General features: G+C 47.6%; 7 protein-coding genes, 1 non-coding gene and 1 pseudogene across 10 annotated transcripts in view; 2 read left to right on the forward strand and 7 right to left on the reverse strand.

Moving 5' to 3' along the window:
* Positions 1 to 4,885: 4,885 nt before the first annotated feature.
* Positions 4,886 to 12,702, reverse strand: RND1 (Rho family GTPase 1). The gene is made up of 5 exons (XM_049783597.1): positions 12,456 to 12,702; positions 11,650 to 11,737; positions 8,925 to 9,034; positions 8,033 to 8,167; positions 4,886 to 5,941 (listed from the first exon to the last, which is right to left on the reverse strand). The coding sequence occupies exons 1-5, from the start codon at positions 12,573 to 12,575 to the stop codon at positions 5,696 to 5,698; spliced, it is 699 nt and encodes a 232-aa protein (XP_049639554.1). The 5' UTR covers positions 12,576 to 12,702; the 3' UTR covers positions 4,886 to 5,695.
* A 30,927-nt stretch (positions 12,703 to 43,629) lies between these two features.
* Positions 43,630 to 53,713, forward strand: CCDC65 (coiled-coil domain containing 65). The gene is made up of 8 exons (XM_049783484.1): positions 43,630 to 43,856; positions 46,293 to 46,460; positions 47,106 to 47,275; positions 49,761 to 49,899; positions 52,060 to 52,257; positions 52,517 to 52,735; positions 52,844 to 52,996; positions 53,438 to 53,713. Exons 1-8 carry the CDS (start codon positions 43,725 to 43,727, stop codon positions 53,711 to 53,713), a joined length of 1,455 nt encoding a protein of 484 aa, XP_049639441.1. The 5' UTR covers positions 43,630 to 43,724.
* A 1,800-nt stretch (positions 53,714 to 55,513) lies between these two features.
* FKBP11 (FKBP prolyl isomerase 11) lies at positions 55,514 to 59,467 on the reverse strand. Of its 3 annotated transcripts, XM_049783579.1 has the most exons (6): positions 59,315 to 59,467; positions 59,121 to 59,186; positions 58,633 to 58,720; positions 58,362 to 58,395; positions 58,019 to 58,089; positions 55,514 to 55,745 (listed from the first exon to the last, which is right to left on the reverse strand). In XM_049783579.1, exons 1-6 carry the CDS (start codon positions 59,435 to 59,437, stop codon positions 55,528 to 55,530), a joined length of 600 nt encoding a protein of 199 aa, XP_049639536.1. In that variant the 5' UTR covers positions 59,438 to 59,467; the 3' UTR covers positions 55,514 to 55,527. The 3 variants fall into 3 exon arrangements, with proteins under 3 accessions (XP_049639536.1, XP_049639534.1, XP_049639535.1); XM_049783577.1 differs by having other exon boundaries at positions 58,362 to 58,720; XM_049783578.1 differs by having other exon boundaries at positions 58,362 to 58,951; positions 59,315 to 59,350.
* A 4,037-nt stretch (positions 59,468 to 63,504) lies between these two features.
* Positions 63,505 to 63,629, reverse strand: LOC126023315 (uncharacterized; annotated as a pseudogene).
* Positions 63,630 to 66,314: 2,685 nt separating this feature from the next.
* On the reverse strand, positions 66,315 to 90,742 carry ARF3 (ADP ribosylation factor 3). The gene is made up of 5 exons (XM_049783613.1): positions 90,683 to 90,742; positions 70,729 to 70,965; positions 69,827 to 69,937; positions 69,508 to 69,632; positions 66,315 to 68,921 (listed from the first exon to the last, which is right to left on the reverse strand). The coding sequence occupies exons 2-5, from the start codon at positions 70,874 to 70,876 to the stop codon at positions 68,760 to 68,762; spliced, it is 546 nt and encodes a 181-aa protein (XP_049639570.1). The 5' UTR covers positions 70,877 to 70,965; positions 90,683 to 90,742; the 3' UTR covers positions 66,315 to 68,759.
* Positions 90,743 to 99,261: 8,519 nt separating this feature from the next.
* On the reverse strand, positions 99,262 to 103,798 carry WNT10B (Wnt family member 10B). Its single transcript, XM_049783512.1, has 5 exons — positions 103,784 to 103,798; positions 102,849 to 102,970; positions 102,479 to 102,741; positions 100,324 to 100,697; positions 99,262 to 99,738 (listed from the first exon to the last, which is right to left on the reverse strand). The coding sequence occupies exons 2-5, from the start codon at positions 102,926 to 102,928 to the stop codon at positions 99,280 to 99,282; spliced, it is 1,176 nt and encodes a 391-aa protein (XP_049639469.1). The 5' UTR covers positions 102,929 to 102,970; positions 103,784 to 103,798; the 3' UTR covers positions 99,262 to 99,279.
* A 13,289-nt stretch (positions 103,799 to 117,087) lies between these two features.
* On the forward strand, positions 117,088 to 120,317 carry WNT1 (Wnt family member 1). The gene is made up of 4 exons (XM_049783525.1): positions 117,088 to 117,191; positions 117,884 to 118,137; positions 118,690 to 118,955; positions 119,829 to 120,317. The coding sequence occupies exons 1-4, from the start codon at positions 117,088 to 117,090 to the stop codon at positions 120,315 to 120,317; spliced, it is 1,113 nt and encodes a 370-aa protein (XP_049639482.1).
* An 11,016-nt stretch (positions 120,318 to 131,333) lies between these two features.
* LOC126023596 (U1 spliceosomal RNA) lies at positions 131,334 to 131,497 on the reverse strand. Its single transcript, XR_007500709.1, has one exon. It is a non-coding gene; the product is annotated as a U1 spliceosomal RNA (small nuclear RNA).
* A 7,309-nt stretch (positions 131,498 to 138,806) lies between these two features.
* Positions 138,807 to 139,473, reverse strand: part of DDN (dendrin) — a 2,359-nt gene continuing 1,692 nt past the window's right edge. Inside the window, exon 2 of the mRNA XM_049783384.1 lies at positions 138,807 to 139,473. This exon is cut by the window's right edge and continues 1,120 nt beyond it. Within this exon, the coding sequence (XP_049639341.1) occupies positions 138,811 to 139,473 (663 nt within the window). The 3' untranslated portion in view covers positions 138,807 to 138,810.

The following is a 139,473-nucleotide window of genomic DNA, read 5'->3' on the forward strand; positions in this document are numbered from 1 at the left end:
CAGTGTTTTTCAATCTTTCTATAGCTAGTGGCCAATTGTAGATAGGTGGTTGAAGACTACTATTCTAGGAGGATCAGTGAGATGCGTACTTGTTTCAACATCTTACTGGCACTCTGCTTTTGAAATCTGACCAGTCGATGAACTAGCTTTATAGTTTTACTTCTTCTAGTAGTCCTTTTTCTTTAGACCTCTGAGATTTTTTTTAATCCCAAAATTGTCCCTCCTGGAGGCCACATGGTACGAGGAATTGAACCTGGCATTCCCACATGTTATCCAGCCCTCTGAGCCATCTCCTCTATTATTAGCTTTTTTTTTTTTTTTTTTAATCACCCTACTGGTTTGTAGGTCTATCTGGCTTTATTCTCTCCATGTTTTCTCATCAAACAAAACCTCACAACAGACCAAAAGCAATAGACCACAAGGCCCAAAGTAACTGTTGGGAGAGGCATATTACCTCTCTTAGAACTCTTGTCACCTGTCTTGTATTCCGGGAACTGAAAAAAAAAAAGTCTGAGATCTACTAATTGTAATTTACTCATAGAACACTGGAGGGCTCTCCACTTATAGGATGGAACCCCAGGTTAACTCTATAGGGTAGGCTGGAATCTGTAAAAGTAGATTAAACTGAAATCTGAAAATCTTCTGTTAAAAAAAGAAAAAAAAGAAAATCTTCTGTGTGACCAACTCTGGGGTGGGCTCTTATTTTCACTTCCCTAATAGTATGAGATGGGTGTTATCTTTATAACATAACTTCATAATGATAAAAAAGATTGTAGTCAAAAAATTAGTAATTCTCTCAAAGTCCACATAGTTAAAAGAGTGAAGCCTAGATTTAACTCCAGATTCATTTAACATTAGAGTTCGTGCTCTCTCTATTTCCAGGATATTATTTGGCTTCTCCTCTCTCTTCTCCCCACCCCACCCCTTGTTGGTGCAATGACTGGGGATCACAAACTGTAATTGTAGTGCTCAGTGGGATTGCATTATTGATTAAATAATTCACCAGCATTGGTCTGTTTTGGTGCCAGCAATTGAACTTAGGGCTTCACATACTAGGCAAGTTTTCTTCCCCAGAGTCATAATCCAACCTAGAATTCATCATCTTAAAAGAGAGAAATCCTGGGGCCAGAGAAATAGCATGGAAGTAAGGCGTTTGCCTTTCATGCAGAAGGTCGGTGGTTCGAATCCCGGCATCCCATATGGTCCCCTGAATCTGCCAGGAGTGATTTCTGAGCATGGAGCCAGGAGTAACCCCTGAGCACTGCCAGGTGTGACCCAAAAACCAAAAGCCAAAAAAAAAAAAAAAGAAACCCTGAGGCCAGAGCAGAGGTGCAAGCGGTAGGGCATCTGCCTTGCACACGCTAGCCTAGGATGGACAATGGTTTGATTCCCTGGCATCCCTTATGGTCCCCAAGCCAGGAGCGATTTCTGATCGCATAACCAGGAGTAACCCGAGTGTCACTGGGTGTGCCCCCCACCCCAAAAAAGATAGAAACCTAAAATGTGATGAAGTTTGTCCAAGCAGCAGAATTGCCCTAAGATCTGTGCACACCTCTTGGTGTGTGCTAAAGAATTCTTGTTGTGGAGCCAGAGCAATAGCACAGCAGTAGGATATTTGCCTTGCACAGGGCCAACCCGGGATAGACCCAATTTCAATCACTGTATCACTGAGCCTGCCAGGAGCAATTTCTGACCACAGATCCAGGAGTAACCCTTGAGCACCGCTGGGAGTGTCCCCATCCAAAAAAGAATTCTCATTTTCTAGTTCTTTCACTATTATGCATGTTCAATGATGTAGGCAGAGAAACTGCTTTCTAGTAAGAATCATAGACAAATTGGATTCAGCATGGCTTCAGGAAGAGGCCCAAAATGATAGTTAACACTGAGACTCAGTTTAAATCTTGACATCATTACTTAGTAGCAGCATGAACTCACGATATTTTATTTGTTTTGGTTTTGTGACCCTACCTGGTAGTGCTCAGGTAACTTACTCTTTTTTTTTTTTTTTTGGTTTTTGGGCCACACCCTGTGGCGCTCAGGGTTTACTCCTGGCTATCTGCTCAGAAATAGCTCCTGGCAGGCACGGGGGACCATATGGGACAACGGGATTCGAACCAACCACCTTAGGTCCTGGATCTTCTGCTTGCAAGGCAAACACCGCTGTGCTATCTCTCCGGCCCCTAGGTAACTTACTCTTGACTTTATCTGGGGGAGCACTCCTGGCAGACTTGTGGATACCAGGAATTGAGCCTGGTTAACCACACCTTGCCTGCTCTACTATCACTCTGGCCCCTGGTATCATGATATATATATATATATATTATGTGTATATATCAGGACACATATATACATATATATCATTTCTTCCTTTATAAAATACAGAAAATAAGAACAAGAATGATGCTCAATGGACTAGGCATGCAGAAGGCCCAGGTTCAACTCCCAGTACCACATGGGCATCTAGGCAATGCCAGGAGTGATCCTCAAATATGAAGTCAGATTTAACCATGGGTGTTAGATATTATCATAACAGGGCATTTGCGGGCCCGGAGAGATAGCACAGCGGCGTTTGCCTTGCAAGCAGCTGATCCAGGACCAAAGGTGGTTGGTTCTTATCCCAGTGTCCCATATGGTCCCCCGTGCCTGCCAGGAGCTATTTCTGAGCAGACAGCCAGGAGTAACCCCTGAGCACTGCTGGGTGTGGCCCAAAAACCAAAATAATAATAATAATAATAATAATAATAATAATAATAATAAGGCATTTGCCTTGCATGTAGCTAATCTGGGTTCTATCCCTGGTATCCCATATGGTCCTCCAATTTTTTAGAAGCAACTGCTGAGTACAGAGCCAGGAGAAACCCCAAGTACTGCCAGGGGTGGCCCAAAACAAAAAACAAAAAAGCAGTCCTTTAATATTATCAGGAATATCCAAATAAAAATAAAATAGATCCACGGCAATGAATAATGGAGCAGTAAAAAGTTCAAGGACTAGAACCAGGTTGCCAGGTTTTGTATCCAAACTCTGTGATTCTCTATAATAGCTATGGTCCCCTAATTAATCTCTCTGAATCGGTTCCATTGTTTATAAAATGAGGTCTGTAATGGGACTGGAGAGATAGCATGGAGGTAAGGTTTTTGCCTTACTTGCTTAAGGTCAGTGGTTCGAATCCCGGCATCCCATATGGTCCCAAGCCTGCCAGGAGCCTGCCAGGAGCGATTTCTGAGCATAGTGCCAGGAGTAACCCCTGAACGCTGCCAGATGTGACCCAAAAACCAAAAAAAAAAAAAAAAAAAAAAAAAGGTGTGTAATATCCTATGATTAAAAAGGTATGAATTCACTAAACTCATAAGCATCCCTCACTCGTGGAAAAAACCAAATGTTAGCTATAATAATCTATAAGGTTTAATGTGACAAAGTAATAAACCTCTCAGTGCAGTGTTTGTTAAGCATGAACTAAGTTCTCAATGCATAATAATTTTTTTGTTTTTGGGCCACACCCGGCAGCACTCGGGTTACCCCTGGCTCTGCACTCAGAAATCGCTCCTGGCAAGCTCAGAGGACCTTTTGGGATGCCGGAAATTAAATCCGGATCCATCCCAGGTTGGCCGCATGCAAGGCTAATGCCCTACCACTGTGCTATCACTCCGGCCTGTATAATAACTTTATAAGAGAAATTATTTTTCTTCTCTTTCCTTTTGTTGCTTTCAGTGTTGCCATGCGTGGATGCTGGGTAGTCATACATTTTGTCATGCATTGTACCTAACTAAAATGTCAGGGAATAAACTCAGCCTTGCACATATGAGAACAATCAGTGTTCTCAAACAAGTCCCTAAGTCCATATATGTCCATTATATTATGAAATGGGAAGAAAGAGAGTTTTAGGTCACTAAAGAAGAGAGATACTAAGATTCCTGATACTAAGATTTCCTAGGCAAAGGAATTAGAATATCAAGAAAGCCAAGGCATTACCTCCCCTTGAACTCAGAGAGTGCCAGACCCCAGGGCCCTCTCCCCAGCAGTTTTGGCTTCAGCCATCTTCTGGAGAGGCAACATTCTTAGCAGCTTGTACCCCTCCTGAGGAAATGATCAAATCTTGCCTCTCTCCTCCAGACTCTAGGGCAATGGCTCTCATCCAGAAGTGATTTTTGCTTTCGTGGGGTTTAGCAATATGCAAAGACATTTTTGATAGTGATACTGACAGCAAAGAGAGCCAAGGATACTTTTAACCTTCCTCCAGTGTCACAGTCCCTCCTCCAATGAAGTGTTACTTAGGCAAAAATATCATTACTTCCAAGTTTAGCTTTAGGGCTAAGGACATCTTCACAGACTGAGTAGATCTTGACTAGAGTTGAGGACAAAGATGGACAGAGGTGAGAGAAGAATCCCTATTGGAGAAGTGGGGGAGTGATGAAGGCAGACCTGAAACAGTACTCCATCCCCCACCACACTCCCACCCCAGAGGCATTTTTCTCATCAAAGGAAACAGAGTCTAAGAAACAGAGAGCTGGGACTGGAGCAATAGTACAGCTGGTAAGGCATTAGCCTTGCCTGTGGCCAATTCAGATTTGATCCCTGGCACCCCATATGGTTCCCTGAACATGGCCAGGAGCAATCTCTCAGCACAGAGCAGGAATAAGCCCTAAGTAGAGATAGATATAGCCCAGAACTTCCCCAAAAATAAAAATAAATAAATAAAACATGGGGCTGGAGAGATAGCATGGAGGTAAGGCATTCGCCTTGAATACAGAAGGATGGTGGTTCGAATTCTAGCATCCCATATGGTCCCCCGAGCCCGCCAGGAGTAACCCCTGAGCGCCGCTGGGTGTGACCCAAAAACCCAAAATAAATAAATAAATAAATAATAAATAAATAAATACAGTGAGCTTCTTTATATGTATTATATTTTTCATTAATAAATAAGTTTTCTTCTTTAAACATAGAACATATAACAGATTGAAATACTCCCCCTCCTCCCATTCCGAAGACAAGTCTATAAAGCAAATGCCAGCTGTACTGCCAGAGGGGGCAGAAAAGCCAGTTGACCCCCACCCAGTCCTATCCCCTGCAGCACCACCAACCCCCACACTGCAAGAGAAGGGGCTCTAGAAGGCAGTCTTCCTCAGACCCTGGGGACGTAGGTAGAAGCATGTAAATGTGTGACATCACCACTCCATGAGGCATGAGTTGTGCAAAGATGGATTTTCCTTCCCATCAGCCCTGGCCAGCTCCTGCCTTGCTGATTTCAGTGGTGAATCGCCTGGCTCAGCTCCCAAGGGAACTGCCTGTAGGCATCCCTACTCTCCACTCCACTGGGGGACGGAAGGACTCCCGGACCCTCCCATCCCTGGGCCTGCATGGAAGTGCTGTGTGGAAGAGGCATGATACTGAAGGTGAGGCTCCTGTAGGCTCCCAGTTCCCCCATACCTTTTCTTCCTTCCGAGTAGGGCACAGAGGCAGCTGACCCCTCCACAACCTAGTGCTTGCTTGGGGTATGATGGTTCCTCTCAGTGCCTGCTCCTCAAGCCGGACCTAGCTCTTTCCTGTCCCACTTCTCTCTCCTTCCAAGCCCTCACTGTGGCCATATGTAAAACTCAAGTCCAGTGTCTTTAATGGTCATATCCTCCCTCTTCCCGTGCATCCACTCCCTAGAGGAGGAGGTGTCACGGGAGGTTGTCTTGCCCTCCAGCCCCAACTTCACATGATGGAACAGCTTTTAGCTTTCTCCTTCTTGAAGGTAGAAGAGATGAGTTCAGACCGACTGGGGAGGTGGAGCAGTCGCTTGGAGAGGCTTCGCACAGGGCTCTTTGGGGGCACTGGGCTGGGCTTATTCAGACACACCATGGATGCCGTCCGGAAGATGCTATGGACACTCTTTTCAGAGGTAAAAGCTGAGCCTTCCAGGTAGATTTCTGCACCCAGCTGCTTGGCTATTGCACAGCCCTACAAGGTGAAGGGGGAGGTAGAAAGGTCATTATGCAGTCCTCCAAAATGTCTTCATAACACATCCTTATGTTTAGGGTTATTCCCCAGGCTACTCCATGTGGAACCTAAGCAGTCCTCTATCACCACCACACCTTGCTAAATTTTTTTTTTTTTTTTTTTTTTTTTTTGGTTTTTGGGTGACATCTGGCAGCGCTCAGGGATTGGTTACTCCTCGCTCTATGCTCAGAAATTGCTCCTGACAGGCTTGGAGGACCATATGGGATGCTGGGATTCGAACCACCGTCCTTCTGCATGCAAGGCAAATGCCTTACCTCCATGCTATCTCTCTGGCTTGCAAGGCAAACGCCGCTGTGCTATCTCTCCGGGCCCCTCATCTTGCTAATTTTTTGAAGATAAATTCTGACTTGTATTTTTAGTCTTACCAAGCAGTGTTCAGAGTCCATGACTAGTTCAGTGCCTGGAGAGTCACTCTCAGCAGTGCTTGGGTAACATGTGGTGCCAGAGATCAAACCTGGGCCATCTATATGCAAATCATGCACTCAACCATTGAGCTAGATCTCTGGTCCAAAATGTTTTGTTTGTTTTTAAGTCACAGTCTAGCTTTTCTGTGTGTGTGTGCATGTACGCGCGTGCATGCATGTGTGTGTGTGTGTATGTGTGTGTGTGTGTGTGTGTGTGTGTTTAGACCATACCCAGCAATGATCAGGAGTTACTCTTGGGTCTGCATTCAGGAATCCTCCTGGCAGTACTCAGGGGACAATAAGGGATGAAGGAATTGAGTTTGTATTGGCTACATGCAAGGCATATACCTACCAATTTTTCGCTCTTCAGCCCCCACATCAGTTTTAGTTCTTTGCTTTTCTTTTGGTCTTTGGAACACACTCAGCAGCAGTGCTCAGGGGTTACTCCTGACTCTGCACTTGGGAAACACTACTGGCTGGCTCAGGGATCCATATGGAATGTCAGGGATCAAACCTGGGTTGGCTGCTGTATCTCTTCAAAAACCCCCCCATCAGTATTGTTAAGAGTTGATACTATCGGGCCCGGAGAGATAGCACAGTGGCGTTTGCCTTGCAAGCAGCCGATCCAGGACCGAAGGTGGTTGGTTCGAATCCCGGTGTCCCATATGGTCCCCCGTGCCTGCCAGGAGCTATTTCTGAGCAGATAGCCAGGAGTAACCCCTGAGCACTGCCAGGTGTGGCCCAAAAACCAAAAAAAAAAAAAAAAAAAAGAGTTGATACTATCCTACACTTACATATAACATGGGTTTAAAAGAAATGATCCTTATACTCCCGTAAGTATAAAACACCACCCAGGGATTCTATTAAAAATTCAACTCTGGGGGCCGGAGAGATAGCATGGAGATAAGGCGTTTGCCTTTCATGCAGGAGGTCATTGGTTCGAATCCCAGCATCCCATATGGTCCCCCGTGCCTGCCAGGAGCAATTTCTGAGCCTGGAGCCAGGAATAACCCCTGAGCGCTGCCGGATGTGACCCAAAAACCACACACACACACACAAAAATTCAACTCTGGGGAGGAGAGAAAAAAAATTCAACTCTGTGGGGCCAGAGAGATAGCATGGAGGTAGGGCATTTGCCTTGCATGCAGAAGGACGGTGGTTCGAATCCCAGCATCCCATATGGTCCCCCGAGCCTGCCGGGAGTGATTTCTTAGCATAGGAGTAACCCCTGAGTGCTGCTGGGTGTGACCCAAAACAAAACAACAAAAATTCAACTCTGCTCTTCCCCCAGAGTGACTCTAGATTCAGAAATTGTAAAGATCCTTTCTAGAGATTCTAATTCAGATGATCCACAGAAAGCAATAGGCACACACCTAGTAATCTCTCACCTGCCAACCAATAGCATTAGTTGGGCAAACAGGAAGCCACCATGCTAGCCAGGTAACCAGTTTGCTGATGAAAGATGTACCCACACCACCCACCAATACCAATCTCTCTTGGCATAGTCAGACAGTTTGATCAAGGGTCACATGACAAGTCTGTCCAGAGCCTTTCCCAGCCCACACTCAGTACTACCCCAATACAGACAGAGCGTGTACATGCACACAAACACATCCTATGCACATACCTGTTCATAAGAGATAGGTGCCTGTTTTTGGTGGGATAGCTCCATCAGAGTGCTCAGATCTGTTCGTAGATCTGTCTTGCAACCAATAAGCAAAATACGAGTACTGGGACAATAATCCATGATTTCTGTCCTCCACTAAAGAACCAAACAAGAGGAAAAGAAAATGAATGAAACAGAGTCAGGCTGACTGGTATCAGAAAAAGCCCTATTGACAGTATGGTACACAACATCCAACTTCTTGCCTGCTAGCCCTGCTCTGACTCACAGTGCCACCACTACACTAATTACATCATCTTCCTAAACATGAGGTTTCTGGGGCCACAGAAATGCTGCTCAAGAGGCTGGTCCCTGATTCAACCACACAGTTTCCAAAAAACACAAGAGCAAGTCTCCTTCCAGACTCTACTAAGCAGATCAGCATGGATCTATATCCTGATCCAGTCAAAGAGTTGTGCAAGTCTAAAATGCCAAGAAGTCAAGGAAATATCCCCAGAGTTTTCTGGAAAACAAGGTAGTTGCACAGGTATCTTAGGACTCAGTATTCGAGGGACACCTCAGTAACAGACCAAAGGGTTTTCTGTCAAGCCTTGTTTTCCTGAGTCTTCAGTCACTGTCTCTGTCTCTCTCTGTCTCCCCCCCCCCACTCCCCCCCCCACACACACACTCAGGATTCTGGCAGAGAAGAATAGAAGAATGAAAGGGCAAGAGCAGAGGGGGCAGAAGATTTGGGTTCTAGTCTCAGAATTATGCTAATGGTTTGGCCTTAGGCCAATCTCTTCCATACCTGGCCTCAAATGCTTCCTGTTACACAAGAGGGTATATGAAGGCAAGGTCCCTGTGACTCCTTTTTGTTCTTAGGTTGTCAAAGACTGAAACATTTATCCAGCCCTACCTTTTTGAGTGCACTGTCCACGGTCTCTGGACGGCTGATATCGAAGCACAGCAATACTGCATCTGAGTCACTGTAGCAGAGTGGACGCACATTGTCATAATAGGGAGATCCTGGAATAGAGGAAAAAGAGCTGGTGGTGAGCTGTGGTTTAATCCCCTCCTCCTGTGGGTTGAGGTTCAAAGATTTCCAGAGAATAAGCAGTTTGCATTGCTTAGGTTAGTCGCCCCACCCCACCCTGACCAGGGGAATGACCTGTGATGACACCACCTACCAGAAGGCAAGTGCAAGAAAACCATCTTTCTGAGACCTGAGAAAGGGTAATTGGGCAAAACAAAGGGGTGGCCACCACCAGTGGAATTAATTTAAAACCACTCCATTCCAGAGGAAGGTGCTTTCTCCTCTGCAGAGAAGAGTAGATTCAACTCTCCAACAGACCCAAACTCAGCTCTCTTCTGTTGCTCTAGGGATCTTCCCCAAGAATCTAACCTGCCTGTTACATAACTGGCTGCCCTGCTTCTCTTCCTAGGGTCAGACTTCGAAGAGCTGAAGGGAATTTAGGGTCCTTCTCCCTCTCAAATGGGCTAACAATGAAATGGGTGAAAGGCCAGCTGTTGTCTTACCCCCCTAAGATGGGAAAGCACTTTTAAAGACAGCAGCACCAACACCAATAACTAACTCAGGATTTAAAGGCTCCATCAGGCCCTTCTTTGAGAGGGGAGTGAACAGAGCAGACCCAGGTGGTCCACCTGAGAGAATGCCGAGGGGCCCAGCTCGCCCCCTGCCATCCCAGAGAAGGAACAGTAGCAGATTTGGAACCCAGACAATTCGTGCTCAGAATAGCAAGCAGCCCCTTTCCCTTCATTGCAATCACCATGGAAACTGGGGGAAATCCAAGTTGGGGGGATTGGTTGTGAAAAAAAAAAAAAGGAGAAAGAGGAGTTAGTATCACAGCCTGCTCCTTTAGCAACCCCCCCCCCTTTCCCTCCTTTAGGTGGGGTCTCAGCTCTGCAGCACAGCGGGAACAGAGGGAACACTACCACTGCACACGAGGAAGGGAGGCAGGGACTCCAATCACCACCTCCCCTAAGAACACATAATGGAACAGGGTCCAACTCAACCCCAGAGGGTGTGGGAAGCCCCACCGCACTCACCGCTGCCACTTCCTTCTTCCTTGTGGGCACCCACTTTGAAAGAGGGAGTTTACAGGGACTAAGAGCCTGCATCATTTCAGGCTGGGGGGATGGGATGAGTGAGGGAAACATATCACCATTGCTAGCTTTCAGTTATCAGAACTGGGATTCCAGGGTTACATTGTGATGGGGGATGGGGGTGGTGAGTAGAGTGGCAGCCAGACTTTGGAGAAATGGAAGGAAAAATCAAGCACAGCTGCAGGAAGATTCTGCGAAGATGGAAAGGTGAGCAGGGTAGAGCAGATGAAAAACCATAAGTCATGCAAGCCACGCTGCATTCCAAGAGACTCAAGCCAGCACAGCACAGGCCAGGAAACCAGAGCCACCTTCCAGCTGCTGGACTGCAGTGGATGACAAACCAGGTTGACTGAAGAATTTGCGTTTGGATTTTGGGTTTTGCTTCGGTGGGAGGGAGCAAGTCTCATTTTCTGCTTATCCGTCTCTTACTCTCTATATTTTTAAACTTGGATCAGAGAACCACCATTCTTTGGAGAAGCATGTTGGCATTTTTGTTATAGGAGGAGGAGCCCCTTGTCATTTTTCACACCACCTGTGATCACAGAAACCCCTTGTGATTTTTTCAGCTCCACTTTAAATGGCATCAATATGCATTTTTGGGGAGGAGTAGATTTAATTTTCTTTCTCAAATAGCCTTTACTACTTAATTTTGACCATGAGCCCAGTCTATGACTATTTATTGATTTTGACCAAAATCAAAGCTAAGGGCAGTTCAAAGCCTTGCGGGTTCATTGCTGAAAGGCTGGAAAATACATTGTTTTCTACATTTCAGAAAAACAAGGCATCTTGTCTGTGGGATGAGGGGCAATGGCCAGAGCCAACCACTCCTGCCACTCCCTCCCACAATGTAAGTATGCTATATGAAGCCATCTCCTCCAGCCTCCAAATCATGAGTGATGCATCGCCGAGCCTCTGAGCCGCAGCATGTGATGAGTGGAGCTTGGCTGCAGCAGAGGACAGCAGTGGCTGGAGTTAGAATACTGGGAGAAAATTGAACAATAGCCCCCCAATACAGTCACAACTGCCTTTAGCAGCAATGTCTCTGGCCTTTCATTTAGCTATTCTCTGAGACAAAAAAAAAGTGTGTGTGTGTGTGTGTCTATGTGGTGTGTGTGTGTGTGTGTCTGTGTGGTGTGTGTGTGTGTGTGTGTGTGTGTGTGTGTTGGGCTCCAGAAATGGAAATGGAGAAGCCTTCTTCACCCCTTCCACCCTATTAGTATTTCTGGGTCCATTCACCTCACCATTCCAGTCTTCTAGAAAATGGAGCTAGAGTCAGAGAAATGAGTGGTTTCTGGGGCTCACCCTTGATCCTTGACCAATTGACTGAATTGACCCAGCTTCTCCTCCATCCCCAACCAAGGAAATTTCAAGTCCCTTTCTTGCACATTCCTGCCAAACTCATAGCTCGTCTCCCCTGCCAAGAAGAAAACCATTTCTAAAAGACAGCAGCTGCAGTATCAGAGAGGATACCTACGGTGGGGTGCTGGGGTGGGAGTGTCTGGGGTCAGGAATCTTACCTGAGGTGTCCCAGAGACTGAGCTCCACTCTTTGTTCCTCCATCTCCAAGCAGGCTGTGTAGTTCTCAAACACGGTGGGCACATATGTCTAAAGAGAGAGAAACTATTCAACCCCAGCTGTCTCCGCCCTCAACCTTCAACTGGTGCTGGCTACCAAGGAGCCACTCAGTCTAGTGAGACATTGGCAATGGAGGGGAAACTTGGGGTTCGTTACATGAGTCAATAGGGGAGTGTGTGCAGAGGGGCAGGCCTCAGGCTGCACCCAGTAAGGACTGTGAGTGACTTCCAGGCAGGGCACAGCCCCCAGCTCCTAGGTGTCCAGAGATACATCTGAATTCCTTTCACCCCCAGATTTGTGGGTCACCCAGTTTCAGGCACAAAGCAAATCTAGCCTGTTATCTTCTCCCCACAAGCCTCTGAAACCAGTAGGCACCCAACCGCCTACCCGTCTACTTGCTCAGATGCTTTGAAAAATGAGGTGAGGGGCCCAGCAGGTATTGCGTCAAAAAGAAACCCCAGACTCTCAGATGTCCTCGTTTCCTCTCCAGAGAGCAGAATCCAGGATCAAGAGAGGTAGGAGGGAATCTGATTGGGGCTCCTGGGTGAAGATGAGGAGGAGCCAGTCTGGCGGCAGAAGTAGAACAGGTCTCAAGGGAAGGAAGGCAGTCTTCCAGTCGGCCTGGGGTTGGGGCTGAGGTGTGGGGACTAGCTCCCCCCCCCCCCCCCCCCGTGCAGGTGGGAATCCAGCCCCAGACAGGCAGGCAAGGAGGAGAAAAGCTGGCCAGCAGGGAGACATAACAGCTTACCTCGGGATAGCAGTCCTTGGCTAACACCTGTAACATCGCTGTCTTCCCGCACTGCACATCTCCCACCAGGACGAGCTTACACCTGGCTACGACTGGTTGGGGGGCCCGTCTCTCCTTCATCGCTGCAGCAACCACGAGACTTGAACTCGGATTCAGAGAAGTGAGGACTGCGCCAGGTGCAGCAACAGCAGCAGCAGCGCAGCCCCAAAACTCAGCCTGAAGCCAGTCTTGCTCCCACAGAATGGGAGGCCGGGCCACCCCTTTATATCTCCCTCTGCAAGCCAATCACAAGAGGAGGCGGACTCTGTCGCGGCCAGTCCCTGAAGTGGGATCCCCTCCAATAGCCAATGGCAAGCTAACCTGACTCAGTGCCTCTTCCCCTTCCCCTCCCTTTCTCTTAAAGCCGAACTGTCGCTGCCTCGGAAAGGGGATTCCCACGCTATTTTGCGTTTTTATTAGGGAGCGGGAAGGGAGGACTTGTGCAAGATTAAATGGTCATGGGTGTCGACCAGTTAGTGCCCAAATCAATAAACTAGTCATGCAAGAAAAAAGTAGTTCGAGCTGGAATTTTACAATTATAGAACAGGTGGCACCCCAGGGGACTTAAGAGGAGGGGTAGGAAGATGAAGGAGACTCAGAAATCTCTATCCTTTGTTTCATCTAATTCCCAGTCCGTATCAGTCCCCACTTCTGTCTTCCTTTGCTAGAAGTAAGTGCTAAACTCCTTTATCAGTTTCTTCTGTACTCCTTTGAACATATCACCTTAGGAATTACTTTCACAGAAAACAAAACAAAGCAAAACAAAAATCCAAATAAGTAAAAACTTCCTTCTCACATCACCCGGAAAAGCCCCAGAAAACTCCCAACCCAGAGATGGGCAGAGTGAAAGGAATGCAAGAGTCTGGAGGACAGAGTATAAACAAAGTTCCTGAATGTTTGGCCTAACAACCTGTCAGCCTCTGGCTAGAAGAGCCAGTGTTTGTTCTGCCTGGGCAGAACTTCCCGGATGAATCAACCAGGTTCAGTTCAAAGCACATACCTACTGACACCAATACACTGCTTGTTTTATAGATTGAAGTTTGGACTTTAAGATTGGGACTCTGGGATTATGAATTTGGAAGGCAACCTGAAGTGAAGGCTCACTAGGAAAAACAGTCCACTAGTCCTGCCCCTCAGAGTTTTACTCTGATTCATTCTCATTACTGCCCTGCCCAGGAATATTTTTCCCATTAGAGGGATATTTGAAAATCTTTACAAAATCCATAGTAATATACCTCTGAGGGATGAGATTTCTAATGCCTACTAAAGAGGAAGCCAAGGGAGAATATCTAGAATGAAATCCTGCTTATGAAATTCTGTGAAATTCAAGTTCAAGACATTAAGAGAGTTCCAGGGCTAAAGCTTGCCTTTGACTCATTTCCAGAGATTCCCCTACCAAGGATCAGGAATCTATCACATCTTCCCCTTTTCAGAAAAAAATTAAAAATAATAAATTAAAAAGAAGTTATTATCAGGGGCTAGAGAGATAGCATAGTGGGGTATTTGCCTTGCATGCGGCCAACCTAGGAAAGACGAAGGCACAAATCTCGGCATCCCATGTGGTCCCCCGAGTCTGCCAGAGGGATTTCTGAGTGCAGAGCCAGGAGTAACCTGACAGCCGCTGGGTGTGACCAAAAAAACAACAACAACAACAATAACAAAAAAACTTGATATGATCCAATCTTCCCAGTCAGACTGGTCCTGGCTGACCACTCTGAGGCCTTCTTAGAATGGGGCTGAGTAGAGTCTCCTTTTTGCCTGAAGGTACAGCAGCTAGAAACCATACCTGACACCCTCTAACATAAATATGGCCCAGTTCCACAACTGAAATTCATCAAACTGCCAAATTGCCAAATTGTTACAGATCTATAGCACCTATTGTACATGTGGCTACATAATCCTGTCAGCCCAGTAGGATCAGAGCAAATCTGATGAGAAAGTTGCATAGAAGACCACAAAGCTCAGTGAGCCTAAACAATAACACAAAGACTCAACTTACACCACCAGTACAGTAGACCTCAATGACTTTAGTCACACTATTATGAGATATGACAATTATTAAAAATTTGGGGCCAGAGAGATAGCATGGAGGTAGAACATTTGCCTTACATGCAGAAAGATGGTGGTTTGGCATCCCATATGGTCCCCTGATCCTGTCAGGAGCGATTTATGAGCATAGAGCCAAAAGTAACCCCTGAGCGCTGCCGCATGTAACCCAAAAATTTTTTTCTTTTACTCTAGTGTCAGAGTGGATAGAGCATTTGTTTTGCATGTGTTGACATAGGTTCAAGCCCCAGCATTTCAAATATGTGATTTCTGGAACAAACAACAATAGCAGTGCAACAAAAAGAAGAAAATAAATGAACGTGACCTGAACTGGATTAAAAATTAGAACTAGGGCCGGAAAGATATCACAGTGGTAGGGCATTTTTGCCTTGCACTTAGCTGATTCAGGAAGGACAGTGGTTCAATTCCCAGCATCCCATATGATCCCCCATGCCAGCCAGAAGCAATTCCTGAGGGCAGAGCCAGGAATAACCCCTGAGCACAGCCCAGTGTGACCCAAAAAAAAAAAAAAAAAAAAAAAAAACCTAAAAAAGAATTAGAGGGCCCGGAGAGGTAGCACAGCGGTGTTTGCCTTGCAAGCAGCCGATCCAGGACCAAAGGTGGTTGGTTCGAATCCCGGTGTCCCACATGGTCCCCCGTGCCTGCCAGGAGCTATTTCTGAGCAGACACAGCCAGGAGTAACCCCTGAGCAACGCCAGGTGTGGCCCAAAAAAAAAAAAAAAAAAGAATTAGAACTAAATTACGGGATGATTGTGGATCAAGAGCAAGAAGGAAAACAGAGAGAGGCAGTAAAGACTGTGATCCCTAAGAAGCTCACATCTAGGGCAGTTTGGGCTGAGTTAAATGCTAGGAGAGGAACACAGACACACAACACCGTCAGCAATGGGAATTCAGCAGCAGCCACACACACAACAGCACTTGGAGGACAAAAGAGTGAGGAAACCCAGATAGAACATTTCCTGCCTTTTTGCTACCACACTAGGGTTTGGTTAAGACCAAGATGGCTTCTTGCTGGGAGGAGTAAGGAGACTGTGCTGGGGACAATAGGAAGGGAAGAAGGGACTTTAGGAGCATAAACAAGAACTGAGAGGGATGTGGACCCTGAGACAAACTTACTTTTTCTCGAGGGTCCTGCATTGAGCAGCTTCATCACTGTCCAGGAGCAACTCCCTTACTCTCCTTCACACTCTGTTGACCCATCTGCCCACTCCTCATTGCTATCTCTTTAGGGATCTTCATGCTTTTGCTCTCCTGGGTGCTCCAGAGGGCCTGATTTTTATGTTTGATTTTTGGTTTTGGACCACACCCAGTGGTGCTCAGAGGTTACTCCTGGCTTTGCACTCAAGAATCATTCCTGGAGGTGCTCAGGCGACCATATGAGGTACTGGGGATCAAATCCAGGTTGACCACATGCAGAGAAAGCACCCTACCCCTTGTACTCTTGCTCCTCCCCCAGAGGCCTTCTTGAAATTATAAAGATGGGCACAAGTGAAACATTCCCGGACTGTCCCCAATTTGTTTCAGTACAAGCAACACAAACCTGTTTTGGCAAGAAAACATTACTGCAAAAAGAAAATTAGTTTCTCTGCTTCTAAATGTCTAGATTAAAAACAAAAACAACAGATTAAGGGCGTGAGTCAGTAGACAAGTTCTTGGATATGAATCTTAGCACTACAATTAATCAATCAATCAATCAACAATCAATAGAGGGGCTCAAGAGATAATATAGTGGTAGAATGCTTGCCTTGTACAGAGCAGACCGAAGTTTGAAGCCCAGCACCATATATGGTCCCCTGAGCATAACCAGGAATGTTTCCTGAGTAGAGCATCCAATCCGATCCAAGAGTAAGCCTTGAGCACGGTCAGTGGTCCAAACCTCCACTCCTCAAAAAAATATATGTATAGGAAGAAGGAAAAAGAAAAAGTAAAAGAAGTATCTACATCCCTGCTTAGCTCTTTAGGCTTAGGTCCACTTGAAATAAAATTCACCCTTGTATTCTGATTCATAGAACCAGACATGCCTGCCCTTTTCTCCTGGCTGATCTCCTTTTCTACATTTTCCCTCTCTCCCAATAATGGTTTTCAATATTTTCTGTCTACCAGTCACAATCAGAAATAAATGTCAAACCCCCCAAAATATATATACTTTATATATGTATAAATACATAATTATACTATATAAATATATACATAATGATACTGTATATAGGCATATACACATATTTTTTGTATAAAATATATATGCTCCTACTTTATTTATACTTACATACATACATACATACAGGGTATGTGTTTTCCCTGCTCTCTTGATAAAGAATACCCTTCTCCCTCTAAATGGCACCTTTTCCTCTGTTAACTCTTAGATTTAAGTGCCAGTTAGTCTAGAGAGGTCACCTAGATTGAAGTAGTCACTGGATTAATCTCCTTAATATTCTCAGGCATTTGTCACTCTGTTTTCTGGTTTATAGTTTTTGTTGATCTATTTTTCTGTTGATTGTCTTTCCTGAACCAAGGGTTCATGGTGCAAGGTCTTGCCAGTGTTGCCCCCTGCATATTATCATATTTCCTAGATCAGTGCCCAAGTGTAGCAGGCACTAACTTGATGATTGTTGGTAGTCTAAAGGAATTGCCCTAATAAAGACTTTCAGTTTGGGTTTCAACATTTTGTGTGGGGGTGGAGGATCACTCCTGGCAGGGAGGATATATATAAAGGCACCAGGGATAAAACTGAGTTGGCCTTGTACTATTCTCTACAGTACCCCTACAGAATAATTTTTCAGACAACTTGAATCTATGATAGGCAAAATGAACTAACTAGTCAGTTCAGTTACCCATTTAGTTGCCCTTCTGTAGCCCCACTGAGGACAGACACTAAGTGAGGACCTTGTTTCCAGACTGGTGAAGGTCACTGGTATAAACCCAGACAGCAAATACTGGAAAGCCAGCTCTGGAGCTAGCCAGACACAGTGAAAACAATCATGTTGGTGTGTTTCCTGTGTGCTCCCCTCTTCATCCAGAATTCACTTGCACTGGCACTGTGAAGGTCTTTCAACCAAATTCCTCCCTGACTTTTCAAAGACAACTTGACAGAGTTCAAGTTCTAGATATAGGACTAAGATTTGGATCCAAATCCTAGAGTGGTTATTAATAATGGGACCTGGGTAAGGTAGTCATGTCTCAGGTAAGGATGGCATTGATTGAGTTTCTTTACATTCTTTCCAGCACTTTCTGGGGATCTGAAGCAATGGAGTCTCCACTTGGACTTCTGTCCTACCTGACCCACAAGCACCATGCCTTTGGGCATAATAGGCACTCTTTACTCAATGAACTGAAGTCTAAGGCCTGGGCCCAGCACTTTCTTATTGATGACCTTATGCAAGCTGCTGACTCTATGAACTCTGCTCCCTTAAAAAGGTCTTTTGGGGTTCCTGCATCAGCATGTCATCCCTCACTGAGGTAGTCTAACAGTCTGCCTCAGTTCCTCCAACCCTAGTACTTCCTCTTTCTTATGGGGGAAAAAAAAACCAGAATGACCAGAGTACTCTAAACTAAGTTCTGTCATTACTAAAAGTCTTTTCTCATCTGTTCTCTCCAAAGTCCATTTCTCTTGCCCTCACGACTTCAATGCCCTCCCCCACAGCTTTCCTTGCCTCCTCCCTTTATCAATTATGTCTTCTGACTCTGGCAGCACAAGACCAGCTCCACAACTCTGGCTGGAGTGCAGACAGAAGTGGATGAAAGAGAGCTGAGGAAGGACATTGTATTACTAAAACTCAATCATGAACAACTTTGTAACTGTATTTCACAGTGATCCAATTAATTCAATAAAGAATTTATTCCATTAAAAATAAAATAAAATTTGTATACACCAATAGTGATAGAAAAGAAATGGACATTAAAAAAATCAAGGGCTGGAGCAGTGGTGTAAATGGTAGGGCATTTGCCTTGCATGTGCTAACCTAGGACAGACCGTTGTTTTGATCCCCTGGCGTTCCATATGGTCCCCTAAGCCAGGAGCAATTTCTGAGTATAGAGCCAGGAGTAACCCCAGAGCATCACTGGGTGTGTCCCAAAAAAGCAAAAAGGAAGCCGGAAAGATAGCATGGAGGTAGACTGTTTGCCTTACATGCTGAAGGACAGTGGTTCAAATCCCGGCATCCCACATGGTTTGTTAAGTCAGGAGCTATTTCTGAGTGCATAGCCAAGAGTAACCTTTGAGCGTCACCAGGTGTGGCCCCCCAAAAAATTGTACTACAAAGCAATAGTCATTAAAACAGCATGGTATTGGAATAAAGACAGACCCTCTGATCAATAAAATATATTTGAATATTCAGAGAAAGATATTCCTCAGACATACAATTAAGTAATCTTTGATAAAGGGGCAAGAAATACAAAATGGAACCAGGAGAACCTCTTCAACAAGTAGTGTTGGGACAGCTAGTCAGCCACATGCAAAAAGTTGACCCCAGACCTCCATCTAATACCATGCACAAATGTCAACTCCAAATGGAGTAAAGTCCTGGTATCAGACCCGAAACCATAAGGTATATAGAACAACACATAGGTAAAACACTCCATGACATTGAGACTAAAGGCATCTTCAAGGAGGAAACAGCACTCTTCAAACAAGTTGAAGCAGAGATAAACAGATGAGATTATATTAAGCTGAGAAACTTCTGTACCTCAAAGGAAATAGTGACTAGGACACAAAAGCTACCCACAGAATGGGAGAAACTATTCACCAATACCTATCAGGTAAGGGGCTAATATCTGACAAAACTTAACAAAAAAAACAACAAAAACAAACAAACAAAAAAAAACTAACCCCGTCAATAAAATGGGAAGAAGAAATGAACAAACGATTCCTCAAAGAAAAAATACAAATGGCAAAAGACACATGAAAAAAAACTTTTGCTCCACATAACTGATCATCAGGGAGATGCAAATCAAAACAACAATGAGTTACCATCTCATGCCACAGAGACTGGCACACATCACAAAGAACAAGAACAATCAGTGCTGGCAGGGATGTGGGGAGAAAGAAACTCTCATTCACTGCTGGTGGGAATGCCCTCTAGAACAGCCTTTATGGAAAACAAGATGAAGATTCCTCAAAAAACTGGAAATTGAGCTCCCATATGATCCAGCTATGCCACTCCTAGGGATATACCATAGGAACACAACACAAAAATGCCTTCTGCACACCTATATTCATTGCAACACTATTTACAATAGTCAGACTCTGGAAACAAACCAAGATGCCCTTCAACAGATGAATGGCTAAGGAAACTGTGGTACATATACACCATGGAATATTATCCAGCTGGCAGGAAAGATGAAGTCATGAAATTTTCCTATACATGGATGATCATGAAAACTATTATGCTGAGTAAAATAAGTCAGAGGGAGAAAAATAGACACAGAATGGTCTCACTCATCTCTGGGTTTTAACAAAAGTAAAAGACAGTATTGTAATAACACCCAGAGACAATAGAAATGAAGGCTGAAAGGACCGGCCACAGAATGAAGCTCACCAGAGTGGTGAGTGCACTTAGAGAAATAACTACACTAACAACTATCAATGAGACAACGTTAAAGAGTGAGAGAAATAGAATGCCTGTCTTGAATACAAGCAGGGGCTGGGGAGGAGGAAGATGGGGGCATTGGTGATGGGAATATTGCACTGGTGAAGGGAGGTGTTCTTTTTATGACTGAAACCCAACTACAAGCATGTTTGTAATTGTGGTGCTTAAATTAAGATATTGTTTTTAAAAAAAGAAAAGAAAAAAGGTTATAGTAAGTCTAAAAAAATAAATCAATGGAAGTTCTGGGAAGAAGAAGAAGAAAAAAAAGAAATGAAGGCAACAATGATGACGACAACAATGAAGGAGGAGGAGGAAGAGTAGAAAGGGATGAGTGTCCAGTTGATGAGTGTGCCAGGGATGAGGCACTCAGTTGAACAACTTGTTACCATTGGCACTGATGTGCTGTGGGGAAGAAAAGGGGAAGGATGGGGAAAAACTGGGAATTTTCACTAGAAGAAAAGGATGTTGGGGACATGGAGGGGGGGAGAAGTGGGAAAGAAGTATCCCTGCCCTCAGGCCTGGGAAGAACCAAAAGATCAGGAAAGTGCTTACTGTGTGAAGTGTTTATTTTTTTTCCAATGTCTAAAAATAGAGGAAAGGAAGTGAAGTACCCACTCACATAAATGAAACAGAAAGGGAGAAAGGGATCACAGCAGCAGCTGGGAAATCAGAGCCTGAATCTCAGGAACTGGGACAACTATGATCTGAGCTTGGAATTTCCAGCCTGTGATAACTTTAGCCTTGAAGCTGCTGCCTTTCGGTTTCCGATCCGTCTGGAACACTTTCCAACAGCCCTACTCAGGCCAGGTGGGCAGGGCATGAGTACCTCGAGAAGAGAAAGTCCTTATTCCCAGGGGAGTGTGTAACAGATAAGAGGGGTCCCCAGAAGAGCTGCTCCGTGAGGTCCAGTCCCTGAACCTACAGCTTCTTACTGAGAGCTCAGCAAATCTGACAATTTTGTACGGAGAAGACTCTCCCAGTAAAGATGAGGACTTAGAGGTGCAGAGAGGTGAGTCATTAGTCAAATTATTAGTCATTAGCCATGACCCTTTAGCAAATGGCAGGCAGAGTTCAGACCAGACTCTTTTGAGATCATAGATCCTTTATAGAGTCTATCAAAGTATGTACTCCAGGACTGAAGAGGTAGTACAGCAAATGGTATATAGTACAGATAGTACAGAGATAGTACCCGGGTTTGATCCCTGGCATCTCATATGACTCCCTGCCAGATTAATTCCTGAGTGTAGAGTCATATATTCTCATTTACCCCAGAGGATCACTGGGTGGGACCCCCCAAAAACTAAAAAAAAAAAAAAAAAAAAAAACCAAAGTGTGAATTCAGTATAAGTGGAAAAAAAGCTCATATATAGCATTTTACATTCAATTTCAGGGATTCTAAAGCACACAACCACATTCTATGTTAAGGCGGTTGGTAGGATCTGTTAATTCAATCTCATTCCCATCTCCACAGAGTGAGTGAATCCTTAAAAGACCTCTTCAGCCTGCTCTGATGTGAGGTGGGACTCGGAGTGAGTGGCAGGTGGCCTGTGTGAGCCGCAGATTCTCTGTTCTCCTCAGTGTATCCTTTTTGTTTGTTTTGGTTTTGAGCCACATCTGGCAGTGCTCATATATTACTCCTGGCTCTGCACTCAGAAATCTCCCCTGGGGCCCGGAGAGATAGCACAGCCGCATTTGCCTTGCAAGCAGCCGATCCAGGACCAAAGGTGGTTGGTTCGAAACCCGGTGTCCCATATAGTCCCCCCAGCTATTTCTGAGCAGACAGCCAGGAGTAACCCCTGAGCATCACCGGGTGTGGCCCAAAAACCAAAAAAAAAAAAAAAAAGAAAGAAAAGATAAGAAAAGAAAAGAAATCTCCCCTGGAAGGCTCGGGGGACCATATGGGATGCCGGGAGTCGAACCAGGGTCCATCCTGGTTGGCCACGTACAAGGCAAACGCCCTACCGCTGTGCTATCTCTCAGGCCCCAGTGTATCCTTTTTGGATGGAGATTTGGAACTGCCTGGACAAGAAGAGATGAAGGCCTCCTCCGTTAATTAAATGCCCAGGAGTTGCTATGGAAACGAGAGCTTCCAAATCCTGGTCAGACAATGGGGAGAGGAGCTGCCGCTAGCCTAGACAAGGGAGAAGGCAGGGGCCTCTTGATATATAGGAGTGGGGATAGTGGGCAGAGAGTGAGGAAAAAGGGGTACTCAGCCTCCCTCTCCTTGGATACGTGAGAAGAGGCCTCAACCAGGCGGCCTACAGAGAACAGCAAGCCTTCTGGAAAGAAGAAGGAATGGGGTGGGGTGGCTAGAGGCAGGCACTACCCAGAACTGAACACTTTCTTTGTTCCAGAGGAAAAAGCCAGCCAAAGGAAAGAGGCCAAAGGGCAGACAGCTTAGTGATAAGAAACCGGGCTGCTAAAAGAGCTGAGTAATGGTACCTGGAGGGAGGGTCATCAGTGAGGCAATGCTACCACAGACACAGTCCTCTGCCAGCTGCCAGCTGCCAGCTACCAGGGCCCTGCTGATTTGCGCCCTCACAGAAACCATTCAGACCTTCTATCTCTTTGTCCTAATTCCTCTCTAGAGCCCCCTTTAGTCGCTAGCCTTCAGAATGTCTCCTTAGGGAGACAGATGTAAGAGCCTCTTGGGCTCTGCGCCAGTGAAGGCTGAGGACTGCAGTCTCCCCAGTATGCCTGTATAATTCAGCGAGGCCCAAGTGATGGAGATCACACAAGGGAACACAGGGAAGCCTGCAGGCCTGTTCGGAAGCCGCAGCTTCAGAATTTGAACTCAGGCTTTTTCTCTCCACCCTGAGTCTTACCATTTCTCCATCTCTGCTTTGAAGCTTCCTGACAACTTTGCTGAGTGAGCCCACTCTGTTCCTATCCCTTCACCCTCCCACTCCATGTTACCTAAATACTTCTAGAGAAGTTCCCAATTTGTAAGCTGGTTATCTAAAGGGTTTATATATAACTTGGTTGTTTGGAACCCAAACACATTTTCTTCCCAGAGAAAAAAAATGTATGCAGAGAGCTGCTTGACCCAGAATGCAATTGACAGTGGTACTCAAGGCTCATGACTAACACTAATTATTCACCCCATCCCTACTTCCTCTTCCTCCCGTTGCCTGGATGTGCACCATGGGATGTGACCCTGGCAACTCCTCAAAACTAACAGATGTGGGGCTGGAGCAGTGGCACAAGTGGTAAGGCATCTCTGCCTTGCCAGAGCTAGCCAATGACGGACCACGGTTTGATCCCCCAGCGTCCCATATGGTCCCCCAAGCCAGGAGCAATTTCTGAGCACATAGCAGCCAGGTGTAACCCGAGCATCACCAGGTGTGGCCCAAAAAACAAAAATAAATAAATAAAACTAACAGATGTGAATCTAAACCTTCCAGAGCTAAAAACCTATATTCATGGCACTCAGAAGATTTGAGGGTAGAGGGAGCACGTATAATAGCTCTCTGCCATTGTTCAAAGGACCTTCCAGAGCTAAAAACCTATATTCATGGCACTCAGAAGATTTGAGGGTAGAGGGAGCACGTATAATAGCTCTCTGCCATTGTTCAAAGGACTGTTGAGTTCATTCCCAATGGTAGAGGAGTACTCCTCACACAGTTCTCATAGCTACTCTTTAGTGCTTGGACTATATGGTACTGGGGATCAAATCCAGAGCTACAATGCAAACCAATTTCTCCAGGCTTTTGTGTCATTTTCCAGACTCTTAAAGACCCATCCTGATCACACAGCATGCCAATGGGCCAAACTGAGCTTGAGAGGAAATTGGGTATGAAGCCAGAGTGATAGTACAGTGGGTAGGGCAGGTAGGGCATTTGCCTTGCACACAGCCAACCCAGGTTCAATCCCCAGGATCTCATAGTCCTTCAAGTACTGTCAGGAATGACCCCTAAGTCCAGAGACAGGAATAACCCCTGAGCACTGCTGGGGTTAAAAAAAAGAAGAAACTGGGGCTGGAGAGATAGCATGGAGGTAAGGCATTTGCCTTTCATGCAGGAGGTCATCGGTTCGAATCCCAGCGTCCCATATGGTCCCCCGTGCCACCCAGGAGCAATTTCTGAGCGTGGAGCCAGGAATACCCCTGAGCACTGCCGGGTGTGACCCAAAAACCACAAAAAATAAAAAAAAATAAAAAAAAAAAAAAGAAGAAACTATATCCATATAGTACAGCAGGTAGGGTGTTTGACTTGTCTTTTTTTAATTTTTTAATTTTTTTTGGCTTTTGAGTAACACCTGGCCATGCTCAGGGGTTACTCCTGGCTCTATGCTCAGAAATCGCTCCTGGCAGGCTCGGGGGACCATATGGGATGCCAGGATTCGAACCACCGTCCTTCTGCATGCAAGGCAAACGCTTTACCTCCATGCTATCTCCAGCCCTTGGTGTTTGACTTGTATGCATCTGACCCAGGTTAATACCTGGAACCCGATGTGGTTCCAAATATACCAGAAATGATCTCTGAATAAGCCCTGAGAACAGTTGGATATGGCTCCCCAAAACAAAACAAAAAAAAGATGTCAGGGTTTTTTTTTTTTTTTAATAAGAAAAAGTTTTCTAACTCTTTCTAACATCTTTAAAAGTAGAAAAGGGGATCACAAGAGTATGGGAGATAGGGCACTTGCCTTACATGCGACTACTTAATCTGTGACCTTTGTTCAAATCACCAACAGGGGGTCACTCTTTTTTTTTTTTTTTTTGGTTTTTGGGCCACACCCGGTTGACGCTCAGGGGTTACTCCTGGCTATGTGCTCAGAAATCGCCCCTGGCTTGGGGGGGACCATATGGGACGCCGGGGGATCGAACCACGGTCCTTCCTTGGCTAGCGCTTGCAAGGCAGACACCTTACCTCCAGCGCCACCTACCCGGCCCCAGGGGGTCACTCTTGAGCACAGAGTCAGAATAGCTCCTGAACACCAATTATGGCTCCAAAATCAAAATCCAAAAGCTAAAATAAATCCCAAAAGTGAATAGGCCTCTTGGGAAGTGAGCTCTGTCCCACTGGGAGTATTCAAGGAGAAAGAATATGCTGCACAGTTCCTACAGAGTAGGAAAAGCATAATTGGACCATTTTTAGACTCCTTAAATTTATATACATTTAGCAAAATGTTATGGAGAAGCTTTGAAGTGCTCAGCTCTGTGCCAGAAAGAATATGGAGAATAAGATGGGGCTGCTGCCCCCAGGGAACTTAGAGTCCAATGCAAGGCTCAGACATTAAATAAATAACACTGGGGCCGGGAAGGTGGCGCTAGAGGTAAGGTGTCTGCCTTGCAAGTGCTAGCGTAGGAAGGACCGGGGTTCGATCCCCCCGGCGTCCCATATGGTCCCCCCAAACCAGGGGCGATTTCTGGGCGCATAGCCAGGAGTAACCCCTGAGTGTCAAACGGGTGTGGCCCAAAAACCAAAAAAAAATAAAGAAACCCAAGTTCAATTCCTTGGAGTTTGGTTTGGTTTGCATTTTGGGCAACACCTGGTGGTGCTCAGGGGGCTACACCTGGATCTGTGCTCAGAGACCACTCTTTTGTTTTTGTTTTGGGCCACACCCGGTGGCACTTGGGTTATTCCTGGCTCTGCCCAGAAATCACTAAATTACTGCTGGCAAGCTTGGAGGACCATATGGGATGCTGGGGGTCAAACTCAGGTCAACTGCATGTAAGGCAAATGCCCTCTCCTTGTGGTATCCTTTCAGCCACCTCAGGGGCCGCTCTTATTTTTTCTTTTTTTTCTTTTTTCTTTCTTCACCCTCCTCATTCTACTAGGGGCCACTCTTGATGGTGCACAAGGGAACCAGGGTTGTAGCATCCATAGCCCCATGCTAAGCAAGTATCTTAATCTCTGCATTATCCCTCAGGTTCCCTCTGAGGCTGTTAAAAAGTATTTGCGCATTTTAGAGTAAACATTAAAAACATTAAAATTTCAGTCAGATGAAATTTATTTACTTAATTGTTGTATCTTTCCTCTTCTCTCTGTTGGTGTGCTGTTGTGATGTACAGGATCACATATATGCTAGCTTATGGTGCTCTTACACTTGACTATGATGGTGGTTGCCCTTCTGGATGCAGTGCTTCCACACTTAACCAAACTACTCTATAGTCCAGATGTAGTGTGTATGCACATGCTTGCTTGAGAAAGGAGCTCCTAGCCTCAGTGTTCACACATCTGTTCAGGTGTTATGCTCAGTGGAGTTGCCTCCTTGAGTTGCATCCTGGTATGGTGTCCCAGTTATGGCTTGGTGAACCAAGGATTGCAGACAGCAAAACTGTCAGGCAGATGCAACAGAGTCACCAGTGGTGTGTAAGTGGCACATGGTGCATATGGACAGCCTCAATATCAATGCCCTCACCTTTGGCACACAAGTGCTTTAGATATTGAGCCAATCCCTGGTCCCCCAGTTCAAGTTTATCTATTTTCTTTTGGCTTTTCGGGCCACATTCAGCAAAGCTCAGGAGTTACTCCTGGCTCTGCACTAAGAAATTACTCCTGGCAGTGCATGGGGGACAATATGGGATGCCAGGAATTGAAGCTGGGTCAGTTGCGTGCACGGTAAGCACCCTACCCACTGTACTAGCTTTTCTTTTTTTTTTTTTTTGTAGTTTTTGGGTCACACCCGGCAGTGCTCAGGGGTTACTCCTGGCTTCATGCTCAGAAATTGCCCCTGTCAGGCACGGGGGACCATATGGGATGCTGGGATTCGAACTGATGACCTCCTGCATGAAAGGCAAACGCCTTACCTCCATGCTATCTCTCCAGCCCCTGTACTAGCTTTTCAATATAATCCAATCCTAATTCTCTTATTTTCTTTCTTTCTTTTTTTTTTTTTTTTTTTTTTTGTTTTGTTTTTGGGCCACACCTGGCGATGCTCAGGGGTGACTCCTGGCTGTCTGCTCAGAAATAGCTCCTGGCAGGCACGGGGGACTATATGGGACACCAGGATTCGAACCAACCACCTTTGGTCCTGGATGGGCTGCTTGCAAGGCAAACGCCGCTGTGCTATCTCTCTGGGCCCTAATTTTCTTTTTCTTTTTCTCTTCCTAACTTTTGGAGCCATACCTAACAGAGCTCAGAATTTACTCTTGGCAGAGCTCAGGGATCACTTCTGATGGTGCTTGGTGATAATATATGGTATTGAGGATCAACCCAGGTTGCTGCATATAAGTGCCTTACCTCTGATACTATATACCCAGCCCCAATTGTTTAGCATCATCTTTCTTTTCTTTCTTTCTTTCTTTCTTTCTTTCTCTTTCTTTTCTTTCTTTCTTTCTTTCTTCTTTCTTTCTTTCTTCTTTCTTTCTTTCTTTCTTTCTTTCTTTCTTTCTTTCTTTCTTTCTTTCTTTCTTTTCTTTCTTTCTTTTTCTTTTTCTCTTTCTTCTTTCTTTCTCTCTCTTCTTTCTTTCTCTCTCTTTCTTTCTCTCTCTCTCTTTCTCTCTCTCTTCTTTCTTTCTTTCTCTTTCTTTCTTTCTTTTTCTTTCTCTTCTTTCTTTTCTTTCTTTCTTTTCTTCTTTCCCTCCTCCCCCTCCTTCCCTCCCTCCCTCCCTCCTCCTCCTTCTTTCTTCTTCTTCTTCTTCTTCTTCTTCTTCTTCTTCTTCTTCTTCTTCTTCTTCTTCTTCTTCTTCTTCTTCTTCTTCTTCTTCTTCCTTCCTTCCTCCTCCTCCTCCCTCCTCCTCCTCCTCCTCCTCCTCCTCCTCCTCCTCCTCCTCCTCCTCTTCTTCTTCTTCTTCTTCTTCTTCTTCTTCTTCTTCTTCTTCTTCTTCTTCTTCTTCTTTTTTCTTCTTTCTTCTTCATTATTTGTTTTTTTTTTGGCCACACCATGACACTCAGGAGTTACTCCTGGCTATGTGCTCAGAAATCGCTCCTGGCTTGGGGACCATATGGGATGCCGGGGATTGAACCAAGGTCCATCTTAGGTCAGCTGCATGCAAGGCAAACGCCCTACTGCTGTGCCACCGCTCTGGCCCTCCAATTATTATTAATTTTTTTTTTTGGTTTTTTTTTTTGGGTCACACCCGGCGGTGCTCAGGGGTTACTCCTGGCTGTCTGCTCAGAAATAGCTCCTGGAAGGCACGGGGGACCATATGGGACACCGGGATTTGAACCAACCACCTTTGGTCCTGGATCGGCTGCTTGCAAGGCAAACACCGCTGTGCTATCTCTCCGGGCCCTATTTTTCTTAACTTAAAAACTTTCGTGGGCTATACCTGGCATTGCTTAGAGGCTAATCCAAGCTCTATGCTTGGGATTACTCCTAGCATTGCTTGAGATCATTTTCTATAAAGAATTGAATTGGGTCTCCTGTCTGCAAAGCATACACTTAATCTTTTTGTTTTGTTTTGTTTTTGGGTCACACCTGGTGATGCTCAGGGGTTACTCCTGGCTCTGTGCTCAGAAATCGCTCCTGGCAGACTTGGGGAACCAGATGGGATGCCAGGATTCGAACCACTATCTGTCCTGGGTCGATTGCGTGTAAGGCAAACACCTTACTGCTGTGCCATCTCTTCGGGCTCTATACTTAACTTTTTGACATTCTCTCCAAGTCCCACATTCAGTGGGGTCACTCCCAGCAATTTTCAGTGCTTACTCCTGTCTCTGTACCAAAAATAATTTCTGGGCCGGTGTGACCCAAAAACAAAACAAAAAAATAAAATTTTTGATGGGGATCTGGGGAGCTATATGCAATCCTGAGGCTCAAAATCTGATCAGCTGCTTACAAGGTAAAACTCCTTGCCCACTGTATTGTCTCTCTGGCTCCCAGATTAAATTTTATTTTGGTTTTTGGACCATGCCCAGAGTTGTTCAGGGCTTACTCCTGGCTCTGAACTCCTGGAGGGATTGGCGAACCATAAGAATGTCATTCCGGGGGCCGGGCGGTGGCGCTGGAGGTAAGGTGCCTGCCTTACCTGCGCTAGCCTAGGAGACGGACCGCGGTTCGATCCCCCGGCGTCCCATATGGTCCCCCAAGCCAGGAGCGACTTCTGAGCGCATAGCCAGGAGTAACCCCTGAGCGTTACCGGGTGTGGCCCAAAAACCAAAAAAAAAAAAAAAAAAAAAAAGAATGTCATTCCGGGCCCGGAGAGATAGCACAGCGGCGTTTGCCTTGCAAGCAGCCCATCCAGGACCAAAGGTGATTGGTTCGAATCCCAGTGTCCCATATGGTCCCCCGTGCCTGCCAGGAGCTATTTCTGAGCAGACAGCCAGGAGTAACCCCTGAGCACCGCCAGGTGTGGCCCAAAAACCAAAAAAAAAAAAAAGGTCATTCCATGGAACTTGGGTTGACTATATGCAAGGTTGCTGTCCTATCACTATGGCCCACAAATATTTTTTTTATTTCTTTTGTTTGTTTGTTTGTTTTGGGGCCACACCTGGTGACGCTCAGGGGTTACTCCTGGCTATGCACTCAGAAATTGCTCCTGGCTTGGGGGACCATATGGGACTCGGGGGATCAAACTGCAGTTTGTCCTAGGTTAACGTGTGCAAGGCAAAACACCCTACCACCTGCACCACTACTCCAGCCCCTAAATTCTTTTTTGTTTTTGTTTTTGGGCCACACCCTGTGATGCTCAGGGGTTTCTCCTGACTATGTGCTCAGAAATCACTCCTGGCTTGGGGGATCATATGGGATGCTGGGGATCAAACCGTGGCCTGTCCTAGGTTAGTGAATGCAAGGCAAATGCCTTACCGCTGTGCCACCACTCCTGCCCCACAAATTAAATTCTTAGCCTTGCTTTCCTCTCAGGAGGAAGCATAGCTTAATGGAGAACAGACAGTAGAGTCAGCCTGTCTTGTTTTATATGGTAAAACTATCTGTCAGTCACTATTTCTGTCACTATCTATCTGACCTTGACAAGTTACTTAATTGTATATGCTCCCCAGGTAGAAAATGAGAAGTGCCTATCTCTTAGGAGTGTTCTTAGTGCTTGTTAAGTCCTGGGGATGCAGTTAGTGGTATAATTCAGTCTTTGATTGTATGGGACCCTGGCTTCATTCCGGATGGAAGGAAGGAAGGAAGGAAGGAAGGAAGGAAGGAAGGAAGGAAGGAGGAAGGAAGGAAGGAAGGAAGGAAGGAGGAAGGAAGGAAGGAAGGAAGGTAGGAAGGAAGGAAGGAAGGAAGGAAGGAAGGGAGGAGAGGAAGGAAGGAAGGAGGAAGGAAGGAAGGAAGGAAGGAGGAAGGAAGGAAGGAAGGGAGGAAGGAAGGAAGGGAGGAAGGAAGGAAGGAAGGAAGGAAGGAAGGAAGGAAGGAAGGAAGGAAGGAAGGAGGAAGGAAGGAAGGAGGAAGGAAGAAGGAAGGGAGGAAGGAAGGAAGGGAGGAAGGAAGGAAGGAAGGAGGAAGGAAGGAAGGAAGGAGGAAGGAAGGAAGGAAGGAAGGAGGAAGGAAGGAAGGAGGAGGAAGGAAGGAAAGGAAGGAAGGAAGGAAGGAGGAAGGAAGGAAGGAAGGAAGGAGGAAGGAAGGAAGGAAGGAAGGAAGGAGGGAGGAAGGAAGGAAGGAAGGGAGGAAGAGGGAAGGAAGGAAGGAAGGAGGAAGGGAGGAAGGAAAGGAGGAGGAGGAAGGAAGGAGGAGGAAGGAAGGAGGAAGGAAGGAAGGAGGAAGGAAGGAAGGAGGAAGGAAGGAAGGAGGAAGGAAGGAAGGAGGAAGGAAGGAAGGAAGGAGGAAGGAAGGAAGGAGGAAGGAAGGAAGGAGGAAGGAAGGAAGGAGGAGGAAGGAAGGAAGGGGAAGGAAGGAAGGAAGGAAGGAGGAAGGAAGGAAGGAAGGAGGAAGGAAGGGGGGAAGGAGGAAGGAAGGAAAGGAGGGAGGAAGGAAGGAAGGAAGGAAGGAAGGAAGGAGGAAGGAAGGAAGGAAGGAGGAAGGAAGGAAGGAGGAAGGAAGGAAGGAAGGAGGAAGGAAGGAAGGAGGGAGGAAGGAAGGAAGGAAGGAAGGAGGAAGGAAGGAAGGAGGAAGGAAGAAAGGAAGGAAGGAAGGAGGAAGGAAGGAAGGAAGGAAGGAAGGAAGGAAGGAAGGAGGAAGGAAGGAAGGAGGAAGGAAGAAAGAAAGAGAAAGAAAGGAAGAAAGAAAGAAAGAAAAAGGAAGGAAGGAAGGAAGGAAGGAAGGAAAGAAAGAAAGAAAGAGAGAGAGAGAAAGAAAGAAAGAAAGAAAGAAAGAAAGAAAAGAAAGAAAGAAGAAAAGAAAAGAAAAGAATAAGAAAAGAAGAAAGAAAGAAAGAAAGAGTAAGAAAGAAAGAAAAGATAAGAAAAGAAAGAAAGAAAGAAAGAAAAAGGTCACCTGCAATAAATCATGGTAGCATCTCCTGCTTCCTGTCCTCCTCTAGTTGTACCCTTAGGCTTACCACAGAATACCAGAAGACAAAGTCACTGATCTTTTTATTTTTTAAGCCACTTTTCTTTCTCTACACCTGCTTTTCTTACTTATATTTTGGCCTTGGTGTTATTATTTTTGGTGGTAACAAGGAGTGCATCTAGGGCCTCATACACAGGCAGTACCTGTGTTCTACTCACCCTCAACATTCTTGCTTGCTTTTCTGACTTACTACATCTGTCCACAACTCTGGCACTTAAAAAGTAGGCAGAGGGGCCATAGAGATAGTATAGCAGATAAAACACTTGCTGTCACAAGTTCAATCCCCAGAATCCCATATGGTCCCCTGAACCCCCCAAATGAAGTCAGAAATAAACCCTGAGTACCACCAGGGATGGCCCCAAATAAAACAAAGTAGGCAGATCTGGGGAGAGAGCTAAAAACACCAGAATGTATGCTTGAATGTGGGAATGTCAGATTTAATCCCCAGCACTTCACATTCTCCTGAGCATAGCCAGGAGTGTCCCATAAGCACTCAACAGAAATAAACTCCTAAGTACCACTAGGTTTGTTTTTTTTTTTTTTTTTTAATAGAGGCTAGAGAGATAGTACAGAGGGTAGGGTGTTTGCCTACTATAAGGTCGACCCCGGTTCCCAATCCCAGCATCCCATATTGTAAAATCAATCAACCCATGCACTGTATCTCCAACCCTGGCGAAACGAGTCTGAATCAGGGTTGCTCATGAAATAATCCAAACCAGGTGAGGGTGAAGCACATGTAGTCTGGCTGTCTTCTACCTCTTATGGAGAGCAAGCTGCCTGCCAAAACTGCTGTTTTTATTGAGTACAGAAACCACTCCTGAGTGGGGCAGAAAGGACAGTATAAGGACAGATAGCTCAGGCTATCCTGAGCCAGTCCCACCCAAGTTTAGAAGACAATCTCTGTTATGGGATAAATCCAAGTTGTAAACAAACATACAAAGGAACCAGAGATGATCTTTATTTTAAGTAAAATAAGGTGTAACCTAACACTATATGGCTTCCTGAGCACTGCCAGGAATAATTCCTGAGTGCAGAACTGGGCATAACCCTTGAGCATTGCCAGGCGTGGCAGAGGGCCCGCAATGTAGTAGAGATAGGGACAGGGAGATAACTCAAAGGCCTGAAGTTCATGCTCTGCATGTGGAAGTCCCAGATTTGATTCCCAATGCCACATGGTCCCTCAAGCATTTCCTTAAGTAGGCCTTAAAAGTTTTTGTGTGGCCCTAAACTAAAAAGTAGACAGAACTGAACTTACTCTAGTCCAGTCCTATCAGAGCCGAACTGCCAGATATGGGCCCACGATGCTGGTGTCCACAGGGCTTTGCAGGCAAGACTCTTGACAAATATCTTAGTCGTATTAGAGAAGCCCAGGGCCCTATGACAATCCTGTAGGCCAGGAGAGAATGGAGAGACGGGTTTGGGACGAGGGTAAAGTCAGATAGAGGGCCAGGTAAAGTAAAAGGATACAGCCGAAAGTAGCCAAAGATCTGTCTAAATCAGGTAGAAAAGTCGCAGCCAGGGGTAGAAACTGTCCAACTGCTCCTTCAAATGTCTCTCCAAACTGCCAACTGCTCTTCATACCCGGGTCTTGGGGTTGGGCGGGTGTTATAGACTCAGCCAGCCAATCACAATTAGGGTCTTACTTAAAGGGGCAGACCCCTTTTATGGCTGGCTGGTGCTGGACGGTAGGACTAGACAGTCCTCTTCATTCTCAGCATGAAAGATGCTTCTAATTGTTCTCTCAGTTGAGGTGTGCTCATGAAGCCTCCCTCCTGTCTCCTTCCCCAGCCATTTTTAGAGACTGAAGGTACCCCTGAGTCCTATTTCCCAATCCCTGATCTGAAGACTGAGTTGAAAGTCCTTTCCACATATTCCCACACTACCCAAGGCTCTTTCCCAAACTTTACCCCTACACCAAAAGTACCAGTTTCCTTAATTGTGTCCTTGCGGGCACCAGTGGCTGCATCCTGAGGCCTACACTTGGCACCAATCTCATTTCTCACAGCTGTTTTCACTCATCCTACTCTTGGTATCTTGGCTGTTCTCTCCTCAGGGCTGGCCATGTGGCCAGATCCTACTCATTTTTTTCTTTTTAGGGGTGAAGGGTGAGAGGATAAAGGGGTTAGTTTCATATCTAGTGATAACTGGAGATGACTCTATGCTCAGAGATTACTCCTGGCAGTGTTCAGGGGACCAAGAAGTATTGAGGATTGAACTGGAGTTGGCAGCATACAAAATCACCTTAACTCCTGGACTATAGGGTTCTTTTATTTAAGCCTCAGTTTACCTGTTTCTTTTTCCAAAATGCCTCCCAGAAGGTCCCTAATCTAGATAGTTGTATCTCCAGAACCTGAATTTCTCTGATATGTGTTTAAGCTTCTGTTTACTTCTCCGTGTCTCCTTGTGTAAAGTTCAGGGTGGAAGATACTGCACTTACCTAATTTTCTACTGCATCTTCAGTACCCAGTACAGAACCTGTTGATTTAAATATAAGTATAAAGTATAAAGTCCACGTGTCGGGTGAGGCCGCCCCAGACACCATGCCGATTGTCTCATGTACCAGCAGTTCTGAAGATACATGATAACGGTAGAGAAATAATTCACAAGCAGTCAGTTAAGTTTCATCAGAGTCAGCTCGCTTTTATTCCAAGGCCCTGTTCACCATATGCAGCCTCTGCGCCATGTCTGCCTAACTCATGTCTTTCTCTCAGGAGATCTAGTCTGTCTCCCTTCCTGCTGCTCCTCTCACCTTCTAACAGACCTTTTATCTCCCTTATTCAGAACTGAAGACACATCCCAGGTGTGGGCGGGTCTGACCATCCAGGTGGAATTAATATCTCAAAAGGAAAATAGGTAAGGTGTGGTCCGGTCCCCCCATTCTAACCAGGTAACTTGATCTTACCTGCAAGACCCCGCCCATTCCTGGGAGGAGTCTTGGAAAGGTTAGATAAGGCTTTGACCAGAGAGGATTAAAGGCTTTTGGCCTTTTGGTCTTAGGCCAGGATGGAGAGGAATTGGCATTTACCTGAATGGAGAGCTATGGCTGAGAGAGAAGCGAGAATGCAGGGCTGAATGCATAAATGGTTAGCAGCCACATCTGTTGGCCAGGAGAATAAAAATGTTATCTCTCTGGAAGCCTGCCTGTGACTGAGTTCAATACCGTCCTTTCCTGGACCCAGACCCGCCGGTTAATGGGGGATGGAGCCACGTGGCCGGGGACTAAGAACAAAGGCCTCCATCCACCATCCAAGCCCATCTTAAGGACTGTTTGTTTTGCAACAGTAAGGGCCTTGGAGGAAGGCATATTTTACAAGAATCCATTAAAAAAAAACTGGGAGCATATGCCATGAGGTCCATAGATAATAGGGGTTCTTTTATTTATTTTTTTGGTTTTTGGGACACACCAGTTATGCTCAGAGGCTTCTGGCTCTTCGCTTTCTGCTTTCTGGCTCTTCGCTCAGAAATCTATCCTGGCTTGGGGGACCACATGGGACACCAGGCGATGAAACTGTGGTCCATCTTAGGTCAGCCTTGTGCAAGACAAATGCCCTACCGCTGCGCCATTGCTGCTCTGACCCAAATAATTAGGGTTCTTGAGGCCCTCCAATCTTATAACAAAGTAGATTGCAATACATTCTTTCTGGGAGAAAGTTGGTATTGGGGTGGGGACTTCTCAAGCTGGTTCGGGGAGCCTGGGTGTCACTCTGGCCATATCTGGCCAACCCAGCCAGATGGCTCTAAACTTAGGCCAGCTAAACACAGGGGCCAGGGAGATAGTACAGTGGGTAGGGCCTTTACCTTGCACACGGCTGAACCAGATTCAAGCCCTGGCATTCCATACAGTTCCCCTGAGCCTGCCAGGAATAATTTCTGAGCTCAGAGTCAGGAGTAACCCCCCTGAGCGCTGCGTGACCACCAGCACCCAAAAGGCTAAGTACCATTAAGTAGGCTTCTTGTCAACACTTGTCTTGATTGACTACCTCATCCAAAAATAAATAGACAATATGTTTCTGAATGAATGAGGAAACCTGAGTTAATTGTTAGTGTTTGCAAAGCATCAAGAACAAATACTCAAAAGAAAATTCAAAAAGGTAAAAAGTTGAAACTCCTCCCTCAGCGCGGTCTGAGCGAGGCCCAAAGCAAGCTGAAGCTCTCAAGCACCCACCACCACCCACCTCCGCTCCTGAAATCCGTCTTCTGCGCCTTGGCAGCAGAGTGGGCAGAAGATAATCCCGGGGAGAGAGAGCTGGGTGGACGTGGTGGAAGGAACGAAGAGCCCGTCCCTGGTGGCTTCGGCTCGGGGAGAGTCTGCCCCCTGCTGGCCACTCGCTGCCTCGCTCGCCCCGCCGCGTCCTGCGAGAAGTCCGGAGGGATATAGCACAGCGATAGGGCGTTTGCCTTGCATGCAGAAGGTCGGTGGTTCGAATCCCGGCATCCCATAGGGTCCCATAGGGTCCCCCGAGCGAGCCTGCTAGGAGCGATTTCTGGGCATAGAGCCAGGAGTAACCCCTGAGCGCTGCCAGGTGTGATCCAAAAACCAAAAAAATAAAATAAAATAATAAAGAAGTCCAGACCAGAAGGACTGGAGCGAAAGGCTGAGGCGATGGGCGCACCCCGACTCTCGTTCTCCTCCAGACGAGGTTGTGCAGGATCCGGCGTCGTCATGGAAACCTCAGCTCCCACCAAGCACGTCCCCGCAGCCCGCCAGGATGGCCACTAGAGCGATGGAGAAGAGATGTCAGGCGAGAAGAGAGGGGGAGAGACTGAGAGAGGAAGAACTGGGCAAAGAGAGGGTGTGAGAGGGGAAGTGAGGGAAGGAAGATGGGGTGCTTTCTGGGGTTATTGGGAAACCTCACAGCCTGTGAAGAGGAGCAGCTTCCTGCTCAGGGCCTCTGGTCAGTTCAAACCCGACTTACAGGTTTGACCTTTGTAGCCAGAATCAAAAAGCCACCCAGGTGCCTGACTACAGATGGATGGCTAAAGAAACTCTAGTCTATCTACACAAAGCCGTTAGGAAAAATGAAGTCATGAAATTGCTTATACAGGGTGAACGTGCAGAGTATTATGCTGACTGAAATGAGTCAGAGGGACAGGGATAAACAGAGAATCATTTCACTCATCTATGGGATATAGGGAAAATAAAAGACAGTGTGGGGATATACCAGAGACAAGAGATGAGAATTAGGAGGACCAATCCTTGGCAGGAAGCTTGCCACAAAGAATGAAGAATGCAGTTAGAGAAGGATCTGCTATGAAAGGGACATACATGACACCCCTTCGTTAACAGTAGTGCAAAGCATAGTTCAAATGAGAGAAAAAGTGTGTGTGTGTTAAGTAAAATGCAAGGCAAGCAGTGAAGAGGACATCAGGGAGGGTGAAAGGGAAACTGTTGACATTGGTGGCAGGACACAAGCACTGATGAAGGTTGTTATACTTTGTATGGCTGTAACTCAATCTTGAACAACTTTTGTTACCTCTCTCCCAAGGCCATACTAATGTCACCTAGATGGTCAGCTCCACTCACATGGGAGGGGCTGTTGTTGGGAATAGATAGGGGTTGGCTGGGGGGAGAAAGAGAGAGGCTGAAGCTGTCAGAATGGATGGAGGGCGACTGAAGGAGGTTGCTTAAAAAACTTAGTTTAGAGGCCATGTGATATGCACATGGCAGTTAGGTTCTTGAAATAAAGCTAGATTTCTCCTGAAACTTTAACTGACTGCCTGTAAAATCATTTCTTCGCTGTTATCCTGCTACCTAAAGACCTGCTGGCCAAAGGGTCTGCAGGCGCCAGGCTGAGCCGAGAGAGGCCTCACCACAACACTAGGACATTATAATTAATTAATAATTAATATAACAAGGGGCCAGAGAGGTGGCACTAGAGGTAAGGCATCTTGCCTTGCAAGCGCTAGCCTAGGATGGACCGAGGTTCGATTCCCCCGGTGTCCCATATGGTCCCCCAAGCCAGGGGTGATTTCTGAGCTCAGGAGTAACTCCTGAGGGTCAAATAGGTGTGGCCCCCCCCCAAAAAAAAACAAAAAAATTAATACAACAAGCTTTATCTGTGGGGATTAAAAGCACGACAAGCACCCTACCACCATGCTATTTCTCCAGCCCGAAAAGTTCTTGATTTTAAAGAGCACAGAACACTCATGTATTAGATTTTCTTTTTTGTCATATGTTTTTGATTCCTTCAATAGCCTTTTCTTAAGCTTTAAAATTGCTCTCTCTCTCCTCTCTCTCTCTCTCTCTCTCTCTCTCTCTCTCTCTCTCTCTTTCGTGGTTTTTGGGTCACATCCGGCAGTGCTCAGGGGTTACTCCTGGCTCCATGCTCAGAAATTGCTCCTGGCAGGCACGGGGGATCCTATAGGACGCCGGGATTCGAACCGATGACCTTCTGCATGGAAGGCAAACACCTTACCTCCATGCTACTCTCCGGCCCCTAAAATTGCTCTTTTTGTAGCTCTAAAATGTATTAGATTGTACATAGTGAATATATATATACACACATCATTCAAGTCAGAACCTGTTGAGAATAAAATAAAGAATAAATAAGTTTGGGTGACCATCAAAACAAGCCAAAAAAATTTTTTTTTCTTTCAGGGCCACAGTACAGCAGGGATGGTGTTTGCTTTGCATGCAGCCAACCTGGATTCAATCCCTGGCATCCCTTATGGCTATCTGAGCACCACTAGGAGTAATCCCTGAGTGCAGAGCCAAGAGTAATCCCCTCAGCATCACTGAGTGTGACCTGAAAACAAAAATAATAAAAAAAATTTTTCTTGGGGTACAGTGCTTAAAAGGAACATGTGATGCCAGGAATCATTTGCTATTGTTCAAGAAAGAAGTTTTTTTTTTTTAATTAATACTAATGCTGGAAGCCGGAGAGATAGCATGGAGGTAAGGCATTTGCCTTTCATGCAGGTGGTCATTCGTTTGAATCCCGGCCTCCCATATGGTCTCCCGAGCCTGCGGATCGATTTCTGAGCGTGGAGCCAGGAGTAACCCCTGAGCGATGCCGGGTGTGACCCAAAAACAAACAAACAAACAAAATTAATACTAATGCTGATTTTGTCTACAACTTCAGAAATATGAGGCCATCTAGCCTGCAAAATTAACAATATAGATGATGTCTCCATTCTGGTACCATAGGAAGACAGAAAATCTAAAGAGAACACACAAGGAAGATGATTTTGGAAATATGCAAATGGCAACAACACAAAATGGCTGACTCAAGCAACAAAGAACGTGAATCTCTGTTTAAGGAAAAATACTAGAGACAATAATAATGTAAAATGGTAAGAGAGTAGTTTACTTGAATAATTTGTTGTTTCTTGCAGTGTTTCTCTGCAACCTGATGAAAAACAACATTTTTTTTTTTTTTTGGTTTTTAGGCCACACCCGGTAACACTCAGGGGTTACTCCTGGCTATGCGCTCAGAAGTCGCTCCTGGCTTGGGGGACCATATGGGACACCGGGGGATCGAACCGCGGTCCGTCCAAGGCTAGCGCAGGCAAGGCAGGCACCTTACCTCTTGCGCCACCTCCCGGCCCCGAAAAACAACATTTTAAGGTATTAGATTTCTACAATAAATGGCACTGATGGTTTTGCTTAGGGGCTACTTCTGGCTATGCATCAGGAATTACTCCTTGTGGGCTTGGGGATAGAACCTGGGTTAGCTGCATGCAAGACATGCACTCTTCCCACTCTACTATCTCTCCAGCCCTCTTTTTTTTTTTTTTTTTTTTTTTTTTTTTTTTTTTTTTTGTTTTTGGGCCACACCCGTTTGACGCTCAGGGGTTACTCCTGGCTATGTGCTCAGAAATCGCCCCTGGCTTGGGGGGACCATATGGGACGCCGGGGGATCGAACCGCGGTCCGTTCCTTGGTAGCGCTTACAAGGCAGACACCTTATCTCTAGCGCCACCTTCCCGGCCCCCTCTCCAGCCCTCTTTTTATTATCTTTTTCTTTTTTTTTTTTTTTTTTTTGGTTTTTGGGCCACACCCGGTGATGCTCAGGGGTTACTCCTGGCTATGCACTCAGAAGTCGCTCCTGGTTTGGGGGACCATATGGGACACCGGGGGATCGAACTGTGGTCCGTCCTAGGCTAGCGCAGGCAAGGCAGGCACCTTACCTCTAGCGCCACCGCCCGGCCCCTATTATCTTTTTCTTTTTTTTTTTTTTTTTTTTTTTTTTGGTTTTTGGGCCACACCCGGTGACGCTCAGGGGTTACTCCTGGCTATGCGCTCAGAAGTCGCTCCTGGCTTGGGGGACCATATGGGGCGCCGGGGGATCGAACCGCGGTCCGTCTCCTAGGCTAGCGCAGGTAAGGCAGGCACCTTACCTCGAGCGCCACCGCCCGGCCCCACTATTATCTTTTTCTTAACTTTAAAACTTTATTATAAACCGGGGTTGGCGAGGTAGTGCTAGAGGTAAGGTGTCTGCCTTGCAAGCGCTAGCCAAGGAAGGACGGCGGTTCGATCCCCTGGCGTCCCATATGGTCCCCCCAAGCCAGGGACAATTTCTGAGCACTTAGCCAGGAGTAACCCCTGAGCATCAAACGGATGTGGCCCGAAAAACAAAAACAAAAAAAAAAAAACAACCAAAAAAAATCTTTAAAAAAAAACTATATTATGGGCCCAGAGAGATAGCACAGCGGCATTTGCCTTGCAAGCAGCTGATCCAGGACCAAAGGTGGTTGGTTCGAATCCCCGTGTCCCATATGGTCCCCCGTGCCTGCCAGGAGCTATTTCTGAGCAGACAGCCAGGAGTAACCCCTGAGCACCGCCGGGTGTGGCCAAAAAACCAAAAAAAAATTTTTTTTTTCTTGTGAGGACCTCCCCAGTAATGTTCAGAGGTCCTGTAACCACTTTACTGGGTTCAAAACCTGATACAAGGCTGCTCAGGTCCAGAGGTTGCAGGGGACTATGTGCTGCAAAGGAAGGGATGCAAAGTGCAACCCAGGAAGGGTTGTGAAATCCATCAAACAAATCAGATCCAGGGGCTTAAAGCACAGGAGGTTCTGTGCTTTTTTAGAGGAAATGGAGTCAGAATATGGAGATATGCTCTATTTCACCAAGGTATGTTGGCTCAGCAGGGGAAATGTCCTGAAAAGATTTTTTGAGTTGAGAGAAGAAGTGAAAGCCTTCATGGAGAAGGATGGGAATGCTGTTTCTGAGTTGAGTGATCACAAATGGCTCATGGACTTAGCTTTTCTTGTTGACATCACACATAAGCTGAGTGTACTAAATAAAATGTTACAAGGCCCGGGGCAGTTTATCAGTGCTGCCTATGACAACGTGAGAGCATTCTCCACAAAACTTGTGTTATGGAAATCCCAGCTCTCTCAGACAAACCTTTGCCATTTCCCAGCAGCATGCAAGGAACTTGTGGATACAGGCATACCATTCAGTGGTGAGAAATATGTTGATGCTATTTTTAAGCTACAGAAGGAATTTGATCACAGATTTGCAGACTTCAAAAAGCACAGAGCCACTTTCCAAATTTTTGTGGACCCCTTTTCCTTTGATGTGCAAGATGCCCCTCCTGTGCTTCAAATGGAGCTCATTGACCTGCAATGCAACTCTGATCTCAAAAAATGCAACTCTGATCTCAAAGCCAAGTTCAGGGAGATTAGTGGAAAAGCAGACATGCATGGGCAATTTTTAAGAGAATTTCCCCCAGCTTCCCTGAGCTTTCCCGAATGTTCAAGTGCACCATGTGCCTTTTTGGGAGCACATATTTGTGTGAAAAATTATTCTCCTCATTGAACTTCAATAAGTCAAAGTACAGGTATAGACCTAATGATGATCATCTTCAAGCCATCCTGAGGGTCTCAACTGCTTCCTCTCTAAAGTCAAATGTGGTTCAGATTTGTGAGAAGTGCTGTCAAGTCTCTGGTAGCAAGGAATAGGCAAAAGATGCCATGTTCAGAAGAACTGTTCATGATCTCACTCAATGTTCTATTCATGTTCAGAAGAAATAATTAAAACTATTAATAATCACTTTTGAGGACTTTTTTTTTTGTGAAATCCCTTATGCGGCCCTGCCTCACCTGGACTTTGCCTCCTGCGGCCCCCAGATAAATTGAGTTTGAGACCCCTGCTCTACACCAATCTCTGCTATCTCAGCAGATCCACCTCCACATCTCCCAAACATCCACATCTCTGGCATATGAGGCCAGGAGGACAGCTATACACACATCTGACATTGCTCAACTTACACCTCTTGTCACTTGAGTGAAGGTGGGCAGGAAAGGAAAAAAGCAACTCCCGGGGCCGGGCGGTGGCGCTAAAGGTAAGGTGCCTGCCTTGCCTGCGCTAGCCTTGGACGGACTGCGGTTTGATCCCCGGTGTCTCATATGGTCCCCCAAGCCAGGAGCAACTTCTGAGCGCATAGCCAGGAGTAACCCCTGAGCGTTACCGGGTGTGGCCCAAAAACCAAAAAAAAAAAAAAAAAAAAAAAGCAACTCCCAGTTTAAACCCTCAGAGACCCCAGGGGGCTAACTACAAAGATTCACACATAGCACAACAGGAGTACTGTGTTGATTTAATATAAAATATAATGTCTAATGTCCACGTGTCTGGGTGAGGCCTTTCTCTGCATGGCCCAACAAGCTCCCGGCACCTTCAGCCCCTTCAGTCTGAAGACACACGGTAGTAGCGGTGGAGAAATGATTTACAAGCAGTCAGGTGAAGTTTCATCGGAGTCAGCCAGCTTTGTTTCATGACATTTTCTCTGCCATGTGCCTTTCTGCTCTCCTTTCTTTCCCCAGCAGCTTTTCTTGCTGCTCTCCTCTGGCTCTGTGCTTTTTGCTGCCTCCTTCATCCCTTCCCAACCCCCAGCCAGACTCTTTCTTTTCTTTTTTCAAAATGGCCTGCCCACACCAGGTCTGGGTGGGTCTAATTCTCCAGATAGAATTGACATCAACAGGAAGCCCACGCAAGGGCCTTGGCAGAAGGTATACCTCACAGTAGAGCAAACTCAATGATGAAGACAGTAGAAACCCAAGCTCAATTAGTCAAAAAGTGGCCAGAGAGAGGGCACAGCAAGCGGCTGACCAGGGAGAACCCGGTGATTCCAGGTATCCCATATGGTTCCCCAGCTTGTCAGGGATGATTTCTGAGTGCAGAGCCAGGAGGACCCCTGAGCTCTGCTGGGTGTGGCCCAGAAACCAATCAATCAATGAATCAATCAATAAATAAAGTTTAAAAATAAAATAAAAGGGCCCGGAGAGATAGCACAGCGGCGTTTGCCTTGCAAGCAGCCGATCCAGAACCAAAGGTGGTTGGTTCGAATCCCGAATCCCGAATCCCGGTGTCCCATATGGTCCCCCGTGCCTGCCAGGAGCTATTTCTGAGCAGACAGCCAGGAGTAACCCCTGAGCACTGCCGGGTGTGGCCCAAAAACCAAAAAAATAAATAAATAAAATAAAATAAAAGTAACACAGAAAGCTCTACCAACCAGCTTTGTAAACTCTAAGAAAATTAATTACAGGGGCCGGAGAGATAGCATGGAGGTAAGGCATTTGCCTTGCATACAGGAGGACGGTGGTTCGAATCCCAGCATCCCATATGGTCCCCTGAGCCTGCCAGGGGCGATTTCTGAGCATAGAGCCAAGAGTAACCCCTGAATGTGCCGGGTATGACCCAAAAACCAAAACCAAACCAAAACAAAAAAAAGTAACATAAAGAATATGGTATGTAATATTGAAATCCCCAAGCAATTTAAAAGAGCCAGCATGAAAGTATATATAAAGCAAGTAAGGCATTACCTTGTACAGTCAACCTAGGTTCAATCACCAGCACTACATGTGATCCCCTAAACTCACAGGTGGTCCCCTAAGATCACTAAGAAAGGAGTCAGGAGGAAGGCCTCAGCACATGGCGGTGAAAGCATAGAATTTAACACTGTTCTAATCACATTACCTAAACTATATCAATAAGACATTCAGAGAGAAGGCGGGCCTGGGATGGTGGTGAAATGAGCCTCTCTGAAAATCTAAATGTCTTCCGGCCTGCAGAGGGCGCTTCACTCTAGGCCCTCTCTGACCCTCTCATCTCCATCCGCAAGATCCGTTGCTAGGAGACGGAGACGCAGTTTAAGGCCCGCAAACCCAGCCTTGCCTATTCCGGTTCAGAAGGCTCAATTCGGGAGGCGTTTTCCCTGTTAAAATAAACTGCCTCTGAGGTGCCTTCCGGCCGCCTAGGTCCTGCCAGGCAACCCGCCTCCGCAACGATGTCTAGGAAAGGGAGAAAGAGCAAGATGCCCCTTTCTGAAGAGGAGCAGCTGCTGCTTTATCAGCAGAAGTTACTCGAAGAGGAGGAGATGACCAAGAAGAAAGAGAGACTTCTGAGCCAGTTCTTGAAGGTGATGGCATTCTGCATTCTTCCCCGTTCACCTTGTGTGTGGCAGACTCTTATCAAGGTCTCTTTTCTTCAGAAATCTTGAGACCCAGATTTATTTCGACCTCCGATAGCATTGTTGTTTTTTTTTTTGGGCGGGGAGGAGCATCTCTGTGCAGCATGTCCGTATGAGCCCCTACATCAGAGCAGGACAGCTGTGCCTGCTTAAAAACTGGGATGCAGGGGCGAAAGCCAAACTGTAGCAGGATCCCCAGCAACCCGTATGGGGTTCAACCCCCAGAATTTCATATGAACCCAAGCACCACCAGGAATGATTCCTGAGTGCAGAGTCAGGATCACTGCTGGGTGTTGGCCCTTCACCCCTCTCCTCAAAAAAGAAAGGTATGCCATTTGTGGAATGTTTCTGAAATGTTTATTTAATCTTGTTGGGTTTTCTGTTTCTTTCATTCTTTCTTTGGGCCACACCTAGACGCACTCAGGGGTTACTCCTGGCTCTGTGCTCAGAAATCATTCCTGGCAGGATCGGGGAACAATATGGGATGCTGGGAATCAAACCCAGGTCCATCCTGGGTTGGCAGCATGCAAGGCAAATGCCCTACCTCTGTGCTATCACTCTGGCCCTGTTGTTGTTGTTGTTTTGAGGATGCACCTAGGGCTGGGAAGATCGTGGTGCAGAGGAATTGATCCTGAGTTTAATTTGTTCAGGTTATGACTGTAGTCAAGGCAAGTGGCCTATCTGCTGTACTATCATCCCAGCTTTATCCATTTGAGAATGTCATAGACTGTGCATACACAGACATACTCATATAGCCTACACAGTTCAGTATAGAAAGGCCCTACTATCCTATAGGTCACAGGGATGGTGAACAAGTTCGACACAAAGAGCCAAAATTTTAAACTGTGAGAGTCAGAGAACCACCCCACGCAGTGACCTGCCGAAACAGACAAACACTCACACAAAAGCATCTAATTTTAACAATAATCTATTAAACACATATTGCATTTTGCCATTTTGAGTGAGGGTAAAAATCCTGCAGTGATGGTGAGGGTGTGCTGCGTCCTCCACACTAAGAACTAACAGCAAGATGTGACCCAATATGTGACACACGGGTCCCCCGGCTTGATGGCCCATGCAGTTGTTTCCGAGGGATGGGAGATGCAGCAGCCTGGGGGCGGGACTATGCACTCAGAGATCTCTCCTCAGAGGTCCCTCCTCAGAAGCAGCAGAACAAAATCCAAACTTGGCAAAGAGCCACAGTATACAAAATAATGATAAGAGGCAAAGAGCTGCATTCATTTTGACTGGGAGCTGCCTGTTCGCCACCCCTGCTATAGGACCAACAAAGGATTAGTTTGCTTTTATTTATTTATTTATTTATTTATTTATTTATTTATTTATTGTTTTTTTTTTGGGCCACACCCTGTGGTGCTCAGGAGTTACTCCTGACTCTATGCTCAGAAATTGCTCCTGGCAGGCTCAAGGGACCATATGGGATGCGGGGATTCAAACTATGAGGAGCCTAGCTGATAAATCTAGAACATAAAGACACCTCAGTAATTCCTAATCTGGTCACCCACGTGACCAAAAGCGCCCATGCCTTGAGGACAAAGGAAATAGACAAATAAAGTAATTCAGAGCAGCCCAATATATCCAGCCAGAAAGAAAGATATACACTGTCTTTTTGCATGCAAGGCAAATGTCTTACCTCCACACTATCTCTCCGGCCCCTACTTTGCTCTTTGTCAAAGGAAAAGGTCTTGTGTGGCTTAAGATGCCATCAACATGGGGCCGGAGAGATAGCATGGAGGTAAGGCGTTTACCTTTCATGCAGAAGGTCATCGATTCGAATCCCGGCGTCCCATATGGTCCCCCGTGCCTGCCAGGAGCAATTTCTGAGCACGGAGCCAGGAAAAACCCCTGAGCACTGCTGGGTGTGACCCAAAAACCACAAAAAAAAAAAAATGCCATCAACACTGTTGAACAACCTGAAATTCTGATATTCCCTTTGAGGATGGGTCATTATAAACATTATCCTATACTATGTCTTCATCTGAAGAAAATTCTCCTTTCCACTCCTGGAAACCAAGGATCTATTATCTATCACTTCATTTCTTCTCCAAATAAGACTGGGATCTTCTGGGGCCAGAGCAATAGTACAGCAGATAGGCAATTGCCTTGCACATGGCATAGGTTCAATCCCCAGCATCCCACTATGGTTCCCTCAAACCACACCAGAAGTGATACCTGAATTCAGAATCAGAAATAAGCATTTAGCACTGTAAGTTGTGGCCAACAAACAAATAAAGGATCTCCCTAAGTGTTCAGATGCTTCCTCCAGAAAGATAAAGGGTAGATATCAGTTGATAAACTGTGATCTTAGCTGTACTGTACCATGGCTTCAGGGGGTCATACTAGAGGTTTACTTATTCCTTCCTACAGGACAAGCTGGCCAAGGAAGAACACAATAGTATTCTGAACCTTAGAAAGATTAACACACAGTGGAGAGCTGTCCTCCGTGAAGTCAAGACCAAAGAACTTCAAAAGGACATCCAGATCCTCAGCCAAACCTTTGAACGAGTGATAGACTGCAAGGATAGTGTCATCAAGGTAGACTGCCTCAGGGAATGCTTGAGTATGGTTGCTTCTTAATAGAATGAGTCTAATGAATAAGTAATTTTTTTTTTTTTGGTTTTTGGGTCACACCCGGCAGTGTTCAGGGGTTACTCCTGGCTGTCTGCTCAGAAATAGCTCCTGACAGGCACGGGGGACCATATGGGACACCGGGATTCGAACCAACCACCTTTGGTCCTGGATCAGATCTCTCCGGGCCCAGTAATTTCTTTTATCTCTTCATTTATTGATATATCTTTTGTATAAGCCCACTTAGCTATCTATCTCTCCAGATCAAGCATTCTTATTTATTTATTTTATTTACTTTTTCATTTTGTTTGTTTTTTGGTCACACCCAGCGCACTCAGGGGTTACTCCTGGCTCTGTCGCTCCTGGCAGGCATGAGAGACCATATGTGTTGCCGGGATTCGAATCACGGTCCATCCAGGATTGGCTGCATGCAAGGCAAATGCCCTACCACTGTGCTATTTCTCTGGCCCCCAAGAAACCTACTCTTGAGTCTGCTCTTAGAGCCAAAGAATTGACATTAGGAACTAGAGAAAACATTCAGTTCATGTTACCCAGGCAGCTGGATCGTATTATCTCACACAGAACAAAGTGGTGAATCTGTTTTCTGCCCAGTCTTTAGCTAAGGACCTGGTTGAGGCTGAGGAGCAGTATGCCCATGCCCTGCGTAGCCACTTGCACAATGTGGATCAGCTCTTGTTCCTGCAGAGAAGTCGGCTCAACCTGCTGGAGGAAAGTTACAACATGGAGCTCGAGGCCCTAACCAAGGAATTTGAATCAGAAAGGTCTGGAGAACTAAGGGTTATGGGGATGGATTCAGAGCCTGAAATGTGTCTGCCTGTAAAGACAGGTGGCCAGCACCCCACAGCACCCACCTTGAACAGGACAGGACTCCTGATAGCAAATATGCTACATTTCTTCTAATCTAATTCAAGCTTCCTACCTTTGCTTATTCCAAGTCCCTCTCTGTAACAACCTTACCACTCACTTTAAAGTGCCCGGCAGTGAAGGGATGGAAGGGAAACTTCTCAGTGTAATCTTTTGTACTTAAAAATAAATGTTGATGGGCCCGGAGAAATAGCACAGTGGCATTTGCCTTGCAAGCAGCCGATCCAGGACCAAAGGTGGTTGGCTCGAATCCCGGTGTCCCATATGGTCCCCCGTGCCTGCCAGGAGCTATTTCTGAGCAGACAGCCTGGAGTAACCCCTGAGCACCACCAGGTGTGGCCCCAAAAAACAAAAAACCAAATAAATAAATAAATAAATAAATAAATGTTGAGGGGCCGGCGAGGTGGCACTAGAGGTAAGGTGTCTGCCTTGCAAGCACTAGCCAAGGAAGGACTGCAGTTCGATCCCCCGGTGTCCCATATGGTCCCCCCAAGCCAGGGGTAATTTCTGAGCGCTTAGCCAGGAGTAACCCCTGAGCATCTAACAGGTGTGGCTCGAAAAAAAAAATAAAATAAATAAATAAACGTTGAGGGCCCAGAGAGATAGCACAGCGGCGTTTGCCTTGCAAGCAGCCGATCCAGGACCAAAGGTGGTTGGTTCGAATCCCGGTGTCCCATATGGTCCCCCGAGCCTGCCAGGAGCTATTTCTGAGCAGACAGCCAGGAGTAACCCTTGAGCACTGCCGGGTGTGGCCCAAAAACCAAAATAATAATAATAATAATAATAATAAATAAATGTTGATTAGGGCAGAAGTGATAGCACAGCAGTAGGGTATTTGCCTTGCATGCTGCTGACCAGGGATGGACCAGGTTTAATCACCAGCATCCTGAGCCTACCAGGAGCGATTTCTGAGTACAGAGGCAGAAGTAACCCTTGAGCATAGCCTGGTGTGGCCCAAAAACAAAACAAACAAACAAACAAAAAATAAATGTTGGTATCAACTAAAACCCAACTATAAACATGTTTGTAATCATGGTGCTTAAAGATATTATTAGGAAAAAAAATGTTGGTATCACAGGCCGGAGCGACAATTCAGCAGATAAGGTGTTTGCCTTGCATGCGGCTGACCCAGATTCGATCCCTCACATCTTATATGATTCCCCCAAGTACTTCCAGGAGTAATTCCTGAGTGCAAAGCCAGAAGTAACCCCTGAGCACTGCTGGGTGTAGCCCCCTCCCCCCCGCAAAAAAGATGGTATCATAAGAATGAAGCTTATGACCAAAGAAACAGACCAATTGTAGGGCTGTGGTGATAATACTATGCACTTGCCTTGCATGCAGCCAATCCAGGTTTAATCCCCTGACACTTTAAAGCTCCCTGAGCCCCACCCCTGAGCATCACTAGATTTGACCCAGAAAAAAGAAAAATAGAATACTTGGGGGGGAACTGTGTGGTTTGGGCCACACCCAACAATGCTCAATTACTCCTGGCTCTGCACTCAAGGATAACTCCTGGTGGAGTTTGGGATCATATAGGGTGCCTGGGATCAAACTGACATTGGCAGTGTCCATAAATGTCCTATTTGCTCTGCTTCAGCTCAAGATAAAATAGAGTTTGCCTTTGTGGGCTGAAGTAACAGTAGGGAGGGAGTTTGTTTTGCACGTGGCTGACCTGTGTTTAATCCCCAGTATTCCACATAGTCCCTTGAGCCTGCTAGGACTAATTTCTGAGCACAGAGCTAGGAGTAGCCCCTACGTGCTGTTTGACTGCAGTCAAATTGCCAGGTACAATTCCTGACACCATATTATTCCCTGAGCAGAGCTGAGTAGCCCCTGAATCATTTTTGACCTCCAACCTAACCCCTGTTCAACCCCCACAAAAGGATAAGGCTTGTCTCCTCTCCCCCCCCCCTTTTTTTTTTTTTTTGGTAAGAAGAGTTGGTTCCATACATCTAGTGAGATTTCTTTTTGGCTTGTTTTTTTGGGGGGTTTTGGGCCACAGGTACTCAGGGCTGGCCCTGAATGAGCTAGGAGAACCATATGTAGTGCAGGGAATTAAACTGGGTGTGTGCAAAGCAAGTGCACTGCTGATGTTTTGTCTCTCTGGCCCCTATATTCATCTAGTTTTACTGTAGTTGCTTTGTATTATCTAAATTAACCCATATGTAGGAACCGTTTGTCTTCTCTTTTATTTCTTTTTGGTTTTTGGATCACACCTGGCAGCACTCAGGGGTTACTCCTGGCTCTATGCTCAGAAATCACTCCTGGCAGGCTCGGGGGACCATATGGGATGCCCGGATTCAAACCACTGTCCTTCTGCATGCAAGGCAAATGCCCTACCTTCATGCTATCTTTCCAGCCCCTGTGTGTCTTCTCTTACAGGAAAATAATTCTTGACCAGCATGAGAAAGAGATTCACTATCTACAAGATGTCTACATGGCCATGGAGCAGAACTACATAGATTCTGAATATGAAAGCAAACTGGAGTTCCAGAGTATGTGGGATGATCTCAAAAACAAGGTACGGAGGCAACGAAATAGTTCACAGCACTGGGGCCCAGGCCTGGCAGCAGATGGCCTGAAGTTTGAATCCCAATGCCATATAGTCACTTAAAGCACTGTTGGATGTAGCCCTGGTAGCCCTCAGAACCAACAGCGAAGTCCCAAAACAAAACAAAACAAAGGCAAAGAGAGAAGAGGGAAGGAGCTGAAAGATAAATCAGAGGAAATCTATTCTTCTAGCACTAGAAGAGATAACTGAGCCACAAGTAAATAAAATGCCTATTGCCATGATAGGTACTCCTACTCTTTTTACAATTTATGAAAACTTGGTCAAGTAGTAACACTGTTCTAGAAGGTAAAGGAAATGCATTTTAGAGCCAAAGAGCCTGGGGCCTAAGAGATAGCACAGTGGTAAGGCATTTGCCTTAGACGCAGAAGTACGGTGGTTTGGTGGTTCAAATCCCGGCATCCCATATGGTCCCCCCCAAGCCTGCCAGGAGCGATTTCTGAGCATAGAGCCAGGAGGAACCCCTAATTGAGCACTGCCGGGTGTGACCCAAATTAAAAAAAAGAAAAAGAAGAAGTTAGAGCCAAAGAACATGAAGGATATCATCTGACTTCACTTTGATTTGTAGCAATTAAGGAAGTAAAATGAACTACAAAGCCAGGACTCCTGCCTGGGAACGTTAGACCCCAAGTTCTGCTTTTCTTTAATTTCTCATTTTTCCTTTTCTTTTTATGGTGCCAGCCTCTCTCTACCATACCACAGGTTACAAAGTTAGTAGTCTGCATGGGACTGAAATAGTGGTGCAGTGGTAGGGCGTTTGCCTTGCATGTGCTAACCTAGGACCGACCTTGGTTCATTCCCTGGTGTCCCATATGGTCCCCCACGCCAGGAGCGATTTCTGAGTGCATAGCCAGGAGTAACCCCGGAGCATCACTGGGTGTATGCTCCCTGCAAAAAAAAAAAAACAAAAAAACCCAAAAAAACAAGGTTAGTAGCCTGCAGGCTTAGTTTAGGATAATGGGGTTGTTTTGATTGTGCCCTGATTATTTTTAATAATAGTCTTTCCATATTTCAAAATTGGGAAATTGTACACAAGAATCCAATTTTTTCAGTTCCTTGAAAACTACAAGGATGGGGTGGGGAAGAAAGAGAGCTGGAGTGCACACTTTTGTGTGGAAGACCCAGGTTCCATTTTTAGCAGAAATGGTTCCCCAAGCACCAGAGGGAGCAACCTCCAAGCACCTTACAGAGTAGTATTTGACCACACGATGTGGTTCAAAAATCAAATAAATAAAAAAAACCCCAACAACTTAAAGATATGGCAACACTGGGCCACATTTCCCAGTAGGGGTATTCAGGTGAAGCTAGGCAACTGTGCCCACTGCCATCCCTACCTTCCCCTCAAGTTTGCCACAGGCCCCATCTATTCTACAGTACTTATCATTAATATACATAGTCTTTATTGGCTTTTTTTGTGTGTGTGTGTGGTGTTTGGGTCACACCCGGCAGTGCTCAGGGGTTATTCCTGGCTCAAGGCTCAGAAATTGCTCCTGGCAGGCACGGGGGATCATATGGGACACCGGGATTCCAACTGATGACCTCCTGCATGAAAGGCAAACGCCTTACCTCCATACTATCTCTCCGGCCCCTATTGGCTTTTTTTGTTCTGTTTTGTTTTGCTTTTGTTTTGGGGCCATACCTCATTATGCTCTAGGGTTAATCCTGGCTATGCAATAAAGACTTACTCTTGGTGGTGCTTGGGGGACCATAAAGGATGCCAGGGATCAAATTTAAGTCAATTGTGTGCAAGGCAAGCATTCTACCCACTGTGCTATCTATCTAGCCCCTTTGTAGGCATTTTATTTATTTATTTTTGGTTTTGGGATCACACCTGGCAGTGCTCAGGGGTTACTCCTGGCTCTATGCTCAGAAATCACTCCTGGCAGGCTCAGGGGGACCATATGGAATGCTGGGATTCAAACCACTGTCTTTCTGCATGCAAGGCGAAAGCTCTACCTCCATGCTATCTCTTTGGCTCCCTTCGTAGGCATTTTTATTAGTGATCCCTGCACTAGACTGTACTAAAAACAAGAAAAGGGAAGTTGCTGGTGAAAGTAAAAGGGCACTAATAGGGTAAGGTTGAACACTGGCTATGTGAGGGTCTCTCCTTAGAATTTAGAAGAGAAGCACTTTCTAAGACTGAAGCTGGAGAATATAGTGGAGGATCTCTGGAGACAGTTCCAGGAAGCACTCAAGCATTACACCGAGTCCACCGAAGACCGGAAGGTTGCCTTTGAGACTCTGAGGGCAAAGGATGAGAAGAGCTCCAAAGAGATAGACGCACAGATGAAAAAAATACAGAAACTACAGGTAAGTGCAGGCAACCAAAACCCCTATTGTTTGTTGTTGTTGTTGTTGTGTGTTGTTTTGGTTTGCTTTTATGTGTGTATATTTCACAACTCCTATTTTAACTGCCCCATTATCCTTCATTCATGTTTCCAGTTCTTACTGGGCTTCAGTGGCTGGGGACTGGTGCGCTTTGATCTCCATTCCCAGACAACCCATACCTGTCATATCTGTCTCTGAAGATCCTGAGCTAGTCAAGTGTTTTGCCTGCTTGTTCCTCTAGGACTCTATACTAATTTTGAAAGGCAAGATCCTGTTGCACAGTCGTGAAAGTGAAGAACAGAATCAGCTCATTCGTAATGACAAGCAGCTGATCCTTGTACAACTAAGAAAACTTAAGGCCCAAAAGACTAGGGCCAGGGCAATATCAAAGGAAAACTTAGTCAAACTCACCCTGGAAAGTAATGCCACCCTCAATGCCTTGAGAAAGAGTGTTGATAAGGTAATCAATGGGAGAGGGCACTCAGAACAAAATCAAGAAAATTGGGCATCTGCATATTTCAAGAGGTTCATCCTTTCCTACTAAAGCATCTCTTCCCATATTTAACAGGGTGAAAAGATCCTTAAACTTGCTGAAATATGCAGAAAATTTGAAACAGAGGAAGAAAAAGTGCTGCCTTTTTATTCATCAATATTGAGTCCTGAGGAGCAAGAAAAGATAGAAAAACTTAATGAAGTGGAACTTACTGAGGATCTGGCAAAGGTAAGGTTCCTCAAGTAGAAAAACTTAATGAAGTGGAACTTACTGAGGATCTGGCAAAGGTAAGGTTCCTCAAGTCCGGAGGTAGGGGGTAGCAGGCTCATGGTTATTTTCTCCTTCCTTCCTTCCTTCCTTCCTTCCTTCCTTCCTTCCTTCCTTCCTTCCTTCCTTCCTTCCTTCCTTCCTTCCTTCCTTCCTTCCTTCCTTCCTTCCTTCCAAGGGGGTTTGGTTTTTGGGTCACACCCGGCAGCGCTCAGGGGTTACTCCTGGATCTATGCTCAGAAATCGCCCCTGGCAGGCACAGGGGACCATATGGGATGCCAGGATTCGAACCACCGTCCTTCTGCATGAAAGGCAAACGCCTAATCTCCATGCTATCTCTCCAGCCCTCCATGGTTATTTTCTAATTCTAACACATGCTACTCTCATTAACTAAATCTCCAGATCATGGGGGACTACGAAGGGATGCAGAATTTCTGGAAAAGATTTAACAAAGTGAAACTAGAGCAGATGAGCCTCCAATGCAGACACACACAGCTGTTGGACATCAATAGGAAGCTTCGGGAGATGCTCAAGCAGTACCTGGATGGCATCTCTGTGAGTGATGAAGTACTGAGCCAGCTCAACCCACTCTTCATCGTCAACTATCGAAGCAATTTACCCCAGCCTCTGTCCTTACCTACAATCAAACCAGGTAACAGAAACCCTCCACCCACTTAACCTGACCACATTGCCTCTTGTATCCTGTGAGAGAAGAGGAAACCTCTTTTCAGAGAATTTTCTGAGACCTGAGATCTTAGCAATTAAAAAGTTCTGCTGGTTTTTATGAGCTCCTCTTATGCTATCTTGGACACAAAGCAGAACCATCTACTTGAGAACACTAGAAACATTGCAGCACTGGCAATGGAGAAAACAAACTCAGCAGCTACAAGGAGACTCACTGCACAGTGAAGTGTAGTTCATCAGTTTTGCTGGGAAAACTTTCCAGGACCATAAGCTCCTCTGGGGAGATTCAAGAGTAGATTCTTGGGCTAATTAGGACAGAAAGAGGAGGCAAGAAGGATCAGTAATCCAGAACCTCCAATACTCCCAGGCCTAGCAAGATCCAATTCAGAACATTCTCTCCCCAGTCCTCTATCTCTTCCCTAATTAAAAATGAGTGTTGGGGCCCGGAGAGATAACAGTGGTGTTTGCCTTGCAAGCAGCCGATCCAGGACCAAAGGTGGTTGGTTTGAATCCCGGTGTCCCATGTGGTCCCCCGTGCCTGCCAGGAACTATTTCTGAGCAGACAGCCAGGAGTAACCCCTGAGCACTGCCGGGTGTGGCCCCTCCCCAAAAAATGAGTGTTGGGGGGCTGGAGTGATAGCACTCCATGCCTTGCATGCAATCAACCTGGGTTCGATCCTCAACATCCCATATGGTCCCTTGAACTTGCCAGGTGAGGCCTAAAAGCCGAGAAAAAGTCTTGGGCCACAATGATAGTACAATAAGTAGGACACTTGCCTTGCAGGCAGCCGACCCAGTACCGGGTCGCTTTGATTCCCAGTGTACCTCAAAGGTCCCAGAAGTACCACCAGGAGTAATTCCTGACTGCAGAGTGGGAAATAAGTCCTGAGCATTGGCAAGTGTTGCACAAAAACCAGAAAACAAAACAAAAATAGAAGTCTGGTATGAAAAAATGACTCCTTCGGCTGGAGCACAGGCTTTGCACACAGGAGGCTGAGTCTGATTCCTGGTACCACCTGGTCCCTCAAGTTCCACTAAGAGTGACCTCTAATTTCTGAGCATACAGCCAGGAGTAACCCCTGAGCGCTGACAGGTGTGACCCAAAAACAAAAAACAAACAAAACAAAACAAAAAAGGGGGCCGAAGAGATAGCAGGAAGGTAAGGCGTTTGCCTTGCACGCAGAAGGTCATTGGTTTGAATCCCGGCATCCCATATGGTCCCCTCAGCCTGCCAGGAGCGATTTCTGAGCATAGATCCAGGAGTAACCCCTGAGCACTGCCGGGTGTTACCCCAAAACAAACAAACAAAAAATAAAGAGTGACCTCTAGACACCAAAACAGGAATAGCTCCTAACTAAGTGTGTTGCAAAACCCAACAAACAAAAGTAATCTTAGAAAGTTACCAGTGAGGGGCCAGAGCAGTGGCACAGCAGTAGGGTGTCACACGGCTGATCTAGGACGAACCTTGGTTCAATCCACAGGCGTCCCATATGATCCCCCAAGCAAGAGCGATTTCTGAGCGCATAGCCAGGAGTAACCCCAGAGTATCACCGGGTGTGACCCCAAAACAAACCAAAAAAAAAGTTACCTGTGAAGGGAGCCGGAGTGACAGCACAGTGGGAAGGAAGGTGTTTGATGTGCACACAAGATGAACCCAGGTCCGATCCTCAGCATCCCATATGGTCCTGAGCCTGCCAGGAGTGATTTCTGAGTATAGATCTGAGTGTAGACCCCTGAGCACTGCTGGGTGTGGTCCAAAACAAACAAAAAAAACTAACAGTAAAGACAGAGCAGTTTTTTAAAATTATTTATTTCTTTTTTATCTTGTTTCGTTTCTCTTCCTTGAGCTTCTTTTTGGAGACTTTGGGTCTGCTGGATTTTTTGTATAGGTGATACCCAATGAGGCCCAGGAGGGCTGGCACCATGGTTATGCCTACCAGAGGTAAAATGCCCCTCACCAGCTTTTGCCAGTAGTTGGCTCGGATCAGTGCAATCAGCTCCACATCAAATTGCAGCACTGCATCCGCTACAGGGAGAGAAATGAGGATTAGAATTTTATCTAGAATGCAGAATCTGAATTAAAATAGGGAGGTAGGGCCCGGAGCAGTGGCACAAGCCATAGGCAAATGCCTTGCACGCGCTAGCCTAGGACAAACCGTGGTTCGATCCCCAGCATCCCATATGGTCCCTGAGCCAGGAGCGATTTCTGAGCACATAGCCAGGAATAACCCCTGAGCATCACTGGGTGTGGCCGAAAAAACAAAATAAATAAAAAAATAAAAAATAAAATAGGGAGGTAGACCACACCAAAACAACAGGTATGAAACTAGCCAATATTTAAACATGAGGTTGAATTTTCTTGTTGTTTTTGGACCACACCTGGCAGTACTCAGGGCTTAATCTTGGTTCTGTACTCAGGGGACCATATAGAGTGTCTGAGGATTGAACTTGGGTCAGCCACATGCAAAGTAAAATTCCTACCCACTGTCCTATCTTTCAGCACCTGGCATTTTCTGAGCAAAAGTAGAGAAGGGTGAAGAATAGACTTCAATTGGGCTAGAGACTGTATAGCAGATGTATTGCAGATGCCAACCTGGTTCAATCAACAGGGTTCAATCAATCCCTGGCATTGACTATGGTCCCCTGAGACTTGCCAAGCGGAGTCAAGAGTCAGGAATAAGTCCATTTCACACACACAAAAGAATTTATAATTATGCTGACCCAAATATAGGAGTATAGTTGTAACAAATCATGAACAGCACAGGAAAGCTTTTCTGTGAATCTGAGACATACAGGCTGTTCTTCCCTTGAAAATGAGAGAACCTTGGGGCCGGGCGGTGGCGCTAGAGGTAAGGTAAGCCTTGCCTGCACTAGCCTTGGACGGACCGCGGTTCGATCCCCAGGTGTCCCATATGGTCCCCCAAGCCAGGAGTAACCCCTGAGCATCACCAGGTGTGGCCCAAAAACCAATAAATAAATAAATAAATAAATAAATAAATAAATAAAAATAAAATAAATGAGAGAACCTCCAAACTAACTTCTCTTCACTTCCCGCCACATAGATGGAATCTTTGCAGGCGAGGAATTAGTTGGATTTAATTTAGACTTTAAATTCAGCCAACCAATAAGCACATGCAATATTATATAAGGAAAGCTCAATGTCTCACATAAAGAGTTTGAGAAAAAGTACAGTTTAACTAAATACAGGTAGAAAAGCAAGCAGGCAACACGCAGTGGAGAGGTAACCCCTCTTTCCAGGTAAACTAAAACTAGAAAAGGGTTATTAACTACATTCTGAGGCAGAACATAATTTAACAAAAGGGGATAGACAACTGGGAAATGACTGGTCTCTTACTTCAATAATAGTTATCAACAGTAGGGCTAGAACTATAGTACCATTTGTAGGGTGCTTGCCTTGCATGTAGCAGATCAAGATCAAACCCTGGCATCCTAAATGGCCCCCTGAGCATGCCAGGTGTGGTCCCTGAGTACAGCTGCTATGACCCCCAAAAAACAAAAGAAACAGATTAGTAATCAGCAATAACTTATAAATGCTTGTAAGTTATGTGGTAGGCTTGGATCTTCAAAATCTATACTTTTATTTTGTTCTGAACTACTTGACTAGGGCCGGCTTAAATACCTCTCCCCCGGTTGAAAGTTGAGAGGAGGGTAGAAGTGTGGTGAGAATCCTTAAGAGCTGTACAAACACAATCTGGCATGGTGAGCATAGAAGTCCAGTTTTGGGGCTGGAGTCTTGCAAGCAGTTGACTGAGATTTGATCCCTAGCATCCCATATGGTCCGATGAGCACTGCCAGGAGTAATTCCTGAGTGCAGAAGCCAGGAGTAACCCACCAGCACTGCTGGGTATGGCCAAAAAAACAAAGGGAAAAAGAAGTCCAGGTACTGGCAGAAGGGGACTCAGCAGCTATCTCTTCCATAAAAGTTGCCAAGGGGCAAGCCAGCTGGCCCTAACAGGCTATGATCTCTAGGCATGTTGGCAATGTGAGGAAGGGGGAAAAGGCACTTTTAGGACTGAGTTCAGGCTCCATGCCCCCAAGCTCCTCAGCACAGTTTTGCACAAGCAACATTGCACTATTAACCCTATACTCCCATTGAGCATCACCAGGATGGGCCCCTAGGGGGCTCTAAGCACTTTACCTGGGAGTCCCCCTCTAAAGAAAAAGTGCTACTTCAGAAAGAGGACCCAGCTACTCTTTTCCCTTTCACTGAACTAAGTTTGTCCTTGTCAGCTGCTAAGTATGAGTATGTCGACGGCTTGAGAGGCCACGTCAGGTTACCTGGGATAGATGGTGGAAATCCTCGTTTTCCATAGGCCAAGTGAGAAGGTATAATTGCCCTTCGTTTCTCTCTGCCAGAAGGAATGTGAGTCAGTCAGAGAAGGAAGCAGAAGGGCAAGACCTCTTTCCAAAGCCCCACACAGAAAGCCTTCCAGAAGTTTATTCCCGAGACATGCATTTTCCCATCCGAGCACCCATCGCTTGACAAGCAAAGGTGTACTTCAGCGGGGAGGGGGGTGGGGCCCACAGCGGTGACAATCTGGCCTCAAGGAACAGGGATAGAGCCTCTTAGTCCTCTACTCCTGCAAAGACAAATCCGAGTCCAGCCCACAGCAGTACTCACCCCACACACATGTCTAGAAGGCTCTGCTCCAGACCTTCAGGAAGAAGACACAGTTCAACGGGAAGCTTCCCACACCCCCCACACCCTAGGATCTCCCTGGACTGAGCCTCCCACTTTGTAAACCTTTGGCTTCCAGTGGGGTCTGGGACAAGAATAATTGTCAGGTGAGTCAGGTGTGAACCGGGTAAGTGGCTAAGGAGAAGACAAGAGCCCAGGGGCATTTCTGGCAAAGCACAGCTGGGACAGGGAGGAGGGAGGCCTTGCCACACACCTGGGATCACTTGCTTCTGACCAAGTTCTAAGACCAGAGGGTCTCTGGACAGGGAGGTGTCAATAATGCGGCCATCTACCAGGCTGCCCTGCGGACAGAGAATGGAGACGCGCTCAAACTCTCGCACCACGAGCAGCACGCGCGGATGCATGCATAGACACACGCACGCACGCGCACACGCAACACACCTGGGCAGCTGCAGCGGCCACGTACAGCAGCTGCGCCCCCAGCGCTCCCCTCGGGGCAGAAAGGAACAGCCAGCCCCGGAGGAAGCCCGATTTCGGGGGACGTCTCCACCCCGCGCTTGTCAGTGAGGGAACTGGGGGGAGAGCAGAGGGGAGACAGCAGGGAAGAGGCACTCCCCGCCCCGGCCACAGGTTGGAGACCCCGGCGCCGGCTGGCCAGGCGCAGCTTGCCACGTGTCCGGGCCAGCGCTGACGTGTGGCCGCGGGCCCGCCCGCCCGCCCGCCCGGCCCGCCGCCCCTCACCGTGTAGTGGATGTGCAGCGTGTCTCCCAGGGCTGCGGCCTCGGCGCACGGCTCGGGGGGCTGCACCTGCGAGCCACTCGGGGAGTCAGGGCGCTCCTGCGGCACCCCGGGCGGAGTCCCGGCGCTCCCGCTCCCCGTCCTCCCGAGTCGTCGCGCAACAGGGCCCCCACCCCGCCCAGCGCCACACTTCTCACCAGGGTCTCCACTTGCAGGGTCTGCGGGGGACTTTCCGTTTCCGACCCGTCGTCGGCCCTGCACGCCGCCCCGCTCAGCAGCAGCAGCGGGAGGAGAGGGAGGAGAGGGACGCGAGGGGCCATGGCGACGCGCACACGGCAGGGCACGGACCCCGGACCGGCGGCTCGAGCTGCGGCAGCTGCGACGGCGGTTCCCCCGGAGCCCTGTCCGGCGGGCCGAGGCCTGGCGGGCGGGCGTGGCGTGGCGTGGCGGCCCCTCCTCCCGCCGCCTCGTCCCACCCCCAGGGGGTGGGGGCTCGCTCGTGACGTCAGCCCCGTTGCAGGCCCTGCCCAGAGCGAGCCGGGCCCTCCTCGGCACCCGCCCGGCACGGGCTCCGGAGCACCTGGGTGCCCAGGTCGAGGGATTGACTGCTAGAGGGTTTGCCCGCTTCTCTCTCCGGGCAGTGGGACCAAGGCCAAGTTCCTCGCAGCCTCCGCAGACCGTCAGCCTCTATTTTTCCCCATCATTTAATATGGAAAGGAAGCGGTGGGCACCTGGATCCATGGGAAACCTCATCGCGAGGTAAAACGTCTCACACATTTTTCCTTTTCTTTTTGGTTTTCGGGCCAGGTCACTCCTGGCTCTAGGCTGAAAGTGTGTGTGTGGGGTGGGGGGGGGTACACTGGCAACAGGTTACTCCTGGCTCTAGGCTGAGAGGGGTTGGTTGGTTGGTTGGTTGCCCTCCACTACAGCCCCTCACAAATTTTCTTGTACTTCTTTACAAAGTAATTTCGCTCCCTCTTACCTGGAAACAAATGTATTATGATCAACTATGTCAACTATATGATACATGGCCTTTAAAGTAATTTATATTTAAATAAAAAAGAACAAGGACGTTTCCCTGACTTTTTCCTCCGACCTTACCTTCTTTTCCTTTTCATTGATTCCTCAAAAGACTGTTATTTGGAAGAACCCTTTTGCAATTGCACAGGGATTTTAAGAGGGTATTAGGGGGTTTAGTTTGGGGAGTTTGAGGGTCAGATCCAGTGGTGCTCAGGAGTGACTCCTGGTGGTGCAGGGATCCAACCAGAGTCGGCCTTAGTTACGTCAAACAAGTGCCTGACTTTCTATTCTCTCTACCCCTAAAAAGGCTTTGCAGTGGGGAAAAGGGCAACTGGCACTGGTAGTACAACGCAGCTCTGTACCAGAGATTGAACTGGGGATGGCTGCATGCAGGGTTAGTATCATTCCCCTTGTACTATTACTCTGGTTCTGTAATGGTTTTTAGTTATTCCAGATCACTCAAAAAGTTCCATTCTGCATGTTATAAACCAGGGGTCTTCAAACTTTTTAAAGTGGGGGCCGGATTACAGTCCCTTAGAGAGCTGGAGGGCCGGACTATATGAGCTACTAATTCCTACTCACACTGCACATATCTTATATAAATAAAATGAAAACCATTTATAAATAAACAGGTCACGCACCAGTATTTCAATGGGAACTGTGGGCCTGCTTTTGGCTAATGAGATGGTCAATGTCCGGTTCCATATTTGTCACTGCCAGCCGTAACAAGTGATGCATGTGGGCATCAGTCAATCTTGATCTGGTTGGAGATTTCAGATATTCATTTTTGAAAAAGTCTGTTCACAGGCATAAGTGCTACCAAAGATGGTTACCATTTTGAGTGCATGGTTTCTGATATTTGGATATACACTGAGTGTATATGCTGGCAGGTATCTTGGCAACCAAACAGCGCTCACTGCTGGCAGGCCGGATCAGACTCCTCTGCGGGCCACATGTGGCCCGAGGGCCGTAGTTTGAAGACCCCTGTTATAAACCCTTACAGCCAATTCAGGCCTTTGCCTCTGGATTCTTTAAAAGTTCTCATTGAGGGACCTGAGCAATAGTAGGGTGGCTATGTCACTTATTTTGCACATGGTTGATCTGGATTCGATCCCTGGCATCCCATGTGGTCCCCTAAGCCCAAATAGGAGTCCTGAGCAACCCTAGGTGTGCCCCCCCCCCAAATAAGTCCTAATTGAGGGGCTGGAGAAAATATCTGTGTTTGATCCCACCACTACATATAGTCGGGCCAGCCAGAAGTAATCTCTGAATGCAGAGCCAGGAGTAAGCCCAGGTATGTGACAGTCCCACAAAATTTTTTTAAATTAAAAATTAATTTAAGGGGCCGGAGAGATAGCATGAAAGTAAGGTGTTTGCCTTTTATGCAGGAGGTCATCGGTTCGAATCCCGGTGTCCCATATGGTCCCCCGTGCCTGCCAGGAGCAATTTCTGAGGCTGGAGCCAGGAATAACCCCTGAGCACTGCCAGGTGTGACCCAAAACCACACACACACACAAAAATTTTAATTTAAAAGACCACATTGAGGGCCGGAGAGATAGCATAGAGGTAAGGCATGCCTTGCATGCAGAAGGTCGATGATTCGAATCTCTGAGCCTACCAGGAGCGATTTCTGAGTGGAGAGCCAGGAGGAACCTCTGAGTGCTGCCAGGTGTGACCCAAAAACAAAACAAACAAACAAACAAAAATCCACATTGGGTTCATGACTCCTATAGTGTGATCACCAAAGTCTGGGATAATTTTTCAGTCCTTGTCTTCAAAATTGGATGGTACAAAGATCTGACCGCCCTCCCAAATTTTGGTTCTAGCTACCTCCCCTGGACATTTGGCAACACCTCAAACTCAATAGGCCCTAATTTGTACTAATTTATTTCTCCTCATCTCCTAACTTTTGGTTTCTTTTAGTTGCCCTACTCTCAGAATTCTGTCTTCTCTTTCCTCCCAATATCCACTCAGTTCTTTGGATTCACTTTCTTTCCACAGCCCCTGCAGCTTTTCCTTTTTATTTTTTTTTCTTTTCTTTTTAGTTTTTGGCCACACCTTGCAGTGTTTAGTGCATACTCCTGACTCTGCACTCAAGGGTCACTTCAGCAGACTCAGGGACCACACAGTGTCAGGGAGCAAACCCAAGCTGCACTTGCTTGTAAATCAAGTATCCTAAGCACCCCATATGATCTCTCCACCCTTCCTTTCCTTTTGCATTTTATTCCACAACTACTGTCCTAATTAAGCCCTCATTTCTCTTGTTAAGCAACAAAACAAAGTCAGCTGTAGAGAGAGTACAGTGGTTAGGGCACATGCCTAGTCTAGCACACATCAGACCTGGTTTCAGTTTCTGGCACACCACAAGCATCACAAAAAACTAAAATAAATAAATAAATAAAACAGTGCGGAGGGAAACTGGGACATTGGTGGTGGGAAATGTGCACTGGTGGGGCCGGAGAGATAGCATGAAGGTAAGGCATTTACCTTTCATGCAGAAGGTCATCGGTTCGAATCCCGGTGTCCCATATGGTCCCCCGTGCCTGCCAGAAGCAATTTCTGAGCACGGAGCCAGGAAAAACCCCTGAGCACTGCCAGGTGTGACCCAAAATCCACAAAAAAAAAAAAAAAGAAAGAAAGAAATGTGCACTGGTGAAAGGTGTGTACATTGCAGAACCGAAACTTAATAATGAATAGCCCCCCCAGGGCCGGAGAGATAGCATGGAGGTAAGGCGTTTGCCTTTCATGCAGGAGGTCATCGGTTCGAATCCCAGTGTCCCATATGGTCCCCCGTGCCTGCCAGGAGCAATTTCTGAGCCTGGAGCCAGGAGTAGCCCCTGAGCACTGCTGGGTGTGACCCAAAAACCACAAAAAAAAAAAAAAAAAAGAATAGTTCCTGAATGCTGCCAGATGTGGCCAAAAAACAAAACAAACTATTGGGCCAGAGCAATAGTACAGCAGGTATTGCAAACCGGCATGTGCCTTGCACATGGCCAACCTGTATTGTATCCCTGGCATATGGCCCTTGGAACCTGTAAGGAGTAACATTTGAGCACCAACAGGGGTAGCTCCTCCCCCAAAATAAACTATATTACAAACAACCTTGGATTTACTGTATTTAAATAAAGTAAAAATAACTACTAAAAAGGGCTGAGTGCATATTTCGCATGCAGGAAACCCAAGTTTTCTTCTCAGCATATGGCCCTCTGAGCATGCTGGAAGAGCCGTTGAGTGGGGTAGCCCCAACACTATTGAGTGTTGCATAAAAACCAAAGTGGATAAAGCCCTGTGGTGAAGTTCTTCAAACAGGAGTATGAAAAAAATGTCCTGGTATTTTGGTAAGGCTTCTTCTTCTTCTTTTCTTTTTTTTTTTTTTTTGATTTTTTTTCTTGGGGAAATCGCAGGGGTCAGCACACCCGGAGTGCAATGGGTGAGCCTCACTCTGGGGAAACCACCTTCGTGATCATGGTAGCTCCCCTGCCAGGTAAATATGGGGTAAGGCTTCTTTAAGGGATGATTTAGGCAAGAACTCTCATTGGCAACCTCGCCTCCTGCTGCCCAGAGTAAATACATGAGATTATGTTCTAGAGACCAGTTACTTAAACTAAAAGTTTGTTTGTTTCCCCTGGCAGTGTGAGGGGTTACTTCTGGCTCTGTATTCAAGATTCACTTTAGACAGTGCTTAGGAACTATACGGGATGCCAGGGACCAGGGATCAAACATAGGTTGGCTGTGTAGAAGTGGATCTTCAGGGGCCGGAGAGATAGCATGGAGGGTAAGGCGTTTGCCTTTCATGCAGAAGGTCATCGGTTCGAATCCCGGCAACCCATATGGTCCCCGGAGCCTGCCAGGAGCGATTTCTGAGCATGAAGCCAGGAGTAACCCCTGAGCGCTGTCGGGTGTGACCCAAAAACCAAAAAAAAAAAAAAAAAAAAAAAAAAAGTGGATCTTCAGAGCCAATAGGCCTTATATCTTGAGACTGAGAAACACACATATACCCACATTCATTCTCCTGTTACTGTCCCAAAATCTGAAATGAAGGGGACAATTTTGTTTTGTCCTCCACTTCATCTGGAACAATTGAAATCCTTCTGCTGTCTTCCCCTAAGCTCAGGTTGTAAAATCTCACTTGCCCAGGGGCCGGAGAGTTAGCATGGAGGTAAGGCGTTTGCCCTTCATGCAAGATGTCATAGTTCGAATCCCGTCGCCCCATAAGGTCCCCCGTGCCTGCCAGGAGCAGTTTCTGAGCCTGGAGCCAGGAATAATCCCTGAGCACTGCCAGGTGTGACCCAAAAACCACAAAAAAAAAAAAAAAAAAATCTCACTTGCCCAAATATACTGTAGTAGAGCAGGTTTTAATCAAGAACTACTCCTTACAGAGGGTATTTGTCTTAAGATTGGGTGCTGAGCACTTTCCTTCTACATTAAGTCTCCTCTTCATTCCCCTATGTCCCCTTCAAAGAACTGGGGGATTTCACCAATTGCTATAATGAGGATCCTTCTATCCTCTGGATCCTAAACTGAGTTTGAGGTTCATCCTTTCCCTAACAAGTTTTTCAAGGGTCAAATGACCTCCCTTGGCCTGTCATTCAACTTAATTCCTTACCAGTATCATCATGAGGGGCTGTAGTTTTAGAAAATATTGATTTATTGGTACATAAATGAAGCACATGAGGAAAGTGCTTCTAGCTTATTAGTGACTTCAGTAACCAAGAAGGAATTTCAAAGGACCTCAAAAAAAGAAAGAAAAGATACTTTTGAGGGATGTTCAAAGCTATAGGGTTGATTAAGTTATCAGGTTGGAGCATTTTTTTCTTTTTTTTTTTTTTTTTTTTTTTTTTTTTTTTTTTGGTTTTTGGGCCACACCCAGCAGTGCTCAAGGGTTACTCCTGGCTGTCTGCTCAGAAATAGCTCCTGGCAGGCACGGGGGACCATATGGGACACTGGGATTCGAACCAACCACCTTTGGTCCTGGATCGGCTGCTTGCAAGGCAAACGCCGCTGTGCTATCTCTCCGGGCCCAGGTTGGATCATTTTATGGGCTTCATATAGCAGCTCTAAACCTCAAGAGTGACCAGTGACCCTCATGGGCCAGAGAGATAGCATGGAGGTAGGGTGTTTGTCTTTCATGCAGAAGGATGGTGGTTTGAATCCCAGCATCCCATATGGTCCCCCGAGCCTGCCAGGAGCGATTTCTGAGCATAGAGCCAGGAGTAACTCCTGAGCACTGCTGGGTGTGACCCAAAAACCAAAAAAAAAAAAAAAAAAAAAAAAAAATAGAGTGACCTTCATGGGTCTTACTAACAGGGAAGAGAGTAGAAAAGAAAGTAGGGAAGCTACTAAATATTGACAGCATGTCTCATACCTGGAATTATCACTGATCACATCACATACCTAAATGCTGTTTCTTCTCACCAAACCATGGTGGGAAGACTCCACCAACTCCAAGGGTAGCATCACTGGTTATTTATTTGCCTGGAGCCAGAGAGTAGGAGGAGGAATGGAATAAAGTAGTGGTGGAAATGGGCTTCAAGTATAGAAGCTTTACTGGAAAAGGACTTTCCCTCTAGACATTTGCTATAAAATCTGAATGAGTTTGGCATCCTGACAACAGGGAATTACAGGCTTGAAGAAGAGATGATGCAAGCCCATCAGCTGTAAGGAAGATCACACCACCCATCCTTTATTTTCCATGTTTTCTCCAGCCAGTCCAGAACTACATGGGTGATGAGACTTCACCTAAGGGGGGGGAAGACACTGTTCAGACCGAAAGCATTTTATATGCAGGACTGAGGGAATCTTAAGATCTATCCTAGCTGTGTAGGGCACACCAAATTCAGGGCCTTCTAGTCACTGAAATCCCTAATGCCTCCCAACACCTGATAAAGCTAAGTTCAGAGCTGAAGCCTTTACAGTAGAGGAGCAAACATATGAACAAAGCCTCAGCTTCTGATGCACAGTAATTTCAGCCTCCCTTACCTCCCAAGGTATGATGGGCAGAAGCAAGCAGTGTGCAGATAAGCCTAAGTTTCTCTCAAGACTCTGTGCTCCCTCAATCTAGTCTTCTCTTCTCCTCTTTGCTGAGAGAAGGAGCAATCTGGAGTGTGGTGGACAAACTCGCCATAAACCACTGTCCCAGAGTTGCTGCATATCAAGGAGGAAGGTCTGCTCCAAAGCTGCATAAAACAAATTTAATTTCCAACCAGGGTCACAGTCATCGGGTATCCCGCATATTGAGCAAGGAGAGAGGAGATGAGTTATTAAACATTACAGTCTACATTCCAGAGGAGAAAAAAGAAGAGAAAAATCAGTTCAGAATTGCAGTTACCACTGTAACACCACAAACAAACTTTGGGGAAGAAGAGAGGGGGAATCCCCAGGGAGAAGAAAGGCTGGAACAAAGCACAAAATTATACTACAGAAAATGAGGGAGAAAGAGGGCAGAAAAAGAATAAACACCCCATCCTAAAAGGGTTTTAGGTAAACTTGAATGTAGAAAGGACCACTCCTGCCAAGACACATCAAGATCACATACTGCCCCCTGATGAACAGATCTCAAGCAGCAGGACCTAGGAATCTCCAAGTCCATCACCTCAAACACACCCTGTGCCCCTGGGCATCCCGCAAACATGGGTGGGCCTGAGATAAGGAAAATCTATTTGGGGTTGACAAATAAATAGTAAGGAAGGAAGGGGAAAAAGTTAAAATCCTCAAAAACCACAAAACAACAGAATGGGGAGGGGGGTATCAATAGTGTATGAGTTTGAAGACCAAGGAAAGCATTTGTGAAACAGGAGTGGGTGGAAAATAGACAGAGGCAAAAAAAAAAAAAAAAATGTGTGGAGGGGAGCATCTGTGGGACAGAATAAGTGAACAAATTTTAAAATGAAATCAAAGCTCCAGAACCCCACTCCCCAACCCCCACCACAAACAGATGCACGCGCGAGTACACACACACACAAACACACACACACCTAGAGCAAGAGACACACCAACTGCAACCTGGGTAAGACATCACTAAGGATCTGGCACTGAAGGAGACACCCCTGGAACCTCACTTTCACAGTTCAATCTGGGGAGGCTGGGGTGGACAGGGCTTGGGACTGCCCTTCCAGGAAGAGATCCCTCAGCCATACTGTAGAGAAGGGTCCTGGGCCTTGATCTTAGCAGAAAGGTTACGGGCTCTATCTTGGAGCTCAGGCACAGCCAGCACACACAGGAGCCCAAAGAAAAGCCAGGGCTTCACAGAAACCGCAGAAGTCAGGACCCAGGCAAGGACCTCAGGGACAGCGCCCCCTGTAGATAGAGAGACGCAGTAGCAGCAGCTTCTGAACAACTACATAATCTTGAGGACCCTGAAAACCACTGCATCCCACCAGCACCACTTCAAAATTCTATTTCCTTCACTCCAGGCCCTAGATCCACTTATGGAAAGTGGTAAAGAAAGCAGGAGCAAGCTGTGGGATGGAGAAAGAGGGATAGCAGAATGACCCAAGGGCCTGGAAACAAAAGAAAATGTTCATCCTTCAACATCTCCTGAACCAGAAGAATTGGAGAACAGGGGAATGAATATTGTGGTGTGCATGTCATCCCCATACCCAATTAAGCCAGCCTTTATTGGGTCAGGCAGAGACAACTAGGGTGAGGAAAACTTCTGGTAAAGGTGGAAAATCTGAGGCCTTCTCTCCAGTGCCCTGGGTCTCAAACACATAACATGGTCTTCTTATCCACTCTTCCCCCTCAAGCTCCTGAGGAATAAATCTAAGGATGTGGGGGAGGATTAGCTGAACACTCTGGCTGATAAGAGTGAGTGGGTTCCTCTCTCCTTCCCTAGGAAGGCAGGGCAGAATGGCATCTCCTTAGGAACAGTCATCTAGAAATAAATACCAGCCCCTGCCCTAAGCAGGATGAAGAGGGTAAAAGAAAGACAGGTGTGGAAAACCCACCATCTGTCCTATCATCCAGAAAAACCCACCTGCAGAGAAAAGGAACCAGGGCGACACTGGGCAGACTTCCTTCACCTTTTTCCCTTTATGAAGGGGCAGACAATAGGCTGCAGTGGGGGCAGTGGCCTGGGTCTAAGCCCTAAGCTTCACTCCATCCCTCCACTCTTTTCCGTGGCCCCCAAATGTTTCTCTATACATATATATATACACACACACACACACACAGAGGCCCGTGCAATTACCATGGAGAATAGAAAGAAGGTGGTGTTGTAAAGGAAGACAAGGCATAGGAGGGGCTGCTGGCAAGGGGGAAGAGATTCAAGAGCACAATAACCAGAGCCAAACAAAGCAAACAGAGAATACCTATCCCACCCCACCTCCCAAACCCCAGAACATCAGGTGAGGAGGTCACCCCATGAAACCATAACAACCTTTTTTTTTGTTTGTTTGAAATCCAGTAAATTGGAATGATTCATCATTAGGACAGCAGTAAGGAACTGGTCACATCGGTGAGCAGAGAGGAGGGTATGCAGGGAAAACCAGGCTCTTACTGGGTATGCGGACATGATACCCAGGGCCCTGGCCACAATGGCAACAGAAGGAAAGGGTAGGCTGGAGCAGGGAGATAAAAGGTATTTCAGGGTGGGTGGGGTGGTCGGAAAAGGCTGCCTGGCCCTCACTTCTTGTTTTTGAGCTGATTGGCCAGCCAGTCCAGGCCTTCATACAGCCCATCTCCACTGGTGGCACAGGTAGCCTGAATGTACCAGTTGCGGTGACGCAGGGAATGCAGGCCCAACTTGTCAGTGATCTCTGCAGCATTCATTGCATTAGGCAAATCCTGGAGTATGAGGTAAACACACAAAAAAGGAGACTCAGGATCTTTTTGTAGACTTCCAGAGTGCCCATCTATCAAAGACATGTTCATAGTATCCTCTAATTCTCATGACAGGAACCCAGGACAAAAAAGCCTGTTTGGCTTTTGTTTGGGGGTTTTCCTCCCTTAAGAAACTTTGTTGGATTCAGATATTCGAACTTAAGATCCAAGGCACTAGAGGGCACTCATTTCATTGTGGAAATAGAAACTCAATATGAAATCAGTGGGGAAGTGGAGAGGAGCTTCAGACTGAGAAACCAACCACTAGTGTCTAACTGTGGGTGATTCAATTAATAGATAAGAAAGAAGATAGATTAAGGGCCTGAAGAGACATATCTATCAATCCCTGAGGAGAACAAAACAGTGCTAATAAAAGTTGGGTGGACTATATATTAAATAATTAAAACTTAAAAAAAAAAAGTTGGGGTGGAGACTAGACGAGCATGAAGTCGTCAACATTTCTCACACTTCCAAAATTGAGCTTCCCAAGGCCCCCATTATTTCCACAACTAGACTGCCCTCTCCCTGATTCAGGTGTGAGAAGTCTTGCCTGCTTGTTTGCGAAGACAAGAAGTACAGCATCCCGGAGCTCATCTTCTGCCAGCATCCGCATCAGCTCCTCCCGGGCCTCGTTCACTCGCTCCCGATCATTGCTGTCGACCACAAATATCAACCCTAGAGAGGCAGAGCATGGGCTGCACACAGGCAACAGAGAGACCTCGACCCCCACTACCCTTCAGGTTATTCTCCCCCTTGCCCTTTTTCTGGGAGTTGCAATCAGAGGGAAAGTTGTGGCTTCCCAGAACAGGAACAGCAGTCACTCAGTCTATTCTTCCTCACTCACCCCATTTCATCCAGGGCATCTATACCTTGGGTGTTCTGGAAGTAGTGTCTCCAGAGAGGTCGAATCTTGTCCTGGCCACCCACATCCCAAACCGTGAAGCTAATGTTCTTGTACTCCACTGTCTCCACGTTGAAACCTTAGGGAAAATAAAACAAAAGAGCCACTTGGTCTCAAATACAAGGCCTGCAAATGATGCCCCACTGGGCCCGTTTCTGTTCTCCCCAGCCTTGGCCATGAGCCCAGAAGGGAAAGAAAGATAAGGCTTTATGTCTTGTATTCCTTAACCTAGCAACCTACAGTACAGGAAACAAGAGAAGTACAGGAGGAACTGCTGGGCAACAGAAAGGACAGAGTAGCCAGAGCAGTGTGAGCCCACCTTTCCCATCATTCTGTCTTTAGTTCTCCCCCCTAGGAAGAACTAGTTCAGTCCCACGTCCTGCCCTGACCGCCAGAGTGCGTCAGTGCAGCAGGGCTAAGCGGCAGAATGAGGACAAAGATGTGGGCTACATTCCTAGAGCCCTGACTGCAGACCCAGCTGCAAGGCAAGAGATCTCACTCCTGCGGGCAGGTCTTAACCAGGACCAGGGCCACCGAGGATCTTAAACTAAAGCAATTCCACACCTCTGGCAGGAACATCAAAGCCCTTCACCTGCTTTCCAAACAACACAGAGAACAATCCAGCTCAGTGCCTGAAGGCAACGGTTGAGTGCCAGGCTACGGAAGTTCCCGCATCAGAGAGGACCAGACTAGGTGGGCAAACGGCTGCCCTAGCACCTGCTAGTAAGTAAGCAAAACTAACCAACCTTCCCTGAAGCCCACAAGTTGTATGGACCTGCCTGGGGAGAAGAGGCCAAGTCTTGGCTGAGGGAGGGGGTGTCTAGGAATAGGCTCCTGACTAGCCCAGCTGCTTATGATCTTTGCTCTTACCAATGGTGGGTATAGTGGTAACAATCTCCCCCAGCTTCAGCTTATACAGGATGGTGGTCTTTCCAGCAGCGTCCAGGCCCACCATCAGGATGCGCATCTCCTTTTTCCCAATCAGGCTCTTGAGAAGGTTTCCAAAGATATTGCCCATGATTACAGCTGCTTTCTGAGGACAGTCGGGCCCAAGAGGGGCAGTGTCGGTCTGGTTTAGGCCTACTTTCTGGTGTAGAGGACTTGATCCTAGGCAAAGATAAATAAACTCATTCCACAGTTTGCTTGTCAGGTTTCATGGGAACAGCTTTGCTGAAGTCCTGAGTAGCAGTCACACCTGACAAACAGCCTGAGGAGAGAGGAAGATGAAGTCCCAGCTTGAGCCTTTGGGAGCAGAGACAAAGCTATAACCACTCAGAACCCTGCACTGTATTACCTGGGGAACTACAGGGGAGTGGGGAAGTTTTTTCACCTGTCTACAATAACACCTGTAACTGGAAGAGATTGGACTAGATGAATTCTTATTTGGGGTGGAGGGTTGGGTCACACCCGGCAATGCTCAGGGATTACTCCTAGCTATACACTCAGAAATCGCTCCTGGCAGGCTCAGGGGACCATATGGGATGCCGGGATTCGAACCACCATCCTTCTGCATGCAAGGCAAACGCCTCATGCTATCTCTCCGGCCCCTAGATAAATTCTAAAGTTCCTTTCAGTTGTGACATTCTACGTTATTCTCCAAGGCAATGCCTGAGGTTTCTAGAAAGGGGGAGGAGAGGACAGGGTGGATTGAGGAGTGCCACTCTGTGACTAAGTTAGGTCTTGCCAAGTTCCCAAGGTTTAGGTTCTCTAGTCTAACCAAGAGACCCTGTCTCTTCCCTTCCTATATTTCAATCCCACCTTCCTCCTACATGCACCAAAATTAATGAGGAAAAAATGAGAGCTTCGCACTCCTAAGAAATTGATCCCTTCTGTGGCCAGAGCAATAGCACAGAGGGTATGGCATTTGCCTTGCAAGCAGCCAACCCAGTTCCAATCCCAGGCATCTCATTAGGGATAACCCCTGGAATGACTGCCAGGAAAGACCCGAGCATAGAGCTAGGAGTAATTCCTAAACACCACCAGGTGTGACCAAAAAAAAAAAAAAAAAAAGACTTGATCCTGGGGCTGAAGTGATAGCACAGTGGTAGGGCATTTGCCTTGCATGCAGCCAACCTGGGATGGACCCCGGTTCGATTTCTAGCACCCCAAATGGTCCCCTGATCCTGCCAGGAGTGATTTCTGAGTGCAGAGCCAGGAGTAACCCCTGAGCACCACTGGGTGTAACCCAAAAACAAAAACAAAACAAAAAAACCCAAAAAAACAAAACCTGATCCTTTTCACTCTGAAATGTCAGTTATTAAAGTTGTGCTGTGCTTGTTTATTCAGCAGAGTACTGAGTCAAGAAGTAAGGTGGGAGAAATTAGCCCTCATCCTCAGCTGAGTAAACCATGGGTATTAGTGGCTCCACTCCAGCAAAGCTATTTCAGGTGGTTACCTGCCAGAAGACAATTATCTCACACCCCGGCCTCTATTTTACCTCTAAGTTATTCTCCACAGAGCAACCAGGCTGATTTTAAAAATCAATTATTGGGGCCGGAGCGATAGCACAGCGGTAAGGCATTTGCCTTGCACACAAACAACAAAGGACAGACGTCAGTTCGAATCCCGACATCCAATATGGTCCCCTGAGCCTGCCAGGAGTGATTTCTGAGCACAGAGCCTGGAGTAACCCCTGAGTACCGCTGTGTGTGACCCAAAAACAAACAAACAAAAAAAAGTCAATTATTAGGGGAGCCGGAACAATAGCACAACAGGTAGGGTGTTTGCCTGGAAGGTGGCCGGCCCTGATTTTTTCCCTGGCAACCCATATGGGCCCCAGAGTCTGCCAGGAATAACTTCTCACACAGAGCCAGGAGTAACCCCCAAGAGCCACCAGGTATGGCCTCCAAATCAACCAACCAAATAAATTTTTTTAAAAATCGATTATTAGGGTGCTGTGAGCATAGTGTTTGCCTTGTATGTTGCTGATACAAGTTCAATCTCCAGCATATCTGGTTCCCCAAGCCCTGCTAGGAATGATCCCTAAGCGCAGAACTAGGTATAGTCCAAAACAAAACAAAACAAAAAATCAAAATTGGGCCAAACTATCTGCTCAAAGCCTTTCTCTTTGACGGGTTTCATTATCTCCTGTCAGAAAAATCCAAAGCCATCCCCTGACCAACAAGATCCCATTAATTTTGTATTCCCCTTGGTTCACTCATTAAATGTTTTCCCCCCTACTTTTTCTCCTCTCGAAGTGCTCAGACCTTACTCCTAGCAATGCTTGGGGTGCTGGGTATCAAGCCCAGGTTACATGCATGTAAGGCACCCTACACCCTGGGGGCTGTCTCTTAAAACTGTCATCATGTATCTTACCAATCTCTCTTGTTTCTTGACATTTATGCCCCAACACTTTCCTTGCTGTTTATATTTACTATTTAGTTTGCTGGGAAGGAAAGCTCCTCTCACAAATAACCATCACAAGGCATTCCCTTACTTCCTTTTTAGGTCACTTCATTAGAGATTTTCCATCCATATAAAATATATTTTTCTTTCTTTTTCTCTTCACCCACACCCCCGCACATTTATCCCACTTCATTTTTATTCATAGCACTTAGTATATCACCTGACACATTACATACTCATGTCTTTTTTGTTTGTTTTTGATTTTGTTGGGGGGCCATACCCCATTGCTCTACACTGAGAAATCGCTCCAGCAGGCTCAGGGGACCATATGGTTTGCCGGGATTCAAACCACTATTCTTCTGCATGTAAGGCAATTGCCCTACCTCCATGTTATCTCTCAGGCCCTCAAACTAACTTTTTTCTGCTGACCTCACCAGTAGCTTCCTCAAACTGGATACTTGCAAGGCACTTAGCAAACACTTGCTGAGACAATAAAGGGAACAGAAAGTACCACTATGAGTGTACGTACAAAATATCTACAAGCAGCCCCCAACAACCTGAATCATAATCATTTAATCTCTCTTTTCTCTCCTTTCTCCATAGTATGACTGTTATAAAAAAGCATCTCTGAAATAAAAAATGAGGGTTCAGAATTTCCCGTGCCAGCCAGTTCTCTGTGCCTGTGGGAGACATTCATCAGTGGGCAGCTTATTCAGCAATCACCATATGCCAGCTGCTGGCATTCTTTATACACACACACACATATACACACACACATGAAGGAACAGATCAAAACAGTGCACCCAACACACACACACACACACACACACACACACACACACACGAAGGAACAGACCAAGACAAGTGCACCCAAACTAAAGAATGCAAAAAGTGTATGAAGAACCCTATTTACAATCTAAAGGGGTGGTGGGAGGTTTTGTTTGTTTGTTTGTTGTTGTTTTCAAAAACTTAATTTTGGGGGCCCAGAGAGATAGCACAGTGGCGTTTGCCTTGCAAGCAGCCAATCCAGGACCAAAGGTGGTTGGTTCGAATCCCAGTGTCCCATATGGTCCCCCGTGCCTGCCAGGAGCTATTTCTGAGCAGACAGACAGGAGTCACCCCTGAGCACCGCTGGGTGTGGCCCAAACACCAAAAAAAAAAAAAAAAACCCAAAAAACTTAATTTTGTTCTTCTCAGTTTGCAGCAGATTATAGACAAAGGGGCCGGGCAGTGGCGCTAGAGGTAAGGTGCCTGCCTTGCCTGCTAGCCTTGGACGGACCGAGGTTCGATCCCAGCGTCCCATATGGTCCCCCAAGCCAGGAGCAACTTCTGAGCGGCCAGGAGTAATCCCTGAGCGTCACTGGGTGTGGCCCAAAAACAAAAAAAAAAAAAAAAAAATTATAGACAAAAAAAGCCAGATCAACAGCACCTGGAAACCAAAGTACTAGTTTATCCCAAAGAAATCAGAAACAGGTTGGAGAGATAGCACACAGTAGAGGGTGTTTGCCTTGCACAGTTGACCTGGGTTCGATTCCTGGCATCTCATGTGGTTCCCGGAGCCTGCCAGGAGCGCTTTCTGAACAAAGAGCCAGGAGTAACCCCTGAGCGTCTCTGGGTGTGCCCCCCCCACAAAAACAAAACAAAACAAAACAAAAAGAACACAAAGGCCTCTCCAGATTCCCACTAAGGGCCAGGCATGATCCTCCTGACAGTTTTCCCAGAGAAGCTTTCCAGTAACCTGGAGGGATCACACCCCAGGGAGAGGGCCTGGCTCAACTGTATCATTCTGTGGAAGTCAGATGGCCACTAGCCATCCTTCCTCAACCTACCCAAGCAGATAGATTCCCAAGGACCACTGAAACAGTAAGGGATATGAGCACAGCTCAGAAAATCTGATTCCACCAGGCTTGGCAATTTATGGCAGTAGACTTCTGGTCTTACCATTACCTCCCGCACTGTAAGTCTTCCCTGCTTTTCTAGTCTCTTTTTTCTCATCTATTTTGCAGGTGTTCATCCCTCCAGTTCCAGATAATATGCTGCTCTTAAGGTTAGACAGAATAGGCTGTGGTCTATTCTGAGTGGTATAATGTGTGGTATAAACTCAAGGCATATTCATTTATCTTTATATTTTTCATAACTGAACTGATAGCTAAATAACTATTAAATGAGAACAATATGTAAACATATCATCTTTAAATTGACTTCTTTTCTATCAGACTAAGTCTGATCCCAGGGGCTAGCAAGATAGTACTATGTTTAAAATGCTTGGTTTGCACACGACCAATGCCAGTTTAACACTGACACCACATATGGTTCATTCCTCAAGCACTAACAGGAATGACCCCTGAACAGAAAGTCAGGACTAGCCCCTGAATTATCACCAAGGTCCGCAAAATAAAAAAGAGGCCAAATCTAGGGTTCAAATTTTTTTCTTTTTTTTTTTTTTTCTTTTTTTTGGTTTTTGGGCCACACCCGGCGTTGCTCAGGGGTTACTCCTGGCTGTCTGCTCAGAAATAGCTCCTGGCAGGCACAGGGGACTATATGGGACACCGGGATTCGAACCAACCACCTTTGGTCCTGGATCGGCTGCTTGCAAGGCAAATGCCGCTGTGCTATCTCTCCGGGCCCTCAAATTTATTTCTTTTTTTTTTTTTTTTTTTTTTTTTTTTTGGTTTTTGGGCCACACCCAGTAACGCTCAGGGGTTACTCCTGGCTATGTGTTCAGAAGTTGCTCCTGGCTTGGGGGACCATATGGGACACCGGGGGATCGAACCGCGGTCCGTCCAAGGCTAGCGCAGGCAAGGCAGGCACCTTACCTTTAGCGCCACCGCCCGGCCCCCCTCAAATTTATTTCTTAATAGTTGACATGTCACATCATGTCAGCTAATAAAGCCCTGAATTGTATACTCATATGGCATTTACTACCTTATGGAGGGTTCTTTTCTATGTCTGTATATTTACTGCTGCCCCAATTTTACTATGTATTCTTCATGATCAAAGAATATACTTTTTAGTTTGGCTGCCCACACTTCCAGTGCCAACCCTCCTGTAGTTCAATCTCATATGTGGTGCCAGGATGGGACCCAGGTCAATTGTGTGCAAGGCAAGCACCCTACTGCTAGATTATCTCTCATTTCCCAAGCAAGCACAGTGGGTGATGAAAGTATTGTTCAAGGATGTCCTCATCTCATATCATTTCTTCTGCCCTTAGCACTACCTTGGTATCTCTGTGTAATAAGTTGGTTGCTTAGATATCCTGCCAATCTTTTCACACATATCTTACCCCAAGACTGGTTTGAAAATATTGTAACATGGAAAGAAGACTAAAATTGGCGAAATGTTTTTCTTTCCATTTAATACCCAATGGACTAATAGATAACTGATGGAATATCAAAGATGTTGTCATGGTTAACATCCTAATGCACCCAGGGCCTTGAAACATAAAGCCTTTTTCTGTTTGTTTTTGTGTCTCACCCAGAAGTGCTCAGGGCTCTAAACTCAAGAATCTCTCCTTAAGGTCCAGAGGACTAAATGGGTTGCTGGTTCTCCACCCCAGCTCTAGACTAGCAGGCCCACCCATGGGCAGCTCTAATCACTCTGGATGTAGCCCTTCCTTACTAAAAAATAGTACAGCCCAAACTACTGCACTATATTGCCCTGGGCTCAGATTTTAACACAACCAATGAAGCAGAACAATCTAAAGGTCTACCTGTATTTTAGTCTCCTTAGTACAGCTGGCTTGTGACTTCTGTAAATGGTCCAAGTTTTTGTCTCAAGAACACTGTAATAAGCACAATAAAACTCCTGGATCAGTATCTCAATGACTTCTAGATGCAAAGATTTCCCAAAGTCAAAATACTCCTAATGTCAGATTTCATTCATTCATCCATTAAACATTTATTGGGGCCCGGAGAGAGCACAGTGGCGTTTGCCTTGCAAGCAGCTGATCCAGGACCAAAGGTGGTTGGTTCGAATCCCGGTGTCCCATATGGTCCCCCATGCCTGCCAGGAGCTATTTCTGAGCAGACAGCCAGGAGTAACCCCTGAGCACCGCTGGGTGTGGCCTAAAAACCGAAAAAAAAAAAAACAAAAAAAAAACCCATTTATTGGGACTAAGAACACAGCTCAGGGAGATGAAGCACATACTTTGTTTTTGTTTTTGAGCCATACCCGGTGATGCTCGGGGGTTACTCCTGGCTATGTGCTCAGAAATCACTCCTGGCTCTCAGGATCATATGGGACTCTGGGGGAATCAAGCCGTGGTCCAGCATAAGTCAGTCACGTGCAAGGCAAATGCCCTATCACTGTGCTATTGCTCCGGCCCCGAAGCACATACTTCAGTTGCAGAAGCATTGGGTTCAACCCCCAGCATTAAACAATGATTAGGGAGCTACAGATGTCGTCCCCAAGTCACTTATTACACTGACTCAGGGATAGAGAGGAAAGGAAAGGATTTTTTTTTTTGAGGGGCCCACACTCGGCAGTACTCGGGATTACTCAGGACTCTGCAATCATAAATGATTCCTGAGAGGCTCAGAAGACCATATGAGATGGCTGCATGCAAGTTGCTCCAGCCCCTTTTTGTTTGTTTTGTTTTGTTTTGGTAAGATGATAGCTTTTGAGCTTCATGAAACTTGGTCAATGGGAGAGAAGACAAGAAAACTTAAGAATTTACAAAACAGGGCCCGGAGAGATAGCATAGCGGCGTTTGCCTTGCAAGCAGCCGATCCAGGACCTAAGGTGGTTGGTTCGAATCCCAGTGTCCCATATGGTTCCCCGTGCCTGCCAGGAGCTATTTCTGAGCAGACAGCCAGGAGTAACCCCTGAGCACCACAGGGTGTGGCCCAAAAACCAAAAAAAAAAAAAAAAGAATTTACAAAACAGTGTAAAGACAAGAGTTGAATATTATGTAGATAGAACTGGAGCAGTTCGGGCCCGGAGAGAGCACAGCGGCATTTGCCTTGCAAGCAGCCGATCCAGGACCAAAGGTGGTTGGTTCGAATCCCAGTGTCCCATATGGTCCCCCGTGCCTGCCAGGAGCTATTTCTGAGCAGACAGCCAGGAGAAACCCCTGAGCTCCGCCGGGTGTGGCCCAAAAACCAAAAAAAAAAAAAAAAAAAAAAAAAAAAAAAAGAACTGGAGCAGTTCAGGCTAAGGGTAAAGGGAAGTTCCCAGATCATACTGTCAGATCTGGGGCCAGAGAAACAGCATAGCACGTAGGGTGCTTGCCTTGTATTGGCCAACCTGGGTTCAATCCCTAGCATCCCTGAGGGTCCTCCAAGCACAGAGTAACCCCTGAGCAACATTGGGTATAACCCAAAAACTAGAAGAAAAACCTGTCAGATCCCACCTAAATGGACACCTGCAGGGAGAGTAAGAATATATAATGAAGAGGGAACATCAAGAACAAGAAAGACAAGTTAGAGATAATACTTTTTATTAGTAAAATCAGGTATAAATGAGAGGTAGCTTACTTGGAGTATAGCATGATAAATAAAAGAAAGTAATGAGACTGAAAAAAATAAGCATGGTTTAGATAATAAAAAGCAAGAGCGCCTGCCTTGCATGCAGACAAGTTAGGTTCAATCCAGCATCCCATATGATTGCTTGAACACCACCATGTGTGATCCCTGAGTATAGCTGGTGTGGCCCAAAAACCAAAAAATTAAAAAAATTATTTATAAAGAATACCAGAATCGGGCCCGGAGAGATAGCACAGTGGCGTTTGCCTTGCAAGCAGCCGATCCAGGACCAAAGGTGGTTGGTTTGAATCCCGGTGTCCCATATGGTCCCCCGTACCTGCCAGGAGTAACCCCTGAGCACTGCTGGGTGTGGCCCAAAAACCAAAAAAAAAAAAAAAGAATACCAGAATCAACGATGTTATGTGTTCAGGTTTTTCAGGCCTAAGCAATCTGGTAACATTTTTATCAGACAGGGAATATAAGAGGAACAAATCTGAAAGTGATGATTTTTTAGACTAAATACTGACTCTGAGATACTAAGGGATGACACTTGAAAGAAAAGTCTGGAAACTGGGCATCATCTGTGTAGATAGTAACTGGAATCAAAGAGCAACCATGCGGGGCATAATAGCAGCAGTTACTGACAACCCTACCCAATTTTCCCCTTAACAGAACCACTAGGGTCAGGGAGATAACTCAAAGAGATAAGACCATTCTGAGTTTGAATTTTGCCACTAGATGGCCCCTAAACCCAAGTCAGTCACATGCAAGGCAGGGTACTGCCCTCTGGACTATTGCTCCAGCACCCCTCTTAAAAAAAAAAAAACCTACAGATACTTAGGCAATCCCCATCATCCCATATGTTCCCACAAGCCCACTAGGAATAATTACTGAGTGCAGAGTCAGAAGTACAGTAACCCCTAAGCATTGCCAGGTGTGGCCAAAAAGAACCTAAACCAACAACAACAACAACAACAACAAAAAAAAAACCAGTACCACTAATATTTTTCAGATAGTTGGGTAGAAGATGTCAGATAGTCTTTCCCAGACCTAGGTTAAGAAAATGGTTCCATTTAAGGGATGTGGAGATTCCATTACCCTTGTGATGAAGTAATGAATGATTGTATACTAACACTAGTAAATAAGATGTCTGATGAAAGTTCCTAGAAAAATTTTCCTCGATCCTGGCTTGGGAGACACTGGGGATCAAACCGAGGTCCATCCTAAGTCAGCATGTGCAAGGCAAACGCCCTACCTCTGTGCCACTGCTCTGGCTCCAATTTTCCTCAATCTTTTTTTTTGTTTTGTTTTGTTTTTAGTTTTTTGGGTTTTTTGGGTCATACCCGGCAGCGCTCAGGGGTTATTCCTGGCTTTATGCTCAGAAATCACTCCTGGCAGGCTCGGGGGACCATATGGGATGCTGGGATTCAAACCAATGACCTTCTGCACGAAAGGCAAAAACGCCTTACCTCCATGCTATCTCTCTGGCCCCCAATTTTCCTTAATCTTAATAAAAGAACTTACAAGGGCTAGAGAGAGATTCTAGAGTAAGGTTCTTGTTTTGTCTGCAGCCAACCAGAGTTCAAACCTCCTCCGCTCTACATATGGTCCCCTGAGCACCGCCAAGAATAATACCTGAGCACAAAGCCAAGAAGTAAGCCTGAACAAAGCTACGAGTGACCTATTGAAATGTACATAAAATTACTCCCTTCTTTCCTCCAGCCTTTCCTTTCCCTGGCTCTATGCTCAGGGATCATAACTGACCAAGTGAGCATCTATATCTGCTGTTCTCTATGGTCTCTCTCTCTCTCTCTTTTTGTTTGTTTGTTTTTGGGTCACACCTGGCGGCGCTCAGGGGTTACTCCTGGCTCTGTGCTCAGAATTTGCTCCTAGCAGGCACGGGGGACCATATGAGATGCCAGGATTCGAACCACCATCTGTTCAAATCAGCCGTGTGCAAGGCAAACACCCTACCGCCATGCTATCTCTCAGCCCCTATGGTCTCATTTTACTTTTTTTTTTTTTGGTTTTTGGGCCACACTCGGTGACACTCAGGGGTTACTCCTGGCTATGCGTTCAGAAATCGCTCCTGGCTTGGGGGACCATATGGGACGCCGGGGGATCGAACCGCGGTCCGTCCAAGGCTAGCGCAGGCAAGGCAGGCACCTTACCTCTAGCGCCACCACCCAGCCCCTATGGTCTCATTTTAATCAATTTCTAACTGTACAGTTCATAAGCATTAAGTACATTCCTACTGTATGTGCATGACTGTGGGTTTGATCCCTATTAAAAAAAAAAAAACAACGGACCAGAGAGACAGTATAGCAAATAGAGCAAGGGCAACTTGCCTTGCATAAAGCTTAGACAGATTTGATTCCCACACCATATAGAGTTCCTGAGAACAGAACCAGGAGCAATCAAAAAGCCCTGGCAGGTATGACCCCCAAAATAAACAAATACAAACAAAAAACTCACCCAAACGGAATACATAATCTAGGAAGCCAGGGATGTAGCTCAGAGATAAAACATGTTTTGTATATATCAAGTGCTGGGTTCAAGCCAACTTTTTTTTTTTTTTTGGTTTTTGGGTCAAACCTGGCAGCACCCAGGTGATACTTCTGGCTCTACACTCAGAAATTGCTCCTGGCAGGCTCAGGGGGCCATATGGGATGTCAGGATTTGAACCACCATCCTTCTGCATGCAAGGCAAATGCCCTACCACCATGCTATCTCTCCAGCCCAATAATCAAGCCAACTTTCAAAAAAAATAGATCATACAAAATATAGCCTAGTTATACAAAGTGATTAGATTAAAAAATTAGACTCATTTGTTCTTTGGACTATCTGTATCACTCTTAAAACTAACACTTTTTTTCCTTCCCCTCCAAACCAACACTTTCAGTTTTATCTTATTCTTAGAACCTAGTCACTTTACAACTGCTCCATCTCATAATACTCAATGGCTGATAGCACAAGATTTTGTTTTGTTTTGGGGCCACACCCCATGACGCTCAGGGGTTACTCCTGGCTTGGGGGACCATATGGACCAGGGGTCTTCAAACTACGACCCGTAGGCCACATATTATATTTATTCCCATTTTGTTTCTTCACTTTTAAATAAGATATATGCAGTGTGCATAGAAATTTGTTATAATTTTTGTTTTTACTATAATCTGGCCCTCCACAGTCTGAAGGACAGTGAACTGGCCCACTGTTTAAAAAGTTTGAGGACGCTGGGTATCAAACCCAGGTCAGCCCTGGGTTGGCAGCATGCAAGGCAAATGCCCTACCGCTGCACTATAGCTCTGGCCCCACAGGATTGTTTCAATGCCTCCATCTGAAGCCTTAGATCTTCAGAACACTACTTTTCTTTTGTTTTTTTTTGGGCCACACCCCTTTGATGCTCAGGGGTTCCTCCTGGCTATGCGCTCAGAAATCGCTCCTGGCTTGGGGGGACTATATGGGATGACAGGGTATCGAACCGCGGTCTGTCCAAGGCTAACGCAGGCAAGGCAGGCACCTTACCTCTAGCGCCACCTCGCTGGCCCCAGAACACTACTTTTCTAATTGCAAAATGACTGAAATTTCAATGGTAGTTGGTACAAAACTCTTTTTTGTTTTGTTTTGTTTTATTTTTTGGGCCACACCCGGCGTTGCTCAGGGGTTACTCCTGGCTATCTGCTCAGAAATAGCTCCTGGCAGGCACGGGGAACCATATGGGACACTGGGATTCGAACCAACCACCTTTGGTCCTGGATCGGCTGCTTGCAAGGCAACCGCCGCTGTGCTATCTCTCCGGGCCCAGTACAAAACTCTTAAAAATAACCTCCATGCCCTCACCCTTGGCCCCCAAAATCTGTACCCCAATACAAATCAAGCAGGAGTTGCCAGGTACCAGAATTATAGTACTGTGACTACCACTGACTGTACTATAGTACAGTGACATGCAAGTTAAGCAAGGTACTTGATTTGCAATGTGGCCAACCCAGGTTTGATTCCCTGCACCAAAAAAAAAAAAGGTGGGGGCAACCCAAAACAGATGAAACAGACAGTGATGAGGCCTAACATTTAGCAAGTATCCTAAAGATACGAAAGTCAGGAACTTTTTTGGAGAATAAAAGCTCCACATCAGAAAAGGAGGTGGGTAAAGCACTTACCTTTCATGTGGTTGCCCGATTCAAGCAACCACCAGAAATGACTCCAGAGTACTGACAGGTGTGCTCCTTCCTCCCCCCAAAAGCTCAGCAGGGTTCCCTAGCAAACATTCTTCTCCCCCAGGAAGTACTCCATCACAGTATGCTTCATTTACATTTTGCTTCTCAAAGCTGTAACTTCCTAAATGTGCCTTACTTCAGTACAGGTCAGCTAGATAGTGATTTCATCAGTACTGGATAACCAGGCAGAGTGTAAGATGGCCAGAGCTCTTTAGGTCAGCTATCTCAGATTGCAAACCACTAAGTCTGCTATCATTTTCTATGCTTGCCACGATGGGAAAAAGTTGGGCAAGTACTTCACTAGACTCTGGGCCCCTTGATTAACTCATGTCAGAGCAGCACCAATGAGCACAACTTATTTGATATGTGTTCTACTGAGAAGCATGGATGAACTCAAATTAGTGGCCATATTTGTGGCATGAAGAAAGACAGTATTCTCCTGGTGATCTCAATCTTTTGTTTGTATCTGTTGTTTTCTTTTTTGGGGGGAAGGGTTGGGCCACACCCGGCAGAATTCAGGGGTTACTCTTAGCTCTGTGCTCAAAAATCGCTCCTGGCAGGCTCAGGACACCATATGCAATGCCAGGAATCGAACCCAATGCCGTCCCAGATCAGCTGCATGCAAGGCAAATAGCTGACTACTGTGCTATCTCTCTGGCCCCTGTATCAGACATTTTCTAACAATCCGAGGGCTCAATAGGTTATGGAGGCTACCTGTAGATAGAGATAACCATCTGAGATTTTAGCAATCTCACCTACTCATAATTATCATCAGAAGAAATTCCATTTTTTTTATTTATTCAATTTTTTGGTCATACCTGGCAGTGCTCAGGGTTTACTCCTAGTTCTGTGCTCAGAAATTGCTCCTGGCAGGCTCAGGGGACCATATGGAATGCTGGGGTTCAAACCGGGGTCTGTCCTATGTTGGCCTCGTGCAAGGCAAATGCCTTACCACTGTGCTATATTGCTCCAGCCCCCACAATTCCATTTGCAATTCCATTTTTATCAATTTTACATTTTATTTAATTATTTATTTTTTGGTTTTTGGGTCACACCCGGCAGCACTCAGGGGTTACTCCTGGCTCTATGCTCAGAAATCGCCCCTGGCAGGCACGGGGGACCATATGGGATGCCAGGATTCGAACCACCGTCCTTCTGCATGAAAGGCAAATGCCTTACCTCCATACTATCTCTCCGGCCCCCAATTTTACATTTTAGACTTCAGATAAAATTTTTGAAAAAAGAAAAGGTTTGATTGCTTATTCCCCCCAAAAAGAGAAATAGGTGTTTCTCTTGCACATGGGAAAGGCTATTCCTTTGAGCAGGCCAACCCATGTTCATTCAGTTTCCTGATCACAACCAGGAGTGATCCCTGATCACAGAGCCAGGAGTAAATTCTGAGCACCATTGAGTATGGCCAACAAAACAAAATGGGTGGTGGGGGTTGAAAGCTGCACAAAAAACACTACATCCTAAATCATGATGTCATTTAAACATTGGGCCTGGAGCAGATAACAAGCTTACCTTGCATATGGCTGACCTGAGCTAGATCCAGAGCACCCTATATGGTCACCAAAGCAAAGCCAGGAGTGATCCATGAGTGTAGAACCAGGAGTAAGCCCCAAGCCCTGCCCTGAGCACAACAAAATGTAGGCCTCCCTTCAAAAAAAAAAATTCAGGTTTGGAGACCTGGACATTAACACAACATGCCTTGCATATGGCCAACCTGGGTTCAATCCCCCGCATCCTATATGGTCCTCCAAGCACCATCAGAAGTGATTCCTCAGAACAAAGTCAGGAGCAACCCCTGAGCCAGGTGTGACCCAAAACCAAAACAAAGAAACAAAAATTTCAAGCTTGATGCTCACATATAAATTCATGCTAGGTTCTCATCCGAGACCTGCCACACCAGATCATCTCACCTTTTTCCAAGACATTAGGTAATGGTGAATCTCTGAAATTTCTAGCAATTTCTTTTCTGATCCATATAATGTAGCAGACCCTTTGCAGAAGTCTATGACAAATCTCTAATACATTCACAGAATCCCCACCTCAATTCTTTCTTTCCCAGATTATGATACAAAGCTTTCAGACATTTATGAATTTCCAAAATGCTCTCCATGTCTTTTCATTTCACTCAGAAAGCTTGCAGCTTTCTGCACATATACATTAAAAAGAAAGCTTTGGGGCCGGGAAGGTGGCGCTAGAGGTAAGGTGTCTGCCTTGCAAGCGCTAGCATAGGATGGACCGTGGTTCGATCCCCCGGCGTCCCATATGGTCCCCCCAAGCCAGGGGCGATCTCTGAGTGCATAGCCAGGAGTAACCCCTGAGCGTCAAACGGGTGTGGCCCAAAAAAACCCCAAAAAAAAAAAAAAAAAAAAGAAAGCTTTGAGCTTTCTACCCTACCTATATTGCAACAAATTTTGGAAAAGATACAACAGACAAAATTCTAGGCACATCTTACAACTCTGGCCTTAATACAGTACATTCTGAAACACAATCAGAAGCAGACATTTAATCTGATTGACTAATGAGCACAGTGCAGGTGCTGGAGAGAGCTAATATGCATGCAGGAGGCCTGAGTATCACCCCATGGCACAAAGTGTCTTCTGAGCACTGCTAGGAGCAACTTTCAAGTGGAGTCAGGTATAGTCCCAAAATAAAGAGCTTGGTCTAAGAAATGGGGGATGTTGAAATACTGATCTCAAATGAGGACTCTAAATCCTCAACATAGGTTAGGAGTAAGTTGATTGCTATCTCAGAGCCAAGTTGATTTTCAAACATGAACACTATTCTTTTTTTTTTTTTTTTTTTTTTGTTTTTGGTTTTTGGGTCTCACCCGGCAGCCCTTAGGGGTTACTCTTGGCTCTCTGCTCCGAAATCACTCCTGGGGGCCGGAGAGATAGCATGGAGGTAGGGCGTTTGCCTTGCAAGCAGAAGGACAGTGGTTCAAATCCTGGCATCCCATATGGCTCCCCGAGCCTGCCAGGAACGATTTCGATTTCTGAGCGTAGAGTCAGGAGGAACCCCTGAACGCTGCCGGATGTGACCCAAAAACCAAAAAAAAGAGAGAAAAAAAAAAAAAGAAATCGCTCCTGGCAGGCTCAGGGGATAAGGGATTCAAACCACCATCCTTCTGCATGCAATCTCTCCAGCCCCATGGACACTATTCTTTTTTTTTTGTTTGTTTTTTGTTTTTTGGGCCACACCCAGCGGTGCTCAGGGGTTACTCCAGGCTGTCTGCTCAGAAATAGCTCCTGGCAGGCACGGGGGACCATATGGGACACCTTGATTCGAACCAACCACCTTTGGTCCTGGATCGGCTGCTTGCAATGCAAACACCGCTGTGCTCTCTCTCCGGCCCGACTATTCTTTTTTGATTTTTGGTTTTTGGGCCACACCCAGCGGCGCTCAGGGGTTACTCTGGCTATCTGCTCAGAAATAGCTCCTGGCAGGCACGGGGGACCATATGGGACACCGGGATTCGAACCAACCACCTTTGGTCCTGGATCGGCTGCTTGCAAGGCAAACGCCACTGTGCTATCTCTCCGGGCCCATGAACACTATTCTTAAGCCCCCATGTCCTTACCCTATATCCAAGTGAATGGTTCAGTTTTAACTTCAGCTCCCACTCAAGACAACAGGAGCTGCTTCTATAAGGCTGATGTTGAAAAAGGATTTCACTGCTCATAAGCCTACAATAAGAACAGAAAATCATGGTAATTATCGCTCTCTACTCTGGCACCTCAAGTGGCAAATTGTTCTTTTAAAAACCTCTCTCCAGGGTGGTATTGCTCTCTCCGGAGCGATAGCACAGCAGGCAGACCATTTGCCTTGCACATAGCTGACCAAGGTTCAATCCTTGGCATTCCAAGAGGTCCCCTGAGCCTGCCCATAGTAATTTTTGTTTTGTTTTAGGCCACATCTGGTGGTGGCTCAGGGTTACTCCTGGCTCTGCAGTCAGAAATCACCCCTGGCAGGCTGTGGGACTATATGGGATGCCGAGGATAGAACTGTATCCATCCTAGGTCAGTCTCGTGCAAGGCAAATGCTCTACTGCTGTGCTATCACTCTGGCCCCACCAGTGGTAATTTCTGAGTGCAGTCAGAAGTAACCCTTGAAATCCACCAGGTGTGACCCAAAAAACAAAAACAAACAAAATAAATAAAAATAAAATCCTCTCTCCTGTTAAGAAATTCTTAGTGCACATATTAAAATTAGTATTATGGGGGCTGCAAGGATAGTACAGCAGGAATAGTGCTTGCCTTGCACTTAAGCTGACCTGGGTTCGATCCCTGGCATCACATAATATGATCCCCTGAATACCTCCAGGAGTAAATCCTGAGCACACAGTCAGAAACACCTGAGCACTGACAAGTGTTGCCAAAAATTTTTTAAAAATCACGACGATGGTGACCGGAGAGATAGCACAGTGGTAGGGCATTTTCCTTGCAAGTGGACGACCCAGGACCGACATTGGTTGGAATCCCGGCATCCCATATGTCCCCCGTGCCTGCCAGGAGCGAATTCTGAGCACAGAGCCATCAAGACGATGACTATTAAGCTAACATTTGGGTTTATTTGTACTTTGTACAATACTGATGTAATCTTCCTGACACCATGATGTAGGTACTATCATCAGCATACTGTTCAGTTTGACAGAATGAAGAAAATGAGTCTAAGGACAATTTTGCCAAAATCACACAATTAAAATCATCATGAGACTTTTTTCCCCTCTAAACAAATCATGTTCTCTCTTAAATATACATGCATTTCTCTTTCTCTCTCTCTCCCTTACACATCTCTACATTTTTTTCAATAAAAACTGCTTTGTGAGGGAGAGATATACAATGGGTAGAGCACTTGCCTTGTAAGAAGTCAACCCCTATTTGACCCCAAACTATCCCCTGATCCGTGACAGGAATTATCACTGAGCACAAAAGCAAGGAGTAAATTTCTGAGCATTGTCAGGTATGGTCCAAAAATCAAAAATAATTTTAAATAAAATAACTATTTTTCTTCTTGCCTTTTTTTTTTTCTTTGTTGTAACTATTTTTCTTCACACACAACTATATATAGAACATGAGACAAAATTTTAATTCATTTGGGTTTGGGCCACACTTCAGTGCTCAGGGGCTAGTATTCCCTGCCACATTCCTGGGAGTGGGGAATTCATCTGGATGTGATCTGGGAATGAAGTGGGGGTAGGGTACCAAACAAGGCCTATCCCCATGCTCTCTAGCCCTTTGTACTATCTGCTATCTCTCTGGCTCTAAGAAGCCTAGTTTTAAAGAAGTTCCTCCCACAAATCTCAACCACAGTCCTGAGTACACTTCTTCTTAGAATGACAGTAGAAGATTAAGCAAAGATGAAAACATAATATGACCCTTTGTGAGCATTACTTCACTACCACTCTTCCCAGCCTACTGTGGTCTCCTTTATACTTGCATTAGCTATGATAATAGCAGCACCATTCATCAGTTCTGTGCCAGTCACCACATGCATACTTTGTTACCTCCTCTATAATCTGCAAGATCACGATTTGCAAACAGCACTATGTCCACAATGGTAAAATAGATGACCTGGAATTTCAGATACTGTGTTAGGTAGAGATAGTAAGTACAGTGGAGATGTTTGCCTTATATATACCCAACCTAGGTATGATCGCCAGTACCAATTATGGTCCCCAAGTCCTGCTTAGAAGTGACCCCTGAGTATAGAGCCAGGAATAAACCCCTAGAACAGCTTAGCCCAAACACAAATTTAAAAAACTGTTGTGAGGCAGGATTGTAATGCACAGCAGATAGGGCATTTGTCTTGCACGAAGTTGAGCTGGGTTTGACCCCCAACATCCCATATGGTGCCCGAGGTTGCCAGGAGTAATTTCTGAGTGTAGAGCCAGGAGTAACCCCTAACTGTGGCCAGGTGTAGCCCAAAAACAAACAAAAATGACTATATTGTAATATTTCTCTGTGAATATTTGGTTTTGGGGCTTGTTTGTTTTTTTGGAGGAGGAGCACATCTGGCTGTATGTAGAGCTTACTCCCGGCTCTGTACTTGGAGTCGGCTTGGGGAACCAAATGGGTATCAGGGATTGAACCCCATTCACTATGCCCTATTAGTGAATGTGATACATAGGGGCTTTTCCCATCTACCAAGACCAATGATAAACACTCTGAATAGTTGAATTCATCTGGTTCAGTTTCTTGGAATGAACTTTTACAGATATTATTCAAATTTGGGTCTAATGTGCAGTCCACTGAGCCACACCCGGTCACAGCAGAGAACAAGACCCAAACAAGAACAAGAAGCTAAAGACAAAATGGCAGCAAAAGGTGTCACCACCAGATCAGAGAGAGTTCTCGCAGTTTGCAAAGACCACAGACTCTAGCAGTCAGACTCCAGCAGCGGATCTCCTACCAATAAAACTTTCATGCATAGAGCAGGGGTGACCCAACCGAACTGCAGCAGAGGTTTTCAGTTACACTTCAGCCTCGGGGTAACCTCGCTCTATCTCCTCTCTCTAGACTACATAAGCTTCCAGGGCAAGGCCAGACAGAAGACCCGCTGGAGCACCACCCCAAAAGGCGGAAACTCCTCCTATAAATGGACCCTTTTGACAGGGAACGCCACCTCCCCTTTCCTTCCCTCCAACATGGGTGTAAGGGAAAAGCAATGGCTCCATTTTCTGTTCTGGTTAATCCTGGTCCTTCCTATAAAGCAAGCAAGCGGATTGGAAGACACAAACTCAGAGTCAGCGACAAGATGCTCCCTCCTCTCCCTCCAGACCGCCCCCGCTCTCCCCGCTTCTGGGGGAGGAAAGCACCCCCTTTCTCCCGAGCCCAGCCAGAAAGATAGCTCCTTTTCCCCCACGGCAGCCCCCTCGCCTCCTGCCCCCCACCTGCTGCCCTTTTCCCACCTAGCGGCTCCCTCAACCAGGGGGTGCACTCTCCACCAGCAAGCAGGGTGCGGTGGGAGCGTTCCCAGTTGCCCTGACAGCTTGAACACCCCGCAACACACGACACCCCAGCCCTAGGACGAGTTTGATGGGCTGTCTCTCCGTCTCCCATTGCAGAGTGCAAGAGGGGAAAAAGGATTAGGTCAAAGGCAGAATTCTCGGGGGTGGGGTGGGGAGGAGGGAGATTTGGGACATTGGGGATGGGAATGTTGCATTGGTGGAGAGGGGTGTTCTTTACAAATACAATCATATTTGTAATCACGATGTTTAAATAAAGATATTAAAAATATATAAAAAAATATTGCAAACTGATATTAAGTGGAAAAATAAAGTGCATCCTTAAGAGAATGAGCTAGGAAATATCCACCTGACTTTGCACTGTAAGAACATCTAATTATACCTTTGCCAATCATTTTTCCGGAGAGTCCTTTCTGGGAAGATAAATAATATCCAAGTATTATTCTTAAAATAAATAAATAAATAAATAAAAGGCAGAATTCTCCTAGCCCAGAAACGAGAAGAGGATCTAGAGAACAGCCATTGCTCCAGCCACCCCCGCACGCCTCTGCCCTGCACTCTCCCCTCCCCAGCCCACGACTCGGGGTTCGGGGGACCTCGAGGTTGCTCAGGCCGGGCCGCCCCCTGGCACGACGCGGAGGACGAATAACTGGGTGCCTGCCCACCCCCGCCCTCCCCACCCCCACCGCACCCCCCCAGATGCGCGTCCTTCAGCCCGATCGCCGCCCCCAGCCGGGCGACAGCGGGGGAGGAAGGAGCCTGCGCCCCGCAGCCCCCACCCACGCCTCTCGCTTTGGGGGCCCCGCTGCCCGCCCCCGGCCTCTCACCTGCTCCGGCTCCCCGCTCCGCCGCGGCCCACGCCTCCTCCCCTGACGGTTCCGCTGGGCTCTCGCAAGCTGCGCTCCCTCCGGCTCCCTCCGGCTCCCCCGGCCAACTGGGGTTCGGCTCGGCCCAGGCCCCGCTCCCCGGCTCACTCCGCTGCTCCCTTCCTGCCTTCCTGCCTCCACCTCGCACCGGAAGCCGCGACGGCGACAGGAGCTGCGCGCCGCCCCCGCCCCGCCCCCGACAGGCCCCGCCCACCCCCACGTCGCGCGAGAGTGGAGAATGGAGCGGCGCCGGGCGGCAGTTCTCGCGAGATCCGTCGCCACGGCAACGGCTGCAGCAGCGGCGGCAGCAGCAGCGGCCGCCCAGGGCCTGGAGCGGACACATCCGGGTGGTGCTCACTTTGAGGTTGCGGGGTCTGGGCCGAGGAGGTCGAGTGTGGGTGGGATGGGGGGTTTAGGGGTGAAGCAATAGGGACTCAGGTAAGAATCTTTTGTTTTTGAACTTTTTTTATTAATATCTTTAAACACCTTGATTATCTTGGTTTTTTTTTTTTGGGTCACACCTGGCAGTGCTCAGGGGTTATTCCTGGCTCCAGGCTCAGAAATTGCTCCTGGCAGGCACAGGGGACCATATGGGGCGCCGGGATTCGAACCGATGACCTCCTGCATGAAAGGCAAACGCCTTACCTCCATGCTATCTCTCCGGCCCCGATTATCTTGTTTTTAAATAGAAATCTTTACCATGATTACAAGCACGTTTGTAGTTGGTTTCAATCATAAATAGAATACCCCCCTTCACGGAGAGAGAGCACGATCCAGGACCTAAGGTGGTTGGTTCAAATCCCGGTGTCCCATATGGTCCCCCGTGCCTGCCAGGAGCTATTTCTGAGCAGACAGCCAGGTGTATCCCCTGAGCACCGCCGGGTGTGGCCCAAAAACCAAAAAAAAAAAAAAAAAAAAAGAATACCCCCCTTCACCAGTGCAACATTCCCACCACCAATGCTCCCCATCTCCCTCCTCTCCCATCCTTGCCTGTATTCGCAACAGGCATTCCACCTCTCTCATTCTTTAACATTGTCATGCTAGTTGTTAGTGTAGTTATCCCCCTAACAGCGTTCACCACTCTCTGTGCTGAGCTTCAAACTGTCAGGCGGTCCTTCCAGCTCTTAACTCTATTGTCTCCAGACCTTTTTTCAATAATGTCTTTAATTTTTCTTAAAACCCATAGATGAGTGAGCCTATTCTGTGTCTATCTCCCTCTTAGTTCACTTCATATAATAGATCCTATGTACGTCCACATATAGGAAAATTTCATGACTTCATCTCTCCTGATGGCTGCATAATATTCCATTGTGCATATGTACCACAGTTTCTTCAGGTAACTTAAGAAGCATGCCTGGATGGCGGGGCAGTGTGCTGGCCACAGGAGAGCAACAAACTTAGGAACACCTTAGGCAAACCTAGGAGCTGAGCAGGAGTGAGTGGCTCATGCTGTGGCCACCTTCCAACTCCAGGTTTCGCCTTTATTTCTTCAGCAGAGCCAACCGATTCCTGCAAGCTCTCCCGGCTCTAGTATGACTGCTTACTACCCTTAAGGTAGGGTCTGCATTAAGAGATCCTTTCTCAGAGAGAAAAGGGGAAAGAGTAATTAAGAGACAAGTGGAAGCAACTGGGCTAGTAAATGATCACTGGAAAGGAAAAAGTGATTTAAGATGAATGATTCAGAGTTGTGGTTGGAGGAAACAGATAAGCATAAATTTTAATTATTCCAGAAAGTGAGGGACTTTGCCTCCTTGCCTCTCTTTTCCTGGTCACCCCATCACACTCCTTTCTGCTTTGAAGTCAAGGCTATCAGAAAAGGGCACTAGTAATGCTAAGAACAGAAAGTTTGGGGCCTGAAGACAGATAGGGGTCTTGTCTTACTGAATACCACCAGTGCAGAGCCAGGTGAAACTCTGAGCACCACATGGTGTTGGCCCAGACACCCAGGGGGGGAAAAAAGGAGGAGGAGGAGAGGGTGAAGAGAAGGAAAAGGAAGAAGAGAAGATGGAAGAAGAGGAGGAGGAGGAAATAAGGTTTTTAAGAAACTCAAGTGATAGCACAGCAGTAGAGTTTTTGCTTTGCACGCAGCCATTCAATTCCTGGCATCCCCAGAGCCTGCCAGGAGCAATTTCTGAGTGCAGAGCCAGCAGTAACCCCTGAGCAATACCAAGTGTGGCCCAAAACACAAACAAAGAATGGTTATTAAAGTGTGATGTCGCTTCATTTAGAGTAGTATAAAAGAACACACGGTTGGACCTGAGAGAAAGTACAGCAATAGGGCATTTGCCTTGCACACAGTCGACCCAGGATGGACCTGGGTTTGGTTGCTGGCATCCCATATAATTCTCTGAGAATGCCAAGAGTGACTTCTGAGCACAGAGCCAGGAGTAAACCCTGAGCTCGGTCAGGTGTGGCCCAAAAACCAAAATAAATAAATAAGAACACATGGTTGTTCCTTAAGATTTGAACCAAAAAAAAAAAAAAAAGATTTGAACCAAAGTCGTTGCTTTTCTAAAAATAACAATTAAAAAGTAGTTCTTTAAACCTTGTATCTCCTTCCAAGAATTAAACTGGTTGATGTTTAGCTGTATTGCCATACTATATATGTGTGTGTGTGTGTATGTGTGTGTGTGTGTATGTGTGTATGTGTGTGTGTGTGTGTGTGTGTGTGTATTGCTATATTCCCCTTGTTCTCATCTATCCCTGGTGCAGGAATTAATTTAAACCCTCCCTCCTTCTCAGTTTGTTTATTTCTCATTTTACTTTGCAAATAACATGACCCTAGAATAAAAAGCTAAGAGGTCATAATTTGAGATAGGGATGAGATTGATATCAGTTCGATCTATCCTGGGTTATTGCTATTAAGGGCATTTGCCTTGCTAAACCCCATATTTTGGGGGATCCACACACAGCGGTGTTCAGGACTTACTCCTGACTCTGTGCTCAGGGAACCATATGGAGTGCCAGGATCAAACCCAGGTTGATAAGGCAAACACTTTACCTGCTGTACTATGACTCCTGTCCCCAAATTCCATCTTATGGGCCCAGCACGCTCCGCTGCGCTACTCTGCTATACCCCCAAATTCTATTTTTGTTACAAGATTTCTCCAGTGTTACTATAGACTGTAAAACAATAGTGTACTCTAATTGTTTTTCTAGAATTTTCTAGCAGCAGCCAACAGATTTACTCCTACACTGACCAGCAAAATTAGGCTTCACAACCCCATAGTGCCCATACCAACATGCCTTATTGTACTCTGATAAGAAGAACCTAAGACTTAGGTCCTTTTGTGGTTGGGTCCCAAGTGTGACAGGAGATGGAAACAGTGACAGACTAATACAGCTAGTAGCAAGCACCATGGTAGTTTAAAGAGAAATTTTTTCTAAAGTTGAAGGAGACCCAAAGGCATGACTGAAAGTTCGTTAAGTCTTCCTTGCCTAGCTAACACTCGAGCTAAGAAAAAGCTGAAATTGTAGTTGCTCACTGTTGATTTCATACTCCTCCAGCCACTGACCCCAGGTTTAGTTCTGAGTTCTGCATGTATGTGCCCTTGAGTAGTGGGGAGAGAGAGGACGTTAGCCTTGCTAACAAAGCTCATGTGGAATCTCTCAAGATTGTGATTTGGGGCTTTAATTTGCCACAGTCTTGTCTGATAAAGTGAGAAAGATAGAGGGAGCCAATAGGAGTACAGAGGAAGGAAAAAAGGAAAAGCTAAAATATTCTGGCTAGGACTATTAAAATTCCTATCCTGAATATATTTTATCATTATTCTCCCACATTATGTATGTTCATGTAAGCTGTAGATTCTCTCTTCACTCCTTCCCCACCCCCCATAATCATATACCAGATTCAGTGCCTAAAGACATAGTTAGCTGTCTTCCTACCTCCATCAAGTGTCCACATCCCAACTTCTTCACAGTGCTTAAGTGGAAATTCACCCAACTTGTCACTAATTACTGCCTAACCAACAGCTATCTGATCTTGAGGATAATTTGGATAACGCATTTATTACCTAGAGAAGTGGAGAGAACTATTCAACATTTCCTGACCAAGGGAGTCAGCCCCTTGCAATTTATAAATATTCAATTATTTATATAAATTTATGAGTGTATAAAGCATATAATGAATTAAAATGTTTTCAAAAATAGATTGGGAAAAATAGTACTTATTTCTACTTATTATTCTATATAATGTCTATATTCTATTAGGAATACATTGGGATAAATAAGTAGATAGCAATAAAATTCTTATCTAATTGTACTTGTCTCCTGAAAAGTTTTTTTGTTGTTGTTTGTTTTGTTTTGTTTTTTTGTTTCACACCCAGCAACACTCAGGTGTTACTCCTGGCTCTGCACTCAGAAGTCGCTCCTGGAAGGCACAGGGAACCATACGGGATGCTGGGATTCAAACCACTGTTTGTCCTGGATTGGCTGCGTGCAAGACAAACGCCCTACCACTGTGCTATCTCTCCAGCACCTCCTGAAAAGTATTAACTGAATTTAAAGGCAGAAGAACTCTGAATAGGAACCAGAGGGATAGTATAGTTGGTAAGGCATTTGCCTTGCACAAACAGCTGGCCCAGGTTCAATCCCCAGGACCTCAGATGTGGCCCAAACACAAAAAGAACTCTGAATAAGGAAGGTCAAATGCATATGCAAATAATTCACAACATGCTGAGTTTGCAGATTTCCAGAGCAAAAATACTTACATTGCGAGATTGAGGCTGTTGATAAAGCATGAGTTTTACGTGTATAAAGCCCTTGGTTTGATTTCAGCATAAAACAAAAAATACCTCCTATTTTGAACATAAGATCTTTTATATGTTTTCCACTAGTCTTGTATTTACCTCCTAAATTCTGTGGTTTGGAGTCAGGGAGGGAGGGGAAAAAGCTTGGTTTTGGGGTTTAGGGATTTTTTTGGGTTTTTTTTTGTTGTTGATTTTTTGCTTTTTGGGCCACACCCAGCAGTGCTCAAGAGTCACTCCTGGCTATCTGCTCAGAAATAGCTCCTGGCAGGCACGGGGGACTATATGGGACACCAGGATTCGAACCAACCACCTTTGGTCCTGGATCAGCTGCTTGCAAGGCAAACGCGTTGTGCTATCTCTCCGGGCCCAGGGTTTAAGTTTGATAATAAGAATATGATGATAAGGGGGCCAGAGCGATAGCACAGCAGTAAGGCATTTGCCTTGCATGCAACTAACCCAGAAGGGACCTCGGTTCAATCCACACGTCTCATATGGTCCCCCAAGCCAGGAGCAATTTATGAGCGCATAGCCAGGAGTAACCCCTGAGTGTCACTGGGTGTGCCCCCCCCAAAAAAAAAAAACAAAAAACAAACAACAAAAAAAAAGATGAGGAGGAGATATATATTCTTTTTTGTTATTTTTTGTTTTGGGCCCACACCTGGCAGTGTTAAGGGGTTACTCCTGGCTCTACACTCAGAAATCACTCCTGGCAGGCTTGGGGACCATATGGGTTGCTGGGAGTTGAACCCAGGTTGGCCACATGTAAGGCAAATAACCTGCTGTGCTATCACTCCAACTCAGAGATATATATTATTTGGGGGGGGGGGGTTATTGGGTCACACTTCGTGGTGCTCAGGGGTTACTCCTGGCTCTGCTCTCAGAAATCATTCCAGGTAGGCATGAAGGGGACCATATGGGATGCTGGGAATCAAACTGGGTCCATTGTTGGCCGCGTGCAAGGCAAACACCCAACCACTGTGCTATTGCTCAGAGATATATATTCTTTTTGTGTGTGTGTGTGTTTAGTTGGTTGGTTTTTTGGTTCACATCCAGTGATGCTCAGGGATTACACCTGGCTATGTGCTCAGAAATCGTTTCTGGCTTGGGAGACCATATGGGATGCTGGGGGATTGAACCAAGGTCCATCCTAGGATAGCGCATGCAAGGCAAATGCCCTACCACTTGAGCCACCGCTCCAGCCCCGAGATATATATTCTTGACAACCTCAGAACAGACCATGGTATAGGGATCACATCTGGCAATGCTCAGAGGTTGTTATTCCTGGCTGTGCTCAGGAAACCATATAGGATGTCAAGAAACAAACCCAGTTTACTGCTTGCAAAGCAAATGCCTTACCTACTGTATTATCGTTCCCTTTTAGAGCTGTTTTTGATCCTCAACAGCAGTGATCTTAACAGCAGTGTTAAGTAGCTATAACAAAACCCACAAGTTTAATTTTTTGTTTTGTTTTCTGACCATACCAGGGAGTGTTCAGGGGTTACTCCTGGCTCTACACTCAGGAAACATTCCTGATGGTGCTCAGGAAACCATGAGATACTGGAAATCAAACCCAGGTTGGCTGCACACAAGACAATCATCTTGCCTGCTATACTATCTCTCTAGCCCACAAGCTTAATATACTTAAGCCCTTTACATGGGGAGAGAAAGGAGCCAACCCCAGTTCTAATACTGTGATGAAGGTAAAAATCTGGAAATGGGGCCTGGAGAGATAGTGCAGCGGCGTTTGCCTTGCAAGCAGCCGATCCAGGACCAAAGGTGGTTGGTTCGAATCCCAGTGTCCCATATGGTCCCCGGTGCCTGCCAGGAGCTATTTCTGAGCAGACAGCCAGGAGTGACCCCTGAGCACTGCTGGGTGTGGCCCAAACACCAAAAAAAAAAAAAAAATCTGGAAATGAAGCACAACAGGTAAACAGTATCTATATTGGAGCTATAGCTTTGACACCGTAAGTCCCCACCTGGTTTCTCTCACTAACAGTTACAGAATAAGTCACTGAGGACCATTTCAAAGCTTCTGTGGAACTAGGCAGGATATAAATCAGGTCACTAAATAGCAAAGGAATAGAGGAAATTCATATGGTGAAGCTGGAGAGATAGTATAGCAGGCAAGGTGCTTGCCTTCATGTGACTAACTAGGGTTCAATTCCAAGAACTCCATAATGTTCCCTGAGCCTGCCAGGAATAAATCCTGATAGCAGAACCAGGAATAAATAAGCCCTGCAAGATCTGGAGGACAAGGTGGAAGAGGAGAAGGGGGTGAAAATAGAAGATGATACTAATTCACCTGGAAAGGAAGTCCATGTACTAGAATACCAAGTGTAGCAGAAATAACACCATCTGCAGCCACCAATTTAGTTACTTCATTTATTTTAGTTACAAACAATAACCAAGAACAAGTCTCAGTACAATAAATTATCCAGCCCATCCCTCCTGCTGAAAGAAAGGAAAATAGTCTCAAAGAAGCAGGTGAAATTCTTCCTTTGTAAGTTCTCCTTTAATATCTGAATGGAGGTAGAACGTTTCTGGCATCTGAGTTTCAGACAGGTTCTGCACAAATGACTGCATATGGGGGAGAACCCCCTCCAACTTTATGCTATCCCCCAAGAAAAAACTCCCTTCTATTGTCTTTTATTACCCAATGAGAAAGTGCTTATCAGATATGGATCTTACAGATCACCAGATATCTGGGACTCCCTCAAAGAAAAAGAATGGTCAAACTAGAGGCACTCATCAACCAAAATGAATAGGATCAGTGGATCAGCATGAAAGAGACTGAAGGTCCTGATGAGGGTAACAAGACAGTGCATTTCATCTTATCCATTCAGATGTTTTAGGAGCAAAAGGGGTGGGGGCAGGGATGTGACTCAGCAGTAGAGCACTTGCTTTGCAGGTGTAAGGTTCTGTGTTCAATTGCTAGGAGGGAGAGAGGGAGAGGAAGGAAGGAAAGGAAGGAAGGAAGGAAGGAAGGAAGGAAGGAAGGAAGGAAGGAAGGAAGGAAGGAAGGAAGGAAGGAAGGAAGGAAGGAAGGAAGGAAAGGAAGGAAGGAAGGAAGGAAGGAAGGAAGGAAGGAAGGAAGGAAGGAAGGAAGGAAGGAAGGAAGGAAGGAAGGAAGGAAGGGAGGGAGGGAGGGAGGGAGGGAAGGAAGGAAGGGAGAGAGAGAAGGAGAGAAGGAAGGGAGGGAGGGAGGAGGGAGGGAAGGTGGGAAGGAAGGGAGGGAGGAAGGAGGGAGGGAAGGAAGGAGTTAGTATAGTGGGTATACTTTGCCTTGCACAAAGCCAACCTGGGTTTGATCACCAGCACTACATATGGTCCTGTGAGTACTGCCAGGAGTGATCCCTGAGTGCAGAGCCAGGGGTAGTCCTTAAGCACAGACAGGTGTGGGATAGAGAAGAAAGGGCAGGGGACGAATGAGAAAGAAAGACAAGAAGAAGAGATGGATAGAAAGTACAAGGGGATAAGGCCTTGAGTGTAGTCAACCTCCAGCATGAATATGGTCTCCCTAGCACTGCCAGAAAGTCTCCCCTGGTAACAGAGTCAGGAATAGCCCCTGAGCACTGCAGGGTATGCCCTGGGCAGGGATGGGGGGAGCCAGAGGGATGTCAGCTTCCTTCCAGGTCCTCTTCCTGAGGAATAGGCTTCACATCACAGACTGCCCGATCTCTGCCACCACCTGCAAAGCTGTTTCCAGATAAATATTTTGAAGTTCCAGTTCCTAAGATTGACCCTGAATGGAAATCAGAGCAGCAGGCTGAAAGGTGGCCCTCCTCCCCATTTCCACCTTGAGGCGCCCCCTCACTTACAAACGTTGACCCACTCTGACACCTTGCACTCATCACACAGCACATAGCAGCACCAGTGGAAGCGGCAATGACAGCGCTCAACTCGTGTCTGTTGGAGCACATTGTGCCCACGGCCACAACACAGGCTGCCACAGCCATCCAGCAAGAGACTTGTCTTGTTGCAGGCCCGGCCGCTAGTGCCTGGGGAACCCACTGTGGGGTCTCGCTCACAGAAGTCAGGAGACTTCTCAAAATAGACCAGCTCTCCTGAAAGGCGACGGGGACGCAGGCGGGGTTGGAAGGCCCCAGAGTTTCGATTGTGGGTATCGATGAAGATGGCCCGGCCCAGCCGCTCTCTCAGCGCTGCTCCCACAGCCCGGAACTCTGGGGCCGCTCTCCAGCAGGTCTTAAACTGGCAGCTGCCTGATGTGCCATGGCACTTGCATTTTCGCTTCAGGTTCTCAGTGACCACCTAGAGCATGAGAAAGGGAAGAGCTTCGAGGCAGGGCAGCGAAAGAGCTGAGCCCTATAGTACTGGCGGGGGCATTAACGGGAGATAGACATCAGGGCCAGAATGGCCAAGGGAGAGCAAAAGAGCTGGAGCACCAGAGTCTGCCTGATAGACCAACTCCCTCATTTTCAGTTCAGAGAACTGAAGCCAGAGCTCAGTTCATCTTCAGACAAGAGAACTGAGCTGGTAAAGAGTTGATTTGAGACTCAACTTCAGTTGTCCTGACTCCATCACTTTCCAGAGTGAACATTGCTAAAATGAGGGATTTGTCCCAGAGCATCCCAAAATTCTATAAGGAAGGCAGATGCAATAGTAGCTCTTCTGTAGTCAGCTCTTACCAAGGCTATGATACTGCTGAGTGTGCTATTTGCCCACTTACTCAATGTCAGGCAGAAACTATTAGTCTCTTTACAGATGCAAAACTGTGTGTGGAGTAATTTGCCTGATGACACCTAGGTGGTAAGCAGGGACCCTCCAATGCTCTTCCACTTAGCTCTCCAGCCAGATTTTGAAAGCTAGAGAAACCCAGAACAAGTACACACGTACCTGGCGCCCCACTCTGTTGTTGTGGATTCGCATTCGTGCCTGGATGTCCCGGGGAGCTTCCCTGGAATCCAAGAAATCCCGAGAGAACTTCTCTCCAAAGTCCATGTCATGGTTACAGCCACCCCATTCCCATGTGTCCTGAGGGCCAGGGCTAGAGCCAGAGCCAGACCCTGGGCTGGACAGGGAGTGGGAGAAACTCTTTCCTCGAGACAATGCCTGAAGCTGCAGCAACTTGGCTCTCAATCGGTCCTGCTCACCACTGCCCTTCCAGCCACAGCCACAGCTCACCAACTTCCCCAGACTGCAGGCCGTGGCCACTGCATGCATGACCCCAGCAGCCAGCATGGAGAAGGAAAAAGCACTCTCACGGAAGCCTGGGGACGAAAAGGGGGCGAAGATGGTGGAGTTAAGGTTGAGGTTGACAAGCAGAAGGAAATAAACAATAATCCTCCAATACCAAAGGCTGCTGATTGCCTACATTGACTTTACCAGCTGAGTAATTCAGGAGAAAGTCTGGAAAGAAGAGAAAGTGAGTCTTGTCTCCTAATCTAGTAAGGGAGAGGCTGAAGAGACAAAGTATGGAGGCCCATTCTCACCTGCTAAATCTGGGTTGTTCAGGTGGGAATGAAAGAGCTAGCCTGGAGGGGAAGCCCCTGGGGGTAGAAGGGTGTGACTATGAGGGAGTCCTGAGGTCTTTGAAGATGCGTCTACATTTGAAAGCCTCAGAAATTCCCCAGCCCTGCAGGGTACTTGGGTGGGGTGAAGCAAAGGCATTTGGGGTTCTTTTTTTTTTTTAACCCAACTTTCCCTTTAGGGTTATTTTATTGTTTTTGTATTTTGGGCCACACTCCACAGTGCTCAGGAGTTACTCCTGACTCTGTACTCAGAAATTACTCCTGGCAGGCTCGGGGACCATATAGAATGCCAGGGATCAAACCCAGGTCAACCTCATGCAAGGCAAATGCCCTACCCGCTGTGCTATAGCTCCAATGTCTTCAGAGTTATTTTAATCAGTCTCTCAACCACTGGAGTTGCAGAATTGTCCTTCCCCTTTCCAGTTTCTAGCTGTATGCTTGCCCTTCAAAACTGCCCTTTATGTTTATCTTAACCTACTCTATAAAACCCTGACAGGGGGAGCAAGATGCGGGCAATTTTTCCCTAAGGCCCCCTTAAATGTTGGCTTCTTTGTTAAGTTTAGGGTGTGTGTCACTGAAGCTCAGGATGTCAACCTTAGGTAGACATTCCCCCTGGCTTCGGTAGACATGTTTCTTATAGAGCTATCCAAACCTTCGCCTGTACCAGACCCTGTGGGGAAGGAGAGGGTCCCTCACTGGCTTTTAGGCAAGGCTCTTCGGAACCTAGAAAAGATGAAAGGCAGTACCTCCTTAGAGGCCAGGTCTCTCCCACCCCAAGATGCAAGGCTCTGGGCCCATCCTCCTGATCCCCCCCCAACCCAGCCTCCAGGGGTGAAGCTGTTTGCACACGTCTTGGGAATTCCCCTGTAGATGGCAGCTGCCTATTAACCCTATAGTCCCCACAGTCCTACCCACCTCCCAGAGTGGAGCCCAAGATGGGAGCAAATGCTGGCATGGCCTGGCAAGAGGCAGGGTTGCTTCCCAGACCAGACCAAGCCTCCTAGACCAGGCCGGCACTGACCTGTTTGGGGGCTTCTACAGTCCTTCCTCACCTGCTCAGGTGAGAGTCACCTGGGGCCCCCACAGCACAGAGAAGGGGGCTGCTCCCCAGCTTCAAAGCCATCAGGGTCTTTGTTCCCAGCTTTGGCAGTTGGGAACCCCGGCAATTAGGGGGGTAGGTTTAACCCTTAAACGGTTGGGGGTATCACCCCACCCCCGCTGAGGCTCTGGGGACACCAGTCTGGGCTTGTCCCTAAGAGTGGGAGAGAGAATTTGGAGAAGGACTGGAGAGGGGGCTTTTGAAGCTTTCGGGGCTGGGGGCATCTCGCTCACAGGTGCAACCCGGAACAAACGGGCACAGGCAGGAAAGGGGGGCCCACGGGGAGAGCCCCAGCTGGCTTGCCGGCAGCACGAAGGGGAGACAGAAAAGGGCGCAGGGTGCAGACAGGTGAGCAGCGACAGTCCTCGGGGAGGCGGGGTGGGGGTGTTCCCGGGAGGCCCCCCAACCCGGCCGGGCTCACCGCGCTTGAGGATGGCGCTGTGGTGCGGCAAGCGGCCGCCGCTCTCGAGCGCGGAGCAGTTCCAGCGCTGGTCGCGGAGCTGGTGCTGACACTCGTGGACAGCGATGTGCAGGCCCTGGAGCGCCGAGGCCGTCACGTCGGGGCTGCGCAGGCAAAGGCCCAGCTGCCGCTTGCTCAGGCCCGACAGCGTCAGACACACGGTGTTGGCGGTCAGCGGCGGTTCTCCGGGCAGCTTCAGGCCCAGAATCTCATTGCTGAGGGCTCTAGGGACCGAGAGGGCGTTGTTGAAGGGTCTGTGGTCCACACCTGGCACCCTCCCACCGCGTCGGCGCGTTCGCTTTCTGGGCTTGGGGGGAAAGACTTTGCTCACCGACTGCACAGCGCCAGGAACAGGAGCCCCGCGAGGCCCGAGGGTGGAGGCCAGGGCCGGGGCTCCTCCAGCAAGGGCATGGCCAAGCCCGCCGAGGGCCCCGTGGGCTGCCGGGTCAGGGTCTACGGAAGGACAGGGAGACTCTTAGGGCGGCTCTTCCATCTGAAGGATGACCCTTCCTGGAGCCTGTCTCCTCGGTGCCAGTCCACCAACCTTTTTGATCCCTCCCCGAAGGAGACCATCAGGATCATGCATCCCCACCTTGGCTCAGGGAGTTCCTCAGCCCTGGAGAAAGAGTTGGAGCCTGGCCGCTGGGACTCCTGGAAGCTCTGTCGCCCACCCAGCCAGATGCAATGCCTCGGACACAGGCTCAGATACACTCTGCAACACCACTTCGCCCTTCACCCCCTTTTAAACTCGCTTCCCTATCCAACACAGCCTCGGCTGTTCCAGAGCTAAGGAGTGTGGTCAGGAGCGGGGGTTCCCCACTACCCACTACTGAGGGGTGGGGACGATGTCACCTCCAGGTGCCAGGGAGAAGGCAGGCAGCCAGCCTGCAGAAGCGGAGTGGAGGAACGGGCCCCCACCCAACTAGGCCCCCTTAGTCAGCAGGAGGGAGGAGGGAGGCTCCAGGTGCAGCAAAAATTGAGCGGGAACCCTTCTCCCCTGGAAGGGATTGGGGCTGACTGAGTCCTCTTCCACATCCTCCACCTTTCCCAATCGCATGATCCCCTTTCTTCGAACTGTCCATCAAGTACCCGTGGGTCCCAGTTTGCATCTCCACCCCTTTGCTCTCTTATTCATTGACCTCTGGATCTGGATCTGGAGCATTCCTGTGTTCGCTGTCTTTATTTCTGACAGATCTCCAGCTCCTCCGCTCCCTCTGCCCGTGGGAGGATGTGGGTCTGTGTGGGGGTCCCAACCCTCCAGATTACCTCCAGTCCCTCAGATGTTCAGATGCGGGGTCCAACTCTGCCGGGCAAACGGGTTGGCCTGGGCTCAGCTTGGGCTGCTCAAATCCTGGGGTGACTGCTTTAGGCTCTGCCGCCTTGGCAGAGCTGCATTCTTCCAGGGTAGGGCCACTCCTCTTCGCTGCTTCCCCAGCGGCAGCTGGGAGGGAGGGAGGGAAGAAGGGAGGGAGTGATCGAGAAAGAGAGTGAGCGGGTGAGCGAAGTGCTGGGAGCTCAGGCTCCACTCTCTGTTCTGTTCGGTGAGCTCAAGACTGTTCGGTCTTGGCTGTTGGAGTGCAGCCCCTCCTCGAGCCCCAGGCATTCCCACCCCACCCCACCCCACCCCATCACACACACACACACACACACACACACACACACACACACACACACACACCAAGCACCCGCCTTGACCCAGGGAACACAGATGCTCCCCCTCCTTTCAACATACACACACCCTCTCCCCTGATGACAGGCTTGGCCCCATTTAAAGGGGATGGTGGCTAGATTTTCTCTCACCTGCTTTGGGGTCTCCGAGGCTATGGAAAGGGTGTACTGGCCCATGCTGGAGAGCCAGGAACTGATGCAAGTGGCAAGCCTTTTCTCATTTCTCTCTGCCTCAGTTTCTGCACAGAGAGTAGAGTAGCTGGAGAATACCTCCAGTCAGATAACAGTGGAACCAAAAACTGATCAGGCTTTGAACAGGACATTGGGCTGGCTGCAGTGACTTCTGCCCACCACTAAGCCTATGCCAGTCTCTTGGGAAGGATCAAATCAGAATTTGGCCCTAACAGAGGCTGGGTCACAGACTTCCCTGCCCACAAAAGTCTTTGCCCTTCCAAGAATTCCAGTTCTACACTTTAGGCAGCCCATAGACCTGCTCCAGTTTCCAGGATCTCAAACTGATGACAGCTGGAGGAAATCTACTCTCAGGATGCAGAGACCAAGACAGCAGCCCAAGGTAGCCTAAGCGGCAGTGAAGGGGTTAGGTGCCATCATGCTCCCGCCTGACTCACCCTCCCAGCTCTAACCACCATGGACTATTTTTGCCAGAGAGGGACCCCAGGCTTCCCAGCCGCCCCCCACCTACCTCTGCCAGACCACAATCCAAGGCATGGCTGGCCCCGTATGTATGCCCAAGCCTGGCACATTGACTCAGAGACAAGCCCCCAGGGAAGCAGAGCCACAGGACTGCAACCCACAGCCACAGTCATCTCTTCCTTGGTGGTGGTGACCCTGCAGCTGGGTAACCAATGCTCTTCTGCTATGCTCTTCTGCTGTAGGTCCTGTCCTGAACTGTAGAGAAAAAAACCACTTGACAGATTGGTGCCAATAAAACATCTGCAGGGGTGTTTATGGAGGATTTTGAGTACTAGAACAGACTGAGGAAGTGCAATTGCCTTGCTTCCTGATACTAGACATATGTGACCACAGAAAGCTTCTTCTCTCTGCCTTCCCATTTCTTCATTAATGATGGAGGAGCAGGAGGTGTCCTTAGTCTGTGTCCATCCTTCTCATTTAGGGGCCACAAATCAATCTGCACGTGACTTTCAAGAGGACCAAAATCTACAAGCCTATCTCAATAACTTCCATCTGTAGACCTGGATTCAGCGATCCCTGCAGTGTTCCTTGTCATTTCTGCACTTCAGCCTGAGACTCATGGCGGAAGAAGAGAAACTGAGGTTTCTTGTACACCTCTTCTTTCAAGGCTATCTCTAAGACATTTGTGACTCCTCCCCACATGGCTGAATCCTTCAATTGAAAGTATCTTCCACTTCGACTGTATCAGACTGCAGTGTGGTCAGGTGCCATGGAAGGTCCAAGTCTACAACTGTAGTTCCAGCTTTTCTCTGACCCTGTCCCATACTCAAAGACCTAAACTCCCATTCCCTCTCCCTGCACAAGTCCAACATTGGAGTGAGGCCACAGGCGGGCACCCTGGGTGGCCTCCACTGGCCCACAGTGCCCTCTGCCCGACCGATTGGCCTGATCACTGACCCGCAGAGCTGGAGGATGGTGGGGCAGGCGGGGCCTGGAGCAGGCTGTGGGTACACACCCATTGCCTAATACCCCAAGCACGCGGCCAGCTCCAGAAAAGGCGAGGGGCGGGAACCAGAGAGACCTTGACAAGAACTGGGGCTTGACAAGAGGGGGAAAGAATTTTGGAGTCATTACTACAGGGAAGAAGTTTGAGTGAGGTGGTCCCAATTACCTCTAGGAGAAGCATGAAAGGCTGCCCTACCATCATGGGAAAAAGGGCTGTAGCGGAAGAGCACTCTGAGCCCCTGGAGGGTGGGGGCAAAAAAACAGTGGGGCCCCTGGAGATGGGGGAAATAGAGCAACACGAGGCGGTGGCTAAAGCTGAGCACAGTCTTGGGAATCTCCTCCTCCCCCCTGTTTGCCTTGGCCCAGGGTCCCGAGTGACTCATCTATTGCTGAGCCACTGATAGGGGCGGCCAGGCATGGGGAACCCAAATTATAGGCCTGGGAGGGATGGATGCGCTTGCCGCAGTGAGCTCAGCTGCGCTGCCCACCCTCTGCCTCTCACGCTAATTCTGCTGCAGCTCCTTGGGCCACCAACCGGAGGCACCAAAGGGTCGAAGTTCTACGATGCTAGACTCCGGGAAACCCCCACATTCAGTCGTTGACCCCAGCAAACATGTGGGATTACCACCGAGACAGAACTCGCAGCCCAAGGAGACAGAGCCGCCTGCTGGTACATCGGAGGAAAACAGGCTCTCCTACCCAATAAACTAGCACTGCTCCTTCAACTAACGTCAGGGTAAAACCCCTTACCTCATCAGCGTTTCCCTATTTTTCTTAGTCCTAGGAGATGGTGGGCAATGTCTTGCTACTAGTCTTCTATGTCAAGAATTTATTATGTTTTGTTTGTTTGGGGCCCACACAAAAGTGTGCGTGAAGCTTACTTCCAAGGATGCTGTAGAGACTATGGTAGTAGAGAGGAAACCCAGGCCTCAGGCATGCAAATAGCCTGTTGAGCTATTTCTCAGGTCCCTACTTTAAGTTGTTTTTGTTTTTGCCATTCTTTTTTTTTTTTTTTTTTGGTTTTTGGGCCACACCCTGTGACGCTCAGGGGTTACTCCTGGCTATGCGCTCTGAAATTGCTCCTGGCTTCTTGGGGGACCATATGGGACGCCGGGGGATCGAACCGCGGTCCGTCCTAGGCTAGCGCAGGCAAGGCAGGCACCTTACCTCCAGCGCCACCGCCCGGCCCCGTTTTTGCCATTCTTGGCAGTGCTCATGGCTTATTTATTCCTGGCTCTGCACTTAAAAATTACTCCTGGTAGGCATTGGGGGGGGGGGCGCATTGCATATGGAATGCCAAGAAGCGAATCCCGGACAGGGTCAGCCATGCGCAAAGCAAATGTCCTACTGTTGTGCTATCACTCCATCAAGCATTTAAAGATCAAAATGACACATAAAAACTAAATCAGGTGCCGGAGAGATAGCATAGAGGTAAAGCGTTTGCCTTGCATGCAGAAGGTCATTGGTTCGAATCCCAACATCCCATATGGTCGTCCCCCCCCTCCCCCGAGCCTGCCAGGAGCGATTTCTGAGCGTGGATCCAGGAGTAACCCCTGAGCAATGCCGGGTGTGACCCACCCCCCCAAAAAAAAAAAACTAAATCAGGTTGGGAGAAATGTATCAAAGGGCTGGGGAAGCCCAGTTTTTTGTTTGTTTCTGTTTTGGGGGGTCAAACCGGTGGCGCTCAGGGATTACTCCTGGCTCTACACTCAGAAATCGCTCCTGGAAGGCTTGGGGGACCACATGGGATGCTGGGATCCAAACCACCGTCCTTCTGCATGCAAGGCAAATGCCTTACCTTCATGCTATCTCTCCAGCCTTTTGTTTGTTTTTGTTTTTAGAATGACACCTAGCGACTCTCAGGAGTTACTCCTTGCTCTGCACTCAGAAATCGCCCCAGGTAGACTCAGGAGACCATATGGGATGCTGGGAATAGAATGTGGGTCCATTTCAAGTTGGCAGCATGCAAGGCAAACGTCCTATAGCTGTGCTATCACTCCATCTCTAAGGCCCAGTTTTGATTCCCAGACCATGACCCCTGAAATATCACTAGGGAGTGATTTCTCTCTCTTTTTTTGAGGGGGTTGTCTGGTTCACACCTGGCATTGCTCAGAAGTTACTCCTGGCTCTGTGTTCAGAAATGGCTCCTGTCAGTCTCAGGGGACCATATGGGATGCAGTGAATCTAACTCAGGTCTGTTCTGGGTCATCTTTGTGCAAGGCAAACACCCTACTGCTGTGCTATTGCTCCAGCCCCATAGGGAGTGATTTCTAAAAAAAAAAGATGTGACCAAACTCTTTCCCTCCCCTTCCAAAATAAATTAAAAAAAAAAAAAGAAAGAAAGAAAGCAGAAGTCAGAGAGAGTTAGGAAGTGGGGGGGGGTGTCAGAGTAAAGTACTCTGCAAGGTATTGCCTTGCAGAAAGCCAACCTGGGTTTGATCCTCAGCATCCATATAGTTCACCAAGCCCCATCAGAAATGACCCCTGAACACAGAGCTGGGAGTCAGACATGAGCACTGCTAGATGTGAAGAAAGGAGAGAAGAAGAAAGAGAAAGAAGAAAGAAAGAAAGAAAAAGAAAGAAAAGAAAGAGAAAGAAGAAAAGAAAGAAAGAAAGAAAGAGAAAGAAAGAAAGAAAGAAGAAAGAAAGAAAGAAAGAAAAGAAAAGAAAGAAAGAAAGAAAGAAAGAAAGAAAGAAAAGAAAGAAAGAAAGAAAGAAAGAAAGAAAAGAAAGAAAGAAAGAAAGAAAAGAAAAGAAAGAAAGAAAGAAAGAAAAAGAAAGAAAGAGAGAAGAAAGAAAGAAAGAAAGAAAGAAAGAAAAGAAAGAAAGAAAGAAAGAAGAAAGAAAGAAAAGAAAGAAAGAAAGAAGAAGAAAGAAAGAAAGAAAGAAAGAAAGAAAGAAAGAAAAAGAAAGAAAGAAAGAAAGAGAAAGAAGAAGAAAGAAAGAAAGAAAGAAAGAAAGAAAGAAAGAAAGAAAGAAAGAAAGAAAGAAAGAAGAAAGAAAGAAAGAAAGAAAGAAAGAAAGAAAGAAAGAAAGAAAGAAAGAAAGAAAGAAAGAAAGAAAGAAAGAAAGAAAGAAAGAAAGAAAGAAAGAAAGAAAGAAAGAAAGAAAGAAAGAAAGAAAGAAAGAAAGAAAGAAAGAAAGAAAGAGGGGCCGGAGAGATAGCATGGAGGTAAGGCATTTGCCTTTCATGCAGGAGGTCATCAGTTCGAATCCCGGCGTCCCATATGGTCCCCTGTGCCTGCCAGGAGCAATTTCTGAGCATGGAGCCAGGAATAACCCCTGAGCAGTGCCGTGTGTGACCCAAAAAACAAAAAAAAAAAAAAAAAAAAAAAAAAGAAAGAAAGAAAGAGAAAGAAAGAAAGAAAGAAGAAGAAAGAAAGAAAAAAGAAAGAAAGAAAGAAAAGAAAGAAAAAGAAAGAAAGAAAGAAAGAAAGAAAGAAAAAAGAAGAAAGAAAGAAAGAAAGAAGAAAAAAGAAAGAAAGAAAGAAAGAAAGAAAGAAAGAAAGAAAGAGAGAAAGAATTGGCTTTGTATATGGTCAATTTAAGTTCATACTACAATATGGTCCTTCAAACACCACTGGAAGTGACTCCTGAGCACCCCCTGTTATGGCCCCAAACCATCCTACACCCCCACAAAAAGAGGAGGTAAAGGAGATAGGATGTGGAATTCTATTTTCTTTAAGGGAGAAACATCTAGGAACAAAGCCTTAAAGGTATTTCAGAAAGGTCATTTAAGGAGACAGAAAATAAAGCAAACAGATTCTAAGATCTTAAAACTAGAACCTACTTGTATGCTCAAGGAATGAGCAAGGAGCCAGTGTGATTTAAGGAAAGAGATCACAGAAATGAGAAGCAGGGAAGGAAGCTGAGCAAGGAACACGATTATGTAGAGCATTGTAGGCCATGGTAAAGATTTTTGACTTTTTATTTGAAATAAGTAATTGCTGGAAATTTTTGTTTTTGTTTTTGTTTTGGGGCCACAACCTACTGCTCTCAGGGGTTACTCATGGCTCTGCACTCAGAAATCGCTCCTGATGGGGCTGAAGAGATAGCATGGAGGTAGGGCATTTGCCTTGCACATAGAAGGATGGTGATTTGAATCCCGGCATCCCATATGGTCCTACGAGCCTGCCAGGAGCGATTTCTGAGCCTACACTCAGGAATAACCCCTGAACACTGCCTGGTGTGACCCAAAAACCAAAAAAGAAAAAAGAAAAATGAAATCGCTCCTGACGGGCTTGGGGGACCATATGGGATACGGATCAAACCTAGGGTCAGCCATGTGCAAGGCAAAAGCCCTACCCACTGTGTTATCACTCCGGACACTGAAGGAAATTCTGAATAGAGGAATAAATTATCTGATTTCTGTTCAAAATAATGGCATTGAATGCTGTGTGGAAACTAGTCTGTGGGGGACAATCTTAGAAGTAAGGGAGCTTTTATGGGGTAGGGTGGGGGTTGGTTTTAGGGCCATAGCAAGCAGTGCTCAGAGCTTACTCCTAACTGTTATTTTTTCCCCCTTTTTTTGGGGGGGGGTCACACTCCTTGGCCCTCAGGGGTTACTCCTGGCTCTGAACCCAGAAATCACTCCTGGCAGGCTCTGGTGTGGGGGAACCATATAGGATGCTGGGGATTGAACCGGACTTGGTTATGTGCAAGACAAATGCCCTACCTGCTGTGCTATCACTTCAGCCCCAGGGATCACTTCTGGCAGAGCTTGGGGAGCCATGTGGAGATTGAATCTGGGTGGGCTGCATACAAGGCAAGCACTCTACCCAAAGCAGTGTTAGGGGTTGAGAGTAGGATCTATTGGAATATTTTTGTGTGTGTATGTATTTTTTGTTGTGTTGTTGTTTTTGGCCACCCCTGGTGGTGATCAAGACTTACTCCAGGTTCTATGCTCAGTGATCATTCCTTGCAGTGCTCAGTGGACCATATGGAGTGTTGAGGATAGAATCTGGGTCAGTTGCATGCAAGATAAATGCCCTACTCACTGCACTATCCAGCACCATCTTGCAATAGGTCTTGCGAAGTTGGTGGCTCTAACTAGTGTTGCAGCAATAGAGTGGTATAAATGATCAGATTTTCCATCTATTTTGAGGACAAAAGGAAAGGATTTATTGATTGATGTGGCTAAGAGTTTCAGAAAAATGAGTAAAGGGTGACTCTAAGATTCTTATCCTAAGCAAAGAAATGATTAAGCTATCATTTACTGAGTTGGGAAAGACTAAAGCAAGAGCAGGCTATAGTGAGGAAAGAATCAGAAGGACTTGTATGACTGGAAGTCCATCATGAACAACTTTGTAATTATGAAAAAAAAAAACTGTATTGTGAGCAACCTTTTAATCACAGTGTTTAAATAAGATAAATTTTTATAAAGGAATCTGGAGGACAGTTGGAATGTGCATATTTTGAGAGTGAGTCCCAAGTTTAGGGCCTGAGATGTAAATCATGGAGCATGAGATTGACAATCCATCAAGGGAATAAGTCTAGACTGAGGAAACCCCCCTCCCCGATTAAACTGGAAATGCTAAAATGTTATTCATTGAAGGTGGAACCAGAGCAGGTGACCCCAAAAATGAGCTGCCAGCAAATTCAAGGCCCAGTAAGGAAACATCTCAAGAAAGAAATATGATCAACAGTGTCAGCTGTTCCTGGAAGGCTGATCAGGCTGAGAAGATGAGTTGACTGCAGAGTTGCTTGTAGGTAAGTGGCTGAGCTTGAGACAGACCAGCCTGATGCAGTGGCTTAAAAGGTGTGATTAGGGTGGAAAGGAAAAATGAAGAAAGGAAGCCAGCATTGGTGATTAAAGAAACATTTGAGATTTGCAATAAAATATCAGAAACAGGGGCTGGAACAGTGGTGCAAAGTGGTAAGGCATCTGCCTTGCACGCACTAGCCTAGGACAGACTATGGTTTGATCCCCCGGTGTCCCATATGTTCCCCCAAGCCAGGAGTGATTTCTGAGCACATAGCCAGGAGTAATCCCTGAGTGTCACTGGCTGTGGCCAAAAAAGCAAAATAAAATAAAATATCAGAAACAGGGGCTGGAGCAAAAGCACAGTGGTGGAGCATTTGCCTTGCATGCTGCTGACTCAGAACAGACCCAGGTTCGATTCCTGGCATCCCATATGGTCCTCTGAGCCTGCTAGGAGCAATTTCTGAGCACAGAGCCAGAAGTAACCTCTGAGCATCACCAGGTGTGGTCCAAAGATCAGAAGCAGGGCAATCTTTGATTATAATAAAGTCATAAAGAGTCTTGGAGTTTCTGTTCAGTGGTGTTGAGGGCTTGCTTACTCCTGATCGTGCTCAGATCACTCCCAGGCAGATTCTGGGGACCATATGTGGTGCTGGGATCAAACCATACTGGCCAGTAGAAGGCAACTGTACTACCCACTCTACTATCACTCCAGCCTCAATTTTTTTTTCAGGTGGGAGATGTTATATCTTACTTGCACATTGATGGGTACAACCTGGTAAGGTAAAATGAGAAAAGAATAAAAACAGAGGGGCCGGCATGGTGGTGCAAATGGTAAGACATCTGCCTTGCCTGAGCTAGCCTAGGACAGACCACTGTTCAACACAAAACAAACAATAAAAAATAGAAATCGCCCCTGACAGGCTTGGGGGACCATATGGGATGCCAGGGATCGAACCTGGGTCCGCTGTGTGCAAAGCAAATGCCCTACATGCTGTACTATAATTCTAGCTTTTAGGAAGAATATTTCCTTTCTTTTTCTTTCTTCTTTCTTTCTTTCTTTCTTTCTTCTTTTTCTTTCTTCTTTCTTTTTCTTTCTTTCTTTCTTTCTTTCTTTTTCTTTTTTCTTCTTTCTTTCTTTCTTTGTTCTTTCTTTCTTTCTTTCATACTTTCTTTCTTCCTTCCTTCCTTCCTTCCTTTTCTTCCTTCCTTTCTTCCTTCCTTCCTTCCTTCCTTCCTTCCTTCTTTCTTTCGTCCTTCCTTCCTTTCTTTCTTCCTTCCTTCCTTCCTCCCTTCCTTCCTTCCTTCTTTTCTTTTTTTTTGGCCACACCCAGTGACACTCAGGGGTTACTCCTGGCTATGCGCTCAGAAATCACTCCTGACTTGGGGGACCATATGAGATGCCAAGGGATAGAACCGTGGTCTGTCCTAGGCTAGTGTGGGCAAGGCAGACATCTTACCCCTTGCACCACCGCTCCAGCCCCTAGGAAGGATATTTCTTTCTTTCTTTCTTTTTTTTTTTTTTTTTTTTGTGGTTTTTGGGTCACACCCGGCAGTGCTCAGGGGTTTTTCCTGGCTCCGTGCTCAGAAATTGCTCCTGGCAGGCACGGGGGACCATATGGGATGCCGGGATTTGAACCGATAACCTTTTGCATAAAAGGTAAATGCTTTACCTCCATGCTATCTCTCCGACCCCGCTAGGAAGGATATTTCTATCAAAAATAATCTTCAGCCTCTACCAGACTTCATTTGGTATTATGTATTATTTTATTTTATTTTATTTTTTAAGCCACATCTTGCAATATTAGGGATTACTACTGGTTTTGCACTCATAAGTTACTACTGGCAGTGCTCAGGGGACCTTATGGAATGCCAAGGTCCAAACCCTGGTTGGCTGCATACAAGGCAAATAATGACTTACCCGCTATACTACTGCTCCAGCCCCTGTATTATTTACTTCATAGAATATACAAGTATGAGGGCTAGACAGATAGCACAGGGCTTAAAATACTTGCCTCTAGCCAGAGGGATAGCATAGTGGTAGGGTGTTTGCCTTGCATGTGACTGACCTGGGATGGACCTAGGTTTGATTCCTGGCATCCCATATGATTCCCAAAACCTGCCAGGACTGATTTCTGACCACAGAGCCAGGAGTAATCCCTGAGTGCTGCCAGGTGTGGCCCCAAAACAAAAATATAAATAAAATAAAATAAAATGCTAGCCTCACATGAAACCAACCCTGGTTTGAATCCCCTACACCAAATATGGTGCCTGGTATATACAGGGGTCACTTCTGGGAACAAAACCAGAAATAGATTCTGAGCACTGCCAGGTATGACCCCCCAAAACAAATATATTCTGTTTGTTTTAACCCAGCTCTGCTATTAATTAATTTATTAGATTCAGACCCATGGGGCTGGAGTGATTAGTACAGTGGGTAGGGCATTTCCCTTGCACAGGGCCAACCCAGGTCTCTCTTTTCACTTATTTTGGTTTAGGGACCACACCCAGCAGTGCTCAAGGTTTACTCCAGACTCTGTACTCAGGAATTACTCCTATTAGTGCTCCAAGAACTGCTTCTGTGTTGCTGGGTATCAAATCAGGATCAGCCTGGGCAAGGCAAGTACCCAACCTGCTGTACTATTGGTCCGGCCCTAGACTTTTAGGAACCTTCAGTCTCCTGAAACACCCCGCATGAAAATATTGGTGCCTTCCCAACCTTTTTTTGGAACCTATAAAGGGAAACTATTCTATTATCAGGGGCTCGGGACAGCCCCATTTTGTAGGAAAGCCTTGGAAGATATGTGGACCATTCTAAAATGCCCATAAGGAAAATAAAAATTTTTTTGTGTGTGTTTGGATAACACCCAGTGGTACTCAGGATTTATTCCTGGCTCTGTACTCAAGAATCCCTCCAGGCAGGCTGTAGCAACTTTATGGGATGTTAGGGATTAAATCAGGTGAGCCTGTGCAAGGTCCATGAGAGGGGAGAGGTAAGGAAAGAGATACACAGGGGATCTGTGTATTCAGTGGGAGGGAGGACATGATGACCATGTGGCAGTACCTATGTGAGGAAAAAAACCAAGAAAAAGCCCAGGGGGAAAAAAAGAATGTCTAACATCAACATGATTACAGAAGAGGGTCTGGTATCACCCTGGTTGTACACTCATCTATCTTAGTCAATGACATCCACAGATTGACACATGGCACAGCATGACACAGCATAGAATGACACAAGGTACAAGGGCAGGGTGACACATATATACATATTTAATCTCCCACATACTCATCCATCTGCCTCCTCACACAGTTCCAGACACTCTAGCCCTCAGTCTACCTCCTGGGCTTCTTCTGATCAGTAACTGTCACCTTCTTCCAGACACACAAGGATGATGCACTGTCCCAGGTGGTGGCTGTGATGAGATAGATGACTCTTTACTCCTTCTGACTAGTTGAATTTTCAGTCTTTGGAAAAATTCCTACTATCCCTCTTCAGAACATACCCTCTGAGTAAACACAGTCCACCACATTCTTTTTTTTGTGTGTGTGTGTGTGGTTTTTGGGTCACACCCGGCAATGCTCAGGGGTTTTTCCTGGCTCCGTGCTCAGAAATTGCTCCTGGCAGGCACGGGGACCATATGGGACGCCGGGATTCGAACCAATGACCTTCTGCATGAAAGGCAAACACCTTACCTCCATGCTATCTCTCCGGCCCCAAATAAATCTTTTTTTTTTTCAGGCCACACCCGTTTGATGCTCAGGGGTTACTCAGAAATTGCCCCTGGTTTGGGGGGGGACCATATGGGACGCCGGGGATCGAACCGCGATCGCGATCTTTCCTTGGCTAGCGCTTGCAAGGCAGACACCTTACCTCTAGCGCCACCTCGCCGGCCCCCACCACATTCTTTTTTTTTTTTTTGGTTTTTGGGCCACACCCTGTGACGCTCAGGGGTTACTCCTGGCTATGCGCTCAGAAGTTGCTCCTGGCTTCTTGGGGGACCATATGGGATGCCGGGGGATCGAACCGCGGTCCATCCTAGGCTAGCGCAGGCAAGGCAGGCACCTTACCTCCAGCGCCACCGCCCGGCCCCCCCCACCACATTCTTACAGGACAAGCATACTTATATTTGCATTGTCCTGTGCATGTCCTCCCCCCACAGACACACATGGAGCCCCTATGGTGCTCTCTCCAGTTTAGAAGCACAGCCACTGCCTCGTGTCTTTCCAGGGTGTTTGTCCAGTTCACCCTCCAAACATCCAGGGACTTCCTCTTTCAGTTAAAAAAATAATTTAATGGAATCACCGTGAGATACACAGTTACATGTCCTTCCACCAATGTCCCCAGTTACCTTCCTGCCCTCGTCCTGCACTCTCTCCTACCCCACTCCCACCTCTGTGGCAGACAATTTTCTTTTTTCTCTGTCTTCCTTTTTTCCTTTTTTCCTTTTTTTTTTTTGTTTTTGTTTTTTGTTTTTGTTTTTGTTTTTTTGAGGGGTCTCACCCCGCGGCGCTCAGAAATGACTCCTGGCAGGCACGGGGGACCATATGGGATGCCGGGATTCAGGACCAACATCTGTCCTGGATTGGCTGGGTGCAAGGCAAACGCACTACGCCGTGCTATCTCTCCGCCCCCCCCCCTTTTTTCTTTTAGACACTGTGGCTTGCAATAGTGTTACTGAAGGGGTGTCATGCATATCACTTTATCTCCTTTTAGCACCCAGTTCTTGTCCTGAGTGATCATCCCCAACTGTCATTGTCACAGTGGCCCCTTCTCTGTTTGCCATAATACACTTCCCTGCTCTTTGCGGCAAACTTGCTACCACGGGCTGATCCTCCTGCCCCACATCTTAATGTCTTTGGATATTATTACCGTGCTATCTTTATATTTCAGGGATTTCCTTGACCGCGGGGCACCGTTCCCCCCTATTCCCCGCGGGGCGCCCTCCGGGCCAGGGACCCTGCTCAGAACCAGTGTCCCTTCTTCCACTGGGGAATGGGAGGAGAGGGAGCGGGGCCCGGGGTACGTCGAGGGGACCGAGCCGCCGGGCTGCAAAGCGGCTGGTGTCGCCCCAAAGCGTTGCCGCCTCGCCCTCTAGCGGACGCGGCTGCCGGCGGGCGCGCGTGGGAGGGCGTCTCCAGGGGAGGGGTCGGCGGCCGGTGCAGGCCCGGAGGCGGGGGCACCAGGCAGGGGGCGGGGGTGAACCCCGACGGCCAGCCCGCCAGCTCTGGGCTCAGACGGGCGGGAGCCACGGCCCCGTCCCCGGCCCATTGTCTGCGCTCCCCTGACCGGGGCGCCCCAGTGCCCCAGTGCGGCCCGGCGGGGCAGCCTCCTGCCGTCACTCCAGTCCGCCGCGAAGCTATAAGAGGCTCAGCCGACCAGCTGGGACCCAGAGCCCGGCTGCCCGCTGCCCGCCCCCGGGGCAGCAAGACCCAGACTGGGAACTCGCGCTCGCCACCGCCGCCACCGCCGCGTCCAGCCCCACCGTCGCGGGCCGCCGCCACCGCCGCCCGGCTGCACCAGGGAGGCCAGGCCGGGCAGGCCATGGGGCGCTGGGTGCCGCTGCCCCGCTGGGTGGCTGCTGCGCTGGTGCTGGTGCTGGCCGCTCTGCCCGCAGCTCTGGCCGCGAACAGCAGCGGTCGATGGTGGTAAGTGAGCGAGTGCCGGGTCACCACATGCCCCAGCGCGCAGAGCCAGTTCCGTTCAGCCCCACCCTCCAGGGTCAGACGGGCTTCCTCCGGCTTTTTGACTCTCCTCCTGGACTCACTCCATGGGGTGCTCTGAGGCAGGGGTGTTCCTGAGAATCCTGCTAGGCTGAGACGGGGTACTTGATGAGCCTGCAGGCTCCATCATATGCCAGGCAGGCAGCCCCTTCCCACTCACTCCCTTCCTTCTTCCTTGAACCCTAAGCCCTACCACAGGTTGCCTGATGCAGGGAGTGAAGGGCTGAGGGATGCTGAGAAAGGAGGCAAGAAGAGGGTGGATCTGCTAAGATTCCACAAGTTGGGGTGAACATGGATGGGCTGCAGGATTTCTTTTCCAGGGCTTCAGAGAATCAGCTTTGAGCCAAGGTAGATAGGCGTCTCCTTCAACCTCTGACTCTCCCCTGTCCAGGGTCCTATTTAGTACTTCAGGGCTATTCAGAAACTTTCTGACTATCTCATCAACAGATACTATTAAACAAAAGTCTGGATGCCCTAGTGACCCGGGAGTAGCAGCAGTACTCCTATGTCTAGCCGCTCTCCGAGCACATAATGCCCAGAAGCGCCACAGGGTGGGCGCTGACTCTTGGTTAGGGTGCAGGACCTTCCGAGTATGAGCCTCTCCTGCATCTCACCAGGGGCATCGTCAACGTGGCCTCCTCTACAAACCTGCTGACTGACTCCAAGAGTCTGCAACTGGTGCTGGAGCCAAGTCTTCAGCTGCTGAGCCGCAAACAGCGAAGGCTTATCCGCCAGAACCCTGGGATCCTGCACAGCGTGAGTGGGGGGCTGCAGAGTGCTGTTCGAGAGTGCAAATGGCAGTTCCGGAACCGCCGATGGAACTGTCCCACGGCTGCAGGGCCCCACCTCTTCGGCAAAATTGTCAACAGAGGTGGGTACCAGTAGGGCCAAGCTTCTAGGACCAGGTGGAACTCAGGGCCACCCCCAGGGCAGGGACAGGGGATTGCAGGTGCAATGTCCCAGGCACCTGCAAGGTCCTAAGATCAACCCAGCAGTAGCTTTGAGCCAGGCTCCTTGGACCAGGCTCTTTCAAGTGGAACTTTACTGAGGGCTGCCCAGAAAAAGAGAGTTCTGAACAAGTGGCGGCTCTCCCTCTCAGAGGCAGGGGGAATCACTCTGCTGGTACAGGGAAGCTTATCTCAGTCCAGCAAGGCTGACATAGACCCAAAATTTGGGCTGCAGACAGATTTTGGCAGGGTTTTCTGTTCCCCTCTTTTTAACTTCCCTTGGGCCATCCCAGTTCCACTGCAGAACTTTAAGCAGTTGATTTCTACACCCAAGCTTTCCTGGAGATCCAGATCCCTTCCCCCTGGCTCTCAGACTAGCTGTATAGGACTCAGGACTCCAGGGTCCCAAGCCCTGCACTGAGAGTAAGGGTGACTCCCGCCTAGGTTGTAGTTGATTCTGGCTTCTTCTCCCACAGGTTGCAGGGAAACAGCCTTTATCTTCGCCATCACCTCAGCAGGGGTAACCCATTCGGTGGCTCGCTCCTGTTCGGAGGGTTCCATCGAGTCCTGCACGTGCGACTACAGGCGGCGTGGACCTGGGGGCCCTGACTGGCACTGGGGTGGCTGCAGTGACAACATCGACTTCGGCCGAGTCTTTGGCCGCGAATTTGTGGACTCGGGAGAGAAGGGCCGGGACCTGCGTTTCCTCATGAACCTTCACAACAACGAGGCAGGCCGCATGGTGAGCCGTGTATGAGGGCTTGCGGCTCCAGGTTAAAAGCAGGGTTTTCCGTGCCCCTGCAGAGGCGTAGGGCAAGGGGGAGATTAGCCTCAGGACAAAACGGGTAGAGTGTGTGAAAGTCCTCCTGGGAAAATAGAAGGCGTGGAGGGAGGGGTGCAATGTGGAAGGCAGAAAAGGAAAGGTAGTGGCTGAGGGTAAAAGGATGCCTGTACTGAACGCAGGTAGAATCCGAGGTTAAAAGCCATACCACCTAGGTGGTCAGCTCGCTCGAAAGGCTGGAGCGCGAGCTGTTTTTGTTTTGGGGCCATGTTTTTGGGATATGCTCAGGGCTAACACCTTGCTCTCTTGTTCAGGGATCTCTCCTGGAGGGCGATGTCTCCGGGAGTGATCCGAAGCACGGAGCTAAAAGAAGGGAAACAAGTCATGCAATTCATAGAAAGCAATGCCTGCAGTCCCTCCATTGCCTCAATCAAGAATAAGGCAGAGGGGCCAGGGCGATAGCACAGTGGGTAGGGCGTTTGCCTTGCATGCGTACAGCCAAGCCCGGGCTTGATCTCCGGAATCCCTAGAGGTCCCCGAGCCTGGCAGGAGAGATTTCTGAGCACAGAACCAGGAGTAGCCCCTGAGCGCAGACGGAAGTGGCCCCAAAACAAAACAGAACAGAACAAGCAAAGAGAATCAGGCGAGACTACGTCTCTGGCGGCAGCTTGAGCCGACCTGGGGTCTGCAGTCCCGAGCTTGTCCGGGCCAGCCGGGCGGCATCTTTGCGAATTTCCGGCGGCGCCCGAGCGGGGGCAGTGGCTGGGCCGGCGGGCGGCTCTGCTGGGGCGAGCCCCGTGACCCCCTTTCTCGCACCCGACACCCCCTCCCCAGACCGTGTTCTCGGAGATGCGCCAGGAGTGCAAGTGCCACGGGATGTCGGGCTCCTGCACGGTCCGCACATGCTGGATGCGGCTGCCCACGCTGCGGGCCGTCGGGGACGTGCTGCGCGACCGCTTCGACGGGGCCTCGCGCGTCCTCTACGGCAACCGCGGCAGCAACCGCGCGTCGCGGGCCGAGCTCCTGCGCCTCGAGCCCGAGGACCCCGCGCACAAGCCGCCTTCCCCGCACGACCTCGTCTACTTCGAGAAGTCGCCCAACTTCTGCGCCTCCAGCGGGCGCCTGGGCACGGCGGGCACGGCCGGGCGCGCCTGCAACAGCTCGTCGCCCGCGCTGGACGGCTGCGAGCTGCTCTGCTGCGGTCGGGGCCACCGCACGCGCACGCAGCGCGTCACCGAGCGCTGCAACTGCACCTTCCACTGGTGCTGCCACGTCAGCTGCCGCAACTGCACGCACACGCGCGTGCTGCACGAATGTCTGTAGGCGCCGCGCGGACTCGCTCTGCGGCCCGGCCCCGCGGACTCCTCGCTGGGGCCCGAGCTCCGTCGTGCCCACCTCCAGCCACGCTCGGCTCGCCCGCGGTGCTCGGCGGACCCTCCGACCGGTTCCCCACCTCCCACCTGGGGTCTCCTCATACATACACACCACTCGCGCCCTCTGGTCCTCGGGAGGACGGCCCGGACCTACCTCCCTCCCTCTCCGTGGGAGACCCCAGTTGCACTGCCCCTCCCCTGCCCAAGAGGAGAGAAAGACTCGCCCTGTCTCCCGCGGGGCTGCCAGACCCTGCCTCGCCTCTGCCCTGGGTCGCCCAGGCTCCCCTCTACCCACTTTCCCCCTGTCCCCTTTCTCCTGGTCCTAGAGTCCCCATCCTCCTGCCAGCGCTGCCTGCCCACGCTGAATTTGCGGCAGGGTTGTCAAGGCCTTTCTCCTCCCTGCTTAGAGCTGAAGTGAGTTGGCGGTGCAAGGGCAGCTGTAGTGATGTGGAAAACGGGGATGTGGGAGAGGGTCCAGCAGCGTCCCCCATTCTCCCAGCCTCTGAAGCGAGGCCATTGAACAGCTGTGAACCCGTGTCACTTTCAGTCACCTCCTACTCCTTCCTGTCCTGCCCCTTCAGCAGTGTGTAAATAATTTGCACTGAAACGTGGATACAAAGCCACGAGTTTGGGTGTTGTAAATAGAACTATTTATTGTGCTGGTTCCAGCCCGGTTTGCAGAGATCACTTCCACCCCAACGCAATTTCTCTGTTCTCTCCTTTTTTGATCTCTAGCCTTTTTTAACCCCATGTCCTCTTCTCCCCAACTTCTCAAAGGTGCCTTTGCATACTGGATTCAGCATTTCCCACTAGTGGTATTAGTGACTCCTCGCCCCCACCAATGTAGTATCTTCCTCTGCAGAATAAAGTCTATTTTTATCAATGACTGAGAGGCTTTTCATTGAATCCAGGACAATCCTTGTTGCTTAGCGCTCTCTCTCTCTCTCTCTCTCTCTCTCTCTCTCTCTCTCTCTCTCTCTCTCTCTCTCTCTCTCTCTCTCTCTCTCTCTCTCTCTCTCTCCCTTAGCAAAATGTTGGGGTTGATTTCCTGATGCTGTAAGAGAACCAAAAGAATCTGACTCTTAATGGAGCACACAGGGAATCTAGTCTTCAAAACCACTTGGTCAGGAGCTGAAAGCCAAAAACTGGCTGTGTGATTTTCTGCAAGTGCCTAGCTAATGTGGTTTCTTCCCTTGTGGAATGGGGTACCTCTCCTATCTCCAAAAAAGAAAAAAAGTGTGAAAATAGCTACATTTTACTGAGTGACAGCCATGTTCCTGTTCTGAAAAAGATTAAAATAGGATGTGAGGGACCAGAGTGATAGCACAGCAGTAGCGTGTTTGCCTTGCACATGCCTACCCAGGACAGACCTGGATTTGATTCCTGGAATCCCATTTGGCCCCCTGAGCCTGCCAAGAGTGATTTCTAAATGCATAACCAGGAGTAACCCCTGAGCATCACCTGGTGTAGCCCCAAAACCAAAAAATAAATAAATAAAATATAATAAAATAAAATAGGATGTGAAACCTCAACAGTATCCCTCACCACACTAAGTCACCTGCAACTATTGGTCCCTGAATCCTATCTACTTCCAGCTGTGATTAGAGCTCAGGTTCTGGGGAAGGCATTACCTTCTTCCTGCAAGGCAGAGACATTTTGGGCTAAGAAAACAGGTGGTTGATTCTAGTCCTGAATCCAGAAGCTCAAGACTAATGGTGGTGGGGCCGGGAAAGTGGCGCTAGAGGTAAGGTGTCTGCCTTGCAAACGCTAGCGTAGGACGGACCATGGTTCTATCCCCCGGCATCCCATATGGTCCCCCCAAGCCAGGAGTGATTTCTGAGCACATAGCCAGGAGTAACCCCTGAGCCTCAAACAGGTGTGGCCCAAAAACCCAAAAAAAAAAAAAAAAAGACTAATGGTGGTGGGAATAAAAGAGTAAGGAAGGCTAGAATTTGGGCAGGACAATAGCACAATGGATAGAGCATTTGCCTTGCACTTGGCTGACCCAGGTTTGATCCCTGGCATCCTATATGGTCCCCTGAGTCTGCCAGGAGTAATTTCTGAGTGCAGAGCCAAGGTTAACACCCCTGAACACCACCAGGTGTGGTCTAAAACAAAATATAAAAATAAACAGAAAGGGGGCCAGAGAGATAGCACAGTGGCATTTGCTTTGCAAGCAGCCGATCCAGGACCTAAGGTGGTTGGTTTGGATCCTGGTGTCCCATATGGTCCCCCATGCCTGCCAGGCGCTATTTCTGAGCAGATAGCCAGGAGTAACCCCTGAGCACTGCCGGGTATTAAATAATATTTAAAAAATATTAAAAAAAATAAACAGAAAGACTAGAATCAAAGGTCTGAGCAATTGCACAGCCAATAGGGTGCTTGCCTTGCATGCAGCTCTGACCTGGCTTCAATCTCCAGCATCCTATAGGGAATAAAAGGGAGAGTGGCTAGAATTCATATATGTTTGGCCCATCCAGATGTAATATAAAGGAAACTTAAGGTGGTCCATAACCAACCATTATGCTATCCATTCTCATCAGAACCTGAAGGAGGATGCCCAGAGTCTTAATCTACTTCTAATTCTAATCCCCTCCTTGGCCTTGGTCTTTTTTATTTTCTTGTTTTTGTTTTTGTTTTTGGGCCACACCCAGCAGTGTTCAGGGGTTACTCCTGGCTGTTTGCTCAGAAATAGCTCCTGGCAGGCATGGGGGACCATATGGGACACCGGGATTCAAACCAACCACCTTTGGTCCTGGATTGGCTGCTTGCAAGGCAAACACCGCTGTGCTATCTCTCCAGGCCCTCCTAACACTAATTTTAATAAACACTAACTCTTCTACCCCTCCTAAAGACTAATGATTGTTCCTAATTCCAACTCCTCTCTCCAGGGGAGGACCTAAGGGTAAGGGAAAGCTATGAAGCATCTACCCCCAAGGACAACAACTGTTTCCAACTGACTGGAGAATTTCCTCTCTCTAGGATTCCTTTGCTGTGTGGCCTCCTTCCAACTCTCCCTGGAAGTATGAACTCTGACCCCTGTTGACCTTTGGGATGGGGGGGGGTGTTAGAGGAGTGAAACTAGGACCTTCTCAACCTTGTAGCAACACCACCCCAGTTCCTTTCTCCCAGTCTTCCAGCCAGTACCAACAGATCAGGGCAGGATGGCAAAAGGGGAAGACCAGAAACCTGGGTAGGCCTTGAGTTTCCTGCAGTTAAGAGTTCCCTGCAGGGCCCGGAGAGATAGCACAGTGGCATTTGCCTTGCAAGCAGCCGATCCAGGACCAAAAGGTGGTTGGTTCGAATCCCAGTGTCCCATATCGTCCCCCATGCCTGCCAGAAGCTATTTCTGAACAGACAGCCAGGAGTAACCCCTGAGCAACGCCAGATGTGGCCCAACCCCCCCCCCCCAAAAAAAAAGAGTTCCCTGCAGAGAAGGCCCAGTCGATCATCTATGAGCTATTAGATACCTAACCAGAAAGTTAATGGTTTTCCAGAGGCAGAAAGGGATGGGGCCTTGGCCGCTATTGGACAATGCCCAAGGCAGAGAGACCAGAGAAAGCTGTCCCAACCACTGTCACTTAACTCCTGATTCCAGGAACTGGACTCAGTATCTGCTTTTAGGCCTGGAAGCTGTTGGGGTGATGTGAAGGCAGCTTTGGGCTGAGCTGACATTTAGGAGCTGGAGAGAGAAGGATTGTACCAATCTTGTTCTGTTCAACTAGATGGCTTACTCTCTCAGCCTCACATTTCCTGCAGGGATGGTTGGCAGCACTGTCTTCTCCTTCAGGAAAGTGAAGAGGTTTAATTGCCATCATGTACATGAGTGTGTGTATATGCGTTTTTGTTTGTTTGTTTGTTTTAGTTTTGGGGCCACACCTGGCATTGCTCAGGGGTTACTCCTGGCTATCTGCTCAGAAATAGCTCCTGGCAGGCACAGGGGACCATATGGGACACCGGATTCAAACCAACCACCTTAGGTCCTTGATCGGCTGCTTGCAAGGCAAATGCTGTTGTGCTATCTCGCCGGCCCCTGTTTTTTATTTTGTTTTTTTTGTTTGTTTTTTGTAATGTTTGGTTTGAATTTGAGGGTCATACCCCACAGTGTGCATGGCTTACTCCTGGCTCTGCCCTCAGGGAACTCCTGGTGGTGCTTGTGGGATGCCAAGCATTGAACCTGGGTCAGGGATGTGTGAAGCAAGCACCTACTCACTATTGTCACTGAACTATCTCTCTGGTCCCTAAAGTGTGGGTGGCTTTGTTCAAAATAGTGGACTTGGGAAGGAGGTCAACACTGGTGGTGAGAATTGCCCTAATTCACTGTCACTATGTACCTTAAATATAACTGTGAAAGACTTCTAATTCACATTGGTCTCAATAAAAGCTATTTTAAAATATTCCTAAGGTCTGTGAGGCCGGAGAGATCGCACAGCAGCAGGGCGTTTACCTTGCACACAACCAATACAGGACAGATGGTGGTTCAAACCCCAGCATTCCATATGGTCCCCCAAGCCTGCCAGGGGCGATTTCTGAGTGCAGAGCCAGGAGTAACCCCTGAACACTGCTGGGTGTGACTCAAAACAAACAAACAAAAATTTCTAAGATCTAGAATAAAAAAAAATGGTCTTGAACCCAGGGCCTTACACTCGCAAGGCTACTCCAAGTTGAGGTCTTTATTTTTTGGGGATGGGGGTAACACAAAGTGGTGCTCAGGGGTTATTCCTGGCTCTGCAGTCAGGAGTCAATCCTGGAGGGCTCAGAAACCATAAGGGATGCCAGAGATGGAACCCAGGGAACCTCATGCAAGGCAAATACTTTACCCCTTGTGCTATCCAGCCCCAAGTTCAGGTCATTTTAATACTTTCTAACAACTCTTCAGTGACTGGCACCAAATGCTGAGGATGTAGTGGTCTCTGAATCATAGAGTCTGGCTGGAAGAGATATGGTCTGGCCAGGTTATCAAATCAAGTAGATACAGTCAATAATGGGGTCCAGATATGTTCAGCAATGGAAACTGTGTACTGTCTGCTCAGGAAAGTTGACACCTTCTGCAGATATTAATTAAAGAACAGATAGATGACCATATTCATGTCCTCTGAACAGAAACCTTTCACTTCCAGAGTTTGGTTTTTATTTATTCAGTGCTGGAAATTGAATCCAGGGCTTCACACATGCAAGAAAGGCACTGTACCACACCACACATGGTCCTAAGCCCTGCCAGGACAGAGCCAATAGTAAGTCCTGGCAGGTGTGGCAGATAGGCAAGGCACTACATGGCAACTAATGATTTTGTTGCTTGATTATCCATGCCATCCTCTTGCAGAGACAGGATAAATATTGGGGAGCAAAGAAGTCTGCCTAGAAAGCAGACTCCAAGCAGGTGAGGGTCAGCATAGGACACTACCATTAGGAATGGCAGCCTCCCAGCTCTTTCTAAGCAGGTTGTCCTCCCACCACCTCTACTCTTCAGGTGCCTTTTAGCTAGGGGTATCAGAGGTTGGCAGAGACCCCAGATACATGGTTGGCCTCCGTATGTGAAGGAGGTGAGGGAGTCACGAGTCCTAAAATAGCGTTGGGGACCGGAAAAACTGAGAGGACTCAGATACAGACTTGCACATCCCGGGGGTCACCAAGTCTGGCCCCCACACGCTGCCACGTGCACCCTGGAAAAACCCTGTCAGTGGGGCTGCAAATACCTCAGGGTCTAGGTGCCCCCCGCCCCCCAGGGTGGCTCAGTCCTTCTCTCCAGGCAAGAGGGAGAAAAATAACAAAATGAGGAGAAAATAAGCTGTTTGGCTGTGGTATGAGCAGGAATATCCATGCAGGGCTGCCCACCACTCACCCTGACTTACTCACTCTTTCCACACCCAGCCGGGGCGCCCAGCATGAGACAGACCACCCCCTGCCCCTCCCCCGTCTGGGCTAAAAGCAGGCTGGTGAGTGAGCAGCAGGTTATAAATATGCCCACGGAACTGTGGCCAACTCACTCCTGTCATCCCCTGGGAGGGCAGAGCTTGGGGTGGCTCCTAGGGAGGAGCCAGGGCTTCCCAGTTCCCTGGGGCCCTGAAGAAAGTGGGGCTTTCAAAAGACTGCTGCATTTTTTTTTTTTCTGCTTCTGTCAAAAGGAAGGGACCTCAGCAGTCACTGCATTTCACCTGGACTTGGCTCCATCCAACTGGGCCAGGACTGGAAAATCATCTGGAGGAAAAACTCACTTTGTGTCAGGCTGCAACCCAGCCCCATTTCTCTCCCTCTGCCCCTCTTCCCACTCCCCCAACTCAGTCATTTACCCTCTGCAGAACCAAGGTTCATTAATCCACGGGCCTTAGGCCATTAGGCATTACGGGGAGACCACAGCTAACCGGGGCGCCCAAACACACCTGGCCACTAGGGATGTGCTGGCCTGTGTCTGAGCCTACGCCCCCACTACCCCGCCGGTTCCCCAGCTTTTTTTCCTTTGGCTGCAGACACACAGCTTCCTCCACAGGACAGCTCCCCGGTACCTGCAGGGTTCCAAAGAGAGAGGTGCTGAGAACAAGGTCCCTCAACAGTCCCCTGACCAGCACCTCGGCTCTAAGAGCAGCTCTAACTCCCTTCAGCCTCAGTGGAGTCTCTCTCTCATGAAAGGAAGTTACTCTGTGCTTCTGGGGGACACCTGCACGGGCTGGCTGGCACAGCCTCTATCTCCCAGTCCCTTGCCAACTAGGTGTCAAGCTGGAAAAGAGGGGGCATGCCCCCCTGGGAAGCGTCCAGTTCTCTGCCGCCCTCCTCTCCATTAATCCCCGGAAGTGAAGAGGCCGTCCCTGGCGGCCCCTCGGCCCTATTGTGGCCCCTCGCCCTCCGTGGCTGGCGTCTAATTAACTCCTCCTGTCCCCGGTTTTGTGCGCCCCCCTTACCCCACCTTGTCGGCCCCGCCCCTCCTCTCGGCCCGCTCCCCACCACGGACATTCCAGCCCGGCCGGGCCGCCGTGCCAGGGCAACCAGGGCCTGGCCGAGGCCTAATCCCCCAGCCGCCCGGCCTGGCTGGGGGATCCCCGCTCACCTCCCTGCTCTCCGGGGGCTGCTTGGCTCTGCTGTGGCGGAGACACACAATCAGGACAAAGGCGCAGCCCCCAGGGGGCTAACTCAGCCTTCACGCCCAGGTTGTGCGGCATTTGGGGAGTTTAATGAATTGTCCATCACGTCTTTCAGGGCCCGCCCGTCAGCCTGGATTAATCTTCGGAGCCCTGGTGGGGTAGGAGACACTAAGCCTGTATTTATTACTCTCCCATTGTTACTAATTGAGGTAATTATCTGTGACTCTGGCCTGGCCAACAATGCTGCATTCACTCCTGGGACCTTGATGGGCCTGGCTCCTGTTCTCACCACCAACCCTCCCTCCTCTCTTCTCCCAAAGTCCAGGAGAACTAAGTTGGGCCCTAGAGAATGCCGGGAGAGTGGATAATATCCCACAGTGCTTCACTCCCAACCAATGTCTCCAGCATCATGGAGCTGGAGCTCGGGAGAGGCTGGCTCCCTGATACAAAATAGGAGGGCAGAAAGCAACAAGCTCCAGCTCAGGGCGGATTTGGTTGGCACAGTCCTCAGGGCACAGAGAAGAATATTCTACAGGTCTTGGGTTCTCTGAATTTCCCAGCTTCTTACCTCTGGGCCGATAGTACTAGAGTCTTCATGAATACATCCTTGTATTGATGAAGTCCTAGATTTTTCAGGTTTTAGACCACCCTAACTGGTAACAGAGCAGGGTTTGAAAGCTCCCAGGTCTGGCAGAGTGGCTGAGGAAAGAGGAGTCATGGAGGATGTAAGAGAGGAGAGGAAAAGATTTATTAGGAAGTTTAAACAGCAAGAGGATCCATCCCACATAGGTCACAGCATTTGAAGGATAGCTAATGTGACCATGAAACAAGCTTAGAAAGGTGATTTGAGGGGCTGGGAAGGTGGCGCTAGAGGTAAGGTGTCTGCCTTGCAAGCGCTAGCATAGGATGGACCGCGGTTCGATCCCCCGGAGTCCCATATGGTCCCCCCAAGCCAGGGGCGATTTCTGAGCGCATAGCCAGGAGTAACCCCTGAGCGTCAAATGGGTGTGGCCCAAAAATCAAAAAAAAAAGAAAAAGAAAAAAAAAGAAGGTGATTTGAAGCAATGCCAAAGAGTAGATTTCATATAGAAATGACTTCCTGGTGGGCCAGAGAGATAGCATAAAAGTAGGGCGTTTGCCTTGCATGCAGAAGGTGGTTCGAATCCTGGCATCCCATATGGTCCTCCGAGCCTGCCAGGAGCGATTTCTGAGCATAGAGCCAGGAGTATCCCCTGTTCGCTGCTGGGTGTGACCCAAAAACCAAGTAAAAAAAAAAAAAGAAAAGAAAAAAAGAAATGACTTCCTGGGGCAAGAGGATTGGACCTAGATATAAAAGGAAATAAGGGAGGGAAACATAAGAAAGAGTAGTTTTGATAAAATATAGGGCCGAAGCGATAGCATAAAGGTAGGGCATTTGCCTTGCATGCAGCTGACCCAGGACAGTTCAATTCCTGGCATCCCATATGGTCCCCCGAGCCTGCCAGGAGCAATTTCTGAGCACAGAGCCAGGAGGAGTAAGCCCTGAGCGCCACCAGGTGTGGCCCCAACACAAAACAAACTCAAAAAACAAATAAAAAAATAACCCTACATAGTGAATTCCTTCAGGGCAGGCACTGACTGGTCTTGGTCATTTGTTTTTCCAAGAATTTAACACTGTACTTTCTTTGCACATAGCAGATATATTCACTAGAATTCAATAGAATAGAAACAGGTGAAATATATACTTGCATTTGTATTGGGGTCTGCTATCTATTCTCTTCCACAGCTGCACTAATTCTGTCTCAAGACTTGCAGAAAGGACAAGTCTAGACCTGGACAGTTCTTGGTTGGGCATTTCACCAGCTGCAGGCATGGACTTTGGCCTTGAGGATTCAGAGCTATAGTTGGGATGGCGCCACCTGGTGGTGCCTCTTGGGAAGGCGCAAAGAGATTAGTAGCCACCCTCATCCAAATAATAAAGTGTTTTTCAAACTTTTCGTGCAAAGGCCCACTTTTTTCATGAAAAAATAAAAATAAATCACAAGGCACACCACCATTAGAAAATGTTAAAAAAAAAAGGGGCCAGAGAGATAGCATGTAGGTAAGGCATTTGCCTTGCATGCAGAAGAATAGTGGTTCAAATCCCAGCATCTCTTATGGTCCCCGGAGCCTGCCAGGAGCAATTTCTGAGCATAGAGCCAGGAGTAACCCCTGAGCGCTGCTGGGTGTGACCCCAAAACAAAAACAAAACAAAAAAAACAAAAAATAAAATGTTAAAAAGGGTCTGGAGAGATAGCATGGAGGTAGGGTGTCTGCCTCACATGCAAAAGGACGGTAGTTTGAATCCCAGGATCCCATATGGTCCCCCAAGTCTGCCAGGAGTGATTTCTGAGCATAGAGCCAGGAGTGATCCCTGAGCGCTGCTGGGTGTGACCCAAAAACAAAAACAAAACAAAACAAAACAAAAAAGAAAATTAAAAAAATTGAACTCTGTGCCTATATTGACTATATATAAAGTAATTCTCTTGAATATGAATCAAATAAACACAAAGAAATGATTTTATAATTACTTTATTATAAATAATAAAGTATTTTATAATTGTTCATATTTCTGTTTGTTAGTTAGCTTGTTATCATATTTATGTTTATTTACAACTAATGATTGATCTATTTGTGAGCCGAAGCCGCATGTTACGGACAAAATTTTCCCACGGCACACCAGGCATTATCTCACGGCACATTAGTGTGCCGCGGTACAGTGGTTGAAAAATGCTGAAATAATCTAATGCTGAAATGTCGACCGACTTGTCACTGTTCATGGAGCACAATATTAACACTTGCTCCTTCTTTCTGCCAGTATTCTCTTTTTACTGTTTTGTTTTTGGGCCACATCCAGTGGTGCTCAGGGGTTACTCCTGGTTCTTCATTCAGAAATTACTCCTGTCTGGCTCAAGGGCTATATAGGATACAGGGATTGAATTCGGGTTAGCCACTTGTAAGGCAAACTCCCTATTCACTGTGCTATTGCTCTGGCCCCTCTGCCAGTATTTTCTGAGAACCCACTCAGGCCACGCTTGTTGGAGATACAGAACAAAATCAAAGACAGTACTTTCAAATAATGGGTGCTCAAGCATCATATTTCACAAAATAACTGATAAAGATTACAATAAGCGGGGCCGGAGAAATAGCATGGAGGTAGGGTGTTTGCCTTGCATGCAGAAGGACAGCAGTTTGAACCCCGGCATCCCATATGGTCCTCTGAGCTTGCCAGGAACAATTTTTGAGCATAGAGCCAGGAGTAACCCCTGAGCACTGCCAGGTGTGACCCAAAAACCAAAAAAAAAAAATCATAATAAGCTGCAGGGGAGAAAGTCTATGTGTTCTGAGGAAGCACTGGAACATTCACAGCTCAAAAACTCTCTCCCTCAATCTAACACATTAAAGGTAAAAAATATTATCTTTGTTTTCTAGAGACTCTTCATGATTTGACTGTCATACAGCTCCCCTATTCTTCTGCACTTCTTCATTTTCTGGCATGTTTATCAAGAAAGGTGCTTTCCCACCTTTCCATCCTTGCCCGCACCTCAGAATGCAGCTACTCCCCAAATCCCTCTGTTGAAATCTATTTCAAATCCCTCTTCCTCGAGGAAAGAGCTTCCGATTTCTCTTAGTAAACTTGCCTCTTACATATCCTTAAGTATTTCTTTCTTTCTTTTTTTGGGGGGGCAGGATTTACTCTTGGCTCTGCACTAGAAGTTGCTCCTGGAAGGCTGAGGGGGCCATACGGGATGCTGGACTCAAACTGGGGTTCGTCCTGTGATGGCTGAGTGAAAGGCAAACATCTTACTGCTGTGCTATCACTCTGGCCCCCTAAAGTGTTTCTTGGGCAGTTTTCATTTTTTGGTCTTTTTTAGGGGAGAGCACGAACACAGTCCCCCACTACCACAAATTTTGCAGTCGAGTTTCCCACATTTGGGGAAATCGCAGGAGTCAGCACATCCAGAGTGCAATGGATAAGTCTCACCCTGGGAAAACCACCTTCATGATCATGGTATCTCCCCTGCCAGGTAAGTATTCTTGGGCAGTTTTCATTAACACAATGTTGGGTGTCTCATGGATAGTTGTCTTTATTTACTACTTCATCCTTCTTAGGTTATAGCTTCTTGAAACACAGCTTCTTTGTTTCATTCACGTTGGCATCCTTTGTGGTTCTGAGATAGGCACATCATTCATATTCCTTCATTAAGTAAAAGTAAGTTAAAAAAAAGTAAATGAGGGCCCGGAGAGATAGCACAGCGGTGTTTGCCTGGCAAGCAGCCGATCCAGGACCAAAGGTGGTTGGTTCGAATCCCGGTGTCCCATATGGTCCCCCGAGCCTGCCAGGAGCTATTTCTGAGCAGACAGCCAGGAGTAACCCCTGAGCACTGCCAGGTGTGACCCAAAAACAAAACAAAACAAAACAAAACAAAACAAAAGTAAATGAGGGGCCGGAGAGATAGCATGGAGGTAAGGCATTTGCCTTTCATGCAGGAAGTCATCGGTTCAAATCCCGGCATCCCATATGGTCCCCCGTGCCTGTCAGGACCAATTTCTGAGCCTGGAGCCAGGAATACTCTGAGCACTGCCGTGTGTGATCCAAAAACCACCAAAAAAAAAAAAAAAAAAAAAAAGAAAAGTAAATGAGAGGGGCCTGAGTGATGGCGCAATCGGTAAGGCGTCTGCCTTTGCTGCTCAATCCCCCTGTGGCCCATATGGTCCCCCAAGCCAGGAATGATTTCTGAGCACATAGTTAAGTGTAACCCCTGAGTGTCACCAGATGTGGTACAAAAACCAAAAAAAAAAAAAAAAAGGTAAATGAGGGTCTGAAGAGATAGCACAGCAGTAGGGCATTTGCCTTGCTAGAGGCCAACCCAGGACAGACCTGGGTTCGATTCCCGGCATCCCATATGGTCCCCAAGTCTGCCAGGAGTGATTTCTGAGCGCTGCTGGGTGTGGCCAAAAAAGTAAATGAATAGCTAGATGACAAAACAGATGAATGAGAGATGGGTTGGTGAATGGATAGATATATAGGGAGCGGGATGAATTTAGAGGATGTGTGGATACATGTATGAGTAAACAAAAGGGTGGCTGGATGCATGAATGGATAGAGGAATCACAAAAGACTGATTACTGGGCCCGGAGAGATAGCACAGCGGTGCTTGCCTTGCAATCATCCGATCCAGGACCAAAGGTGGTTGGTTCGAATCCCGGTGTCCCATATGGTCCCCCGTGCCTGCCAGGACCTATTTCTGAGAAGACAGCCAGGAGTAACCCCTGAGCACCACCAGGTGCGGCCCAAAAAAAAAAAAAAAAAAAAGACTGATTACTGCCAAGCATTTAAGAGAAGAACATGTAGAAGAAGGCCCAGAATCCAGGCTGAAACTTTCTTCAGTAGTATAGACATCTCTGTTGACATGTTTCCCAGAGTAATGGAACATTTCCGCTCTCCAGCAGTCAGCACTTAGGCTCCTCTGAGCTAAAGGAAAACCTTCACTAATACGTGTATTCCCTGAATTATATAAGACAATCTTTGGCTCTCATGCATTTTAAAATAATGTCATCTCTCTATATCTTTGATGGTTTCCTCTGTGATTTTGTGGGCTTACTCCCACATCCCTTTACCCACCTCATATATACCTAGACTGTAAGTTCCCAAGAAGAGTTTCTTTGTCTGGGTATCTTGAGTGTCTAGACCTGGCAAACAGGCCTGATGGGTGATGAATGAATGAGTGAATGAATGAATGAATGAGTGAAAGCTGAGTGCACACTGCATAGGAGCTCATGTTCATCTGTCTCTTCTGACCTATTATTCTCACACACAAACACAGTCCTGACCTTAGTTCCTCTAAAATCTCAGAGTGATGGCCTGGTTCTTTGTTTCCTTTACCCATTTGTGGCTGACTACCAAATTTCCAAAACTCTCCTAAAAGTCTGAGAGGGGAGGAGAACAAACTCCTCTGATGTCTGATAAATTGGACCCCATGTGAGAGAGAAAACAGATTGTTGAGAAGAATCTGACTGTGGTGGACGGAAAGCATAGTAGGGTCCTCTGATAACCTGTGGACTACTGTCCTAACCTGGCCATGCCTCCTCACCTCTCCTGACCTAACCTGAGAGGTTGAACCAAGGAAGGGGTAAATGTGGTCTCCTCCTTGAGGCTGCCTGGCTGACAGACTAAGCCAGATTTAGAAGCCATTTTCACAGCAGGGAGGCATCAGTCTCCCACCCACAGGGCCATGCAGGGCTAGTCTGATAGGGATTACCAAGGACTGGTCCATCTTTCTTCTTTTTCTCTCCCTTTCATTCCCTAGATCTTTAATATAAGCTTCTATGGACTCTATCCTCAGACAAAAATGGAGGAAGTGCTGGGGACAAAATGCTACACTGATGCCCTAACCACCGCCATGCTCTCAAAGTTCTGTCTCCACACCAGTGCTCCCTTTCCCTTCCCCTTTCTGGCTTTCTCCCCTACTTGACCCTCCTCCCCATCCCTCACCCCTCATCCTCAACAATATTGAAATAGCCTTAAAGAGAAATAAAAATGGGAGCTTATGTAACTTAGCTGTCTCTTACTATATATATATCAGGCATTGTTCTAAGAGTTTTAAGTACTTATGGCAGAGCAGTAGTACAGAGGATAGTATGCTTGCCTTGCACAGGTCTGATCCAGCTCATCCTGAGCCCCTTATGTAATCCCACAAGTACTACCAGGAGTGCAGAGCCAAAAATAAGACCTGATCACCACTGATTGTGTCCCCCTCCCAAACAAAACAAGACAAAACAAAACACCAAGCAAGCAATTCATCATGTATCTCAAGGGATAAAACTGCTGGAAAGATAGTACAGCAGTAGTGCGTTTGCCTTGCATGCAGCCAACCCAAAATGAATGTGAATTCTATTCCAGGCATCCCGTATGGTCCCCCAGCCTGTCAAGAGTGAGTTTTGAGTACAGAGCTGGGAGTAATCCCTGAGCATTGCTGGGTGTGGCCCCAAAACAAACAAAAACATTATTATAGAGTCTGGAGTGGTAGCACAGCAGTAGGGCATTTGCCTTGCACACAGCTGACCCAGTTTAGATTCCTGGAATCCCATATGGTCCACTGAGCCAGAAGTGACTTCTGAGCACAGAGCCAGGAGTAACCTCTAAACACCGTTGGATATGGCCCCTCTCAACCGCCCTCAAAACCCACATTATTATAATCTAGTTTTATATCTCAGATACTAAAACGCTCCAACAATAATAGCAATACTTACAGCTCTAAAATAAAATGGCCTCTTATCCTAGAGAGATAGTAAGTACAGCAGGTAGTGTGCTTGACTTGCATATGCATGGCCCTGTTCAATCCCCAGCACTACAAGAAGCAATCAGTGAGCACAGAGCCACAAATAAGTCCTGAGCACAACTAGATGTGGCCCCAAAGAAAACTGGCCTCCTGTGAGATCAGTCTCAAAGACGTTCAGGCACCATGGTGGGCCAGCTTCTTCTCTATGCCATGCAGCTAACTCTTCTACTAGTCCCAGAGCCCAGATGTTCTTATCACAGCCCTGACCTTCCTTAGTCTTCCTCCTACCTTAAACTCATCACTGTCTCAAGCCCAGAAATCTTACGCATCCATTTATCAACTAGTCCAGGCTCAGCCCACCTGCCTCAGTTTTCTCTCCTGCCTTTATCTTCCACAACTCTCTTGAATGCACTTTTTTTTTTTTTTTTTGGTTTTTGGGCCACACAGGTGATGCTCAGGGGCTACTTCCTGGCTATACGCTCAGAAATCGCTACTGGCTTGGGGGACCATATGGGACACTGGGGGATTGAACCTTGATCTGTCCTAAGTTAGCACGTGCAAGGCAGACGCCCTACCGCTTGCACCACTGCTCCGCCCCGTGAATGCACTCTTGACAAACCAAAACACCTGTTAATTCCCTCACACCCATGACTGTTTTTGTTGTCCCTCTCTACTTGTCCCCCTTTCTCCAGATTCTCATAAGCCTCCTCCTCCAGGGAGCCTTTTCTGGTATATGGTAACATATCTTTTTTTGTGTGTGTGGTTTTTGGGTCACACCCAGTGGTGCTCAGGGGTTGCTCCTGGCTCCATGCTCAGAAATTGCTCCTGGCAGGCACGGGGGACCATATGGGACACCGGGATTCAAACTGATGACCTTCTGCATGAAAGCCTTACCTCCATGCTATCTCTCCGGCCCTGGTAGCATATCCTTTTTTTTTTTTTTTTTTTTTTTTGGTTTTTGGGCCACACCCGGTAACACTCAGGGGTTACTCCTGGCTATGCGCTCAGAAGTTGCTCCTGGCTTGGGGGACCATATGGGACACCGGGGGATCGAACCGCGGTCCGTCCAAGGCTAGCGCAGGCAAGGCAGGCACCTTACCTTTAGGGCCACCGCCCGGCCCCGGTAGCATATCCTTTAACTCATTGCTCAACACTTGGAGGCTTGGGAGCTGGGGAGGTAGCTCAAAGGGCTGGTATGCATGGTTAAGGTAAGGTCTGTGGTTTAATTATTTTTGTTCGTTAAATTTTGGGCCACACCAAACAGCGCTAAGGCATTACTCCTGGTTCTGCCCTCAGAAATCATTCTTGAGGGGTCGCAGGGTGGGTGGGGATGGGGGTAATCATATGAGATGCTGGGCATAGAATCTGGGTTGGCTGAGTGTAAGGCAAATGCCCTACCTGCTGTACTATCGCTCCGGCCCTATGGTTTAATTCTTGGCATCTCTTCACCTCCCTAGCACTTGTGGGTAGAGTCCTGGAGGCCCCAGAACTACTGGGGAGGCGCCCGCATACGAAACAAACCACCCCACTATCCCTTCTGTGTGTTCATCCCCATCCAGTTGTTGGGCAGTACCTGCTCCTGCCTGGGGCCCAGCCAGTCTGACTCCTTCTCAGGTGCTCGGGAAAAGCTCTGTTGGTGGAACTCGAGTAGTTAAGACTGGTAGGTGGCAGACAGCTAGACTTCCAGAGAGAGACTCTGGTGTCTGCCCAAGGTGACCTCCACTTCCTTTCCCTGCACCCACAAGAATGAACTTGAAACCAGGCCGCGTGGGTTCCAGGCAGGTCTGCAGGGGCCTTCTCGGGAGGCTTCCTTCAGAGCCAGCCCGATGGCGACCCCCCTCTCTGCCACCGGGGGGTGCCCCGCCCGCCCGCTCAGGTCCAGCGGTCTCTCTGGGTGGGTGGGGAGTGACGTAGGGGATAATTGGAGGCCAAAACCATAAGCGGTTTGAGAGTGGGCCTGGGATCTGCGCGTTGAGCAGGCCTGGATGGTCTGTTGGCACTGGTGCGGGTGGGGGCAGAGGAGGGCGAAGGGCCGGGCGGGGACTCCGCAACCTAGTCTGGGCAAAGCCCCCACGCTAGGCGGGAGAGTCGGGAGACTAAATTTACCCGGGCTGACTCAGCCCCTGCCCGGAACAGGGGGTGGGGGGCAAGGGAAGGAGAATCCAGCCAGGGGAGACAGAAGTGGGCAGGGAGTTTCCATCAAAGACAGGGCGTCCCCCACCCGACCTTTCCACCGAGTGGGAAGACCCGGAGGAGGCCTCCCTGGGGTAGGGACGCGATGCGATGGGGGACAGACGGTGACCTAAAGATGATGCCGAGCTGGACAAAGGGAAGCTTAGATTTATTGAGCGCCGACTGTATTCGAGGTACAGTGCGCGGCGCTTTACAAACATTATCGCATTTAATCCTCACAACAACCCTGCGAGGTAGGTGTTTAATAAACCCCCATTTGACAGATGAGGAAACTGAGGCTCAGGGAGGTGAAGTGATCGGACCAGTTTCACATGGCTAGTAAATATTAGCAGAAGTGTCCAAGACTGCAGAGAAAGACTTCAGTCCCTGGGTCCCAAGCGGGTACAACATAAAGGGGCTAGGCGCGCTCCGACCGTCTGGAAGGCCAGAGGCCTGCTCCCCACCTCGCGCGGCTGGAGGCGGTCAGACTGGGGACCTGCGCCAAGCAACTCGGGATTAGCTGATCACTGGCCCCACTGGGGTAGGGGGTATGGGGTGGGGGGGCTAGCTACCCGGGAAATCCGCGACCTGCGCGCGCCCCGTAGCGGCTACAGTGAGTATCACACCCTACGCCCGCAGGCTGTAGGTAGGGGACCAGCCTCTTGGTTCCTTAGCAGGTTTCTGGAAGAGAGACGTGAGAAGAGTTCTCAGGGATCATACCATTGAGTGGGAAATCGTGGTTATGGTCAGAGCATCGTTGAGGAGCACTGTGGAGGAGGAAAGGAGGGAGGCCTAAAGTGACCTCAAGCTGCTTTACCACCCCAGCTTGGACCACCACAGTCCAAGGTGAGTGACAAAGCCACCATCCTACCTTGCCTTGGTGGGCCTCACCTAAACTTGGCTAGTCTAGGAGCCCTTGCCCACTAACGCAAGCTCTTCTGCAAACTTTGGACAGTCTCTTGAATTGAGAATGAGTGCAGGTAATAGTGAAGCCGTCCATGACCCCTTGGGCTGTTCAAATTCCTAATGCTCTTTCTTACTCATGGAAGAAAGGATGAGCTGGAGGCCTCTCATAAATACTCCAAAAGCTCAAGGATAGAGCTCAGAACTCCCTTATTTCACATGTGAGGACGCCTGGTGAGAAGGTAGTCTAAGAAGTCAATGGCAATGCAGGGATTTGAGCCGAGGCCTGTAACAACAAAGTGAGGCCTCTTCTGACTGTGCTGACTACTTCTGACCTAGGGACCCCCCTATGAAACGCCCCCTCTACCACTTTTTTATGCTCTTTCGGTACCTCCTATGGCTAGTCCATGCAGTCCTGCCCACTCCTGGCTGGGTTGGGTTGGGTTGCACCCCTCTAGTGCATGTGCCCTTGCTCAAGACTTTACTGGGCAGTCACTAAAGTCTACTGCCCCTGTCACTTCTCCTGGCAAAGAACAATTTCCACCTGCATAGACTACTCCCTTTATATCATTTGGGAGGCATCTATTTTCAATCTGGGATGCATCTGGGGACGGGGTATAAGGAAGCCTGAGAGGAAGACGGGAGCTGTGGTTTCAAGGATGGAGTATCCGGGAGAAGTAAATACAGGGGGGCCTCTTACTGCCATACTCCAGTTCCGTGTGTGTGTGTGTGTGTGTGTGTGTGTGTGTGTGTGTGTGTGTGTGTGTGTGTGTGTGTGTAGTAAATAGTGTGTGAAGTAAATACAGGGGGGCCTCTTACTGCCATACTCCAGTTCCGTGTGTGTGTGTGTGTGTGTGTGTGTGTGTGTGTGTGTGTGTGTGTGTGAGTGTGTGAGTGAGTGAGGGTCCCTTTAATGTTCCTCGCCCCAAGGAGGCCATCCTCCGGTTCTGGTTCTGACACCCAGAATTCCTCGAAGTTGACGCTCAGAGTCTCAGTCAGTCTTGCCGCCTTTCCGGGCTGGGGCCGAGAGTCCAGCCCTCGGCAGCGGCCGCTCATTCCGCCAGGAGGCGCCGGAGGCTTCGGCGTCGCTTTCCTCCGAAGAGTCGCTTTGCAGGCTGAGCCCCGCAGCTTCGTCCGAGTCCGAGTCCGGCGCGGTGTGGCGGCGGATGCGGGACACGGCTTCCCGCAGGGCCCCAGCGTAGGGCCCCGGGGTCCGCGGCCAGCCCCGGCTAGCCAGGCGCGGGATGGCCGCCGGCACGTTCCCCTCGGCGCTCCCCGCAGTCCCCGCGGCCGCCGGGCCTGACGCCGAGCGCTCCGGGCTGCCCGGCGGCGTGGGAGCGGCATCCTTCGGGCTTCCTTCGCCGGCCCGGAGCCCCAAGATCCGGGCGGCAGGCTCTTCTAACGAGGGGTCCCCCGGCGTCCCGCCGCCCTCCGCTTCGACCCCGCGCTCGCCGTCGGGCTGGGGGGCCAGGCGGTCGCTCGGCCGCGGCTCTCGACTGGTCTCGGCAGGCAAGGGGTGATGGAGTTGGGTCTGCGGGCCGCCCTCCGCGTCGGGGGCGCCCCGGCCCCCCGCAGGTAACAGCGGCCCCTGCGGCGCTCCCGGGGTGGCCACGTACTGCGAGCGGATCACCACGCGCGTGGCGTCGATCACGAA

This window comes from Suncus etruscus, chromosome 11, assembly GCF_024139225.1.
Source record: "Suncus etruscus isolate mSunEtr1 chromosome 11, mSunEtr1.pri.cur, whole genome shotgun sequence".
NCBI lineage: Eukaryota > Metazoa > Chordata > Mammalia > Eulipotyphla > Soricidae > Suncus > Suncus etruscus.

What these genes read in the sequence shown, in the direction of transcription:
- RND1 (XM_049783597.1), bottom strand. Translation starts at nt 12,575, where the DNA reads ATGAAGGAGAGACGGGCCCCCCAACCAGTCGTAGCCAGGTGTAAGCTC. An exon ending in TGGACAGTGCACTCAAAAAG is followed by an intron (nt 8,168 to 8,924) that starts GTAGGGCTGGAT and finishes TTGGTTCTTTAG; the next exon opens with TGGAGGACAGAAATCATGGA. An exon ending in CACCTATCTCTTATGAACAG is followed by an intron (nt 5,942 to 8,032) that starts GTATGTGCATAG and finishes TTCACCTTGTAG; the next exon opens with GGCTGTGCAATAGCCAAGCA.
- CCDC65 (XM_049783484.1), top strand. Translation starts at nt 43,725, where the DNA reads ATGTCTAGGAAAGGGAGAAAGAGCAAGATGCCCCTTTCTGAAGAGGAG. An exon ending in TTCTGAGCCAGTTCTTGAAG is followed by an intron (nt 43,857 to 46,292) that starts GTGATGGCATTC and finishes TCCTTCCTACAG; the next exon opens with GACAAGCTGGCCAAGGAAGA. An exon ending in TGAGAAAGAGTGTTGATAAG is followed by an intron (nt 52,736 to 52,843) that starts GTAATCAATGGG and finishes CATATTTAACAG; the next exon opens with GGTGAAAAGATCCTTAAACT.
- FKBP11 (XM_049783577.1), bottom strand. Translation starts at nt 59,437, where the DNA reads ATGGCCCCTCGCGTCCCTCTCCTCCCTCTCCTCCCGCTGCTGCTGCTG. An exon ending in CCCTGCAAGTGGAGACCCTG is followed by an intron (nt 59,187 to 59,314) that starts GTGAGAAGTGTG and finishes AGTGGCTCGCAG; the next exon opens with GTGCAGCCCCCCGAGCCGTG. An exon ending in CGCTGCACATCCACTACACG is followed by an intron (nt 58,721 to 59,120) that starts GTGAGGGGCGGC and finishes CTCTGTCCGCAG; the next exon opens with GGCAGCCTGGTAGATGGCCG.
- ARF3 (XM_049783613.1), bottom strand. Translation starts at nt 70,876, where the DNA reads ATGGGCAATATCTTTGGAAACCTTCTCAAGAGCCTGATTGGGAAAAAG. An exon ending in TACCACTATACCCACCATTG is followed by an intron (nt 69,938 to 70,728) that starts GTAAGAGCAAAG and finishes ATTTTCCCTAAG; the next exon opens with GTTTCAACGTGGAGACAGTG. An exon ending in TTGTCTTCGCAAACAAGCAG is followed by an intron (nt 68,922 to 69,507) that starts GCAAGACTTCTC and finishes CTCATACTCCAG; the next exon opens with GATTTGCCTAATGCAATGAA.
- WNT10B (XM_049783512.1), bottom strand. Translation starts at nt 102,928, where the DNA reads ATGCCCTTGCTGGAGGAGCCCCGGCCCTGGCCTCCACCCTCGGGCCTC. An exon ending in TTCCTGGCGCTGTGCAGTCG is followed by an intron (nt 102,742 to 102,848) that starts GTGAGCAAAGTC and finishes CTCGGTCCCTAG; the next exon opens with AGCCCTCAGCAATGAGATTC. An exon ending in ACAACAGAGTGGGGCGCCAG is followed by an intron (nt 99,739 to 100,323) that starts GTACGTGTGTAC and finishes CTCATGCTCTAG; the next exon opens with GTGGTCACTGAGAACCTGAA.
- WNT1 (XM_049783525.1), top strand. Translation starts at nt 117,088, where the DNA reads ATGGGGCGCTGGGTGCCGCTGCCCCGCTGGGTGGCTGCTGCGCTGGTG. An exon ending in AACAGCAGCGGTCGATGGTG is followed by an intron (nt 117,192 to 117,883) that starts GTAAGTGAGCGA and finishes GCATCTCACCAG; the next exon opens with GGGCATCGTCAACGTGGCCT. An exon ending in CGGCAAAATTGTCAACAGAG is followed by an intron (nt 118,138 to 118,689) that starts GTGGGTACCAGT and finishes CTTCTCCCACAG; the next exon opens with GTTGCAGGGAAACAGCCTTT.